Here is a 109,993-nt window from a genome sequence, read left to right on the forward strand (position 1 = left end):
GTATTCTGGAGACACACGGAGATCTTCTTTCCCTTTCATCAAAGCACAATCCTCCATCGTGTGGATGTATTATAGTTTTCTCAACTAGTCCCATTCTGATAACATTTGGGTTGCTCTCAATCTTTTGCTGTTACGAATAATGGTATGGTAAATAGCCTTGTGCTGGCTCTTCATATTTCTGCCGGTTTCCTTCTGGTATACATTCTTTGAAGTGAGAGTGGATAACTCCCTCTTTTTGGTACAGGATTTCTTCTCCTTTGGTGCCCACTGTTCTTGGGGTCACACCCCTCCGAAGCATGAAGAGCTAGACCAGACAGAGTGGTAGGCAGCAAAGCAAATTTATTGAGTGATAGGATACAACGCTCCCTGAAGAGGGAAGGGACCCAAAGGGGTTGCCACTGGAGTTTCTACCTCTAGGGGTTTTTATGGGCTTGTTGGCAGGCTGTTTTAATCTGATGAACCTTCCCTGTGTCTCTCATCCAATCAGGTTTTTGTCATCAATCTATCTCGTGGGAAAGGGTGGAGGGCTCCTTCCAGGGTGGGTGTAAAATCCTTTCAAGCGTGGTTTCCTCTTGGTGGTTGTGGGGAGGTGGGGGCAGGGGCTGGTCCCTGCCTGCTTTTCTTCCAACTATCCTTCATCATTTTTATTGAGATGATTCATGTGGTTTTCTGTTCATTACAACCAACTACCTATCCCTGAAGGCTCATCCCAAATCACACCCCTTCTGGGAAAACTCTTATTATCTCAGGCAGAAGGAATAGATTTCTATTCCCCTAATATTTTTTCAGAGGAAAAAAAAAAAAAAAACATAGGGAAAAAAATCAGAGGAAAAAACACACAAAAAAGCCCTCGTAGTCTCTCTTTTCTATGTTGTTCATATGGCACTTTTCACAGGCCGCTTTATATGTACAGTTAGTTACCTAGGTATGCTCATCTCCTCAAATGGATAATAAGCTGCCGCAGAATAAGGAGCACATTCCTTATGATCTTTATCATCTCTGGCTCCAAACAGTGTACCTTGAACTAGCAACAATGATCAAATGCATAAATGTTGACCCAGCATACAATAGTGCCTTATATGAACATGTCCATTTAGAGGTAGGCCTCACATAACACACCAGAGTAAATCTCAGATGAACTAAAGAGTTGAATGTAGGAACTATAGGAAAATATAAGAAAAAAAAAAAAAAAAGAAGTGGTATTTGCCATTTGTTTGGAGGCTAGAAAAAGGACTGTCTGAACTTTGCATGATTTCAACTGGACTGACCCAATAAAAATGAGCCCGGACCTCATTTTGGATCTTTTTTTTTTTTTTTTTTTCTGCTGCCCATATTTTCTGCTCCTGGTACTAATCCTGACTAGTGCCACTGCTAGGCTGACCCTTTAAGGGACAACTGGATGCTCTTGCCTAAATCTAAGGCTCCAGGATCAATCCTATTGCTATTGTTATGTAGAAGAGTTGACAACTACATTATTGTGTTCAGTGAGGACATCAGCTTCTGCGCGAAGGTGGTGACCTTTGTTAGTTTGTTGACTAAGTGTAGCAGGAGTTGTTCTTTTCTGCTTGTCCTCTAACAGGCCACACCCACTCTTGGGGGGCACTTTGTGCAACATTATGATGTAGGTCTGAATGCATCTGAGATGGGGAAGTAAAAAGGCATCTCTTTATTCTGCCTTTTGGGAAAATTCATTGCCATCCATGCAGCCTGCAATCCCATCTTGGACAGCAGCATGCACTTCCAGGCTATCGTATTATATACATACCCTCTCCCTGCCAGGATGATTCTGGTAAACACCATGATCTGTCCTGCTGCCAGTGCACAGCAAAATTTGAGCTGTCTATAAATGATACCGCATCATAATTTGGGTCCAAGAGTCAGAGGATACTTATGCAGAACTGCCCATAGCTGCGTGTGACCTTGCCTAAATACCTGGCCACACCACACGATCAAACGACCTGGGCTGGAAAAATAGGCAAAGGTGAAAGCTCAAAACAATTTGGGAGAATGGTGTTTGTAGAAAAGAAGAAATAAGTCCTGCAATAACGCTGGTAGACAAACATGCCAGCAGACAGAGCAGCTCTATTTGAACTCTGAGCCACCATGTCATGTTCAGGTGCCCTATTTGAAGGAAACCGTCCCCGCTGATAACAGAGGAACAGCCTGTACCATGCCCTACTGCTCAGCCCTTCCCTGCTCTGACCAAGAGCCTACCCTCATTTCTCTGGACTAAAGCGCGGATGTGAGATGAAGGGCTATCTGGTTTCCAAGAACTTTGGGGAGATAGAATCTGTTTACAGATCAACACAATGCTGGACTCTTGTGCATCAGGGAGCTTCGCAGATTGGGCCTAGTCCAGCATATCTGGTTTCCAATGTGTCTCAAGGCTAGAAGCTCACAGTCCTGCCAGGCAACAGCATCAATGGCCCTTTAAATGCAACTGTTTCCCCTACACATGGGGAAATGCAACTGTTTCCCCTACACATCCCACTACAAAGGCCGCTACAAAGGCGGTAGAAAGGCAAGTGCCTGCTGTCGCTTAGATTTAGCATTTGCCAAGGATCACCTTCTCATGTGCTGTTGAGAAGGTGCTCTTGCTCTGCTTCCCTGGTTTCTATACTTACTCTTTTGGTATCTGTTTTTAGTCTTATGTCAGGACTGGTTCAAATTTTCCTTCTCTCAATTATAGGCCTAGGACTCTTGCCAGTAAATCCCCTTATAAATCTTCACACTTGGTTGATTTAGGTGTACTACTGCCATGGGTAAGAGACTCTCCCTACTAACTCCTTCCCCATTAAACCCCTACAGGATGGATTAATCCACTAGCTTTTCCCAGTGAGAAGTTCAGATGCTGGAGCTTCATCTTAGCAAACTGCTGACTGCAGGAAGAGGGGTTGTTCTTAAGGATTTCTGCATCTATCTCTCAAATACCTGGAATACTGTCCAAGTAAATGGCCTACTAGAAGTCTTTTGAGCAAGAGTTGGAGGAATTGCCTCCCTCTCTAAGGAATGGATTGTTTCAAAATGTTGGGCTGAGACTTCAAAACTGGCAAACATGCTCTTAGAGCAAGAGGATTGAGTCATTGGGTATCATAAAGGCAATAACCCTTGCCCCCAGATTCCACTCTGGATGGTAGCTGATATCGGTACACCTATAAAGAAAACATGGGAGAACTCATTTGGTTGTGGATTGTTGGGGGTTGTGAATGCAGATTCTGAAGTCAGAACACCTGAGTTCAAATCTAGCTCTACTACTTCCTGGCCATGGAACTCAGGAAATTATCTTACCTCTCTATCTCAGTTTCCTCGTTCATAAAATGGAGATGATAATACTAACAGCAGCAACCTCAAAGAACTATTGTGAGTTTTAAATGAATTATTATGTTCTTAAAAGTGGTCAATAATTGTTAGCTACTCTTATTATTGGGCCAATTCAGAAAGACCTGGATATTTACAGAATTAATATTCTAGAGTACGTATAACTGTATTTACATAAGGATGATGATAAATAAGTAACCTTCTAGGCATGCTTGGACAAACTGAATAGTTGATGATGTCTTTCAGTCTGTAATATTTCAGGAATATCTCACAGTCTCAAGAATGGAATTGTCTACAACTTCCGAGATAGAAGAATATGTAAATATCTCAATGACAGCTTCATTTACTTTAGCCTAATATAAATCTCTATCCATAGTCTACTATCTCTATAGTATCTCTAAGTCAATACTCAGAATAATATATTTATTTTATTTTATTTTATTTAGAATAATATATTTTAGAGCCCAGATTAGATTACTGGGACTTGTATAATCAACCTGGAGATTTGGATGATTCTTAATAAGTTTTCTCCTTTCCCTAAATGGTAGGTTATCTAGATCATGGATGCTCAGAAGTAGTTCAAATCTCACTTTTCCACCTATACTGTGCTGCTGATGTACTACTTACAGAGGAAATAGTAAATGTTATTTAGCAATTTTATCTCCCTTTTACTACCGCCAAAAGGGTGAGAGATAAGGTATTGTTTCCTTCAGGGCTAAGATAGAAGCCTCTTAAGAGTTTAAGAGAATGTTCACCTCTGCCCTGATCATGAACCTCTTCACCCAATACAATACAGGCCTCCAACAGTGTGATAGGCGGCCACCCTCTGGCCAGAGGACCCTCTGGAAGGAAGTGATGCCTGCCATTATGGTCCCTTTTGAGGTATCCCGTAACAGTAAGACCTGATCAATGCTGAGTAAAAAAATTCTAAGGTCCAAATCCTTGGTCCCTCTTCTTTTTGCCCCCACGATTTCAGTCTAGAATCTCGTCTACAACTAGCCTTTGGAGTTCCTGAGATTCCTTCTTAAAATGGCACGTGCCATGACAGTGAAGAAGAGGCCCCTTGATAGACCTGAGGAGGTACACGTGGGAGAAGGATGCTGGTGAAGAACAGGTGAGAGAAGACACATAGGAAATGACTAGCCAAGTGGGTGTGTGTGAGGAGAAAATGGATGCGTTGGACAGTAAAGGTTTCTTCAACAAATCTGAGCATGTCTTCAACCAATGCAAATATTTCTCTAAGTGCCTTGTAGTTTCTAAACTACTTTTGGGCATGTGCTCAGTTACACATACACACACATATGCATATACATCTTGATTTAAGATTTTAGGACTGCCGAATACCTTTAAGCCGTTGAGTAATAGTTTTTCACTCTAAATACTTACAGTGCTTTGTAATATTTTCCACTTTGTCAGGAGTTTTGGCAGGAGCTACCATGCAAGTGGGAGCAAGTTATGGAAAGGGCCACACCTGCTGAGAAAAGAAGCAACTCCTTCAGCCAGAAACAAAGCAAGCTTATCATAAAAGACAACACCTGAAAAAATCTAGTTGCATTAACTGTGATGCACACTGCAGACACCTACCAGCCTAACTTCTCATATCTCCATGTGAGGGCCGCTTTTAGAGCAACTTTTTAAAAACATGCTCTGACACTTCTGAGTCATCAGAAAAGACAGTATTGGAGTTAACCTGAAAGAGAAGGATCCGTGCAACATTTAGGACAGGATGGAAATATTCTTGTCCTCATACTTTTAAGTGAGAACCCGAGACTTTCTCTCCTCAGCAATTCTGAAGGGCTGTTGGCACTCAGGAAGTGGAAGATGACCTAGTTTTGAGGATGACATATATAATGTGACATGTTGCTCTTGGGAAGAGAAATATATAATTTAAAAAACCCAACCATTCAACATTATTAGGAATTTCCACTTTAATGCCTTGAGACCTAACAGACACACTTATCTGAAGTTCTCTGTTAGAAGGCTTCACTTGACCTAAATCCATCATTTATTCAACATTTATGGAACATCTACCAAAGAGTAGCCACTGTTCTAGGCACCAGGGATCCTGCAGTGGACCCTATTTTCACATAGTTCATATTCTACTGGGGAGAGATAGGCAACAAAGAAAAAAGTAGACGATGTGTCAAAGGAAAAATGAAACAAGCTAAAAGCGTGGGGAATAAGGATTCTGTTTTATGAGGGTCATAATCATGGGGATAGTGAACTTAGTTGGTGATATATGAGCTGATGCCTGAATGGAGAGTTAGTAATGTGACAATGTGGAGGAAGAATGGATCCTAGATAGAAGGTATAGCAAGTACAAAGTTCCTACAGTAGAAACATGTTTGGCATGTTTTTTTTATTTTAAGATTTCATTTATTTTTGAGAGTGAGAATAAGCATGAGCCGAGGGGAGGGGCAGAGGGAGAAGCAAACTCCTCACTGACCAAAGAGTCCAATGTGGGACTTGATCCCAAAACCCTGGGATTATAACCTGAGCTACAGGCCGATGCTTGACCGACTGAAGCACGCAGGCGCCCTGGCATGTTAAAAAAAAAAAAAAACAAAAAAAAAACCACAACCATTAAAAAGGCCAGTGTGGCTGCAGTGGGTGATGGTGGGGAAGAGTGATCAGTAGTCAATGAGATACTTGCACAAGTTGCCAAGTATCCAGTCTTAGAGCCAAGAAAAGGACTTGGTATTTTAAGTATGTTGAGAAGCGAGTGGAGGTTCCTAGCAAGGGAGTGACCTGATGCGACTAAGCAAGGGATCATCCGATTGCTGCATGCATCACAGATTATAAGCAGCAAAGTGGTACAGCCCATTAAGAGAGTACTATAGTTATCGAGACAAGAAAAATGGGAACTTGAATGGCAGCAGTACCAGTCGAGGTGCAAGGAAGTATTCAGATATATTTTAATTATACAGCCAGTATGACTTGCTTAAGAATTAGAGATTAAGTTCAAGCATCACATTTGTGGTATAGCTAGTATCTACCACTGGACCTTCTTGATTTTCCATTCATTGCCCCATGTCACACTGACCTCTTCTTGTTTCTGTGAAATATTAGTGTTTAACTTCATAATGTCATATGAACTATTCCTTTCAAGGAATAAATTTGAGGTGTTCTCATTAGAGAATCTGGGTAGTTGGAATCTATTGCTCAAGCTGTTAAATGCAAGTGCAAAGTGCTATATGTGCAGCAGTCATGATACTGAATTCTCCGGCAGCTAGTTCAGATGTGTCAGGGACAACGATGATATTCAGACGTGCATTATATAGATAATACACAGATAATACAGATATAGATATAGATAATACACAATTATTGTGTAACCAAACAAGACATCTTTTGACCAAGTATACATATCTAGGAAAATATAAGTAGCAAACTTTGAAAATACTCAATGGTTCTTTTGCTATAAATAAGTATCTAGTCCTTGATCTGTCAGAGTTTACATTCCTCTCAACTTTCAACTAACCAGATATTGAATGTCCACTTATGTCAGACACTAGACATGAAAAAACCAAAAATAAATGGTCCCTTTTCATCAAGTATACAAAAACCAAGAAAAAAAAGAAAAAAGAAAAACAGTTTTAAATAGAAACACCTGTTGAAAGCTATTGATCAGGTAATGCTAGAGTAAACAGAAGTGCTAAATCCTGTGGAATTGTCAGGAAAAGTTTTCCTGGATATGTGAGGGTGGGTTTTAAGAAAAGGAATCAGATTTGACAGGTGGAATATTCTAGGCAAGGAAAATACAGCACGGAGAGGCTGAAAGGTAGAAGTAAGCCACGGGATATGCGTGCACACCCAGGTGAAACAGGACTGGGTCATTATTAGCTAAGGGTGGAGGAGGCAATCAGAGGAAAGCTGCAAACGCAAGCCAAATAGTTCACAGCTGGCATCTGAAAAATAATGAATGCGATTTAAAAAAGCATTTAAATGTTTTTTTTTGGGGGGGTTGTCTTGCAGTTAGTAGTACACATCATAAACGGGTGCGGCTGAAGGCAGATTCTTACATTCCTACGTCTCTCAGCCTTCATCAGCACATGTCAACCTATTTATTAAGGTCTTTTAATACACTTTTTAAAAAGTCAAGACACACCACGAAAAAGCTTTTCTCAAGAAAACGATCCAGAGAGCAGATTACGCATCCGTTAACAAAGGCGAGAGGAGTGGTTTCCTACGCCCCCGCCTCCAAGCCAGTGTGCAGCAAACTAAGTCGGAAAAACTGTTTTAATCGATGAGACGCGTCTAAGGCGCTTAGCACGGGGCGACCCGGGGGCTCAGTCGGGTGAGCCGCCCACTCTTGGCCTGGGCTCAGGTTTTGACCTCGGGCTTCGGGCTCCACGCTGGGTGTCCAGCCTACCTTTCCAAAAAAAAAAAAAAAATGCATTGCATAGTGTGGTCCATAGTAAGCACCCAACAACTTCTGGTTATTATTTTGACCTTAGACCTCCCAACCATTTGGGATTCCGTTTTATCATTTGCAGAGGAAGAAACAGGTCACCCAGGGTCCCTGTGGCTCCTGCCAGCCCTGACAATCTATTTTTTTTTTAAAGATTTTATTTATTTATTCATGAGAAACACAGAGAGAGACGGAGAGACAGAGACCCAGGGAGAGGGTGAAGCAGGCTCCCTGCGAGGAGCGCGATGCAGGACCCGATCCCGGGACCCTGGGGTCACGCCCTGGGGCCCAAGGCAGGTGCTCAACCGCTGAGCCCCCCAGGCGTCCAAACTACTATTTCAAGCAGGCATCGAGTCATATTTGTTGGACAAAAGAGGCAAAATAAGGGGTCCGGCTAGGCGCCCGCCGGAGAACCAGCCCGGAGAGAGGACAGGACCGGGCGCGGGCTCCACCCGCCAGGGTTCGGGGGTGGAGGACACATCACACGCCCCTCCCCCAGAGCAATCCGCGGAGCGGAGGGAGAGCCGGAGCTCGCGATCGCAGCCGCAGCCGCAGCCGCAGCCGCCGCGCAGCCAGGACGTCACCCCCTCCCGCCGCCGCGAGCCCGTCTCCCCGCAGCGGCCCCGCCTGCGGCCCGAATCGCTCCTCCCCGCCAGCGGGGCAGCGCCCCTCCTCCGCGGCGCTCAGGGCACGCCCCTTCCGGTTGAAGCCACGCCCGCCCTCGTGGCTCCGCCCACGCCCGTGACCACGCCCCCCGCGCTCGGCGCTCGGTCCCGTGAGCGCCCGCCGGCGGCCGCGTCCAGCCCCGACGCTCTGAGGTCACGGACGGGGCCGGGCCGCGGGGGGCGGAGGGACGGAGGGAAGATGGCGGCCGCGGCCGGATATTGGCGCCGCCTCCCCCAGCGCTGGAGCCGGCGCAGATGAGGCGGCTCGGCTGGGGCCAGCGGCGCTTGGGAACCGGAGCCGGGGGGACCCTGGCGGCGGGGCCTGGCCCTGCTGCATGCCGGCGCCTCGGCTAGAGTGAGCGGCGACGCCCCCCCCCCCCGCTCCCTCCGTGTCGCTGTGAGTCCGGGCGGGCGGCCGGCGGCGGCCGGGATGGAGGACGTTAACTCCAACGTGAACGCGGACCAGGAGGTGCGGAAGCTGCAGGAGCTGGTGAAGAAGCTGGAGAAGCAGAACGAGCAGCTGAGGAGCCGCTCGGGCGCCGTGCAGGGCGTCGGCTCCCTGGGGCCCGGCAGTCCCGGCCGCGCCGCCGCGTCCACCCCGTGCTCCGGCGCGGCGTCCCCCCGCGCCTTCCCCTCGGGCCTGCACGCCAAGCCCGGCGGCGGGGTCGGCTCGGGCCCCAGGCGGACGAGCAGCGACGAGCTGCGGGACGCCGCCTCCCTGCTGGCGGCGGGCGAGGGCGGCTTGCTGGACGAGGTGGAGCCGCTGCGGCCCGACGAGCTGGAGCGGCTGTCGGGCTGGGAGGAGGAGGAGGAGAGCTGGTGAGCGCGGGCCGCCGGGCCGGGCCGGGCCGGGCTGGGCTGGGCGGGGACGGGCCCCTGCCTCCCGGGTGCCTGGCTCGGTGCAGCGGGATCGGCCCTCCGACCCGGGCCGGGGTGGGGACGGCCCCCTGCCTCCTGGGCGCCTCGCGCGGTGCAGCCGGATCGGCCCTCCGGCCGGGGCTGGACGGGCACGGGCCCCTGCCCCTGGGCACTCCCTCGGTGCAGCGGGACCGGCCCTCCGACCTGGGCCGGGGCTGGGCGGGAGGGGGGGGGTTGCCGGGGGGGGAGCTCCTTCGAGGCGCCCCGTGCCCCCTGGGTGCCCCGCTCGGTGCAGCGGGATCGACCCTCCGACCCGGGCCGGGCTGGGCGGGGACGGACCCCCTGCCTCCTGAGTACCCGGCTTGGTGCAGCGGGATCGGCTCTCCGACCCGACCCGGGCCGGGCTGGGCGGGGACGAGTCCCCTGCCTCCTGAGTACCTGGCTTGGTGCAGCCGGATCGGCCCTCCGACCCAGACCGGAGCCGGGGCGGGCTGGGAGGGAGCGCCTTCCGAGGGCCCCCTGCCTCCTGGGCGCCTCGCTCGGTGCAGCCGGATCGACTCTCCGACCCGGACCGGCCCGGGGGTGGGGGGGGGATGGCGGGGGAGCGCCTTCCGAGGGCCCCCTGCCTCCTGGGCGCCCCGCTCGGTGCAGCGGGACCGGCCCTCCGACCCGAACCGGGGCGTGGGGGGGTGGTTGGGGGGTGGTTCTTGCTTTAGGGCTGCGGGAAGGTCCGCGGGGTTGGGGCTGCGAGGCGTGCAGGAGCAGCCACCCGGGCGCTGGGCCTGCGCGTGTCGGGCCGTGTCCGGGGTCTGCGGTCCGGCGCCGCCCGCGGAGTCGGCGGTGGGAGAGCGCTTTGTAAGGAAGGGGGATCTCGCTTTGTGTGAGATGACTGGCGTGCGTTCGGAGGGTGGCCTGAGCATCCTGGGTGTCGGTGGGGGGGTGCTACCGGGCGTGGGGAGCCGACCAGAGTGGCCCATTGCGGTGGTCGGAGGTTTGGACCAAGTGGGAGGTGGTGCGTCGGGGGCCGCGGCGGGGGACCGTGTGATCAGCGCTCCCCTTGGGGGTGGCGGGGTGAAGCTCGCTTTGTGCGAAGAGGGCAGAGGATGGCACCGCTTTGTGTGGGAAGTCGGGGGTGGAACAAGAGCCTGGCTCTTCTTTTTTAAACAAGAATTGGGTCTGTCTGGTTTTGTTTTGTTTTGTTTTTCTGGAGCTGCGGAGTGACAGTGATCCATCCTATCCATGCTTAATTTCCATGTCATCCTAGGGGCCCGGAGAAAAGGGAGCCCTGTTTAAAAAGAGAAACCAAAGCCTACCGTGGTGAGCTACTTCTTGGTGGAATTGTGACCTGTACCGCAAAACCACCTACATAAAGAGAAAGGTCACAGGAGGGCATGCTCCCTCCTTTTGTCGCAACCCCAGAAAGGTGTATATGAGAAATTGTCTTAATTTGTCCTCTTCTAAAGTCCGGATTTGTAGCTAAAACGCGTCAGCTTGTTTGTTGAAATCGGAACTTTTAACCCAGCGGCGTGGGGATTCTTCATGGGCTCTGATATCGCAGAGGTGCGACTTTACCGTTACCGAGATAGTCAAGACCTTTGCCTGGATCCAGGCCCCGGCTCTGCCACACGAGCTGCATGACCTTGGGCAGGTTACTCTGAGCTTCACTTTCTTCCTCGGTTTGATGGAGAAAATAATAGTTCTTACCCGCCTGGAGTCATGAAGATTACACGAGACAATCTGCCTGTGCTTTTAGCACCGGCTCTGGCACATAGTAAACTCTCCAAAACTAACTGCAGTTACTCTTAAGCCTAGTTATTTAAATCATGAAATATTCAGTAAGCTCTTACAGGCTCTTGTGGGAAAGTCTAAAGATTCGTAACATGTTGATCCCTGTTCATCAAGACAGTTACAGTCTCCAGAGCCAAGTTTTATGCAGTTAAATGGCTAGGACATATACAATGAATTGCCCTCCCCCCCCCAAAAAAAGAAAAACAAAACAAGAAGAACAAAAGTACTGATAATGCTTAGAAATTGGGAAGAAAATAATGGTTCAGAGTAGCTGAGGCAAACTTGGGAGGAGAGGTGGATTAGAAGCCTGGGGATGGGGAAAGAGTGGGAAGGGCCTTTATGCTGTGACAACTGCTGGAGCAGAGTCAGATATGTGTAACTCCCAATTAGGAAGGTTTGAATTACAGAGATACACGAATATATGATATCAAGCTGTTATTTTATTTCCAAGTAATATGAAGTATTATTAGAGCTGTCTATGGTAGTGACAGTTTTTCATATTAGTGTGAGATCACGTCCTCCCAAAGGAATCTTGGGTGTGTGTACACTTTAAAAGAATCCAGAATCACTTAAATATCATCACATGCCTCTTCCAAGTGATGATAATGATGCTCTTAATAATGAGGATTAGCTGCACTCATGAGCCCATTTTAGATTATGTATTATTAGAACACATTGACTCCACTTGGGGAAGCTGAATACGTATTTTTGCTGCTTTGGTTTCTGAGCATAGAGTTCAGGTAAAGCAAGTCTTTTTTTTTTCTTTTTTCTTTCTTTTTTTTTTTTTTTTTTAAGATTTTATTTATTCATGAGACACAGGCAGAGAGAGAAGGCGGCTCCATGCAAGGAGCCCAATGTGGGACTCTGATCCTGGGACTCCAGGATCACGCCCTGGGCGGAAGGGAGGCTCTCAACTACTGAGCCACCCAGGCATCCCAGGGTAAAGCAAGTCTTAAATACTATGCAGGAGTTTACTTTTGACGAGCTGCTTCCTGTTTACTCTTTTGATCCTGGCTCTGTATCTTGATCCTGTCCTTTTTCTAAAAAGATTTGTGTGAATTGAAAATTTTATAAATCATTTAAAGTGCTTTAAAGTATGTTTTTGGAGTACAACTGGGAAGAGGTGGGTGTTAGTGGCAAGGGAGAGGAAGATTTCAAAGAATCAAGAATTTTTTCTTAGCACACAAAAAATCTACTTTCTGTAATTTACACCTATTGTACCTTCTTTTTCATTTAGAGTAATGTTTTCCCCCAAGTATATACTATAAAATAATGGTTCTGGGATCCCTGGGTGGCGCAGCGGTTTAGCGCCTGCCCTTGGCCCAGGGCGCGATCCTGGAGACCCGGGATCGAATCCCACGTCAGGCTCCCGGTGCATGGGGCCTGCTTCTCCCTCTGCCTATGTCTCTGCCTCTCTCTCTCTCTCTGTGACTATCATAAATAAATAAAAAAAAAATTTAAAAAAATAAAATAAAATAAAATAATGGTTCTGAAGATGTTAATAGACACTGTGTGAAAAATAATGGTGGGTCGAGGTTAAATATATGTGAGAAAAACAAGATCTAACAAAAACAGGTTTCTTTAATACTGGATTTGTTTGATATGCAAATTGTATGTTGAATATAGTAAATTACTAAGTGGTTAACGTTTTTGAGCTTCCAAGGAACTAGTACCTATAGAACGCACTTGGAAACACTACTAAGCACTGCAGCCTTTTTGTGAGTTTATTTATTTATTTTGGATCCTCCATGATAAATGCATTTTACATCATAGCATATTAGACATGTATATGTATAATTGAAACAAATGTTTCACAAAGCTAGTTACTTTTGGTATGTGTGGTAAGCTCTAATATTTTCTGTTTCTTTAGGGGGGAAATGCTAGTTACCATTCAGCTGATTTTGTGACCCATTAATGGGTTGTATCTGAGTTTTGGAAATCACTATTCTAGAATAATTTAGAAAAGTCTAGAGAAAGCAACATCATTGTACATCACAGTGTATTGGGCTCTCCCAGGTAGCTTGTAAACATTTTTGCATTTGATTTTCATCCATTTGTGAGTCAAGTATCATTTTCTAGGTAAGGAAACAAGATCTTTCAAGCATCAAATAACACACAGTAAATGATGAAGTCTGGATTTGAATCTAGGACTTTTTGACATCGAAGCCTATGCTGTTCCCCCTGTATTTTGCTTTTTCCAAGTTTAATCCCTTTTCCACGTGAATGGCCCCTCAAAGTATTTGAAGATTACTATCATGATCTTGCTGACCTCTTCTGCCCAACCATACACACTGAGCATTCTCATCTCTTCTGCAGAGTAAAACAGTCCCAATTTATTTCATCTTTCCTAAGATAATATAATTTTCTAATCTTTCAATCAGGATCATTTTTTTCCCTTAATTCTAAGAGTTGTTCATTGTCATTAAACATGGTACTCAGAACTGTACTCAGCGGGTTTTTTGTTTTGTTTTTTTTTTTAAGATTTTACTTTTTTTAAATCTCTGTACACACTATGGAGCTTGAATTTACAACTCTGAGATCTAGAGTTGTATGCTGTACTGCCTGAGCCAGCCAGGTACCCTTGTACTTAGCGTTTTAGAAGTTACTTGACCAGATAGCATATTGGTGGATACACCTTGCATGAGATAAATGTTGTTATTTTTGAAACCAAATATTTCATTAACAGTTTTGGTTTCTGTTTCTTAAGTTTAATATGATCCAGTAGTATCTGTTACACTCAGTATCTTTTATACATAAGTTGTTAAACTAAGTCTCCCTAAGCCTGTTTTTGTGTAATGAATTCTATTCTTTAGGCTTCTCTCTCTCTCTCTCTCTCTCTCTCTCTCTCTCTCTCTTTACATATAGTTATGAAATAGGCTTTTATATTTAAATTAGGTTTTTATATTTCATTTGTTAGTCTTGAGTTAGACATTTTTTGTCATTTTCGTATTTCGTATAATGCATCTTCATTTAAGTTGTTGTTAAAAATGTTAAAATGACCAGAGTGAAGGGCTCTGAAATGTGGATTCAGCTAGAATCCCTCCAGATTAACATCAGTCTATTAATCAGTACACATTGTGGTTGTTCAGTAACTGTTCCACTTGTTATTATCAAGCCCATATGCCATTTTGTATGGATATTATGAAAGATTTTGCCAAATCATTTGCTGTAACTAAGCTATACTGTGCCTACAGGGTCTTACCTGCAATGAAGTAAACCTATCAAAATAGAAATTGCATTTTATTTGGTTTGACTTGTTCATAGTGAATCCTCCGGCTTTTTCCTTTTCTAACTTTACAAATATTTTGCTTAGGGGATCCGTGGGTGGCTCAGCAGTTTAGCACCTGCCTTTGGTCCAGGGTGCGATCCTGGAGTCCCAGGATCGAGTCCCACGTTGGGCTCCCAGCATAGAGCCTGCTTCTCCCTCCTCCTGCGTCTCTGCCTCTCTCTATGTCTCTCATCAATCAATCAATCTTTAAAAAGAAAAAAAACACATATTTTGCTTAATTCAGTTTTGAATTTTGCAAGAAATAAGTTTGGTCTGGAAATTCTAGACCCACTTATTTTTCTCTTTGGAAATTATATTTCCTTTTACCTACACTTTGACTTTGACATGTTATTTTATTATTTTTAAAATTTTTATTTAAATTTTAGTTAACGGACAGTGCACTATTGGTTTCAGGAGTAGAATTCAGTGATTCATCACTTACATAAAACACGACTGTTCATCACAAACGCTGTCCTTAATACCTATTACCCATTTAGCCCATCCCCTACCTGCCTCCTTCCATCAGCCTTCAGTTCTCTATTGTAAGAGCTTCCTGTGGTTTGTTTCCCTCTCTTTTCCCCCCTCCCATATATCCATCTGTCTTATGTCTTAAATTTCACATATAAGTGAAATCATATAGTATTTGTCTTCCTCTGACTTATTTCACGTAGTACAATTACACTCTAGCTCCATCCACATCATTGCAAATGACAAGATTTCATTCTTTTTGATGACTGAGTAATATTCCATTGTGTGTGTGTATGTCGCATCTTCTTTACCCATCACTCGATGGATGGGCTCTGTCTATAGTTTAGCTGTTTTTGATAATGCTGCTCTAAACATCAGGGTGCATGTACCCCTTTGAATCTGTTTTTTTTTTTTTTTAAATTTTTATTTGTTTATGATAGTCACAGAGAGAGAGAGAGAGAGAGAGGCAGAGACACAGGCAGAGGGAGAAGCAGGCTCTATGCACCGGGAGCCTGATGTGGGTTCGATCCCGGGTCTCCAGGATCCCGCCCTGGGCCAAAGGCAGGCGCCAAACCACTGTGCCACCCAGGGATCCCTTAATCTGTATTTCTGTATCCTTTGGGTAAATACCTAGTAGTGCAATTGTTGGATCACATGGTAGCTCTAATTTTAACTTTTTGAGGAACCTCCATACTGTTCTTCAGAGTGGCTGACCAGTTTGCATTCCCACCAACAGTGTAAGGGTTCCCCTTTCTCTGCATCCTCTCCAACACCTATCGTTTCCTGTGTTGTTAACTCTAGCCATTCTGACAGGTGTGAGGTGGGATCTCGTTTTGTTTTGATTTGTATTTCCCTGATAATGAGTCATGTTGAGTATCTTTTCATGTATGTTAGCCTCCTGGATGTCTTCTTTGGAAAAATATCTGTTCGACCTGACATGTTATTTTAGATTGACATATTTTGAATCAACAATAATTCAGTGATAACATTTCAATTCTTTTACATTATCTGGAGGGGTAGGGCTAAACCTGTTTCAAGCTATATTCTAGGTTATATTCTGACTTACTGTCTATCACCTTGCCTCATTTGAAATTGTTTCCTTTGGAGAATGTTTATTTGGGCTCTCCATTTGAACAAAGTATTGACAGAAATACAGAAGCTAATGAGTATTTCTGCCCATTCTTTGTCATTTAGTATCTTTGCATATTTTGCTCCCATATTATGGGCTATCCCTTTTTTGATACTAATGACCTCAGTATACTTTTTTCTTCATAAATACTTATTTTCTCCATAAATTATTCTCCATAAAAATTCACATTCAATAAAACTTGCCCTTAAGTGTGCGATTTAGTGGGGGTTTTTTTAAGTATATTCAGAGTTGTGCCGCTGTCACCACTATCTATATCCAGAACATTTTCATTAGTACCCTTCCCACTCCTCTGCTTAAAAAAAAAAAAAAAAACCACCAAACTCATTATCAGTCACTTCCCATTTCCCGCTCACTCCAGCTCCACTTATATACTTTTTGTGTGTGTGGAACTGCCTATTCTGATCATTTCATATAAATGAAGTTATGTAATATGTGACATTTTGTGTCTGGCTTCTTTCATTTAGCATAGTGTTTTCCAGGTTCATGTTGTAGCATGTATAAGAACATTTTTTTTTTTCATTCCTTTTTCTGCCTGAATAATATTACCACATTTTTTTTTCTCCATCCCTCAGTTGATGAGAATTTGGGCTCTTTCCACCTTTTGGTTTCTATGAAAAATGCTGCTATGACTATTTACAGGTTTTTATATGTGTATACCAAGGAGTGGAATTACTAGGTCAAATGGTAACTCTGTGTTTAGCTTTTTGAGAAACTGCCAAACTGTTTTCTTTTCCATGGCTGTACCATTTTACATTCCCATCAGCAATAGACAAGGGTTCCAATTTTACCACATTTTCTCCAACACTTGTTATTGTCTGTCTTTTTTGTTATATAGCCACTCTACTTGTATCTCATTGTGATTCTAATTTGCATTTCCCTAATGACTAATGGTGTTGAGCGTGTTTTTAGCTATTTATTGGCCATTTGTCTATCTTTGGAGAAATGTCTATTTAAACCATTTACCCATTTTTAATTGTTACTTGTCTTTATAGCAAGTTGTAAGGGTTCTTTATATATGCTGGATACTAATCCTTTATGAAATACGTGATTTACAGATATTTTCTTTCATTCTCTGTTTTTTCATGGTGGAGTCCTTTGAAACAGTTTTTAATATTATGAAGTCTTACTCTTTTGTTACTTGTGTTTTTTATTTCATGTCTAAGAAACCTGTACCTAATCCAAGATCACAAGATTTATTCCTATCTTTTCTTCTAAAAGGTTTATAATCTTTTTTTTTTTTAATTTTTTTTTTTTTTTATTTATTCATGATAGTCACAGAGAGAGAGAGAGAGAGAGGCAGAGACATAGGCAGAGGGAGAAGCAGGCTCCATGCACCGGGAGCCCGATGTGGGATTCGATCCCGGGTCTCCAGGATCGCGCCCTGGGCCAAAGGCAGGCGCCAAACCGCTGCGCCACCCAGGGATCCCTAAAAGGTTTATAATCTTATATTTAGGTCTTTGATCCATTTTTTAAAATCGTGGTAAAATATACATAATATCAAGTTTCAAGGTTCATTCATGTTATAAAATGTCTCAGAATTTCCTTCCTTTTGATGGTGGGGGGGTGTCTCTAAAGCTTTATCTAGTCTTATAATCCTCAGTGGGCAAGAGAAAGCAATACTTAAATCTTTCTATCCCAAACCTAAGATTGTGTGATGCATATGATTTTCATATTTAAATATAGAATTTATATGTATTTTCTATTTTTTGTGTCAAAAACCCCCCACAAAAGTCAGGCATCAAACAGTTTCCAAGTATATAGTTCATTATCATCAACCATATTCTCACTGTGCAAGAGATTCCCTGAACCCTTCCATCCTGCATGACTGAAACTCTGCACCCACAGAATAGCAACTCATAGCCTCCCCTTTCCCCAGGTCCTGGCAACCACCATTTTAGTTTTTTCTATGAGATTAGATGCCTCATAAGTGGAATCATATAGTATTTATCTTTTTATTGCTAGCCTATTACACTTAGCATATGTCCTTGGGGTTCATTCATGTGTAGCATGTGATGTGGTTCTTTTTTTTATGACTGAATAATATTCTATATATACGCCACGTTTTATTTATCCATTCATCTGTCAGTGGACGTTTGGGTTGTCTCCACCTCTTGGCTATTGTGAATAATGCTGCTGTGAGCATGAGTGTGCAAATATCTGCTCAAATCCTTGCTTTCACTTCTTTTGAGTATATACCCAGAAGTGAATTGCTAGATCAAATGGTAATTCTGTAGGGTTTTTTTGCTTTTTATTTTTGTTTGTTTTTAAGACTTTATTTATTTATTCATGAGAGAGAGAGAGAGGGAGAGACACAGGCAGAGGGAGAAGCAGGCTCCATGCAGGGAGCGTGATGTGGGACTCGATTCCGGGTCTCCAGGATTAGGCCCTGGGCTGAAGGTGGCACTGAGGTAAACTGCTGAGCCACCCAGGCTGCCCCATTTCTGTGTTTAATATTTTGAGGAGCCACCATACTGTTTTCCATAGCAGCTGCACCATGTGGACAAAAGGGGAGTGTATACGTGAAATACTTTTCTAAATGAGTTTTACATTGTTTATTCATCTACTCTGCTGCACTTTTGAGAGAGTTTAATATTGTATATATATATTCTTAAAGACTGCATTACCTAATCAGTATTTGTTAGTTGACATTAGTTGTTAGTATCTAGAAGTTTGTCATTTTATTTTTTCCTTTTTTTCTTCTAGAGATTATTGTTGAAATAAGTCTTACCCTGTATCTGTAGTAGAGAGAACAGATTGAAAATACAGATGTTAGGAAAAATTGATAATGAATTGTCAGGCTCTTAGCAGGGCCCCTAGGAAGTTTTGCAGAACATGAAATCATAAAAAATGAAATTAAAAATAGACTTTGAGAACAGGTGTTCATACCTCTTGTTTTAAGCAGTTGAATATTCAAACTGGTGAGGTGGTTATTTCTTCTTAAAAATGTTTGAGGGACCCCTGGGAGGCTCAGTGAGTTAAGTGTCCAACTTTTGATTTCAGCTCAGGTCATGATCTCAGGGTTGTGAGATCGAGCCCCATGTGGGGTTCCACGCTGGATGGAGAGCCGGCTTTAGAGTCTTTCTCTCCCTCCGCCATTCCACTGCCCCCTACCCTGCAAAAGTTTGAGATTGGAAATCAAATAAGTTCTTCATATCTTGTTAAATCCATTTTACTTTAAATCCGTTTTCTCTTAAGTTTATGAAGACATGTTAAATTCAATCTGACTTCTTATCAATCAGTTTTATTGATAGACTTCTCTTAGAGGTAGATAGCATGTGGTTTTTACTTTTTTTTTTTCACTCATAGACCTTCACATCTAAGAATGAACTTTATTACATGACATCTTTGTTTTATGTATGCTTTTCATGGGAGACCATTGGTTGAATTTGCCTGTAATTTTATTTGCTAAGCCTAGATTAATAAAGCAGTTTGATTTGTACAATTATCACTACTTATCTGAATGGTTTGGCAGTTATTTGTTGATTAATATCTTGAAGTTTGTTTTCTAGATTTTTCTGTACGAAGGAGATGTTGACTTTAACATGGCTCGTGTGTGTGTGTGTGTGTGTGTGTGTGTTGTAAATGAATTAATTATACATCTAGATGAGCATTTTATTCCCTTCTTAGCAGTGGTTTTCCAGTTATAGTAATGTGACTTAAATTTTTTTTTATTAATTGAACAAATACTTGGAACCCTTATGTGTGAACAGCGTAACATCGGGGACACTGAGAAACATGATAATGCAGGTTCTTGCTTTCTTAAAAAATGGAATTTGGCCAAGAAGGACCACATAATTTTTTTTTTTTTAGGACCACATAATTGATTGGTAAAATATACTACCAACACTACTGTTTAATTATGTTCTATATACAAAGTATTGTATAAGGCATTATTTGCATGGCAAATCATTTAATCACAATTTTAAGTTATTATCTACATTTTTTATTGTGGTAACATATACAAAGAAATTGCCATTTTAACCATTTTAAGTGTACATACAGTACAGTGGCATATATGCTGATTGTTATACAGTCATCACCACCATCCATCCTCTAGAAGTTTTTATCTTTCCATGTTGAAACGCTGTATAAACGCTTCATTCCCCTTGCCCCCGGCCCTTGGGAACTATCATTCTCCTTTCTTTGTCTGTGAATTTGACTACTCTAGGAACCTTATATAAGTAAAATCATAAAGTAGTTGCCCTTTTCTGTCTGCCTTGTTTCATTTAGTATTGTGTCTTCAGAGTTCATCTATATTATAGCATCTGTCATGTTATCCTCAATTCGCAGGTAATGAAGTTAAACTCAAAGTCACATAGCTAATACAGTGAATAGAGATTCATGCTAAGCATGAAAATCCTGTCTCATGAAAAACATTTGATCTTGGTTTATTTAACCTATGGGTATTTAGCTTTCAGAAGAGAATGTTTTTTAAATATTTGAAGGAGAATAATTATTAGACTTATTCTGTATAACTCTGGAGATCATTATTAGATCTAATCATTATTAGATTAGATTAGGTATAAATTAGAGACGGGTAGATTTTTAATTGATATAAGGTAGGATTTTCTAATAGAGTTTCTAGATGGTGTGGACTGTCTTTAAAAAGTGTAAGTAACCTTCAGGGGCACTTGGCTGGCTCAGTTAGTAGAGCATATGACTCTTGATCCTGGGGTCATGAGTTCAAGGCCCACATTGGGAATAGATTACATTAAAAAAGTAAAATCTTAAAAAAAAAATGTAATACTTAGTGAAAACTGTTGAATAGTCCTATGACAAAGGATGTTACAAAGAGGTAAAAATTAGTTGAATTAGGTTACCTCTGAGTGGTCTTTTAACTCTCTTTCTGTGATTAGAATATTGCAGTCTATTAAAATATTGCAGAGTATAAAATCCCTTCAAGACAAAGTGCTAAACTTAAATGTGGAAGAGATCTTGAGCAATGGGAGCATCGTAGATTTAAAAAAAAAAAAAAAAGATTTATTCATTTTAGGGTGAGCAAGCTTGGGAAAGGGCAGAAGGAAAGAGAGAGAAACTTTAGCAAACTCAAGCTAAACTCAAACCTAATGCAGGGCTTAACCTCACCACCCCGAGATCACCTGAGCTGAAACCAGGAGTTGGACACCCAACCAACTGTGCCACCCAGGTGCCTCTAGAATTTTATATATGTGTGTGTGTGTGTGTGGGGGGGGGGGGGGGGGGGGGCACATTTCTTTGGATATCTTCTGTAATGGAAGATTCTTTTCTTCGTGAGGGTGGGTATGAGTTTTGAAAACTAAAGTAATTATGCACATGAATAAAAATGATTAGCAGGATATTTAAAGTCTTGAGCAGTCCCAATTCCAATTCTCCTTTTTCTTATTTTTACTTTTGTCAGCACACTTCATAGACATTTATGCCTGGTGGCATGCATGTTCATTCTGCAACAGAGCAACTTTTTGTTGTGTGTGAAATTCTAAATATCCTACTTGGTTTACTTCCTTTGCAATATTACCTATCATTGTTTATACACCATTTTTAAATATATATTAACAGGACAGCCCTGTACTTTGGTCTCTTGAGTCTAGATTGTGAGCAGTTTAAGCAGAGAAACCATTTCATATTCATCTTCATGTGTCTGAACAGGCTCTCAGTATCTTGTGTGTAGTAAGACTTCAGTTACATTAAATCATGTTGAATCAATCTGGTTGTCAGTGATGTTAGGCTGAAATGAGGTGAAGCTGGAAAATTATGAGACCAAATTTCTTGCCTAATTTGATGACCCTTAGGCTAGTTGAGATGAGTTTCCCACACATTCTGAATATTGGCAATACTGAATCTATACTTTCTCATGAAGACTTAAGAAAATACTATATAGATACAGTGCCTTACATTAAAAATCAGCTTTAAGGGACACCTGGGTGGCTCACTGGTTGAGCGTCTGCCTTCAGCTCAAGGCATAATCCCGGGTCCCAGATCGAGTCCTGCATCTGGCTCCCTGCAGAGAGCCTGCTTCTCCCTCTGCCTTTGTCTCGGCCTCTTTCTCTATCTCGCATGCATAAATAAAATCTTTTTTAAAAAAATCAGCTTTAAAATTAAAATACAGTGTCTCTTTGGTAGAATAACAGATGCACTTTGTTTTAAACTTTTGTACTTTTTGTCATTTCTAAATTCCCTATTATGAACACAGATTGCCTTTTTTTTTTTTAAGATTTTATTTTTTCATGAGAGACACCGAAAGAGAGAGGCAGGGAGATAGGCAGAAGGGATAAGCAGGCTCCCTACAGGGAGCCTGATGTGGGACTTGATCCCAGGACTCTGGGGATCATGACCTGAGCTGAAGGCAGACAGTCAACCATTGAGCCACCCAGGTGCCCCACAGATTGCTTTTATAATTTAAAAAATCCTATTTATGGGGCTCCTGGGTGGCACAGTTGCTTAAGAATCCAACTCTTGGTTTCAGCTTGGGTCTTGAGATTGAGCCCTGTGTTGGGCTCTGCACTCAGCAAGGAGTCGGCTTGAGAGATTCTTTCTCCCTCTCCCTTTGCCCCTCCCACTTGTGTGTGCATGTGCTCTCTCTTTCTCAAATATTTTTTAAAAAAATCCTATTTATAAGATTTAAGTTAGTTTCATTACTTTGTGGTCAAATAGGTAATATAACATGATACATAAAAAAGCTATTGATATTTTCCTTATTACTTAGTGTAGTAAGATTATGTCACAGATGAAAAAATTTGGTTCCAATAAGTTTAGACATGTGGGGTTTTTTTGTTGTTTTTTGGGGGGAGGTTTAGATTTTTATTTGACAGAGTACAAGCACGGGGAGCAGCAGGGAGAGGGAGAAGCTGGCTCCCCACTGAGCAGAGAGCCCAACATGGGGCTCCATCCCAGGACCCTGAGATCATGACCTGAGTGAAGGTACATTTAACTGAGCCTCCCAAGAGCCCCTAGATATGTGTTTTTGGAAGAACTAGAGCCCAAGTCAGCTGATATATATGATTTTATCTATTATTCTTGTTTTTAACTTTGCATTTTAAAAATGAAATTACCCAAGTGTAAATTTTCTTTTTAATTTTTTTGAAGATTTTATTTATTTTTGAGACCTGAGTGAGAGAACATGGGCGGGGTGGATAGGGTGTGCAGAAGGAGGAGGAGAAGCCGGCTTCTCACTGAGCAGGAACGCTGATGGGGGCTCTGTCCTGGGACCCTGAGAGACTTAAGGTAATATAAATTCTTATTTTGCCTGTTGCATTTGCTCAGAATCACATCCTCTGGCATCTTTCATTTGAGAACCCAAATTATGGAGGAAATGGACACCTTTAGGAACAACTTAGCTTATTTAAGAGGAAGGCTTTTAAAAACTAGGTCTTTAAACTGGGTGTGTCTCAAAATGCAAAACCTACAGTTTGCTTTGACTTTGAAAAGGTTCAAAGGCTGGAATAAAAATGGAATTTCTTAAAATTGATAAAGGTCTATAGGGAGAAAAAGGAAAAGGGGCTGTATCTTCACGAAATGTGAAAAAAATAATAAAAAGAAGATAATGAAGTTTGTGGAAGTATTTGGAAAGGTAAGGTGAAGAGGGAGATATTGTTTAGTTAAAAATTAGAGGTTTAGAATTCTTGAGGATGAATCAAATTATTTCCCACTGCTACAGTTTTAGAGGGGAACTCCTCCCACACACAGCCCTCCATTCAAGCGCTTTTGCTCATTTTTCTGTGAGAGAGTAAAAAAGTATCAACTATGTGTGGCTGTTAAGAGTTTTGTTTGAAAGATGTGAATAAGAAGCAGGGGTGGGCCAGGCTAAGTTTGTAAGTGATCTCTACATCTGATAACATTAAGGAATGGAATTTAATAGATACTATCAAGTTAGGAGGTTTTAGAAGTATGTATTTAATGCCTAATTAGTATTGTATTTTATAAGTATAATGTAATTAGATTATATGTCTTTATTAACATTAGATACAGAAAGAATAATTTAGTAATTTAGGATGTGAATATCTTTTGAGTGGGCTTGCTAATTTCCTTTCCAGGAGGGAGATAATTGACTTGTGTTGACTTGTCATAGTAAAATTCTTGTTTGCCATTAGTTATTCTTAGCTAGGGCTGTTCTGGAGAGGATTAAAAAATAAAATTTAAAAAACTGATGAATCCTAGAAACCTGAGTCCGGAGGCTTGGAACTTGACAAGCTGGCACTGTAAGATCTCAGTGGTAGTATGGCAAATGAATGAGACAGGCTAACAAATAGCACTATGTATTATCTAGTTTTGTGCTGTTTCATCTTTAAATTCCTCTCTAGCACTATGCCTGGCCAATGGTAGCTGCTATGTTAATATTTGTTTAAACGACCAAGTGGAACTTGATAGTAAGCCTTCAAAGTACTTGCAGTTTAATTTGGAAACAGAATGAACACGAAATTTGGTTTTCTCCAAAACCAACAATAAGAGTTCATAGAAGAAGGGCTTATATGGCCTTGAACATGACAACTGGAACAAAGGGTTTAGGTACAGGTGGAAGGGTATTTCTTGCTGTTCTGTCAGAATCAAAAAGGATAAGGTCTGTGTTTGAGTAGGGTAAAGAGAAAGCCTGTGAAGATACTTTAGTGAAGTATGTTGGGAAACAAGTGAGAAACAAAGTTGAATCATCGGGTTGGGGACCATATTTGTAGGCAGCCTGTGAAATCTAGGAAGAGATTTTTTTGAGTGTTGTAATATTCTTACCAAAATGGTGTTTTGGAAAGATTAGTATGGCAATAGTATTAAGATGGGACTAGAAGACACAGCTATGCTTAAAGGTTAGAAAACTGAGCCTCTGAGTTTTATCAACTTCTTGCACCCAGAGGCACATGCGGCAACTCGAAATCAAGCCAAAGTATTGAGTGATATTCTTTCCATTTCATCCCAAGTATTCATAATTGATTACATAAAAATCATATCAAACTACTAAATGATCAAAGATCAGATTAGTTTTGTTCCTCTTATAAGACATTTACATTGTTTAATAATAGCATTTTGGTCTTACTAGCTTTCTTATATGAGGATATTGACATTTTGGGCCAGATAATTCTTTGTTATGGAGGCTGTCCTGTGTATTGTAGGATGTTGTAGCAGACAAAAATGCCTCCAGATATTACCAGATGTCCCCTGGAGGCAAAATCCCCACGAGTATTGCCTTACAGCATACTTATGATACAGCCTCAACTTAACCAGAAATATTTAGTGCTATATTGCAGGAATAAGTATTGCATTTTAGTAATTTAGTAATACTTCACATTTCTAAGTCATAAAATGGTAATGTTCTGAAAATTAAGAAAAACTAAAGTAATTTATTGTACAAACCTGGACACTATTTGAAAGTCAAAGAAGTGCTGGGATGCCAAAACAGGCTTAAATTAGGATTCCCCTGGGCAAACTGGATGTGACCAGTCATCCTAGGAGTCACACATACTTTGGGTACTTACTATGAGTAGGGTAGTATGTTAAGGTGGTAAGAAGTAGGCATGAGAATTATGGTGTTTGGACAGCCTCATGAAAAAAGATAAGCCTTGAATTGGTCTTGAAGTGAGGCTTGAATTAGACTAGGAAAATGGAAAGGAAGTTCTGTCCCCCGCCCCCATAGTAAAAAGAACTAGGAACAAAGACCTCTATGGTTTAACTGTCCAGGATACATAAAATGAACATTTATTTGGGCGGTTTGGCAGGATAAGTTTTTTACTGGTGTACATGGGAGAGAAGATCAAAGGATGTAGTTTTGGATGAGATAACAGGATCTTAAAAATTAAGCTGTAGGCTGTATCCGATAGGAAAGTTTTTGAGCTGTGAAACAATGTTCTACTGATCTGTACTTTAGCTAAATGGTAGTGGGTAGAGGATAGATTGGAGGAGTAAAAGTCTAGTAGGTATGGGGAAACCACTTGAGATTATCATAATTGCTTATGTTGGGTGAGATGAGAGTCTCGACTTGAGTGAAGTCAGCGGAAATGAAAAGGGATGGATTTTAGGGGCATAAATGAATTGATAGGATGTGTTGATTGAGCACATTGAGTATGTGGAGAGAGAAAACAGTCAAGATTAACATAAAATTTTTCATTCATTGAAAAAAATAGTGGTGCTATTTTATGTTTGTTTGGAGGTACTTGATTTTGGGGGGGGGTGTTTGTAGGAAACCCTTGGAGTTCTGTGATACTTAGAAAGATTAGGATTAGAACTATTTGAAAATCACATATGTCCAAAGAATAGTTGATTATGGTGAAACAAAGACTTCTTCAATTTAAGTTTCTGATAAATTATAAAATAGTGGGAACAAATTTATTGTAATATCTTGTGAGTCAGCAGTTGATAGAATAACAAAAATCCTGTGATATAGAAAATGTGTGAAGAAATAAAAAAGCTCAATTTTTACACTTTGTAATGTGTATTTTCAGACCCTTACGTCATCACTTCTAGTTTTGGTAATTAAACTTTAATAAGTGATACGGAGAAAAACTGATGGGGAAAGGAAGAGAGTTAAGGGACTGGAGAATAGGCTAAATTTATCCGCTTGAAGACCCTGGGATAATTTGATTACTGTCATTTGGGGAGATCCTGGTTAGTTTTTTGTTATGAGTATTTTGAAAAGAAATAGAATGGATATGAATTAAAATAGAAAAAAATCAGTTCCCATCTTGCAACTAGAGTTACTAAGTGGAACAATCAAGAATAACTATGGACTTTTTGTATAATTTTTCAAAAGTACAGTGCCCTATTATGGATTCTTTATAGTTATTTCTATCATTCTGCAGTATTGAGTTCCTTTTCTTTGTGTGGGGCAGGTTTCTTTGGGGTTGAGAATAGAGCATAAGAAATTGGAAGAAAAAAAAGAAAGAAATGATGGGGAAGTACTATTCCTGCCTTTGAGATGCTTTGAGTCCCATATGAAAGACAGTTATATAATTATATATAAATTGTATATACGTACACAACTATAAATTCTAACAATTGAGGACTAGATTCAGTTTTCTTTCTAGGACAATGCCAGTTCTAAAAATACTGTCCCTCTGGCGCCTCAAAAGTATTTTATGTGTTTTAACCATTTCAGTATATGGTATATGTCCAGGAATCCTCACATAGCCACTCCTATCTTTCTTCTTATGTAACTCAAAAAGAGAAGAGAATGTCTGAGCTGGTCTTAATATTAACTTTAATTCTATAAACCGAGTACAGTGTATCATTCTCACTTCTCCTCTGGCATGTGACATAAAAATATTGCCAGATCTTTCTTTAACACTTCAGTTACCTGATATTTTAGGCTAACCTATTGTTGGGGATAAACACATATATTTAAATACAAATATTTAAACATATATATATAATATATATAACATACTGATAAATATGAATAAAAATGAAAAATGAACATATATAACGTATATAGTATTTAGATTCCTCCTATTTTGTTCATATTTTCACAAAGCGGATAAAATATTTTAAATTTATAATTCAAGAAACTCATTTTTAAAGATTTTATTTATTCATGAGAGAGATAGGCAGAGACACAGGCAGAGGGAGAAGCAGACTTCCTGCCGGGAGCCTGATGCGGGACTCGATCCCAGGATTGAGGCAGGCGCTCAACTGCTGAGCCACCCAGGTGACCCAAGAAACTAATTTTAGAACCAGTAGGAATACTGCAAATAGAAAATTCTCTGATAGAAGGGTGTTTAATCTTTATTGTATTAATAAACCTTTATTACCAGCATATTGTGGATTCTAAGTTTATGCTCTCATATCTTAGATATTTGTGCAGGAACTTTCTTCACAATAAGAGAAATGTATTAATTTGTAAAACGTAACCTTAGTTGACAAACTGTTAAAAGTCATTATAGTATGCATTATGATCTGGAATTTGAAGGACATGTCATTTGCTAAAAGTTATGACTTGTTAGCCTTAAGTACCATGGCTCCTATAGATAAAGTCTTGTTTAAGGCATTTCACCAATAAAGTTAGTTATTAACAAGCAAGGTACTCTAAAAGAATCAGTGTGAATTAACATACACTCTCCATATACATGTAACTTATATATGTAAATATATACACATGTAATTATGTTCTCTTTTGGCTGAAAAGTTCTGCTACCAGTAGTAATTGTTATCTAGGTATGTGGTTGTGGCTGAAATTCTATGTTTAGTCAGTATACTAAGGACTGTCTTGCTTTTGCAGCTATTGTCAAAATTTGCAGTCTAGTATAGTTTGAGACTCTCAGCCTTTCTGATATCTTTTCTCAAACAAAACAATACACCAAAAGAACCTTTAGTTTTTGATTGTTGCACTCTAGGTTGGTCTCACTATAACTATTGTTTCTAAGCAGTACGTGGCTATGCCTCAACAGAAGATTGTGTTTTTGAAGAAGTAATTTCCAACCTCACTTTTGTGAATTCCAGTGAATATCAAAACTGTTTTGAATTTCTTAAAATTAAAAAACTCTTGCCATGCTGGAATGAGAATCAAGAGAGTGGTACTTCCAATGAAAATGGAAGTAAGAGTGTCACTGTCTAAAACTTTAGAATTCACCATTTTAAAGCTTTTTTTCAGTCTTTTTGGCTTGCGTGCTCTGCTCTGTTTTTTGATTCACTGTGTTGTATTTTGCTGTCATACTTTCTGTTTATATGTGTATCCTCCCTACCCTGTAGCTAGTGTCACTTCAGTGATTGTAAACTGTTGTAAAAATTTATTAGTGAATTTGCTTTGCTAATAATTGCCGTTATTAGTAGTAATACCAATGATAATTTTCTAAAAACCAGAAGAGTATTTTATATTTCTTTATATAAATGTAGTATATATGTCTTTAAGTCAGCTAATGGGCCAAGTATAATAGTTAATAGCATGATCAATCTAAAATTTCAAAAAACTGCTATATATATGAACTGAAGATATTTTTCTTCAATTGAGAATGGAGTTGTAATTTTTTTTTAATTGTAATAGTGGGATCGATTACAACTTTATATTTTATGGTTGGTAGGGCTTAGGAAAAGAGAACAGAGAACAGCAGGAGCCATTAGAATGATACTACATTGGAGCCTTTTTTTTTTTTTTTTTTCAAGGCAAATTCTACCCCCCAATGCAGGGCTCGAATTCACAACCCTGAGATCAAGAGTCACTTGCTCTGCTGACTGAGCCAGCCAGGAGCCTCATTAGACAGTAAAATATAATAGTTAAGAACACAGGTCCTGGAGTAATCCTGTTTGTCGCTTAATAACTTTGTCACTGTGGACAGGTCATTTATCTCATTGTGCCTCAGTGACCAGATTTATATGTAAAATGGGGATTACAGTAGCGCCTATTCAGGGGTTTATTGTGAAGATTAAAGAGTTAGTATATTTAAAATATTGAAACCGTGCCTAGCATGTAATAAACATTTGATAAAATATGAATAATAACACTTCCTATTGCCACATTGACTAGGAAAGCTTGGTAAATCATTATAAAGTGATGTATTCTAAGAATTTTAGAATTAAATTATATTTAGTTTGGGGTAAAACCAAAGATACTTCTGTTACTGAAAGCTTTTTAAAAAATCATAAAATTATAAAAATAGAAACAAAATTATAATCTCAAAATAGTCACTTTGATGTTTCCTTTACCTTTCTTCATGTGTATTTTTAAATATTGTAATCATGTTTTATTCAGTCTTCATTCAGATGGCAGATACTTAATCATCTCTAAATGTCAATCACTGTACCAGAGATTATGCATTGAATTTTGTGAAGACAGAGCCTCTTTTTTTTTTTTTTTTTTTTGCCTCATATATGCTTTAATAAACAGAGAAGGATGATTTTGAGGTGTTAAAATCTGATTATTTTCCTTGGCCTGTAAAAATTTTACACACTAATCTAAAATTCATTCCAATAACAATTTTAATGTAACTTTTATTTTTACCTTTAAGTTAAATCTTTGCTGCTGTTAGCTTCACTAACTTATTTTCAGCCGACTACAATATGAAAAGTGATTACTATGGTTACCATAAATTCAGCAAAGTAACTCCAGTTTCCCTTCCTGTCCATTATTTATTTATTTTTCCATCATTTAATTATATGTCTACTGTTTATCAGAAAATCAGGAGAGACACATTCCAAACTCTAAATAATTTGGGAGGATAGAACTGGTAGGGAGAGGGAGGTTATTACCACTCCTTACATTTGTACATTCCTATATTACTGAAAGGCATTGTTACTTTTTAAAAAGTAATAAACTTATATTCTTAGCTGTTTTTATCACCAATCATATTATATAGGTATGTGTGACATATGGGCCAAAATATGATTTATTACTGTCAGTTTCATAGTACTCTTATATACATTTTTACTAGTTCTCTCAGTCTTTATATATATAAATTATATTTAATGGTGTTCAATTCTTCTGTAATGGTCCTTCTAAGAGAAAAAGTATCTTGAGGGCTGGTTTATTTCTAACAGATTTTTAAAACAACTTTATTGAGATAATTTACATACTATAAAATTTGCCTGTTTAAAGTGTACTGTGGGGTGACTGGGTGGCTCAAAGGGTTAAGGATCTGCCTTCAGCTCAGGTTATCATGCCAGGGTCCTTGGATGAGTCTTGCCTTGGGCTCCCTTTCCCTCTGCCTGCCACTCCGCCTGCTTGTGTTTGTACACTCTTGCTCGAGCTCTCTGTCAAAAAAAAAAAAAAAAAAAAAAAAAAACTTAAAAAAAATAGAAATAAACTGTACTATGGTTTTTAGTATTCATTGATTTTTAGTATATTTACAGATTAGTACAATTATCACCATACTCTTGTTTCAGAATATTTTCAACATCTCCCAAAGAAACCATGTACCCATTAATAGTCACTTCCTATTTCTCTTCTCCCTGCCCCTCTCCCATCCCTAGGCAAACACTAATCTATTTCTTTGCCTCATAGATTGGCCTATTCTAGACATTCCATATAAATGATATCATATAGTATGTACGTGGTCTTTTGTGGCTGGCTTCTTTTACTTAGTTATATACTATGTTTTTGAGGTTCACCCATATTTTAGCATTTTTATTCCCTAATTTTTAAATGTCTCTTTTCAGCTTATAAATACCAACTTAAAAACTTCAAAAGGACAGAAGTGAACAAAGTTGTAAAATAGGTAATTTTGTAATTAGAATGAATATTAGAGGAATTTCCTTTTTGATAGGGCATGTTTAAATGACTGCAAAGATGCTCTTCTGAGAGATGTTGAAGAAAGATTTCCCTGATGAAGTGACATTTAAGCTGAGATGCAGTGAAAAGTAGGAATGGGCGGGCTGAGGTTGGGCAGAGAAGGATGAGATAAGCAAAAAGTAGAATTGAGCTTATTTCAGGCAAAAGAACGACATGCACATGTGACCTAGAAGCAAAAGTATTGGGCTTTCCAGGAATAGAAATTAGTACCATATGGCTGTTATTAAGATTTGGGTGGTGGAGGAGGATGAGAAATGTAGCTTAAAAAAAAAAAAAAAAAAGTACCACAACAGATCACTGCTCATGCCTCAGGGGCTGTGGGGGCCATTTTTTGCGGAGGACTCAATCATAAGAGCAAAAGGAATGTGGCACAGAATTTTAGTGCAGAAATATTAAGATACTCAGATTCATATTTTTGAAAAACAGGTTTTCTTGTATAGAAGAGATCAAAAAGAAGTAAGATCAGAGATTTTCAGGGGTTTTTTGTTTTGTTTTAAGGATTTCTCTTTTTCAAAATTGTTTTGGCCATACTTTGCCCTTTACATTTTCATATAACTTTTAGAATTAGCTTGCCATATCTATAAAAATGCCTGCTGAGATTTTTTTTTAAGGATTATGTTCAGTTGTGTAGATCAGTTTGAAAAAACTGACATCTTGACAGTATTGAGTCTTCAGGTCTCCATTTGTTTAAGTCTTCTTTATTTTATCTCAGCAATGTTTGCTTTCAATGCACAACTCTTGTACTTCATTTATTATAACATATTTGAATTGTTCATTGATAAGGTATAGAAATACAATTGATTTTTTTGCCTATTCATCTTATATCAGCCTTACTAAGCACATTTATCCTAGTTGGATGTTGTGGGTTTCCGTAGATTCCTATAGAGGTGTTACTAAATACAGGACCATATCACCTACAAAATAAAGACTATTTGACTTCTTTCTTTTCAGTATATCTTTAATTTCTTTTTCTTGACTTATATTTGCTACACACTCCAGGATGGCTTTGTTTAGAAATGATGAGTTTGCATCCTTGACTTTGTTCCAGTCCTAGAGTAACTCAGCCTATTCACCATTAGATCTATTTTTCTGAGTTGTGTAGAATTGGTATTATTTTTTTCCTTAATATTGATAACATTAATAAAGTGAATCTGGGCATGGGTTTTTTCTTTGCAAGATTTGTAATTACTAGTTCCAATTTCTTTTTGTAAACCTCTTCGGATTCTCGGTTTCTTTGTGAGTCCCATTTGGTAACATATCTTTCTATAGAAATTTGTATATCCGAGTTACCTGTTAGCATAAAATTGTTCATAGTATTCCTTTATTATCCTGATCATAGCAGTGTTCATTCTTTATTTCTAATTTTGGTTATTAGTGTTTTCTAACTTTTCTTTGGTAAATGTAAAGATTTACCATTTTTAGATCTTCACAATGCAACACCTTTGGGGTATTTTCCCCCCCTCTATTTTTCTATTTCACTGATTTTTGCTAATATTTGTATTTTCTTTCCTTCTGACTGCCTTGAGTTTAATTTGTTCTTCTTTTTTTACGTTTTTTATGTCGATTTGAGATCTTTTTCCTAATGTTTAAAATTATAAATTTTCCTCTCCTGTCTTCATTACATAATATTCGTATATTTTTGTTTTTATTCGGTTCAAGATATTTCCTAATTTCCCTTGTGTTATAATCTTTGACTTGTGGTTATTTATAAGTGTGTTGTTTAATTTCCAAATATTTGGGATTTACTAAATTTCTTTGTTGATTACTAATTTAATTGCATTGTAGCCAGAAAACAAACTTTGAAGAATTTCAAGTATTTTAAATTCAGAAACTTATTCATGATTGAATTGGTCTGACCTGAAAAATGTTCCATGTGCACTTAAAAAAGAACTTGTATTCTATTATTGATGGGTGGAGTGCCCCCTAATTGTCAGTAAAGTAAAAGTGATTGATAATGTTCAAGATTTCTGTATCCTTACTGATTTCTCCACGTAGCTCTTTTTTCAGTTAGCAAAGGGGAGCTATTGAAAACTCCAAATAAAATTTCTCAATTGTCTCTTCTTTTATTCTACTACTTTTATTAAGTATCTTTATATTTGATTGTTATACCTTCCTGCTGGGGTTTTTTTTTTTTTTTTATGTTTCTCTTTGTTACTAGTAATATTTCTTAAACTCCAGCTCTCTTATGGTTACTATTCGCATGGTATATATTCTCTTTTAGTTCAACCTACTTGTGACTTTGAATCTAAGATATTTCTTCTGTAGATAACATAGTTGGGTCTTTTTTTTTTAATCCAGTCTGACCATCTTTGTCTTTTGAGTGGATTATTTATGTCTGTTCACATTTAATGTAATTAATCATGTCTGCCATTTTGCTTTTTGTTTTCAATTTGATTCAAGTATATTCTGTTTTCCTGCTTTAACATTTTTTTGGCATAATGAGTGATTTCTAGTTGCATCCTGGACATTGTGTTATGTTGTGAGACTCATAAACATGTTTCTTCTTTTTTAGACGACAGTGTTGTTTAGATGTAGTGAGTGGGATAGATGTTGAGCTCCCTGCCAGGCCATGTTGGCATCATGTCAGTAAAAGTGGAGCCCTGGCTCACACTCCCTTCTTCCAGATAGATGGGGTGTAAAGTAAGCTCTATACTGGGCTCTACTGACATGTAGAGGACTGGGAAAGGGAAATGAGGTGCTCATTTCCCCTTGCCTCCTACATTGTTGATGCTGGTTAGGGCTGGAGGCCTTATGACTTAATTTTAGCAGAATTAGGGTAATGAAGTTATAGGTTTTGAATTTTCTTGGCAAGTAAAAGCTTGACTAATCTCAACATGTTGTAAATTGCATTAGCCATCGATACCCTAGCAGCGTCCATCAGAACTAAGTCTCTCTTAATTAAACCAAATATTATTCAAAAACTTCAAAAGTGCCAGAATGAGAAAAATGCTTTTAGCAGGCAAAAGTTATTTTGAAGTCTATGTGTTTGCAATAAACAGAAATAATATGTATAGTTACTCAAATGTTTTTTATTTGGGATTTTCTTTAAAATTCAGGGACTAAAACACCTTGGTCTTGATAAAAGAGAATCCAGTTACAAGTTACAACCCAGTTTATGTGTTCTTTGGTAGGCTTAGAAGTACGTCAGTCAAAGATTCCTTGACTGAAGAATAATTTTGTGCCAATACCATTTGGGCCACAACCCTCCGTTTTTAGATTTCAGACACTGAAATAAGAGGAGAGAGTGATAAGAGATAGTTGGCATACTCAGGATTAATTGAATCAGTCTCCCTCTTTTCGTCACTCTAGGAATGTACAGGTTGCTACATTAACTTTTATCTGTTAGTGGAAGGAAGGAGCAGTCTCTATTGCCAGTTAGGGAAGTGAATATAGGAACAGTGGGTGAAAAGGTAGTTTGTGCATGTAGTATTAGCAAGACTTGGTGACAGATTATTGAAGGTAGGAAATAAAACAGAGGAATCCAAAATTGCTCTTAAGTTTTTAGCCTTTATAACTGAAAGAATTATGATGCCATTGACAAAAATAGGAAAGCTACCCTTCATGGGGTATAGGAGAGATGATGATACTTCATCATCTGTGATTTATTTTGAATTATTGTTTTATTCACTTAGTTTATAGTAGATTCTGTCTTTTTAAATATTCTAAAAGCACCTTAAAATTTTCTATCATTTCTAGAGAAATGATTATTCACTCTATTAGTCTTAATTATCTTAATCAGAGCTAAATAGTTGATGTGAGTGACACACCTAAGGGGAGATGAGAAAAGGGATAGAAAATGTATATAGTGTCACTAGAAAGTTCATCAAGTCTGGTACAGATATATTTAAATATTTACATCAGAAGATGCTTCATTTTATTGCCCTAACTTGATTAATGTAAAATGTGAAATTGCTAACTCCTGATCTTATTGAGATATTTAACTATGTGGGTAAATCAAAGTATACTTTTGTTTACTTCATTAATTCCACTTAAATATCTTAATTTGAAAACCACTCTGGTTAAAATTCAAGTAACTTCACATTTTTCATATGGCATCATATTTGAAATAAATCACTATCAATTGACATAATCTAGACCAATCTGAGGAAAAAACTATGAAGTAGAAAATTTAAGTGTTTACCTCCCGTGTCTTCTCACTTTTTTTTTTTTAATACCTTCCACAGGAGCTTATAAAATACTGTCCTATTCTTTCCCAAGACTGAAGTGAATTTTATAGATGGAGTCATACTGTTACCAAGGATTTAAAGTATTATTTTTCTCTGATATATCATGGTTTAAAAAGAGGGCTACAGAGTGGGTACTGCTTAACTAAAAGGAATGAATTACTAGTGGTAGGTTTTTGTGTGGTTTGAGGCAGGAAGAGAACTGGGAAGTGGAAAACTATCTCTTCATTCTGTCTCCTAGATAATATTTAATAATATGGTTGTATTAGGGAGTTGGTCCAATACTACTGAAAACAGAAAAAACTATTGTAAAGACAGATGTTTGTCCATAGTTTTTGTAAGGAAGGTAACAGAAAAATAAGATATTTTAGGATTGGACAGTCGGTTTCATTTGGGTTTATTTAATATTTGAAATTTGGGTTAATTTTGCTTGTTTTAGTATCATTTTCTTTTTATGTATAAAGTAAAATATGGATGATTTTAAAGATACTCCTTGGCACCTACAGTGCTGCCCCTCCCAATTTAAATCTGTCCGAAAGGATCTCTATCTTATAACCTTGTGCTTAATAATGAATGTTACTCTTTTTTTGTTTTTGTTTTCTTCTAGGCTGTATTCATCACCAAAGAAAAAACTAACACCATTGCAGAAATCAGTCAGTCCATTAGTTTGGTGCAGGCAAGTTTTGGATTACCCAAGTCCTGATGTTGAATGTGCTAAAAAGTCTCTTATCCACAAACTTGATCAAACTATGTCAGGTATGTCTGTAATTTTACTTGTAAATTCATCTCTTTTCTTTAATCAAAAACAGGTAAATGGGGATCCCTGGGTGGAGCAGCGGTTTAGCGCCTGTCTTTGGCCCAGGGCGCGATCCTGGAGACCAGGGATTGAATCCCACATCAGGCTCCTGGTGCATGGAGCCTGCTCCTCCCTCTGCCTGTGTCTCTGCCTCTCTCTCTCTCTCTGTGTGACTATCATAAATTAAAAAAAAAACAAACAAAAAAAAACCAGGTAAATGATGAGCAGGTATGTTTTTAGGAAGGCACTTCTTTGGTTGGTAGTGTTTTTTGAGTCTCATTGTGCGAGCATGTCATGTACATAACCCTGTGCTGTTACTTAATAGCTTTTTCCTCCCAATCTTTTCATTTTTATTTTTCTTCATCCTAAAGAATAATATCCATGGGGGCACCTGGGTGGCTCAGTGAGTTATGGCCTACCTTCAGCTCAGGTCATGGTCCCGGGGTCCTGGGATTGAGCCCAGAGACAGGCTCCTTACTCAGCTGAAAGTCTGCTGCTCCCTCTGACCCTCTCCCCTGCTTTTGCATGCATGCTCTCTCACTCTCTCTCTCTCAAATGAATAAATAAAAAATCTTAAGAAAGTAATATCCATGAAATAATGGGTTTTATGCAGTAGGTTTTCTTCTCCCAATACAAGCTAAAACAAATAACTATGAAAATACAGGCTTGGTATCATCTAAAATCATCTCACCACCTTTGGGAAATTCTGATGTGATTGGAAGGTACAGGCCGAAAACCTAAGAGACCTCATTCTCGTTCTAGCACTTTGTTACTGAGTGACTCTTAGCATTATTTAACTTGTGTGAACTCAATTTTCTCATAAGAATGATGAACCTTGTAAGGTTATTTTAAGGAGTAGACAATAATGTTTATAAAAGAGCCTAATAAGTTTCTCTGGCTCATAGTAGGTATTTAGTAAATGTATTCATTTTCCTTCCCTGTTCAAATGTTACTGTTTTTTGTTTTTAACTTGGCATTTTAGTTCAGATTGCTTTTATGCTCTTTTGTTTAATAGCATTCACAAAGCTGACAAAATGTGTCTGTCACTATGGTATTTAATATAGCATGCCAGTGTGGGTAGAAATGTAGGAAAAGTATTATTGACTCCTTCTTGGAATTTCTCTCAATCTCTTCAGAATGTTACTATTTTTTTTGGAATACTTATATAGTGAGGAATTGATGTTACTAATCTTAAATAGGTTTTCTGTTTGTTTTGTTGGTTTTGTTTTGTCTTGTGTCTGCTTGTGTTTACTTGACAGCCATGTACTTAAAAATTGCTTATTTTGTTTATTAAAACACATGTTCTCTGTGTCATTATTTAGACCTTTAGAACACAGTGTGTTCTCTATGTGTCATTATTTAGACCTTTATTAAAAATATCTTTAGGAATAATTTTCCAGTACTCTATCTCATCTTAGAAATAATTTAAGTATATTTTACAGTTAGGAATTTTCATCATTCAGTACTATATATTCATAACCTACTATATGCTAGTTATTGTTCCCTCTGAGGATATTGCAATGAATAAAATAGACCAGAGCTTATATTCTAATGGGGTGGCAGACAATAGATAAATAAACATACAAAAAAAAAACATATTTCAGGGGGCACGTGAATGGCTCAGTGGTTAAGCATCTGCCTTTGGCTCAGGTTGTAATCCTGGGGTCCTAGGATCAAGTCCTGCATCAGGCTTCCTTCAGGCAGCTTGCTTCTCCCTCTGCCTATGTCTCTGCCTCTGTGTGTGTCTCTCATGAATAAATAAAATATTTTTTAAAAACCGTATTTCAGGAAAATATGAGTGATTGAAGGGGAAAGGTGAAAGAGGAAATAAGGTATTCGAGGTAGAGAAGACAGCATGTTTAAAGGCTCTGTGGGAGCATGGGAATGGCCCACACATGAACACCTGGAACAGGCCAGAGTGTTGGCTGGAGAAAACTAAGGAAGGGAGAGATGTGAGATATGACCAGAAAGATAGTAGGAGCCAGACTTTGCAAGGCCTTATAGGTTATGTTAAAGGTTTTGGACTTTATTCTAAAAGCAATGGAAAGATATTGGAGGGTTTTATTCAGGGGTGTGGTGTATATGGTCAGGAAGACATGACCAGGTTTGCATTTTGGTTAAGGTCCTGCTTAGCTACAGCTATGGAGGGTAAATTGGAGAAAGCCAAAAGTGAATGAACCTAGGGTGCTTTTGTGGGAAGTTGGTAATGACAGCCAGGCAGCATGTGTTGATGGTAGTGAAGATGAAAAGATGTGATAGGAAAAATGAATGAATGAGATTTGAGGAAATGAGGGAGAAGTATCAACAATGATCTAGTTTTTCTAGTTTTTCAGGAAGTATCAACAATGATCTAGTTTTCATTGCTTTGCCAATGGTCAGAAATACTGAATAAGCTAGGGATTTTAGAATAGAATAGAAGAAAGAAATACTATTTTAAGTATTGATTTTTCTTGTATATAATTACACTCAATATCTTCTACTTTTTATTGTTTCTGTAATTTTGCATGTTGCATGAATGTTATTAATTATTTTCAGGTAAGAAATTCAGGAAGAGAATTCAGTGTTAGTGGGAAAATCATGAGTTCAAATTTGGAAATTTTGGCCCTGAGGTATATTTGCCATACCCATAGGGGAGACATTAAATGGGCAGCACACATGGGACCGAAGCCAGGTAAACTTAGGACTGGAGATATAAATAATAGGCTGTTTTTGGAATAGAGATAATTGATGTCAGGGTTATGAATGAGATTTCTTAGGAGAAGGAATATGACACAGGATCAGAAGATAAAAGGGCTGAGGACCTCAAATGCTACTGATTAAACGAATAACCAAGGAGAACAGAATAAGCTTAAAAGGAGATTAAAGAGTAAAGGGAAAGAAATTAGCACCCCAATTTGTGCTCAGGTTGGTATTGCGGAGATTATGCTACATATTAAATGTGTTTAAGTGTGACATATTGTCTCATGGTGAATATAGACAAAACCATAGTGTCCGACTTACTACACCATCCAACTCAACAGAAAATGTTTCCTCCTCTAAAGCACTGCTTTGCCTAGTAGGCAAACCAGAAACTTTAGTCATCATCTTTTTTTTTCCTTTAGCAATCCTTTTAGTTTTTAATACCCATTTTTTTTAAATATTGTCACCTCTGTTGCCTAGTTCAGTCTCATCTATTTAACATAAAAATGTCCATCAGTTTTCTTCCTAAACTGATTGCATCATATTTCTCTTGCTCAAAATTCACCGATGGTGAATAAAGTTCATTTTCCTGAGCATTGTTTCCAGGACTTCCATGAACCTAGCCCAGCCGTGTTTTCCTATTTCCTATGTGCTTGACCTTTCTGTGTTACTCAGTCTTATTCCCTGAACACACTGTGTATTGTCAAGGCACTGCTTTTGTTCCTGTTATAAACACGGGTGAAAGTCCACACTTGCCTCATTTTCAGTGGTCTGTCAGATTGCTGCTCATCCTCTCAAGATTGCTCCAGCACCTCATTCCAAAAGGCCTTACCTAGTTTCTCTGTTATTATGAATTACTTCTATTTCAAAAGTTCCACAGCCCTTTGCACCTTTATGATTGTACTCATTTCACTTTGTCCCAAAATCATTTTTTTTTTTTTCCTGCCTGCACTAGTTGGTTGTAAGCCTTCTGAAAAATAGTGCCATGTCACATTTGTGTAACTGTTCTACATTTTGCTTTGCCAATGGTCAGAAATATTGAATAAGCTAGGGATTTTAGAATAGAAGAAAGAAATACTATTTTAAGTATTGATTTTTCTTGTATATAATTACACTCAATATCTTCTACTTTTTATTGTTTCTGTAATTTTGCATGTATAGCATACTTTTTTTTTTTTTTCCTTTTTTGGCAGAAGTATTCTCCTTGAGTCAAACTAGGGTAAAGGGGAAACTTTTTATTTTTGTTTTTTTTATTTTTATTTATTTTTAATTTTTATTTATTTATGATAGTCACACAGAGAGAGAGAGAGAGGCAGAGACACAGGCAGAGGGAGAAGCAGGCTCCATGCACCGGGAGCCTGACGTGGGATTCGATCCCGGGTCTCCAGGATCGTGCCCTGGGCCAAAGGCAGGCGCTAAACCGCTGCGCCACCCAGGGATCCCACTTTTTATTTTTAAAAAGAGAATTCTCACATGTTTGACGTTAACCTGGACTAAGTAGTCAGTATTGCTTAAGTTTTTCAAAAAATCCAAATTTTGGAAAGACTGTTTTAAATCTTATTATTTCATAGAGGGCTTTCCCCCCTTTTTCTTTGCAATACATGTTTGTTACTGAAAAATGAGAAAACACAAATATACTTTTTTCATTCATTTTATTTTTTAAGGCTATTCGGGGTTGATACAGTTGGAAGAAACTTTCTAACAAGACAGGAGTAAATTAATTTAATGGTTCATAATTTGTTGAGATGATATCCTTGTGATACTATTTTTGTTTTTTGTGGTGGCTGCTGTTTTGTGTAGTACAATAGAAGATATTGTTGGAATTCTTAATATGATGTATTTTCTCCCACTACAATAAGGTTTCTGTATTTAAATTGAGATAATGACTTAATGAATTTCCCATTAAGAAAAGTTTTTAAGTAAAATATTAACTTTTCTCAGTTATTAAATTTGATTTCTCCCCTTCTCATTAACACAGCTCTCAAGAGGCAGAATTTATATAATAATCCTTTCAACTCCATGAGTTACACGAGTCCTTACAGTCCGAATGCAAGTAGCCCATACAGCAGTGGTTTCAATTCTCCATCCTCAACCCCAGTCCGACCTCCAATAGTCAAACAGCTAATACTTCCTGGAAATTCAGGTAAGGAGAAAATGATATGGAATAATTAAAAGAATTTACTGCCCTGCCGCAAAAAATAACTTAATCATCAGTTGTTTAAGTTCTTTTATTTATGAAACTTTTAAGTGGTTAGAGAAAAATATCAGTGAGGAGCATTAGGTACTATTCTAGGCACCAGGGATACAGATAAACTAGATTATGTCCATAAAGTTTTATTTGGCATGTACTTAAGAGTTTTTAGATATTGCTTGATTAGATTAACAAGTTTGATTCTTTAAACAAGTAGATGTTTACTGAATAGTTTGGGTTGTAAAAACTAAAAATAAGAGCTCTTATTTTAACTTACTGAATAGTTTGGGTTGTAAAAACTAAAAAGAAGAGCTCTTATTTTACTTACTTTGTTAAACAATTTAAGCTTTATTTAATAAGGTTTGATATCAGACTGAAATAATAATGTAAGGCTGTATGTGAATGTGCTGAAAGAGCAAGCCCTAAATTATAGGGGAAGGATAGACTGCTGTAATTGCGGGAAAGAATGTTTGCTGTGGTTCTGTGACCTGAAAGGTTATTCTCTAGCTTACTGTTCTTCCGAAATCACTCACTAGTAACTAACTGCTGCTTTCATTGGGGCTAATTATTACAACTTCTTTAAAAATTAAGGTTATTGTTAGCCACTTCAGATTTTTGACCTGTGTTTTCTCTAGTCTAATGACTTTTTTGAGCCTGCTGTTTGCTTTATATATAAGTTGTTACTCGCTATTATTTCACTTCTGACTGTATACTAAAAATATTTGTTGAACTTAAAGAATTTTATTTGGACACTATTTGAGCCTGGCTTTGTAGTACTTTTCTTTTCATATGTACTATGTTCTTTTTGATAATATAAACATTAACGATTTTGTTCTTCTTATGTTCCTTTCATGTTGGAGCTGACTTTTTCAAGTTTTTATTTAAATTCTTGTTAGTTAACATATTTAAAAAATTGATTTCAAGTGTAGAATTTAGGGGTTCATTAATTACAACACTCAGTGAAAGCTGAGTTTTATGATAAAAAAATTCTGGGAAACAAGCATTTCAAATAAATCTGTATTAGAAATATTAGTGATAGGGCACCTGAGTGGCTCAGTCAGTTAAGCATCTGCCTTCGGCTCAGGTCATCATCCCAGGGTCCTAGGATTGAGCCTGAGTCAGGGCTCCCTGCTTGGTGAAGAGCCTGCTTCTCCCTCTCCCTTTGCCTGCCAGTCCCCCTGCTTGTGCTTTCTCTCTCTTTCTCTCTCTCATATAAACAAAATCTAGAAAGAAAGAAAGAGAGATATTAGTGACAGTGCTGGAATTTTATTCTTCATCAGAAATTGATCTGATGAAAGCACTTCATTACAAATAAGTTAGACTCATAGATATGTATATCCTTTATTCCTCTGACCTGTCTTCTATCCCCTTTTGTTTTGAGTGATTAAATGCTTTTTTTTATCTTGTTATTTTTCCATCTTTGTGCTTCACTACAGAACTTTAGAGGATTCTTTGGATCCTCATTACTAGTTTGACAAAAGAATTTTGTAAACATGGCATAATGTAGGAAAAATAAACCTAGTATTCTTTTTTTTTGTTTTGTTCCTAAATCTCTAAAGAATCTTGATTTTCCTCAAATTACAGTTTTCTTGCTTAGGAAAAGTAGATGCTTTTATTCAGGGGAAAAAAGATGATAGTGTTGGCTAATGACAATGAATTTGAGAGGAAAAAACACATCATAAATTCATCTGTTTATGAGCATTTTTATTGGCTTTCTTATAAAAGTTCGAATCCTCTAACATGTTATTGAACACCACCTACTTGCAAGGCACTATGATAAAAATGTAATTGTTTCATAAGAAGACAGATAGTTCATAGTTAAAATGAAAATGTTTTGTTTTTATACCATGACAAATGCAGGAGTCCCTGCAGCCCTCTTTGCTCTTTTTTTTTTTTTTAAGATTTTTTTACTTTTTTTTACTTTTTTAAGTAATCTCTTCACCCAACATGGGGCTCGAATTGTACAACCCTGAGATCAGGAGTCACACATTCCACCACTGAGCCAGCCAGGTGCCCCATCCCTCTTCAATCTTAATAAGGTTAATTTTTTATTTCAATATTTTATTTCAATTGTTTATATAATTTGGGAATTATATAAACAAACGGCAAAATATGGTGAACTGAATCAAAGATTTAGTATCAAGTTAATTAGAACAGATACTTATTCAGTTTTTGTTTCACCAAAGTTCGAATCTTTTTTTTTTTTTAAGGTAATTTGAAAAGTTCATCAGACAGAAATCCTCCACTCAGCCCACAATCCTCTATAGACAGTGAGTTAAGTGCTTCAGAATTAGATGAAGATTCTATTGGATCCAATTATAAGCTAAATGATGTAACCGATGTACAGATTCTAGCTCGGATGCAGGAAGAAAGTAAGTATTTTAATTGTTAAAGTTGAGGTCCAGTTGAGGTGTAATTTTGTTGGGGTTATTAAATAGGTCTTACGGTGTTGTGGAATAGTAATAGAAATGTGGAAATTTCAGAGGCTTATTCAACATACAGACTTGCTTGTTCATTAACTTATTTTCAAACTTCATTTTATAGAGAAGAGTTTGTTGGGTGAGGAGCAAAGAAAGGCAGGTAATACTCAGCTTCAATGACTGATAACCATACCCTGCATGTCACTTGCGCAGGAACTCTCTAGAGTAGTTATTACTCTATTACTCTGTGTTTTCTTAGTATAAACCAGTGTTTCTCAACCTTTTTCCATTATTGGCCCCCCAAAGAGCCTTTTCAGACATTTTTTCCCCTTTTTTTGCCTCCCACCCCCCACCATAAAATTTTAATACCACAGATAATACTCTGTATCTTTTTCTGTACATGAGGACCATAAATTATTATGATAGCTAAGATTATTTTCATACCCAGGAAACAATTTTTCCCCTTTGTGGGCAAATGTCACCACTCTTAGAATATATGGTATAGACTACAAAAAAAAAAAAAAAAAGACCTTTCTGAGAAAGCTGGAATTATGATATTAAATGAGGTAAAGCATATGATATTGCTTTGCAGAGTTGTCCTTGCAACTTTTTAGGTCACAGATGCCTTTGAGAATCCAATAAAAATTATATCCCTGTCATCCCCAAAATGTACATATGCACAGAATTTTTCATACTATTTTAAGGGTTATGGATGCCCTGGCTCTCATTGTCAGTTGGTGGTGATAGTATTATTCTTGCCTATACATTTCTTTTTTATACGAATGACCATTTATTCTTATTTATATAGTTGCACTTTTCACATTTGTATATAAAATATTTGAAAAAAATATTTCAGCATACAAAACGTGAGTACATAAAGATGAGGAATGAAAAGAGTAAGTGAAAATAGGCTAAGAAAATCGCAGTGTCATCCTTAGGAGATCATAAAAGGATTCTCAACCTGAAGAAACAAAAAAACTTGAACATGTAAAGTACTTTCACAAACTCTACTAAAAATGGTACATATTTTTAAAAGACTTTTAGAGAGGATGGGCGTGTCTTATATATTTAATAAAGTATTATGGTTTGCCTGTACATTTGAAATACCAGAAGCTTAACTGTGAAGTAAGCAGTCTCTCTGAAGTGACCCCTTTAACCTTGACAATGAAAAGATTCTTGAAGCACTCATTTCAGAGTGTTGACCATTGGCTGAGAGTGATGGAGCATAGCTATAATTTAGTTGAAATACTTTGTTTTAGGCCCTTTTATATAGATATATAGTAAGTTTTAAGTTACTAAGCTATAACATTAAGAATCTGCAGAATGTTATTCTGCAGATTCATTTTCCATTTTTACACAGCTTCTTTTAGAAAAATAGAAAGATTTGGTGCTTCCTTTATTTACCTTGAGCCCTAATAACTAATAATATGGTACCCTTTTCTTTAATTTTGTATAACTTCTCATTGAGACTGTGGCATTGTCAGTAGTGAGGAGCTAGTTTTTATCAGGGATGTGAAAGAACAAAGAATGCTTCCTCACTATGACTTTGAGTTAATTCATTTCTTCTTTGAACTCTGACTTTTTAGACCCCAGTATTTTGTTTGTTTGTTTTTTATTTATTTATTTATTTATTTATTTATTTATTTATTTATTTATTTATTTTTTGACCCCAGTATTTTGCTAGAAACTCAACCAGCTATTTGCTGTCACTTTCATACTATGTTTTGGTAATAAGTAAAAGACATTTTAGCCTTATTAATCTTTCTTTTAAGCCATCCACATGCACAAATATTTCTTTTTCCAGCTAATAAAAAACAAGATGCTAAAAATATGTCTGATACTCCTTGAAAATGCTAGGTTTTTTTAAATGAATGATTTTTGTTTTAAAATACTGTTTCCTCAGAGTTGGGGGTTTTTGTTTTGTTTTTAACAGAAATGTAGAACTACAGATTTTGGCTGTTGCTTGGTTAAGCCCTCTTTTTTTTAATATGAGAAACATACAATCCTATGGTGATTGTTGCTTCCTTAGGATCTCCCTAGTACTGGAGGGCCTGCTTTGGGATCTGTGTTTTTCTTAGCTAAAACAGTGCTTTTCTTCGGTCTGCTGTCTTTTGTTAGGTGAGTTTATTACTACCATGTTTGTTGTAATGAAACACTAACTTGTCAGTTACTAGTGAAACTTGTAACTTGACTGAAGGGCCAGAAAGGCCCCAGGAATCTGCAGTTTTATAGATACCCTGGTGTGATTCTCAGCCACTACTGTGGGTACCATATTGATAGCACTATCTGAATATGAGTACCCATCATAATAGTTTGAATACTACTCAAATAGTAGAGATATTTTAAACTAGATTGTCCATGGTTAGCAGGACTTGCTCAAAATATTAGCTAAATTCTCTATTTTTCTTGAATAGTAATTTTTTTCTTCACTGAATATATATCAACATTTGTTTCTGTTTTAGAAGTTTTTATACTATTTGAAGGGCCTAAATTTCCCTGGGTGTTTCTGGAGGTGTCAAGATTCATAGGGGACTGCTCTGAAAATTTGTACTTGATGGCTTAGAATTTAAGCTTCGTTTTACAGAAGTCTCTTGAGTCATGAAGCAATTGAAATTCATTTATGCCCAAGTATTGAATTCCTGAGGATGGGATAGAAGTTTCCTTCATCGATAATATCAATTCCAAGAATTCAGTATCCAGGGAGTTTATTTATCCACTGGTGTATTCTTTTCTTTGGTTGGATAGTATTTATTTTCACTCAACATTTCTTAAATGTTGATCTCAAATTTCAATTATTGTCTTTAGGAGTAGAAATATTTTTAAATTTATGATTCTACCTCTAATATAGATTTCAAAATCAAGAAGAAAATGTTGGATTGGGCAAAGGCTTATAGAATTTCATTCATTTAAAAAATAATCTATAAGTGTTTTAGGCATCATTATGTGGGAGAATGTGTAAGATGATTCAAGTGGAAAGGGATTTTCCTTTACACTTTATACTGTTTGGATTTCTCAGGGATACTCTTTTGCTTTTAAACTTCAAAAATATTTAAATGTTTAAAAATATACCTAAAGAAATGAAATAACATATTCATTGTTGTCAGGTCTTCGACAAGAGTATGCAGCCACTACATCTCGGCGCAGTTCTGGTTCATCTTGCAATTCTACAAGACGGGGTACTTTTAGTGATCAGGAACTTGATGCGCAAAGTTTAGATGATGAAGATGACAATATGCATCATGCGGTATACCCTGCTGTTAACAGGTTTTCACCATCACCACGCAATTCACCTCGACCATCACCTAAGCAGTCACCCAGAAATTCACCTCGTTCACGATCTCCTGCTCGAGGAATAGAATATAGTAGAGTGTCCCCACAGCCTATGATTAGCCGCTTACAACAACCTCGCCTTTCACTTCAAGGTCATCCCACAGATTTACAGACAAGCAATGTTAAAAATGAAGGTAATTAGAATGTTTTTGGAAAAACCATTGTCCTTCATATTTCATATGAAAGTAACACAATTTTTATCAAAGTTTTATATTTCAGAAAAGTAAATCAAGAGTTTAATCAGTTTACCATTTTATTACTACTAGTGAATGAATACACAAACAAAGAAGTGAATTTAGTTTTACTTGATTATGTTAGCGTTGCTTTGTCCTACTCGTGAAGTGGTCTGTATATAGATTTTGATTTAATTTATGGTTCTTTTTAAAGGTTCTTCTCATTTATAGAACCTAGGTTGAGTTGTTTATTTTATAAGACATGTACTTCCTGTTAACTGTTCTAAAGTATGCAGAATGCTTAAATAATTTGATTTGTGAATCCCAATTAGTATTTTAACTGTTTTCATCTAAAAGAATAGCTTTCCTAAAAAAATAAATAAATAAAAAAAAAAAATAAAAGAATAGCTTGATTTTTTTTCATTAAATTCTATTCTAGAAAAACTAAGACGCAGTCTTCCAAACCTGTCCCGAACATCTAGTACACAAGTTGACTCAGTGAAAAGTAGCAGAAGTGACTCAAATTTTCAAGTGCCAAATGGAGGAATACCTCGCATGCAACCTCAGGCTTCAGCCAGTAAGTATCTTTTATGTATCAGTTATTTAAAGGAAAATGAAAATTATAGATAGTAATTTTGTGTTGAATAGCTGTATTAAACCGTATCTGTAGTGAAATGTAACGATTATTTTCTATAATCATAGCTATATTCAAATTTAAAATTTGTTTCTATAAGATACCTACTTGTATGAAACTAGTTTCACCAGAATTTTAAAATAAGCAAAGTCTACCTGTTTTAAAAAAATAATTTTATACATAACATGTGTGTATATGTATATTCCTTAAAAACCTACATGTTAAAAATGATAAAATTTTTGTGGGAAATAGTCTTGGAACAAACAGCTTAAAACCCAGTCAGCTTTATTACTAGAACATTAATAAAAAGCAATAATGATCCTGCAAAAAATACTAGCATAATCAAAACATGTTAAATTTCAATGAACAAAATACTCCAGCAAATACAGAAATTCATTTTTAAAAATGTTGAAGGTTACCTGATGGAAAAGAAGGGTTGATTTGAGTCTATTGAATGAAGGAGACATATGCACCATAAACAAAAATCAGAGAGAATCATGCAGAAATAACTTCTAAGACAAAGTAGCCAGACTGAGCCAAGATGTGATATGGGAATAGATGGATACTGTATACTTTAGTGTACAGGTAATTAAAAAAGAATTGAACACTTTCCAAAGAATGTTACTTGTTAACTCCAGTAGATATGAGCACATAATCAAAGCAGGTTTAAACAAACTATCACAGTTATTTCTCTAATTTTAGAAATGCTCAATATGCACCCCTGGTATCCCAGAACTCATATCAGTGTTGTGGTCTGATTGACACAGCTCCTTTGTCACCATTTGAAATGGTGGCTGTGATGTGTTCCTTCATTTCCTCAAAGCTATAAAGAAGTGGCACAAATACGAGGTTATTGATTGTTCATTTATATAACTTTTTTATGGAGTAATACAACTTTGAAAACATTTATTTTTTTAATTCCCTTACACTCTTCCTTGGCTTTATTGTGTTTAGCTGACTTTGTGTATTTTGTGTTAAACTGCTGTTACTTGGTGACTCAAAAATAAACAGGCCAGGAAAAAGTACATTTGAACACAAATGATTTAAATTTTTCCTTATTTTCTATTGTATATGATGATATTTATATTACAGAAACTCACATTGTGCTGTACCATACATAGTCCTGTTTAATCCTCAGAACAATTCTATGAAGTAGGTACGATTATTAAAACATTTTGCAAATTAGGAAATAGAAGTTTTGAATGATTAACTTATCTATGATCATACAACTTACAGGTGGCAAGTTAGGATTCACACCCCTGTTGATTGTGCTCAAGAATCCAAGTCTACCAAGAGAGATTTGTCACATCCATGATTTAGAACTAAGATTTAAAACTATCTAGAAATTAAAATGAACCCTAAAATTTAAGGCACTGTGGAAAATTGTTACCTAGAGATTTTGTGTCCTTCATTTATTCAGATGGATGTGTGCAACATGTTTTTGAACCAAATCAAATTAAATTTTAAACTACTCTAGTATTCCAGGTCTTGCAAACTACTTTAAGTAGGATTGCCATTATGATACTCATATGGTATATTTCATAAATGCTTAAATGGTATAGAAAATAGGGAATCACAAAAACTTTAAAAATAAAATTACAATTTTAACTCTTAAGTTATGTTGAAATGGCGAATGATAACTTCTGTGCCTCTAAGTCTGCAAATTAAGTTAATTTGGCCCTTGAGGATTTTGTGTTTCTGTTTTTTTTTTTTCCTCCCTTGGTATATTTGCCTGAAACAAAAAGCAATCCACGATGTTAATACAACAGGAAAGAAAATTTTGTCTCATTAAGGAGAGTGAGCAATAAAAATCATGCATATTATAAGCTATACTTTTATAGCCTATGCCCAGAAAATCCAAAACATCATTTGTATTTGTACTTTTATGCTTAGTTTGAATTGTTCTGAATTTTTCAAAACTTTACATGATTATATCTTCAGACAGCTTACCTGCTCTTTGTTAAAGGTAGCTAAATCCATATTCTCTTTACTTTATTCAGTAAATTGTCAGCACCAACTTTTTTTACTCAGGTTTGTTGCCTTATGCTGCCATGTCTGTTCTTTATTTGAACTATTCTAGCACCTCAAAGCTATTTGGAAATTAAAAAAAAAATCTTCAGAAAAATAGAAGAAAATAGAAAAGGTTGAGAACCTAGATTAAAAATGTTAGTAGAAAAATATATTGACTGTATCTTAAACTTTGTGATAACTACTATCCTTCTCTAATGGTAGTATTACCATTATATTTACTTGCTGATTCCCTAGAATTTTTTTCTGTAGAGAAACTATTTTATCTTTTTCCCCAGAAATTGATAATTAAGGAAAATATATAGGGAAAAATAATGAGATTCTAATCACTAATTTACTTTAAATAGAAAATATGTATGCAGTTACATAGTGTTGTATTTCAGTATTTGAACAGTGTTTAAGTAAAAGGGAAAGTAAGGTACCATATTTTTTTTTCAGTTACATATATTTATTTTATATTTATAGCTATAATGAGGCTGATTTACAATTAAAATGCCGCAAACACTTAGTTTAAAATCACACTAGTCACAAAAATATTTTTGGAAAATAGTAAACCTAGAACATTATCAAGTTTAAAACTTAGTAAAGTTATTTTATAAAAATATTTTAAAGCCTTTTGTTTAAAATTAACATATTTTACTTTGTAATGTATTATCTGTTTTACTTAAAATTTTACATTTATCTTTGATCCATAGAAATGTGTTTATGTAAGTGTTCTTTTAATTACTATGAGTGTGTGTGTATTATATATTGTTTTCATAATAGCCTTTTTACTTTAATATAGAATTATTTCTAAATATTATAATAGCAAGTCTTATATATTTTATCCATGAATTGGTATTTTTTATTTTTTTGTATAAACTGGTTAGTATAATAGATGTTGCATTTTTGTTTTTCTTTAAGTTTTTATTTTTTCCAGCCCTTAAGTGGTAAAGCTTTGGTTCTTACTTGCTGGTCTGCATGAACCTAACTTTGCAAGGTTGCTGTTATTTCCACCTATGGGACCACTTCTTTTGCCTTGTACTATGCCAATCACTGTTTTTATATGCTTATTTGCTATGGCTGCATTATTGTGGATGCTGACATTCAAGTATAAATATTATGAGAGTTCTAATATATTTTCATTTTTATAACTACTACCAATTTCTTTTATATTTGAAATGTGAGTAACTTAAAAAGTTTAAGAAAACCAGAGCATTGCAGAGGTCATGGATGTATGTCATTTTCTCAGTTTCTCCATTTAAAGGAAGGAATGCTTGTCAGGGACAGTTTTTCAAAAGACTAAGTAATGCCTTGCTTTCTAAGACTACTAGAGTAGAGGTTCAGTGGGAACTTTAGTTTTTAGAAAGATACAGGAATTACTGGTTCAGAAATACAGGGAAAAAACCCAAGACAACTGCTGATTTAAAAAAATTAGTACTCAAACTCTAATTAGTATTTTTAATTGTTTACTTTCACATATATTATCTCATTTGAACCTCACAACAATCCAGTTCTTATAGAGAAGCAGAGATCCATATGTATTATATGTGCAATGGCATATAACTAGAAAAGTGCAAAACCAAACCAAATTACTCCCTCCTTCCCACCCCTCTTTGAGTCCCCTGATTCCCTCCCAATAATTATTTGGATTACATCATGCTGACCTAACTACAAATGAGTAGGCATCTTGGAAAATATTCCTGGATGACTCTATTGGAGCATTATTGAACTATAAATACTTTGATTTGTGAACTACCACAAAAGAGTAATGCAGTGTAATATTTATCCACATACTTAAATTTAGTCAAATGGAAGAATATTTTTTGCTTAGGATACAGAGTATTCCTCCAGAAAAAAGATATATGGTCAGTTTTCTACTCTGGACTACTCTGGACTCCCTCACTGAAGAGGGAGTAGCCAAGGCATGACCAGACTGCCCTGGGGCCCATGAGGAAGGAATTCTCATGCAGATTTCACTTGGAACCAAACATTAAAAGATTACACTTGAATTTTACAGAATTATGAGATATAAATTCAAAAGAAATAAATCATGATAAGTCTGTGTAATATGCTAATCCAAGAATGAATGTAATATTTGTAAAATTTCTTTTTAAGAACAAGCAGTCTATGGTGGGTCAATTAATTATAAAGAGATTTTATAAATGTAGTTTTTCTGGTACTTCTGTAAATTCTGAGTGAATACATCTGGGATGGGTACCCAGAATATATATTTTTTAGAAGTGTCTCACTTAATTCTGGAGTATATTCAAGTTTTAGAACCACTAGATTAGATCTCTACTATGGAGGATCTTGAATGCTTAGTTTCACATCTCTGGATTTTATCCAGTGATCACTCACTCGTGTCCTTAAGTATTCAGCAGATATTATTGGTATATACTATGTTCTAGGCAATGGGATTATAAATATAAATGAGACAGCACATGCCCTTCAATAGCAGGGAATGATTGGTAGGAACTTCTGTGGGAACAGAAGAGAAACATTAAACTCAGCAGTGTAAAGAGGTTTTCAGGAAAGAAGATATCCCTCTGCTGGCTCAGGAGGAGCTCATGAGACCACATGAAGAAAAGACAGGTTTACCTAACAGTGGAATTGGTAATGAAGTCTTAAGAGTAGCACCCCGATTGTAGTGGTTTTGTATGACTAGAGTATAGCGTGCAGCAGAATGGTTAGTGGGTACAGTGATGAAGGATGAGAGAGATACATAGGGCACAGATTGGGAGTTTTCTTAATATATTAAGGAATTTGAATTTTATCCTATAAGTGTAGAGAGCCATGGTAGACTTAGTCAAGGTTACTTCTTAGGAAATCCATTCTGGTAACAATATGAAGAATGGATTAAAGTTGAAGACTAGAAACCATTTAAAAGTCTATTGTATAGTCATGGAAGAAATGAATATCTGAACAAAGGCACTGGTGCAAGAGGTGATGAGATATGGATGAATTTTTTTTTAATGAAGTAAAAGATATGTGACTTGGTAACACTGAGAAGATGGGAAGTGGAGAGGAGGAGAGGACTGAAGGGTGACTCTGAGAATTTATAGGCAATACAAGTTTCAGAACAAAATGTCATTGTAGGGTTAGAGGGAACAGGGGACATTTTACCTGGCAGTGATTAATGTTCTTTTATAGTGGCTTATGCTTGCTTAATATTTGGTATCTGGAGATTATTTTTAACATCTCCCCAGATGACAAAATTATATTCAATAGTAATGAAATAGAATGAATTCTAATAATAATGGCTGGAGAAATGAAAAATATTCTTTTGTAGAACTTTTTTTGTAACTGTCAGTAAAAAATAATAACATTACAGTACAAAAAAGATAGGTTAGTATTTTTAAATCATTTTTATTTTAAAAAGGAAAATGTTTTTTACATATTAGTCTGTCACAGTAATGAATAGTACAGCTTTAGTTTCTAGCAATTTGTCAATAATTCTTCAGAATTGATTTTGCATTTTGAAGCTCAAGACAAGGTATAGCCAGATTTATCAATTTCTCTTCAGTCATATTGACTGTAGAGTAGTCTTCAGTTTTTAAATTGGGGAAGTTTTTTTCCCCCACAAAGCAACTGCTGTTCAAATAGGGAAATAATCAACATAATAAGTTTGGCAGAAATTCATAAAATTCCATTTTACAATAAATTTCAGAAATTGCCATCTTGTCCATGTCTCAGTTCCTTTGGGGATCAAATCTATTTTTAAATGTCTTCACGGTTGAAAAAGTTTAATCACGTATGACAGAATTGAAGTGACTCACATTCTGTTTCATTGACTTTATAATCACCGTAACATCACTGTTTATTTTTAAGCTGTGTTAATATAGGAATATATTAACAGGGTATTATACCACAGGACTATATTATTGTCGCACATACTGTGCTAAGTGAGCTAGATTTCACGTCTCTATGGACTTACTCTGGAAAGAAACACGTAGCTGAACCCACCCATGTTAGGGGAGACCATATAATTGGGAATTCTCTTTATTATTTTTCATGTGAAATACAATTTACATTAAAAGATAAGTATTAACATTTGTTCATTTAAATCTTACATGTATGCAAAAAAAAAATCTTACATGTATGCTATGAAAAGGCAACGGTATCTGCAGCAGTTGTTTATAACTTAGGCCAACGAACTATTTTCTTCAGGGAGGATATTTTATCACCAACATTGATTATTAATCCTGGAACATTGATGATGACTTTTTAAAAAGACCAAGCTGGTTTTTTATTCTGAATTCCTTACAGACTGATCACTCACTCACTGTCTGCACTGCAGTGGGGAGTGGGACAGCACTTCTACTACTCCTCCCTTGATGTATATGAAAAGTGGAAGGATTGGATGTAGGGAAACCCAAAAGGACACTGTTCTAATCCAAAAATATGGTGATGCAGATCTGAATTAGGTATTTAGGAGACAATAGGGATGTAAAGGAAGAGATCAACAACTGCAGGGATGACAAAATGGAATTAAAGTAAGAAAACTTTGAGCTAAAATGACTTGGGAAATGGTGGTATATGTTTAACAAAAATACAGAGGCTTTTGGAATTGGTTTGTGGAGGAAGACATTGGCCTAAATAATGGTAGCATGAGAGAATAATATTTTTATTGTACCATCTTTACTTTTCATGATAGGGTCTTGCTAATTTGGAATTATGTAAATATTAGAGAAACCAGGGAAACCATGAGTATTTTTAAACAGCTAACACACTGAATTCTTATTAGTGTACTTTGGAGACTTTCAGTTTACTACACTTTATCATTTAAAAAATGATTTTTGTTTTTAGAAGACTGATCAGATTAAGATAATTCAGATAAAAATTTAGTTTTTTTATTTGGGTAATACACAACTATGTGGTATCGTATGAAAATCACTCATTTCATTTTATCAGGTTTATCAGATATGTTGTATCAGACAAATTTAGAGTATATTGCCTGATTCTTTTTGCAGTCTCATTCTTCAGAGTACCATTGCATAGTTTTCACTTGTTATAGATGCTATTATTGTGACCCATGAAACTTGAGGGAGAAAGTCCATTAGCATAGCTATTAATATAAGTAGGACCTTTCCAAAACAGATTATAGGTGATATTTGATGTTAAGCCCTCACTAAAAAAAATGGTTAATAGGTACTGTGGATTGCCAGCGTACATACAGATGGTTACTTTTAACCCTCATTTATTCTATTCCAATCATACTCCACTTCCTGTTCTTCAGATAAACTAGGCACACTCTTACCTCAAGTCCTCCACCATTGCTTTTCCTTTTGTCTGTAGTGCTTTCCCCAGATATCTGTATGGTGTACTTCCTTTCTTCCTTCAGATCTTTGCACAAATATCATCTCAGGAAAGTCTCCTAATAACCCTATTTATAATTGCAACTTAAATCTCCCATTTCCTCTCTCCCTTCCCTACTTGGTTTTTTCCATAGCTGCTATGACTTTCTGACTATTTGACTTTATTTCCCCTTTCCTTTCAGAATGTTCCATGAAAGTAGGAATTTTGTCAATCTGGTTGGCTACAGAATGAATCCTTTGTACCTAAAACAGTACCTGAAATAAAGTAGATAATTAACTATTTGAAAGAATGAAAATAAAGTAGCAGTAAATGAATGACACTATGAATGGTTGAAAGCATGTATGAATATGCAAATAGAGAATATTCAGTGATGATAGGATCCTGTATTTCTGTGGGATAGATATGAGGTAATTATAAAACTGATTTTTTTTCAGGTTTGGAGAAGTTTTTAGTAGTCTTCTGGCAATATTTAAGCTGAATTGCTGTATTATTTAGCTAAGGAATGTGTGGAGTACTATAAAATTTGAAATCAAATAGCATTTATTACTCTTTAAAAATATTTGCTATCAGACAGTGAGAAAACAATAGTTTTTTAAAAGCATTGATAGAGTTAAGCAGTAGAGCAAAAGAGAAATTCTCCTTAATTCTCTTTGATGATATTATCAAGTATTCCTTTGTCAACTCAATGATTGTTTAAATACTGGCTGGGTTATGGTTGTGGGATCTCTCTCTCTCTCTCTCTCTCTCTCTCTCTCTCTCATAAATCCTAGAGGTATACGGAGTCCAACTTTCAAATCAGTAAAGTGACGTTTTAGAACCTCTTAAATAGGTAACTGTACTGGTAGGTGTGGGAGTTTCAGTTCAATGGATCTAGTGAGCTTTAACTCTGGATGGCTCTGAGCTACAACTTACAGCTCAGTTTTGAGAGTTTCATTGCAGTTAATAGGAGTTTTAAAGAAAGCTTAGAATTCCTCACTGATCACTTTAAGAAGCAGAAGCTCTGACTCCTCCAACACATACTATGCACCACCCCCCGAACACACGCACCCTGTCAGGCCAGATATGTTACATCTGCACAGCCCAGATATGTTACTACCCAAGGTCTCAAGTACCAATTGGTTTTATTCTATAACAAGATGATGAGTATATTAAAGCCACTGGATTTCAATTTCCTTGAGAACCTGCCTAGTTCTGAGTTTTCTTCTCCTTTTTGAGTATGGAGATTACGGTTTTATGTTAGGGCAGTTCATCTAACAATAACTGCTTTGCCAAAGTCTGCTTTTTTGCATTGAACAAGTACTACTTTTATTTTATTCTATATTGTGTGCTTGTGTTCATCACTTTTACTTAATTAGCTTTATATTCTTTGCATCCTGTAGCATGTTTGCTGGTGGTTTGTTTTCTCTTTGATATTTTGATTGGTTTACATTTGTAGATTTTCTCATCTTTAAAAAACTATTTCTGAAAGTATGCACTTTGCACTAAGATTTCCATCCCTTTTCCTTTCCAACTTAATGCACTAAGCATCACTTTCAGATTCCTCTGCTTCTGGGATTCTAACATATTTTCACCGTACGTACGGTTTCTGTTCCTTGATAAATTTTCAAGTATGTATTAAAATATTCAGGTTTACAGAAGCTATAGCCTTTATCTTGTCCTTCCAGGCAAATATTACAGTTCCTTATTTTTCAACAGCTTCGCAAAGGCTGAAAAATTTGCCTCGTACTTCCCTCAAAGCCAAACAGTTGCTTCAAACTTCATCTACAAAAAGAGGTAACTACAGCCTCTTCCTAAGTTTTAAATTTCTGGAAGTAATCTAACAATTAAATCTTATGCCTTTTGGCATACTGAGTCATTGATGTCTGTAGGGCATGTTTTAGTCTTTTTCTTTTTTTTTAATAAAGTGGATTCATTCTCTGTTACTTGGATAAACCCAGAAGAAACTAATTTTCTGCAGAGGTATGTATTGGGTTGATCTTCTGAAAGGAATAAATGATAATGTAACATTTTCTATTAGAGAATTTATCATTTTTCTTAACCTAAAACTGAAGGTCATTGTTTTAATGTAGATGAAATAACAAGTGCTTTAAAATGAACCAAATGCCAGACATTTTATATGTGAATTCTTTTCTTCTGACTTTTGAGTTTTAGATTTACTTATCAGTAGGATGAAAGGGGAATGCTTTCTCATTAGAAGTTGATAAACATTAAATCACAAGTTGTTGTGGTTAACTGATAATGTTTGGACTATGTAATAAGGGAGTGGTAGCTTTTTTAAGAACTGAGACTTGACATATATGAAGGTTGGACACCAAAGCCATCATATTATTTTGAAGAGATTGGATGTATGGGCAGCTAGAAAGAAGTAGATTGGGGAAAAGACCTTAGAATTGTTTGGATAGGACCAGCAGTAATAAGAATGATGAACAGAAGCCTCAGAGGAAATGGGATATAACCAGTACAATGAGGAAAAATATTTTCCCTATCCAGGATATGTAGATTTCTTGACAGTTTCAGAACTCAATAAATAACAAAGATCTATGAGGGGGATAAAGTATTAAAGGACAATTATGTGGAAAGAGAAGGTTTGAGATTTGTTTTGTTTTGTTTTTTTTTTAAATATTTTTTTTCAATTTTTATTTATTTATGATAGTCACAGAGAGAGAGAGAGAGAGAGGGGCAGAGACACAGGCCGAGGGAGAAGCAGGCTCCATGCACCGGGAGCCCGATGTGGGATTCGATCCCGGGTCTCCAGGATCGCGCCCTGGGCCAAAGGCAGGCGCCAAACCGCTGCGCCACCCAGGGATCCCAAGGTTTGAGATTTGATTGTTGAAGAAAAAGATTTGGTTAATATGGGTCCAAAGGTCCTGAAGTACACATTTTAGGAAGTTTGTTAATGTATAAATGTTTTAGCAATGATTTGGTGGATTAAATATGATTTAAGGAAACAGTTTTAGATAATGGAATCCGAAGGAAAGAGAATAGTCAAATGGAAATGTTGGATGTGTGAATATTTGCGTTTTGAATACTGGAAGTTGATCATAGCCCTCCAATACAAATGTCTTTTGGTGCCACTGTCAGAAATAAGACTGGATGGTGTATGTTCTTTTGATAGAAAAGAAGATGACTTATTTGGAATCACTATAGAAAAAGGTCCTTATAGAAATTATTTGAGGACCATAGGCTTCCTTTTTTTTTTTTTTTTTTTTTTTTAACGTCCAGATATTTTTGAGTACTTGGTGAGAGGTAGGTGAAAACAGGAGCATCAAAGGATTGTGGTGTCTAAAACAGGACAAGAGATTACTGTACCATAATAAAACAGGGTTTAAAAAAAATGGGATTTTAAATTCATATAAATCTTATTTGTTGTATCCTCTATAAGCTGCTTCATAATTTTGGGGGAGGATCGGGTAGGTTTAAATAATTTTAATTTTGTTTAAGATTTTATTTATTCATGAGAGAGAGAGAGAGAGAGAGAGAGAGAGAGAGAGAGACAGGCAGAGGGAAAAGCAGGCTCCATGCAGGGAGCCTGACGTAGGACTTGATCCCAGGTCTCTAGGATCACGCCCAGGGCTGAAGTCGGCGCTAAACCGTGAGCCACCCAGCATGCCCTAATTTTAAATTTTTACTTAAGGATTTTTTTTTGCTATTTATTAGGTTAAGAAGATCTTAACTTCTGGCTGGTTGGTTTTGGGTTTTGGTTTCTTTGTTTTGTTTGCCTGTGTGGAGGTTACATATTTTTGTTAATCTGAGCCACCAAACTCCCACCCTCCATGATAAAATAGCAGAAAAACCCAATCTTATAATTCCTGGTACCTCTGGCTGCCTCACTGACTTATGGTAAAGGGAAAGAAGTTTGTATGTTTCTGTGTTAGGTTTTGTTGTTTTGTTTCTTTTTAATCTGTTAACTTGATCCAGACTCATATTTTTTTGGTTGTTGGTGTGATTTGGAGATGATCATTTTACACTACTAGAAGTTCTGAACCAATTGAAAAATGGACACAGATATACCACAGGATTTAAAATATTAGGTTAGGGGTACTTGGCAGGTTCAGTCGGTAGAACACATAATTTTTTTTTAAAAGTATTTTATTTATTTACTTGACGGAGAGAGAGAGAACGAGCAGGAATGTGGGAAAGGGAGAAGCAGGCTCCCCACTAAGCAGGAAGCCTGATGTGGGGCTCAATTCTAGGACCCTGGTATCATGACCTGAGCCTACGGCAGACGCTTAACCAACTGAGCCACCAAGGTTCCCGGAGCATGTAATTCTTGATGTTGAGGTTTTGAGTCCTAGCCCTATGTTGGGCGTACAGCCTACTTTAAAAAAATAAAAATATTAGGTTAATTACTGGTAAAATTGAATCAGAGAATAATACATCTTGGATCCAAGGCCAAATGGATTTTCTAATTTCCCCTCATAACTAGACTGAAAAAGAGGAGTCTTCACTGAACTGTGGAATTCTCTATTCTTGTTCGGGATGGGAGGCAGATGAGATTCAGACACCATGCGGTAATAGGTACCTTTGTCACTTTAAATTTGGACAAGAGAAACGTGGAACTAGATAGCAAATTGCCGCAAAATCCATTGTCCCATCCTGGGGATGAACCTATAATGTCTTCTAGAAAGTTGATGTACTTATTTTAAGGACTGATAGGATCGTGGAAAGAGGAAGAAGGTGGTTCCCTTGACAATTGGAGATATGGTCACTGTTTTAGAGAGAGAGCCAGCACATTCGAGACTGGGTGGGGAGGAGGAGAGAGGGAGGGAGAGAATCTTACATAGGCTCCATGTTTAGCATGGTGGCTGATGTAGGGCTTGATCTTTTGACCCTGAGATTGTGACCTGAGCCAAAATTAAGAGTCACATGCTTAACCAACTGAGCTACTCAGGGACCCTGGTCACTTTGATTTTAATTGCACTTAGTAGTAGCTGGAGTTTGAAGATGAGAAGGGAAGAAAGAACTGTGTTGCCTGGGACACACAAAGGGACACACCATAAACATTTGTTGAATGAACATAGTCATGCCACTAACTCAAGCAAGGCTGGACACATTCCCCTTTGCATTTTCTTCTTACAAGGTTTATTGTTTCTTCAGCCCATCCCTCTCTTTGAAGAAAAAAAAAAAATCCATTGTGTATTGTTAAGGCTTCATAGGCATGATTGCTTAAACTGCTGTGACAAAGAGAGATTCATTCCTGTTTGTTGGGAACTCATTGAAGTGGAGGTAAACAAAGTAGAGACCTCACCAAGTCAGAGGGAAAAACTGAAGACTACTTAGAAAAAAATGAATGCATAGATCAGGACAAATTAAAATGTAGAAGCATATGTTAGAAGGAAAGAGGCAACTAAAGATAAGTTAGCTAGGGATGGTAGTTAAATATTCACTGTATTTTGAATATTCAAAGTGAGATAAACATTTATAAAAGGCCATATTTTTTTTTTAATTTATTTATTTATGATAGTCACAGAGAGAGAGAGAGGCAGAGACATAGGCAGAGGGAGAAGCAGGCTCCATGCACCGGGAGCCCGATGTGGGATTCGATCCCGGGTCTCCAGGATCGCGCCCTGGGCCAAAGGCAGGCGCTAAACCGCTGCGCCACCCAGGGATCCCATATAAAAGGCCATATTGATAGGAGGTTAAAGTGCTATATGATATCAGACTCTCGGAAAATGGAGAACCTAGAGAATTTTGCCATTACCTTGGATCCTAAATTTAAAATTTCTTGTATTCCCTTTTCATTAACAAATATTTATTGAATCTATATCATAAACAAGATACACTCATTATTATATCCTTCTCCTTTTTTCCTGCCTCTATGTCTAGCCCCTCTTTACTTTTTCTTCTATTATAGCTGTGGTCAAAGCCAGCCTCTTGTCTGGTGTTTTTAGATACAGTTAAAATGATCGGAGTTGGTCCCCTTCTCGTGATTTTGTTATGTAAAATTGAGAGCATATGAAAGGAGAGGGTACAGGGCTCTCTCCAAACCTACAAATTCTTATCAGCCATTTCTGGTTTTATTGGAACGATAATTGAATAGATTTTACTTATATTTAGAGTTGGTAAGTCTTTGTGATTTTCCAAGATCTTTTGTTCTTTAGTTACAGCTTGACTACATGTATCAGTTTCTTTTGCTGAGAAAGTCCTAGATCAAAAGTTTCTCCTCTCAAAAAAAAAAGGTTTCTCCTCTGAAATTTGTGCCTTTTTAAAGAATAGTTGGAGCTATAATGCCTTCAAAGATCACCTAATTTCAGTTAACCTCATTATATTCTTATTCCTTTCTAATCCCCAAGATTATAGTAAGGCAAAAAATGCTGTTACCATTAGAGGAAACAATTTTTTTAATAGTAAAACTATAGCTTAGTGCACTTTGTTTACTTTCTAGTTTTCCCTCAGTTATACATTGACCTTGTTAAAATATTTCTCTCCGTATTCTGAGATTGTAGAACTTTTTGACTTGTCCTTTCATATACTCTAGTGCATTTTTCTAAGAATTTAGAATTAATAAATTTAGGATTTCTAACATGAATCTGTTTATTTAAACTTTGTTATTTAAAAATATAACACAAATTCAGAAAACCACATAGTGCATAGAGAGTTTAATGAATTCTTGTAAGACAACCCCCTTGTGACCATCATTTATATCAGGACACTGTAACTTGCTACTTCAGAAACTACCTGTCTGCTTCCAAACACAATCCTCACTTGACCCACTCCCCCAGAGTATCCATTCATTTGAATTTTTATAGCAATCACTTCCTTCTTATGATTTTATCATCCAGGTAATGGAACTGTAGATCTGCTTCTTTAATATATGTGTTTTTACATTTCTCTTGATTTATAGTTTTCTGCCAACTCTTACCCTTGTTAAGTTTGAAGAAACCACCAGATCATTTGCCCTATAGCTGTGGATGTAGATACACAGGCTGGATCTTGCTGATATCTTTTCTATGATGTCATTTAGTAGATTTCTCTGTATTTCCCATAAATTGGTAACTGGACCTAGATGCTTAATTGGATTCAGTTTTGCTGTTTGGGGCAAGACTATCTCAAAGGTGTGGTGCTGCTTTAGCTATACAGATGCACAAGGCAGGATTACCTTTTTTTTGTGATATTAACAGTCATTGATGCTTAAGGCTTATATCCGTATTTTATTAGGTATTGCAGAATTAGTTTATTTCAATTCCAATACTTTTCTTTGGTCAGAATACTTATATAAAGAGAAACTTATTCTTTGCTCACCCAGCAGTATACTTTCATTAGGATATTCCAAATAAATGCTTATTCTTTCTCACAGTTCACTAATTACAAAATAAACTGGCAATCTACCATCCTCCAAAGGTGACCCATATTTTTCTTAAATATATGTCATTATGATTTTATAGATTTAAACTTTTTATTTTATTTTTTTAAAGTATTTTTTTAAATTTTTATTTATTTATGAGAGAGAGAGAGAGAGAGAGGCAGAGACATAGGCAGAGGGAGAAGCAGGCTCCATGCACCGGGAGCCCAACGTGGGATTCGATCCCGGGTCTCCAGGATTGCGCCCTGGGCCAAAGGCAGGCGCTAAATTGCTGCGCCACCCAGGGATCCCCTAAACTTTCTTTTTATATATGTTTTGGTTCATTCTCCATATTTTTCCAACTTTGGTGGAAGCTGCTTCAGGTTGGCCTCAAGTCTTTTTGACACAACCCTAGTAGTCTTTGATACTAACTGGTATGACAAGATTGGCACATCTTGTACATTTCCAGCTACAGACCTAGATTTAGTTATTTCTCCAAAAAGTCCAAATTTCCTTTGGTAGGAAATGGTATTTTTAGAACCAAAATCTGTGTTCTAGCTCTACTTATTGCTACTGGGTTGGTCATTGTTTCTAGGTTTTTTAGTTATTAGTTACTAGAGTTAGTAAACGTATGTGTAGATTCATGTCTGTGTATTCTTTTAAGATTGAATGCCTTAATGAGTTCGTGGTGATACTACCTATTCAAATTCAAGGTTTAATGGTAATGACTTAATCTCTTAACTTACACCTGTATCTTTTTTATCTTGCTCTGAGAGCCCTATCTCTCAACAGATAGAATATCATCTAACAATTTGTTTTGGGACACCTGGGGTGGCTCAGCAGTTGAGTGTCTCCCTTTGGCTCAGGGTGTGATCCTGGAATCCCAGGATGGAGTCCCACATCGGGCTCCCTGCATGGAGCCTGCTTCTCCCTCTGTCTATGTCTCTGCCTCTCTCTCTGTCTCTCGTAAATATATAAATAATTTTTTAAAAATTGTTTTATCCCATATTACACACAAAATCTGGGGAAAACATTAGCATAACACCATAAAATGTGATTACTGAAAATAGTCTATAAAACTTTTTGCCCGGGCATCTAGATGGCTCAGTTGGTTAAACGTCTGCCTTCAGCCCTGACATCTCAGGGTGTCAGACTCCTTGAGAGGGGAGTCTGCTGCTCTCTCTCTCCCTCTCCCATTTGTGCGCTCTCCATCGTGCTCTCTGTCTCTGTCTCATAAATAAAATCTTAAAAAAAAAAAAAAACTTTTGCATTTGATTGCCTTTTTTTAGTAGATACACTGCATATCCATTATCAAAGAGTTATTTGTACTCTTTTATTTAGTCTTAGTTCTACATTTAAATATATATTTGATGCTTACCTTCAGTCTGTACATTACTGTTTCACCATTTTTCTTGTTTGAAGCTCATTCTCTATAGATTTCATATAAAGGAGTTATAGGAGCAATATCCATTCACTCCAATTTTTGTGTATTGGTGACAGTTTGACCTTTTTATTTTTGAAATTCATTAGCTGGATATGAAATCTTTGGTTGACATTTTCTTGAGTGTCTTAAATACATTTCTCCATTTTTTTCAGGAATAAAAAGTTGTTTCTCTTACATTCATGTGGTTTTTGATCTGGATGTCCAAGGATGTTTTCTTTTTCTTTAAAGTTTAATAATTTATTTTTTTAAGATTTATTTTAAAGACTTTATTTATTTGAGAGAAAGAGCACAAGCAGGGGGAGAAAGGCAGAGGGAGAAGGAGAAGCAAACTCCCTGCTAATCAGGGATCCCAATCTGAGATTCAGTCTAAGGACCCTAGGATCATGACCTGAGCCAAAGGCAGATGCTTAACCTAGGAGCCCCTTGGATTTTAGAGAGAGAGCGAGGAAGGAGGAGGAGGGTAGAGAATCCTGAAGCAGACTTCCTGCTGTGTGCAGAGCCCAATGCGGGGCACAATTCCAGGACCCCAAGATCATGGTCCAAGCCAAAATCAAGAGTCAGCCGCTTAACTAACTGGGCCATTTAGGTGCCTCTAAAGGTCAATAACTTACAAGAATATATCTTTTAAAAAAATTTTTTTTTATTTATTCATGAGAGACACAGAGAGAGAGAGAAAGGCAGAGACACAGGCAGAGGGAGAAGCAGGCTCCATGCAGAGAGTCCATTGTGGGACTCAATCCCTGGACTCCAGGACCACGCCTTAGGCTGAAGGCAGGCACCAAACCACTGAGCCACCCAGGGATCCCCCGAGAATATATCTTAATGTTGGTCATTCTGAGTTGATTTCCGCAGATATGTAGTGTGTTCTTTCAGTGTGGAGTTGCACATAATTTAAAATGTCAGATGAATTCTTTTGAATCATGGTTTTTAGTATTCTGTTCTCTTTCACTTTCTTTTTTGTGGGGGCTCCTATTGCACGTTTGTTGGATATTCCTTACCTGTCTTCTGTATCAATTACCTTCCCTTGAATCCTTTTTTGTATTTCTTCATTTCTTTTTGTTCTGTAAAAGTTTCATTTTCTATTTCTTTTTTTCATTTTCTATTTCTCTTAAAGCATTATCTATTATGTGTGGTAACTCTGGTGTTCTTTCTTAGACTTCATTTTAGAATGATTTAGGTCCAGTTCTTTTCTGTGTTCCATCACCTCATTTTTGAGGTGCTTCCCATTCTAATTTATGATGTTCTTTCATATCTTTTATCATCTTCTTGAATGTTTTTAGGATTTGAAATATTATAAGTTTCATCTTTTGTATGTGTGTGCATAGTGGACATGATTTCTGGCAAGGTTTTACCATTATTAGAAATGTTATTCTGCTCCTTTCTTTTTTTAATAGTAACTTCATGTGGGATTTGGCCTCATTCCTTCTCTATTACTCATTTTTCTTTGGAATTGGTTTTTCTAAACATTTTGTAAGGGAACTTGATTTAAGATCTTCTAATTTTGTGTCTGTAGAGATCCTTCTTCTGTTGTTTTGGGAAGCTTAAAAAATATGACTGCTTATTTTCTGAGATTTCTTACCTTTGCTTTTCTTCCCTACTTATAAAATCATCCTTTTAAAGTGTACAAGTCAGTGTTCCTTAGTATATTTACAGAGCTGAGCAATTATTTTGACGTTAGAGGTTTTCATCACTCCCGTAACCCATTTCCCACTCCTTCCACCCCCTGGCAACTACTAATCTTTCTGTCTCTGGTTTTATGCTTCTGGCATTTCATGTAAATGGAATCCTATAATATTGATCTTTGTGACTGGCTTGGCATAGTGTTTCCAAAAGTTCATCCTATTACAGCACATGTTAGTACTTTGTTCCTTTTTGTTGAGATACAGTATTCAGTGTATGGATATACCAAATTTCGTTTATCCATTTCTCAGTCATGAACATTTGCATTGTTAACACTTTTTGCCTATTTTGAAAATGCTGTTAATGCTGCACGATTTGCTGGTAGCTTATTTATTTATATCTACCAATTTTTTTTTATGTAAGGAAGAAAAACTATAGTGAAGACCATTCCCAGGGGGTGTCTTCTGCCTCATATGTTTAATCTCATGATAACTGTGTGCTTACGAAAATAACAGCGAGTCATGTATAGTAAAGCAAGAAGAAATCAAAGGCTTCCTTGTCTTTTTAATTTTTTTGTGTGATTACTTGTCAGTCTTCACAAATTTAATAGGCCTTGGTAACATGTATTATGAAACCTGCCTAGGGTAGTAGCCTCACAAACGTTCTAAGTCTAGTTGAAAATAAACTGGTGAAAATAACATTTTAATTTCTACTCCCAAAGGTGTTTCACTTTCCCAGTAAAGAATACCAGTCTGGGAATCAGGAGATGTAGGTTCAGGTTCTGATTTTCTTGTTTGCTCAGTTGGTCTCTGTAATTGTGGCAGTTTTTTTTTCTCTGCACAGTGAAAAGGTTGGCGTAGATAGTCACTAATAACTCTTGTAGCAAGGTCCTTTGACTCTAATGAGAGAATCATATTTATACCATTCCTGCCATCTTTAATAACAAGGAATTATTTTTAAGTCTTTATTATGTCAGTAACCTATTACTATCCTTGATGTGTGTAGACCTCGCTAAGTAACTGGGATCATGTAACTTACTGTAGTAAAGGAGAGTAGACAAGTATTTTTGTTCTTAATCTTTTTAATAGGGGATCCCTGGGTGGCTCAGCAGTTTAGCGTCTGCCACTGGCACAGGGCATAATCCTGGAGTCCCGGGATCAAGTCCCACATCAGTCTCCCTACATGGAGCCTGCTTCTCCCTCTGCCTGTGTCTCTGCCTCTCTCTCTGTCTCTCATGAATAAATAAAATCTTTAAAAAAATAATCTTTGCTAAATAATTGAAAGGCATATCTATTTTAATAAATGTTTTCCCTCATTGGCCACAGTGGCCAGTATTTGGCAATGTGTATATTTTTATTGTATACTATATATTTGATATTTACACGTTTTAAACAATTATACAGTTAATGGAATTTATAGTTTGGACATATCACTGTGAAGACCACCATTTGGAGTATCTATTTTTTTCCATACTGCTATGTACATTTGAGATATATTATTTATAAAACATTCTCTGAATATTTATCAGCCTAAAAACAGTATATAGTTTACTCAGTTTTTCTCATTCTAAAGTGCCTATTGTATTTTCTAAATTTCAGTTAGAAAACTTACCATTTTTATTAAATGCTTGTTAAAAGACAAAAATGAATGTTTTAAAAATAGGAATCCTCATATCACCCATCATTTCATTTCAGAGGTGACTTAGACACCAAGGTTAGCATTCTTAGTCATGTCAGTTTTATAATTAGAGTTCTGATTCTTGCTCAGAGTAGATAACACAGCTTCATTTTATGCCTCGATTTAAGTGTAATTCTCAGTATCCAGAATGAGTAAAGAAAAATTATGACCAAGGTGCCTGCGTGGCTCAGTGGTTGAGCGTCTGCCTTTGGCTCGGGTCGTTAGTCCGGGGTCCTGGGATTGAGTCCCACATTGGGCTCCCCACAAGGAGCCTGCTTCTCCCTCCCTGTGTCTCTGCCTCTCTCTGTCTCTCGTGAATAAATAAAATCTTTAAAACAAGGAAAAGAAAAATTATAACCTACTGTCATAATTAATTTGGTCAGTAAAGCCTAATTAATCCCTATGGTTTAGTTAATTTATAAAGACGGCCTAGGAGATAACTGTCTTGAGTAGCATTGTTGAATATCTCTCCAGAGAACTCAGCTGCAACAGGCTGAAAGACTCCAGTATTCCTTAAATAAGGAAGGCACAGGTGGTAGTATGCCTTATAGTTTGCATAATATTATACATGTACCAACTATTTATACGTTACTCATTTGATTTTCATAGCTAACCTGTGATATTTATTAGATTTACATCTATAGATTTCTCTTTTAGGGGAGCAATACAAATGGTGTTGAATTTTTTGATTTCTGTACATTCATTACTACTATAAAGAAATACAGTCAATTGTTATGTGTTAATCTTCTATCTTGTGAATTCGCTGAACTCAGTATTTCTAGAAGTTGGGTTTTGTGTATGTGTATGTGGCTTCCTTGGGATTTTTGATGTAACAATCAAGAAGACAGTTTCTTTCTAATCTAGATGCCTTTTATTTTTATTTTCTTTCTTGCACTGACTAGAACTTCCAGCACTATAAATAAGTGGTAAGAGCATGTATTTTTGCTTTGTTCCTTTCTTAGAGGGGAAGCATTCTTTCACCATTAGGTATAAGGTTATATTTTTGTAAATGTTATTTATCAAGCTCAGGTTCCCCCATTCCTGTTTTTCTCAAAATTTTTATTGTGAATATGTGTTGAATTTTGATGCTTTTTTGCATCCGTAGGTGTGATCATGTGACTTTCCTTCAGCCTGTTGCTGTGGTGGATGACATTGATTTTCAAATTTTGAACCAATTTTGCATCCTAGAGTAATCTCCATTTGATCATGGTATATGATTTATATATGCATATATATCACTGAGTTCTATTTGCTAATAATTTGTTAAGGAGTTTTATGTCTACATTCATGAGAGAGATTGGTCTATTTGATACCTTTTTTTTTTTTTAAGATTTTATTTATTTATTCATGAGAGATACACACAGAGAGAGAGAGGTAGAAACAGGCAGAGGGAGAAGCAGGCTCCATGCAGGGAGTCTGACATGGGACTCGATCCCGGGTCTCCAGGATCACACCCAGGGCGGAAGGCGGCACTAAACCACTGAGCCACCAGGGCTGCCCTTGATACTTTGATACTGTTCTAATTTTGATACTGTTCTAATTTTGTTTTTTTCCGGCTACTTGTGTCTTTCTCTGACCCCACTCAGGCATTTGGTAGATGAGGCTTGGGGGCATTTCATTACTGATATGTGGGAATAGAAGCCCAGGTTTTCTACTCAGTCTCTGTTGGCATCCAAGGGAAAGGGGGGCCAGGTGGTGGAGGTGGGGGTTCTGGCTCCCCACTTGGTCTCCACTCACACTGTGGTGGAGGTGGTCTTGATACCACTAAGTGAGCGATCATCAAAGTCATGACTCTCTACTGGACCTTCTCTGGCACCAACCCATGACGAGAGAAAAGAACATCTGATTACTGTCTTCTCTGATACCTTCTCTGATACCTCTGATACCTAGAGAAGATATTAGGGCACCTTGTTAAACATCACAAGAATAGAAGTCTGGACATCCCATCAGCCAGCACTTACTCATGTGGGTGAGAGTAGGACTATAGTTTTTCTGTGGTGTTTGGCTAGAATAGAATAATTACCTGAAAATTTTCTTTCCTAGTTCTTTGGCTAGAGAGAGCAGACTTTTTTTTTTTTTTTTTCTCTGTCATACCTGATGGCTTTTTCAGGTTTCCAGTTTCTTCAGCTTTAATTTGGAATATATGTAACAAGAAGAAAAACCTAGCAACTCATTACCATGTCATCCCTTAGGTTGTAACGTCCCTAGGCAGTCTTCCTTTCTCCTCTCCACATCAGAATTTTATGTCTGTTTTGTATATCATGCCCAGGGTTTTAAATTATACTTAAGTGGGTGAAATAGGGAAAAATACATCTGTCCCATTTTCCCAAGTGGAAGACTGAGAGTCACATTTTTTAAAAATTTCAGGAGACAGTCATTTCCCTGGTAGTACTATTAATAGTTTAAAGGGTGGTCAGAAGTCTTTCCAGAGGAAAAGATGCCTTTCATAAAGCCTATTTTCAATATAATATTTGGGTAAGACATTCAAGACATTATAGATATATTCCAATATTTGTAAGGCTATCAAGTAGAAATGAAACACTCTTAGCCTCATTAGTGTAAATGCCTGATTTCACCATGTGCTTTACATAACTCACCATAAGAAGGAAGCCTAGGGGATCCCTGGGTGGCTCAGCGGTTTAGCGCCTGCCTTTGGCCCAGGGCACGATCCTGGAGTACTGGGATCGAGTCCCACATCAGGCTCTCGGCATGGAGCCTGCTTCTCCTTCCTCCTGTGTCTTTGTCTCTCTCTCTCTCTCTCTCTCTGTCTTGCATAGATAGATAGATAGATAGATAGATAGATAGATAGATAGATAGATAGATAGATAGAAGGAAGCCTAGGATTCTTCGGTCATCCCTCATCTAACAGATTGTCATTTACAGTGTCTTAGTGGATCTCTTAATCTGACCTCATTGCCATTTTCCCCCAACTCCCTAGACTTTTCCAGAATACTCTTTGAAGCTTATGATCCTCTGAACTTTACTGTTCTTGCTCCTGTGTGAAACCTGTGTTCCTACCAAAACAAAAGGAAAGACTACCAAATATGGAAAAAGCTAGGACTGAAGATGGCCTTTTTTTGGAGTTAGTACTAGAAGGAGGAGGTCCAGACCCCACCCTCATGAAGAGGCTAGATTAGTGCCATGGACCCTTGATTAACCAGGAAGCCTCCAGGAAGCCGCTGAAACAACTTGGGTAGAGACTAGTCTGGCAAGGGAGACAAAGGCTGGGTGTAGTGAATGGAGTTGTGAAGATATATTTGTAGTCATCTATAGAAAAGGGAATACAGATTATGTAAGGTAAAAAAAAAATCTGTGAAGATCATGGAATTTGCAATTCAGTAGTACTCAGGGCCTGTGGATATCTTCAGTTTTCTACCAGAGGAGACTAACAATTGTTGAGGACCAGGATATGATTGAGTTGAGAGCCATTATTCTCTGCCTTGGCTCTACTATAGAGTCACTTATGGAGGTTTTGTTTTGTTTTGTTTTGTTTTAACATCAACTGTATTCAATTGGAATTTTAAACACAGAGTTTGAATTTCAGCAAAAATTCACACTCATGATGCACCTGGGTAGCACAGTTGGTTGGGTGACCAACTCTTGCTTTTGGCTCGGGTTGTGATCTCAGAGTCTTGAGATCCAACCTCCCATCAGGCTCTGCACTCAACTTGGTGTCTGCTTGGAGTTTTTCTCTTCCTCTGCCTCTCACTGCTGTGTTCACTCTCTCTCTGTCTCTCTAACATAAATAAATCTTTAAACACACACACACGTTCATGTAATCACCAGTATAGTAAAGTCATAGAACATATCCATCATCCCCAAAAGTACTCCTTCCTAGTCTGTCTTTCAACCTCAAGCAAATATGTGACCTGCTTTCTGTTACCATAGAGTTGCCTTTTCTGGAATTTTATATAAATGGAGTCTTTCAATATGTGCTCTTTCATGTCTGGCATTTAATTCACTGAGCATAATTTTTAGAGTCATCCTTATTATATCATCAGTTTACTTTTATTGCTGAGTAATACTTACTTTATTGTCTGGATACACCACAGTTTGTTTACTCACTCACCTTCTGATGAAAGTTTGAACTGTGATCAGTTGAGTGGAGTGTTCTGTAAATGTCCAGCCAATCTGATGGTGGTGTGTGTCTCTGTCCTTTCTGATTTTCTATCTATTTTATCAGTTACGGAGAAGGAATAGTGTTGAAATATCTAATTGTAGACTTGTTTCCCCTCGGCTTTCAGTTATGTCAGTTTGTTTCATGTGTTTTGTACATCTGTTTTTGGATCCACACAGTTGGAATTCTTACATTCTTTTCTGAATTGGCTGCTTTAACATATGAACTCTTATCTCGTAATAATTTTTTCTGATTTTATAGACATTTCAGCTATTTCATGATTGGTTTTGTATGTTGTATCTTTTTCTGTCCTTTTATTTTAAACCTGTGTTTTTCTGACTAAAATGTGTTTTTATTTATTTTTTATTTAAATTCAATTAACATATATTATTAGTTTCAGAGGTAGAGTTCAGTGATTCTTCAGTCTCATATAACACCCAGTGCTCATTATATCACATAACTTCCTTAATGTCCACCACCCAGTTACCCTATCCTCCCACCCCCCTCCCCTCCAGCAACCCTCAGTTTGTTTCCTGTGATTAAGATTCTCTTTGGATTGTCTCCCTCTCTGATTTTGTCATTTTATTTTCCCCTCCCTTCCTTTATGATCCTCTGTTTTGTTTCTTAAATTCCACACGTAAGATCTTATATGATAATTGTCTTTCTCTGTTGACTTATTTCACTTAGCATAATACCCTCTAGTTCCATCCACATCATTGCAAATGGCAAGAATTCTGTTTTTGATGGCTAAGTAGTATTTCATTCTATATATATGGCATATCTTCTTTTTTTTTTAATACCATATCTTCTTTATCCATTCATCTGTTGATGGACATCTGGGCTCTTTCCATACTTTGGCTATTGTGGATACTGCTTCCATAAACATTAGGGTGCAGGTGCCCCTTTGGATCACTACATTTGTATCTTTGAGGTAAATACCTACTAGTGCAGTTGCTGGGTCATAGGGTAGCTCTATTTTCAACTTTTTGAGGAACCTCCGTGCTGTTTTCCAGAGTGGCTATACCAGCTTGCATTCCCACCAACAGTGTAAGGGGGCTCCCCATTCTCTGCATCCTTGGCCAACATCTGGCATTTCCTGACTTGTTAATTTTAGCTATTCTGTGTGATGTGAGGTGGTATCTCATTGTGGTTTTTGATTTGTATTTCCCTGATGCCAAGTGATGTTAAGCATTTTTTTCATGTGTCTGTTGGCCATGTGTATGTCATCTTTAGAGAAATGTCTGTTCATGTCTTCTCCCCATTTCTTGATTGGATTATTCTTTGGGTGTTGAGTTTGATAAGGTCTTTATAGATTTTTGGGCCCTATCCCTTTATCTGATAAGACATTTGCAAATATCTTCTCCCATTCTCTTGGTTGTCTTTTGGTTTTGTCAACTATTTCCTTTGCTGTGCAAAAGCTTTTATCTTTATGAAGTCCCAGTAGTTCATTTTTACTTTTGTTTCTCTTACCTTACTTCTTAGACAAGAAGTTGCTCTGGCCAACATCACACAGGTTGCTACCTGTCTTCCCCTGTAGGATTTTGATGGATATCTGTCTCATATTTAGGTTTTTCATCCATTTTGAGTCTATTTTTGTGTATAGTGTAAGAAAATGGACTAGTTTCATTCTTCTGTGGCTGTCCAATTTTCCCAACACCATTTGTTGAAGAGACTATTTTCTATTGGATACTCTTTCCTGCTAAGATCCATTTCTGGGTTCTCTATTCTGTTCCATTAATCTGTATGTCTGTTTTCATGCCAGTACCATACTGTCTTGATGATTACGGCTTTGTAATGCAACTTGAAATCCGGGATTGTGATGCCACCAGCTTTGGTTTTCTTTTTCAACATTCCTTTGGCTACTTGGTGTCTTTTCTGGTTCCATACAAATTTTAGGATTTTTTGTTCAGGTCTATGAAAAAAGTCCATGGTATTTTGATAGGAATTGCCCTGAATGTATAGATTGCTCTTGGTAGCATAGACATTTTATCAATATTTTTTCTTCCAATCCATGAGCGTGGAATGTTTATCCATTTCTTTGTGTTTTATGGTTTTTGGTGATATTGTAAATTGGATCGATTCCTTGGTTTGTCTTTCTTCAGTCTTCTTGTTAGTGTATAGAAACACAACTGATTTCTGTGCATTGACTTTTCTATCCTGCCACTTTGTTGAATTCCTGTATGAGTTTTAGCAATTTTAGGATGGAGTCTTTTGGGTTTTCCACACCGAGTATCATGTCATCTGCAAAGAGTGAGAGTTAGTCGTCATCTTTGCCAATTTGGATGCCTTCTTATTTCTTCTTCTTGTCTGATTACTGAGGCTAGGACTTCCAGTACTATGATGAACAATGGTGGTAAGAGTGATATGCCTATCATGTTCCTGGCCTTAGGGGAAAAGCTCTCAATATTTTCCCTATTGAGAATGATGTTTGCTGTGGGCTTTGTCAATATGGCTTTTGTGATATTGAGGTGTATATTTCCTGTTCCTACACTTTGAGGAATTTTAACTCAGAAAAAATGCTGTACTTTGTCAAATGCTTTTTCTGCATCTGTTGAGAGGATCATATGGTTCTTGTCCTTTCTTTTATTAATGCAGTGTATCCCATTGATTGATTGATGGATGGATGTTAAACCATCCTTGCAGCCCAGGAATAAATCCCACTTGGTCTTGGTGCATTAATCCTTTTAATGTACTGTAGGATCATATTGGCTAGCATTTATCTATCTATTTATTTATGATTTTATTTGCTTACCTGAGAGAGCGCACAAGCAGGGGGTGGGGCAGAGGGAGAAGCAGGCTCTCCACTGAGCAGGGAGCATGACTCAGGGCTCAGTCCCAAGACCCTGAGATCATGACCCCAGCCAAAGGCACCACTTAACCTACTTGAGCCACCCAGGAACCCCTGTATTAGCTAGTATGTTGGTGAGAATTTTTGCATCCAAGTTCATCAGGGACACTGGTCTGAAATTCTCCTTTTTGGTGGGGTCTTTGTCTGGTTTGGGGATCAAGGTAATGCTGGCCTCATGGAAAGTGTTTGGAAATGTTCCTTCCATTTCTGTTTTTTGAAACAGCTTCAGAAGAATAGGTATGAATTCTTTAAATGTATGGTGGAAATCCCCTGGAAGGCTATTGGGCCTTGAACTCTTTGGTTGGGAGATATTTGATTACTGCTTCAATTTCCTTGCTGGTTATGGGTCTGTTCAGGTTTTCTATTTCTTCCTGTTTCAGTTTTGGTAGTTTATACGTCTCCAGGAATGTATCCGTTTCTTCCAGTTGCCTAATTTGTTGGCTTATAGTTTCTTATAATATGTTCTTATAATTGTTTGTATTTCTTTGGTGTTGGTTGTGCTCCTCTTTCATTCATGATCTTATTTATTTGGGTCCTTTCTCTTCTTTTAGATAAGCCTAGCCAGGGGCTTCTCCATCTTATTAATTCTTTCAAAGAACCAGCTCCTTATTTCGTTCATCTATTCTGCTGTTCTTTTGGTTTCTATTTCATTGATTTCTGCTCTAATCTTTATTAATTCTCTTTTCCTGCTGGGTGTAGGCTTTCATTGCTGTTCTTTCTCTAGCTCCTTTAGGTGTTGCGGTTAGGTTGTGTATTTGAGATCTTGTTTTTTGAGAAAGGTTTATATTGCTATATACTTCCCTCTTAGGACTGCCTTTGCTGCATTCCAAAGTTTTGAACAGTTGTATTTTCATTTTCATTTGTTTCCGTGAATGTTTTAAATTCTTCTTTAATTTCCTCATCAATCTATTCATTCTTCAGTGGGATGCTCTTTAACCTCCATGTATCTGAGTTCTTCCCAAATTTCCTTTTGTGATTGAGTTCAAGTTTCAAAGCACGGTGGTCTGAAAATATGCTGGGAATGATCTCAGTCTTTTGGTACCGGTTGAGACCTGATTTGTGAACCAGTATGTGATCAGTTCTGGAAAATGTTCCATGTGCACTCAAGAAGAATGTGTATGCTGTTGATTTCGGGTGGAATAGCTCTGAATATATATGTGAAACCCATTTGGTCCAGTCTGTCATTCAGAGCTCTTGTTTCCTTATTATCTTCTGCTTAGATTATCTGTCCATTGCAGTGAGTAGGGTGTTAAAGTCCCCCTCTCTATTATTATCAATAAGTTTCTTTAATTTTGTTATTAATTGGCTTATATAATTGGTTTATATAATTTATCCCATGTTAGGAGTATAAATATTTATAATTGTTAGATCTTCTTGTTGGATAGACCCTTTTTATGATATAGTGTCTTTTTTCATGTTTTATTAGTGTTTGGTTTACAGTCTGATCCAAGGATTGCCACCCCAGCTTTCTTTTGATGTCCATTGGTGATAAAATGGTTTTCCACCTCCTTCTTTGAATCTGGAAGTGTCCTTGTGTCTAAAATGAGTCTCTTGCAGACAACATATTGATGGGTCTTGCTTTTTTATCCAATCTGATACCCTGTGTCTTTTGATGGGGCATTTGGCCCATTTACATTCAAAGCAACTATTGAAAGATATTAATTTAATGCCATTGTATTACCTGTAAAGTCACTGTTTCTGTATATTGTCTCTGTTCCTTTCTGGCCTATATTACTTTTGAGCTCTCTCTTTGCTTAAAGGATCCCCTTTCTTGCAGGTCTGGCTTAGTGATCCTAAATTTTTTTAGTTTCTGTTTGTCCTGGAAGCTTTTTATCTCTTCTTCTAATTTGAATGACAGCCTTACTGGATAAAGTATTCTTGGCTGCATATTTTTCTCATTTAGTATCCTGAATATATGCCAGTCCTTTCTGGCCTGCCAGGTCTTTGTGGATAGGTCTGCTGCCAGTCTAATGTTTCTATGCTTTTACATTACAGACCTCTTGTTCCAAGCTGCTCTCAGCATTTTCTTTGTCTCTGAGATTTACAAGCTACACTAGTATATGTTGAGGTATTGACCTATTTTTATTGACTTTGCGGGGGATTCTCTGTGCCTCCTAGACTCAAATGCCTGTTTCTTTCCCCAGATTAGGGAAGTTTTCACCTATAATTTGCTCCAGTATGCCTTCTGCTCCTCTCTCTCTCTCTCTCTCTTTCCTTTTCTTCTGGGATCCCAATTATTCTAATATTGTTTGGTTTTATGTTACCACTTATCTCTCGAATCCTCCCCTTGTGATCTTATAGTTGTTTATCTCTTTTTCTCAGTTTGTTTATTCTCCATCATTTTGTCTTCTATATCAATAATTCTCTTTTGCCTCATTTATCCTAGCAGTTAGAGCCTCCATTTTAGATTGCATATCATTAGTAGCCTTTTTAAATTTCAACTTGATTAGATTTTAGTTATTTCTCCAGAAAGGGATTCTCTAGTATTTTCTATGCTTTTTTGTCAAGCGCACATAGTATCTTTTAATCATTATTCTGAACTCTAGTTCTGTTACCTTACATACATCCATACTGATTAGGTTTCTGGCAGTTAATATGCCTCTAGATATCTATCTCTCTCTCTCTCTCTCTCTCTCTCTCTCTCTCTCTCTCCCCCCTCCCTCCCTCCCTCCCTCTCTCTAAGATTTTATTTATTCATGAGAGAGAGAGGCAGAGACACAGGCAGAGGGAGCAGTAGGCTCCCTGCAGGGAGCCGGATGTAGAACTCGATTCTGGATCCTGGGATCACACCCTGAACCAAAGGCAGACACCCAACTGCTGAGCCACCCAGGTATCCCTCTAGTTCTCTTTTTTGAGGTGAGTTTTTCCATCCTGTCATTCTTGCAGAAAGTGGTCACTTTTCTATTTGTAGAATTGCAGCAATTCTTAGATCACCAGTTGAGTTTACAGGTGTTCAGAATGATTTGATAGCTATCTGACTAAATTCCTGGGACCTGATGAAGCTGAGGTCTCCTCCTCCTCCACCATCTTGGAAAGTCCTCTCTAAAATCTTTCTTTTAGATGGCATGTTGCTCTGGCTTTTCTGTGGGTACCAACAATCATTACCTTTTCATTTTAGTGATTACTATTCAGAGTTAATGCAGTTATCAATATGGTTGGCTTAAAATCTACCTACCATCTTTCAGTTTGTTTTCTCTCTGTCCTTTCAGATCTTTGTTCCTTTATTCCCTCCTCTTTTATTATTCTGGAATAGCTGAGTACCTTTTAACATTACATTTTATTTTTATTGTTGGCTTATTTTTCATATATCACTTTTTTTTTTTTTTGCAAATTTAGCTTATTAGTTTATTCTCAATAGGCCACTTCATTATCATATAAGAACCACATAACAGTATACTTCCATTCCTTGTGCCACTTGTCATCTATTTTAATTCTACATAGGTATTAAATCCCAGAGTATTTTCTTTTAATTTTATTTATTTATTCATGAGAGACACAGAGAGAGGCAGAGACCTAGGCAGAGGAAGAAGTAGGCTCCCTGTGGAGCACGGAGCCCAATGTGGGACTCAATCCCGGGAGACCAGGATCACGACCTGAGCTGAAGGCAGATGCTTAACCATATTATCACCCAGGTGCCACCAGAGTATGTTTTTGTTTTTATTTTAAACTTATCTTTCAGTGAAACTTTAAAATGATTTAAAACTGTTATTTTTTAATGATCTTTATATTTCCTAATATATTTACCATTCCTGGCACTATTGGTTTATACAGATAGCATTTGGTATCATTTTCCTTGTGCTGAAGAACTTCCTTTAACATTTCTTTTAGTGAAAGACTGCTGGCAATCCCTTTTCTCAGCTTTTGTTTGTCTTTAAAAGTCTATATTTTGACTTTAGGGTTTGGGTTTTTTTTTTTTTTTATAAGATTTTATTTATTTATTTGACAGAACACAAGTCGGCAGAACAACAGGCAGAGGGAGAGGGAGAAGCAGGCTCCCCGCTGAACAGAGAGCCTGATGGGGGCTCAATCCCAGGACTCTGGGATCATGAGCTGAGCCGAAGGCAGATACTTAACTGACTGAGCCACCCAGGTGCCCCTCGACTTTAGTTTTGAAAAGAAATTTTGAATATATGCTCTCCAGTGTTTATAACAGCATTATCTACAATAGCCAAATTATGGAAACAGCCCCAGTGTCCATTGACTGATGAATGGATAAAGAAGATGTATGTATATTTACAGTAGAATATTAGCCATAAAAAGGAATGAAATCTTCCCATATGCAACATCGTAGATGGAGCTAGAGAGTATTATGCTAAGCGAAATAAGTCCGAGAAAGACAAATACCATATTATTTCACTCATATGTAGAATTTAAGAAACAAACCAAATGAACATAGGGGCAAAAAAAGAGAGACAAACCAAGAAATAGACTCTTAATTATAGAGAATAAACCAATGATACCAGAGGGGAGGTAGGTGGAGGAATGGGTTGAATGAAGATTAAGGAGTGCACTTGTGATGACCACAGGGTGATGTATGGAAGTGTTGAACCACTATATTATACACCTGAAACTAATACAGTGTGTTAACAGAAATTGGAAATAAAAACTTAAGATAATTTTTCTGGATGTAGAACTTTATTTTTTGAATGTAGAACTTTAAAACAGGCTTTTAAGCACTTTAACAATGTTACTCTGTTGTCTTTTGGTTTACCCCATTTCTTTTGAGAAGTCCATGATACTTTATCTTGGTTCCTCTGTTTAAAAAGAAAAGGTCCTTTAAGATTTTAAAATTTATTATTCATCTTAGGAACTTGGCAACAGTGTTCCTTAATACGGTGTTCTCTGTGTTAACTTGTGCTTGGGGTTTTTTGAACTATTTAAATATGTAAGATTATAGTTTTTACCAAATTTGGAAGATTTTCAACCACTCTTCAAATATTTTCTGTCCCTCTCATACCCCTACTCCATCTGGGACCCTGATTGCATATATTAGACTGTATGATCTCAACCTAGGTTACTAAAGGTTTTTTTTTTGGTTTTTTTTAGTTTTTTTATTTTCTGTATGCTTTTATTTAAGTAATTATGTTGTATCTTCAGGTGCTTCTTCTGTAGCATCTAAATTGCTATTAATTTCCATCAAGTAAACTTAGCATTTTGGATATATTTTTCATCTTTAAAAGTTTTGCCCAATTCTTCTAAAAATCTTTATTTCTCTTTACACTTTTCTTTATATCCTTAGAAATATATATATTACTCTTGGTTTGGGCTACTATGTATATTATATATAGTTATTTTCAAAGTCTTTACCTGCTAATTCAGTCAGCCTTATGACTTGTCTGTGTTGACTAATTTTTATCCTGGTTTTGGTTATCATATTTCTTTTTCTTTTAAGATTTTATTTATTTATTCATGAGATACACAGAGACAGGCAGAGACACAGGCACAGGGAGAAGAAGCAGGCTCCCTGCAGGGAGCCCAGTGTGGGACTCAATCCCAGGACCCTGGGATCATGACCTGAGTCAAAGGCAGATACTCAACCGCTGAGCCATCCAGGTGCCCCTTTCTATTTCTTTATGTGTCTATTGTTCTTTTATTGGATAGTAGACATTGTTGTGAAGTTGTATTTTCTGTGCTGGATATTGTTATTTTCTTTTAAATAATTTTGGGCTTTGGAGCACCCGGGTGGCTCAGTTGGTTAAGCATCCAACTCTTGATTTCAGCTCAGGTCATGATCTCAGGGCTGATTGAGCTTTGCATTAGGCTCCACACTGAGGCGTAGAGACTGCTTAAGATTCTCTCCCTCCCTCTGACTCACACACATGCATGTGTACCCTTTCTGAATAAATAAATAGTGTTGAGCCTTATTGTGGCAAGCATTTATTTGTGGGTCAGTTTGGTCCATGATAGCAGGGATCAACAAACATTTTCTTAAAGGGCCGGGTAGTTAATATTTTAGGACTGTGGGTCATATGGTCTGTGTTAAAACTACTCCCCTCTTCTCTTGTAGCTGGAAAACTGCCATAGACAATATATGAATACCATGTTCTGACAAAACTTTATTTACAAAAACAGTTAACTTGCCTATGAGTGATGGTTTGGTAACCTCTGCTTTAGAGGCTTATTTTAAGTTTTATTAGAATAGATTTTGAGTAGCTTTATTCTAGGACTCAGTTATTCCTTTTGGAGTGTCTCCTGATTGCCCTGGATATTCAGCAAGGATTCTTTAACTGGTTGAAACTCAAATGCTTTTTAGTGAGCTTTGTTTATAATGTCTCAGTCTTCCTCTGGTCAGTCTCATGGAGCTTCACTTGGTATATATATATAGCACAATATTTAGCCAAAGATTCAAGCAGACACTTCAGCTGAGTTATAAAGGTCATCTGGAGCAGCTCCCTCTTCTAAGATACTCTGCTCCTCAAATTCCAACTGTTGTCTTCTCAGCTCAGCAAGATAACTATGATCTGCTCAGGATCTTCCTTCTTGTTCTGTATTCCAAAAAGCATCTCCTTCCCTCCCAAAAAGCCAGTGTGCTCACAGGGCTTACCACATTTACGTTCCTTTTCTAGGGAATTAGAGTTCTGTAACTGCCTGTTGTCCAGTATTCGAAAACTTTTGTATATTTTGTCCAGTTGCATAGGTGTTTACAGCAGGAAGGTAACTCCTTCCCAGTTTTGCCATCATGGCTTAAAGTTCCTGTGATGGCTTTAATATAAATAGCTGAGTTGCATTCTAGACTAGACTTTGTGGAGGTGGTGCCTGGGTTTCTGTATTCTTTTTTAAAAAGCTCCTTGGGATTCTGATGCATAATCAATTATAAGAATCATGGCTCTAGAGTTTTGGATCCAAGCAGAGATCATTTGAGCCCATCAAGTACTGAGGCTTAATATATCTTAAGCACAGAAAAGCTGACATTTGGGACTTAAACAGGAGGCAAGAAAGGTCATTGGGGAAAGAAAGGGGGCTATGTATAAAAAATCTTATCAAAAGGAAGGTGAGAGGAATTTTGCCTATTGGGGAGTTTTGAAGCTGAAATTTATCCTCTCTTCTTTCAGAGAGCAGAAGAAAATAGTGACCAGATTCATCCATTCTTTCCTTTCCTACTAGCTACTGGGTCAGACCTTACTGTTACCCACACCATTTAGACAGATTAGTAGAAGTGAGGAAGATAGAATTGTGTAGAATAATCTATTTCTATAGTCTTAGAACCAAGGCTTTCCCTTCAGTCATATCCTCCTCAAACTAATGGAGGAGGGTGAGAGAGAATAGAGTGACCTGAGTCTCAGTCTCATCAGTCCTCCCTTTCATCTTCCCCCTCTCCATTTTCTTCACTTCTCAAATTATTCAATAAGCAAGTCAAAGTACATTTTTTAATTTACATTTTGTGTGTGTGTAGCCATCCAAAAACACTTGAAAAAAGTAAAATTGATGCCCTTTTAGAGTTGACTAGCTAAACCGAATAAACAGGGAATGATGAATTTGTCCCCTAGGAGATCTGAACTTATAACAAACATTAAGGGACAATTGCAAGAATAAAATTTATTTGAAGTCCTATTTTTGACTTAAAAATTGATGCAAATTTTATATTTTATCCTTTCATATATCAGTATTTAATTTAAAAGTTAAAATTTTAACTTACACAATTGCCATTCCAGAAGAATGTACCATCTTTATTCTGTACATATCTTGATATGCCCTTAGATTTATAACTTCTCTGCTTGGTGAAGTACAACAATAGAAGCTGTTTTGTTTTGTTTTTAATGTTTTATTTACAAGTCTTAAGTTACTGTAAGTGATACAGGATTTTGAGAGGTATAGTGACCAGATACTTGATACTGTTTACGTGTATTTTTTTTTTTTTTTGAAGAGATTATGTTTCAAATTCTAATTAACCATGTGGTAGTCAACCATTTTTTCATTTCTACAGTATGGGCCAGGTTAGTTGCTACAGCGAAGTACAATCCTACAATGCCTTTTCTAGTGTTGTGGGTTCCTAGACACATTTTGTGAAAGATAGTTGCAGTCCTCTGAATAAAGATTTGGTTATTTAATACTTACCAGTTATCTTGTTTTGTTAGCCCAGAAATACTCTTTATTCCTTGCATTTCTGTAGAGTGAGTTTTCATGAATACAGATGTACTGGTAGCCTAGTCATCAAGTGTAATACAAAGCATTGGTTTCACCTACACTTGGTTCATACTAAAAACATTGATTTTTCTTTGCCATTCTGCAGTACCTTCTCCAGGCAAATTCCGCTCCCCTGCAGCACCATCTCCTTTGGCTCTCCGGCAACCAGTAAAAGCATTTAGTAACCATGGCTCTGGTTCTTCTGGTAGCCAAGAAACAACACAGCTCACACAGACCACCTCCTCACCTGGGCCTCCCCTGGTTCAGAACACAGTCCCAGCAAACCCTCCCAACAATATCAACAGCACTACTCTGACCAGACCTGCAGGGACAACCGCGATGAGAAGTGGCTTGCCCAGACCCAGTGCCCCTTCTGCTGGGGGTATACCAGTGCCTCGCAGCAAACTTGCACAGCCTGTTCGCAGGTAAGTGGCACATGTTCTCTTTCAACAGTCTTGAGCATAGGAAAGTGAGTAGGTTGGAATTATGTTCATCACTGCATGTGGTAGCAAACCCAGAGAGTCCTAATGGGTTCCCATTAGAGTCTTAGTAGAACTGGAATAAAACATTACTTTGTTGTTTTAAAGAAATCTTCACTTAAGACACTAGGGTATCATACCACTTTGTTCAACTAAAATTCGCCTGGGTACCTAATGTCATCAGGCATCTGCAAGAATCCCTAGAAAAAATTGTTAAAACGACTCAATTTGGTTGTGATATTTGTTCATTTTGAAAATGTTATTCAATAAAGATAAGCTTATTAGAACTTAGAGTGAGATTTAAGATAAAACTTCTAGTTATCAAATCTGAGTATTATCTAAGAGGGTGGTTTTCAGACTTTGATATAACACAGAATCTTCTGTAGAATTTATATAAATGTAGAGGCCTAAATTTCACCCCCCAGGAAACAGATCTAGCTAATATGAAGGCCAAAATCTGTGGATAATTTTTTTGTTGTTTGTTGAATCTTCAGGTGATTCTGAGGCCAGCCAGGTTGGGAACCATGCGTCTGTGTAATCGTAGTATCTGCCTTTCAGGATGTGAACCACCATCAGTAAACTTAGTATCTGTCTTTCAGGATGTGAACCACCATCAGTAAAATAATCAAACTTTAAATATTTATTTGTATGGGAAAAAATGGCTTTCTTCTTGTAAACATTTAAACTGAGTTACCCAAATCTTTCATTGTAAGATAAATATATTACAGTTCTGAATTCAGTAGTAATATACAACAGCCTTTTGCTGTGACCTCTGCTGAATAACTGATACGTATCTTATTGAATTTTTACATTAACATTAAACATTACAATAACATAAACATTAAATCCTTATTATCTCTCTTTTTCAGAGAAGAATATTGAAATTTAATGAGGTTAAGTAAATTGTCTGAGACTAGACAACTAATAAGGCTTCAGTTCTAAGTATGTCTGACTTAAAAGTCCACATAAGCCCTATGCCATTTTACCTTTCTAGTGATGGTGACACTGTCTACTCTTATGTTCATAATTCTGCCCCCCTCAAATTAAGTAATTAAAAGGTCGGTGATAAAAAATATAAAAGGTTGGTGATCTGTGCTGTTGGAAGAGACGAGACAGTCTTTTCCTTTCTTTTTTTTTTTTTCTTAAGACTTTTTATTTATTCATGAGGAACACAGAGAGGAGAGAGAGAGAGGCAGAGACACGGGCAGAGGGAGAAGCAGGCTCCATGCAGGGAGCCTGACGTGGGATTCAATCCCGGGTCTCCAGGATCAGGCCCTGGGCTGAAGGTGGCGCTAAATCGCTGAGCCACCTGGGCTGCCCTCATTTCCTTTCTTTTACTATAGTAGCTGTGTTAACAAAAAAGCTGTTAGTGAAGTCACCTGATGCCCAGTAAAACTTGAAGGTTGTGGAAATGCCAAGTGTGGGGAAAATTGTGCTAATAGGCTGTTTAGAGTTTTGACCTTAGTAGTCCCCTGGAACAGCCTTCATTGGATCGGGATGCCACTGCAAAGTAATTAATATATGTGGGAAATTATATGGTAACACTTCATAAAACCTTGCAAATCACTGTATAAAATTGCTTTTTTCAGATCCTTGCCAGCTCCTAAAACCTATGGTAGCATGAAAGATGACAGTTGGAAAGATGGCTGTTACTGACCAGCAAAGATGAGAATGCAGAGATCCACAGCTTCTTGGATACCCCTTCACCAGGCTAAAAGACAACTTTTATATGCAGACTGTTCAGATAAGACTCTTGGGATTTATAAATCCCAGCCCTCTCTGTCTTAATTAGCACAAACTGACAGAGATGATCAAGCAGCACTTTAATGACATTTAACATCAGATGTGTTTGGTAATCATACAATCACTCTTCATGGAATCACATTTAGTTTTGTTTAATAGAAACTAAGTTGATTTTTTTAATATTTGACAGAGGCCAATATCTGGGCAAAAAACTAACGGATGCCAAAGAGAAATGCCCATTTGTAAATGAGAGAATACCTTTGTGCACAAGAAAATGGTGAATTCAAGCTATCCAAAACTTCACATTCAACCTAATTTACTGTATAAATAGTATCAATAAATATTTGTGTTAATGAGAACTAATATTCTGACTAATTATCTAAAACGTTTCACTAGTGTTTCACTAGTACTCCAAGAAACTAGATTGAGATGGAGGGGAGCATGGGGGTGGGAAGAAATCTAGGCTAGAGATTTCAAACATAATACCTAAATTTGTGAGCATTCTACAAATTATTTTTGCAGATTCAACCGAAAAATTGTCATTTTGTTTAATCTTGAGTTTTGGATGTAGCTCATATATCACCACCACCAGATAATGTTACACCGTGCATCCACCATGTTGCATTGACACATCGGACTTCTGTGTGTTTGTGTTGATTGCCAAAAGGGCTTACTATCAGTTGTACAATCTTTCTAAACTTTATAGCTCCTGGCTCAGGAAAGATAGCCTTTGCTGTTGAAGCCAACTTCTTCACATGCTATTATATCTGTTACAGAACTAAGAGATCGTGTTTTATTAGCAGGTTTCCATGATAGGAAAGAGCAAGTAGTAAGTGTCTTTCTTCTTGATATGAACAACACTGCCTCAGTGCTTACAACCTGGAACAAAACCATGCCATGAGAGAGAGGGGGGAAATCTATGCACTTAACTTATAAAATCTCTGGTAATGACAGTTGTATTGTTACTGTTAATTGACGCAACGGTCTGTTAGGTGGTAGGAAGCTATAGCCTGCTGAATCCTACTTACGTTGATCCGCTCTAACCTAGGTAACTGTAGAAAACCTCCTTTGGAAATACTGTCCCTTTTGACTTTGGATTCTGCCTTACATTAATTTTTACATTTTTGGTAACAAGTGAAACCCACTACATTTGACTCTAACCTGTTAAATGCTTGCTCTCCAGTGGCCCTTAAGTATATCCTGGAAATCACTTATTTCGGTTTTATTAGACAATTACCAGACTAAAACTTTCTTCAGCAGGCTTCTCATTTTTCATGGTGAGGTCTGTTTTAAAATATTTTATTTGAATGGCTCTGAAATATTGGCAATCAGGTTACCCTAAAGGATTGTAGAGATTTGAACATAAGTTCATTTCCTTTTAGTCAAAGACATTCTGTAAGTTGGCAAAAGAAACTGAGAGACTTAATATTCAGGATAGCATTGATAGGTTGAGAGAATGACACAATCTTTGAAGCCACGACCCACATTCTGCTATGACACCGTGGTATTTTTTATCAGCTTGATCAGTAGGGAGTCATTCAGTTAGCACACGCAGCTGGAGATTTAAACTGCCAGTGCTAGTGTATTTTGATGTATAATGCAAGGAAGAAATTTTATCCTTGAATTTGAGGGTGATGGGTGTGGGTCAGGGAAGGGGTGGCACCAGAATTCCACATGATGATGAACATGTTGCTTTTCAGAGGAAGATAAAGAAAGCATCTGCTTCAGGTGGGGGGTATCTCATGTAAAAATCTAAAAGAACTAGCCACTGTCTCTTTTGAAAACCATATATACACAAAACAAAAATAGGTCTCCGTTTCAGTGCAACATTGCAAAAGAAAAATATGCTGCAATCTAATAATTACAAGGAATTTTTAACTCTATTTGAAACACCCATTATATTAAGTTAGATTTTCTGTTTCAGACGGAGTATTCAGGTTATTTAACTTTGTTTTTAAATGGCTGCATCAGAAAAAAAAGTATTTTTTTTTTAATTAAAATACTTCATCACTTGTTAAAAACATACTTGGATCTGAGTTGGGTAAAGCATTATTTTACCTGCTGTTGTACTACCACAGACTATTGGCTTTTAGGTTCCTAAAGAGAAAAATTGCCTTTTTACTAGAAAGCCTTTGTGTATTGCCAATTTTTCTGTTTGGGAAAATCTAAGGATTCACTGTGGTTAGTCTTACAGAAGAAATGTGGATTTGATAAACTAGTGCCTATGATTTTAACTTATGTTTGATATATAGTAGTAAGGGTTTTATGAATGTTGATTATTTTTCTGTGCCAACAGCCCAGAATTGTCACTTATATGTAAGCAGAAAGCTTTGAGCTCTGCTTCCAAAGTTATTTAATTTTCTCAGTGTTTGAATGTTATTTTTTTGTAAGTGTGTTAATAAAAGTGTAAAAAATTGGAAAAAATATAAATATTCTTAACTCAAGCATTTGCTGGATCATTTTTCTACAGAACTTGTTTGTATAATATAAAACACTCTCTGAAGAGTTGACTTTTTTCAGTTTTCATTCCCTGGAAATCACATTTTGTAAAACTGGGGACCATTCATAATTGTCAGATACTTTTTAAAATTATCTCAATACATCACTTTTATAAAAGAGTTTTTTTGAAAGGAAATTAGATACATATGTGTCCCCAGACATTTGTATAACTCTAGGATGATCTAGACTATGTATGTTTAAATTTTTATTGAATGTACAGACATCCATTTTTGACATTACGCATGGTCCTTTTAGATCACATGAAGTTTGATTTGCAAACATTTCTATAGCTGAACTTGTATGTGTGGTTGCCTCCTTAATAAAACAGCCTGACCATAATGTTTATCATTAAATTTATATTTGTTTTTTCAAGTGTTTATGAATTTCTGGATATGGTAAGATTTCCCACCCCAAGTTGCCTACAATTGGTTTTAATAAATTACTCAGTTGAGTTTTTTAAACACACACACCCAAGTCATACTGCCCTTTCAAACTTGATCTTCAGGATGGATGTATTCTCCTTGTCCTAGTTATTTCATATTTGAATTATTTGGAGTATATAGTTTACTCAAAATTGGTATGGAAACTTGTCACCTGCTGTGAATTGATACCTACTTTTAAAAAGCATTAAAAAAAAAAAAGCATATGTAAAACAAGCAAAAAGCCATTATGTAAGAGTTTCCAAAAGGGAAAATTAATACATTGTCAAACCAAATATATTTAATTAATCATGTGCATTTTTCTCTTATGGATAAATGGGAAAAAATCCAGAATTATACTGTTTAATTGGTTCCGACATTCCTTTTGGAAGTTTTTACTGTCCTTACATTACAATTAGTTTCATTATTACAGCATAGAGAAATGATATCATGTTTGAATTTTCCCTCAAGCCAACCCAAAAACTTCTAAGAACTGTTTGTTTGGTTTTTTAAAAAGATTTTATGTATTTATTCATGAGACACAGAGAGGCAGAGACCTAGGCAGAGGGAGAAGCAGGGTCCCTGCGGGGAGCCCGATGCGGGCCTCATCCCAGAATCCCAGCATCACGCCCTGAGTCAAAGACAGAAGCTCAACTGCTGAGCCACCCAGGCGTCCCTAAGAACTGTTTAAAATTAAATGTCAGTGTTCTTGTAAGTCAACAAATGAGAAATTTTCTTAAATTCCTTACATACCCAGTACAACGGAAAAACCCACATGAGGGTTCTTGTGAGATATTTGCTATATCAAAGTTTAGCTTTGAGTTACAAAAGCAGAATAAATGATGGAGAAACTAACTTTGAGGTAGGTAGTGAACAGGATGTTCACATGAGCATGAGGCCACAGTTAGCAACCCCTAATGTATTTTTAATGATCCTAAATATAGGATCCTAAATATAAGTCTGAGTGGACTAAGTGGTCCTCTGGTTACTAGTCTGAAAATGGAACAGATTTCACTGTGGACTTTATTTAATACAACTCAGTTTAAAACTGTTAAGTGCATGCCAATTTTAAACCAATTCTTTATCCAAACTGGCTAAACTTAGCATTTTCTCTTTTTAAAGAACACAAAAATCTTTATTTGATTTTGAAAGTAATAGAGACTCATTGCTTCAAAAACTGAAAAAATAAATATAAATGATCCCACTTTTTTCACCTTAGGTCCTGCAATCCCACCATCCAGAAATAAATATTGAAGTGCTGACATGCTTATAAAATGCTAAATGGAAGAGTAAAAAATCTTCTGTTTAGGATGAGAAAATATTTCAACAGGAGTTTGCTTTTGAACAGAGGTGTACATTAACTGATATTGAGAGCTTGACCCACATTTCTCCATTCCTGATTGCAGATATTTCTTGCTGATACTAAAAAATCTGTCATATATATTGCTTGCATCTTTATAATGTTGGTTTTTCTTATGAAAAATTATGCTTACTGTAGAACACCAGAGAAATATAAAAGAAGAAAAAGCACTTAATTCCACAGGTAATCAGCCACTTAAATTTGAGGATATTGTCTTTTGTTTTTTCGTCTTACGAAATTTGGATCATGTTCGTGGTTGACACTGTAAATTTTTCTTAACTCTGAGGTCACTGCCATCATTTAGATGGATTCTGCTGGGGGAAGAGTTCCAGAAAGAATATACAAATACTAGTTCCAAAACTTCAACAAACCAGTATCCTAGTTCTTCACATAGTATCTTGTATTGACACTCGAACTCCCCACCCCCCACCCACCGCCAACAGTCTACCAAGCTGAATTGAGAGTATTTATTGAATACAATTCGTTTTAAAACAAAATAGCTTTTAAAAAATAATAGGCACAACCAAATAAAGAATTGAGATAATCTAGATTAGAGTTCTCAATCCAGCGTCACCTGATTGGCTGTTAAAACACAGATTTCTGCACCCCACCCCAAGCGTGCCTATTCAAAAATAGGATTCTAGTCCTGAGAACAAAACTTCTAGGAATAGGATTCCTCAACACAGGTACCCATTTCTGTACTAATTGACTGTGGTCAAGTGATCAGGGTTAATTAAAAGCCATGCAGCTCCTATGAGAACATGGATGGAATGAGGGAGGAAGACCATTTTCCATGAAAGTGGTGCGGTCCCCAGTAAGTGGGCTGAGTCTTGGGCAAACAAAACAATAGATGCACCACAAATCTCTGCACTTCATATATGACTCCTGGGTGGCTCAGCCGTTTAGCGCCCCCTTCAGCCCAGGGCCTGATCCTGGAGACCCGGGATCGAGTCCCGCATGGGGCTCACTGCATGGAGCCTGCTTCTCCCTCTGCCTGTGTCTCTGCCTCTCTCTGTGTCTCTCATGAATAAATAAATAAATCAAAATAACTGAAGTCCGTGGTTATATTTTCCTGGAGGAAACATCTGTAGTGACAGAAGGCTCTGACAGTATTTGAGCCCTTGGCTCAGTTGTCCTCAAAGCCCAGAATCCTTTATCATGTGACCCATGAGGTACCACAGTCCTTACCATACGATCCTCTTGGTACATAGGTCAGTCTAAGCTAAGATTCGGCCCATTCCCTTGAGAAGGAAGAGTGCATTTTTCAAATGTTTTTTGAAGTTGGTACACAAAATATGTACAGAAAAGTACAAAATGTTCAGCTCAGAATTACTACATATGTAATGCATGGGCAAGAAATCGACTGTTAGCACCCCAAAAGCTCTCCTAATGCCACCTACCAATCACCACTTCCTTCACCTTGGGGGAACTATCCTGACTTCTAACATTTAGTTTTGCCTATTTTGGGGCTTTATATAAATGGAACCATCTCCCGTATGGTTTTCTTCTGCCTAATTTTAATTAAAGGCAAAAAATAGGGCTTCTGTCAGACTCAAGCACTAAACAAAAGTGACTTGAGATTCACCCATGTTGCCGATGTCACTAGTTCATTCTCGTTGCCATATTATATGCCATTGTATAAATATGTCAGTTTGTCCATTCTAATGTTGAAGGACGGTTGGGTTGTTTCCAGTTTGGGTCTCTTAAAAATAATGCAGCTTTGGACTTAAGGCAGTCAAGATGGAGTAAGCCCTCAAATCCTCTCTCCCACTTACAACTAAAAATTTGGGGGAAAATGCAAAAGGCAACTACCTGAGGACGGTGAAAAATAGACAAAAGCAGATGGAATGGGAGGAGAGTCCAGCCTGGAGAAGAGATCCATACAAGGGTGAGTTTTCACACCTGCCCCCCGCTCTTTTCTCTCTTGGCCCCAAGCCAGAAAGGGCATCCAGGAGAGCTGTCATAAAGGGTCCTCAGAGGAAACTGAGGAAAAACCCATGAAAGAAAATTCCAAAAGACCAGAAAAAATGAGCTCCTGGAAGTAGAGCATATGGAGGGGTTTTCTTTTCTTTTCTCTCTTGACATGTCACTGGTGAGCTCCTGTAACAAGCAGTGCCAACAGCTAAAACTGATGGAAACTCTCTGGATAAAAGAAATGGATTTTCTGATTATTTTTATTTTTATTTTTTGGTCTTTTATGGTAGAGAGAAGAAGTGGGAAGAGAGCACTTGACTTGCAGTCTGAAGAATGTGAGGGTAATCCTCGTTTTTCTCTGTTTACTCTTTGTCCTGAGGGTGGGTTATGCTCTGGGAACTGCACAATGATGGTGGTAAAACTAACGTTCCAAGAGAACCCCTATATAAGGGCCAAAGGATGGGCAAAGGAGCCCTGTGTGGCAAGGGGGGATACCAGAGAGAAGAGCGCTAGAAAAGGGACTTTTGTAATTGGCACAAGCTCTAAACTTAGCCTTGAGCTGCGCATACCCAGACCCAAAGCACACAGCCAAAGTCTTGGAGAACTGAACTACAGGTTAAAGCGCTGAGTATGACGCACCCTAGCTGCTGAGCAGTGCATGTGTGAGGTCGATCCCATGTAGCCTAACAAAGCCTTTGTAAACTGAGCTCACATTGGAACCACAGCTGCAGAGGATGAAACAGAACTTGCTGTCTGATCCTGTCGTGGTTGGTTATTCAGCAAAAATCAACATCGCCCAGAATAGTTTAACAGGACCTAGAGTCTAACATTAAAAGTGTCCTGCTTATAATCTAAAGTTACTCAACATATAAAGAACCAGGAAGTCATGATCAGTTCTCAAGGAGGACAAGTGTCAATACCAAGATGACCCAGATATTAGAATCATCAGAGAGACTTTAAGGCAGCTGTTATAACATGAGATAAAGGAAAACATGAGATGAACTTTAGAAGTTCTCAAGGGTGAGGGCGGGGGCACCTGGGTGGTTCAGTCGTTGAAGCATCCAACTCTTGATTCGGCTCAGGTCTTTTATTTATTTTTTAATTTTTTTATAATTTATTCATGAGAGACACACGCACACAGAGGCAGGGACACAGGCAGAGGGAGAAGCAGGCTCCATGCAGGGAGCCAGACGTGGGACTCGATCCCAGGGCTCCAGGATCATGCCCTGAGCCCAAGGCAGATGCTCAACCCCTGAGCCACCCAGGCATCCCGGCTCAGGTCTTTTAAAGAACCAAATGGAAAGTTTAGAACTGAAAAGATACCTGAAATTTTAATAATTTACTAAATGGATTCAATAGCCGACTGAAGATGACAAGAGTCAGTGATGTTGAAGAAAAATCAGTAGAATTTGTCCAATTGAGAACAGAATAACAACCCCAAAAGATGAGCAGAGCCTCAGGAACTTGAAAACCAATATCAAAAGGTCTAATATTTGTGTCATTGAGAGTAGTAAACTGACTCTCAAAAAAAAAAAAAAAAAGTCCTGATTTGTGATGTTTTCCTATGTCCAGATGTAAATATTCCCACCATAGCCATTTTCAGGCTATCAATATGATGTCACTGAATGTGGAGTTGGGAAGAGATATGCAGAATCAACCAGCTGAATTCATACCAATGTTAATCCCAGAAAAAAGAGGAGAAAGAAATAGCACAGAAAAATTATTTGAAAAAATAATGATTAAAATTCCCAAATTTGATAGGCATAAATGTACAGATTCAAGAATCTCAATGAGGGCAGCCCGGGTGGCTCAGTGGTTTAGCGCCACCTTCAATCCAGGGCCTGATCCTGGAGACCCAGGATCGAGTCCCATGTCGGGCTCCCTGCACAGAGCCTGCTTCTCCCTCTGCCTGTGTCTCTGCCTCTCTGTGTCTCTCATGAATAAATAAATAAAATCTTTAAAAAAAAAAAAAAAAAAAAGAATCTCAATGACCCGAACTGATCTGTATTGATAACCAGATAAACTCAAAACCACACCCAGACACATCATAATTAAATTAACTCAGGGGTTCCTGGCTGGCTCAGTCGGTGAAGCGTGTGACTTGATCTTGCAGTTTGTAAGTTTAAGCCTCATGTTGGGTTTAGAAATTACTTAAAATCTTAAAAAAAAAAATAAACTGGAGGGCACCTGGATGGGTCAGTAGGTTAAGCATCTGCCTTTGGCTCAGGTCATGATCCCAGGGTCCTAGGATCGAGCTCCACATTGGGCTCCCACATTGGGCTCCCCACTCAGCGGGAAGCCTGCTTCTCCCTCTCCCTGCCGCTCGCCCTGCTTGTGCTTGCTCACTCTGTTAAATAAATAAAATCTCAAAAACATAAAAATAAACTGCTTACCTCGAGAAAACGGGATAAACTCAAACACATATCCAGTCAGAATCTAATCAAACTGCTGAAAACCAACAATTAAATATTAAAAGCACCAAGATAAAAACACATTATATATAGTGGAGCAACAATTCAGTTGATCAGACTTCTGATCAGAAACTCTGGAGGCAAGAAGAAAGTGAACAGCATTTTTAAAGTGCTGGAAAATAAGAATTATCAACTCAATTTTCTATCTACTGAAAATTTTCTTCAAGAATTAAGGCAAAATACAGGGATCCCTGGGTGGCGCAGTGGTTTGGCGCCTGCCTTGGGCCCAGGGCGCGATCCTGGAGACCCGGGATCGAGTCCCGCGTCGGGCTCCCGGTGCATGGAGCCTGCTTCTCCCTCTGCCTGTGTCTCTGCCTCTCTCTCTCTCTCTCTCTGTGACTATCATAAATAAATAAAAATTAAAAAAAAAAAAAAGAATTAAGGCAAAATACAGACATTTTCAGATAAAGGAAAACTAAAAATTTGCTGTCTATAGACTTGTTTAAAGGAAATGATGCTAGAGTGAAATTTACAACTGTAAGAATGAAGGGAAAACAATGTTTAATATATGGGTAAATAGAAAAGGCAATTTTTCTAAGTTCTTTGAAATATTGTGACTGTTGGGGCACCTAGAAGGCTGTTGGTTGAGCATTGGACTCTTGGTTTCAGCTCAGGTCATGATCTTGTGATTGTGGGATTGAGCCCACGTCAGTCTCCATGCTCGGCAGGGAGTCTGCTTGGGATTCTTTCCTGCCCTCTCCCTCTGGCCTTCCCCCATTCACATTCTCTCTCTCTCTCTCTTTCTCTCTCTCTCTCTCTCTCTGAATAAATAAATGAAATCTTTAAAAATAATAATGAAATACTATGACTTGAAAGCAAAAATGATAACTTTGTCAAAAGAAGTTCTCAGTGTGTTTAGGAATAATACATATGATTATAAGAATAAAGGGATATATATATAGTTGTGAGGCATCTATACTTTACTTGCAGTGGTAAAATATTAGCTCTAAACAGACTGAAGGGTTAGATACATAGTAATTCCTAGTGTGTGTATACTGAAACTGCAATTTAAAGAAAGAATAGATAAATTATGAATATATTCAAATAATCCAAAAGAGGCAGGAAAGGTGGAATAGAAGAATAAAAACAGAGGACAGAAAATATATTAAAATGGTAGATCTAAATCCAACTATACCACGAATTTCATGAAACGTAAAAAAAATGGCCTAAACACACCAAATTAAAAGAGAAGTTTGCATTTTTAAAAAAATGATATCCAACTATATGCTGTTATAACTCTCTCTCTATATATATATATATAAATATTTATATTTAAGTATAAGTATGAAGATATAAGTTAAAAGAATGAGAAAAGATATACAATGTAAACAGCAATCAAAAGAAAACTAGTGGTTGGAGTGCCTGGGTGGCTGAGTCAGTTAAGCATCAGACTCTTGGTTTTGGCTCAAGTCATGGTGTCAAGCCGTGTTCGGCTCCTCATCAGTGGGGAGTCTTCTTTTCCCTTTCCCTCCCCCTCTGCTCCTCCCCACCGTCTCTCTCAAAGAAATAATCTAAAAAAAAAACAAACAAACTAGTGACAATATTATCAAAGACTTATGAACAAGGAACATTACTAGGAATAGAAAGGGAAATTACACAATGATAAAAGGTCAATTCACCAAGATGTAGCCGACCTAAAAAATGTATGCACTTAATAACAGATCTTCAAATTCATGAGGCAAAAACTGGTAGAGCTAAAAGGAGAAAGACAAATCCACAAGTGTAATGGATAGAAAAAGTAGACAAAATTAGGATATGGAAGAATTGAACAGCAGTATAAGCCAACTTGACTGAATTGACATTTAAAGAAAACTCAGAGACAGTATAAAACACATTCTTTTTAAGTACACATGGAATATTCACCAAAACATTATATGCCGAGTCAAAAAAACAAAAGGAACACAGTTAACAAATTTTATTTGCTGAATGAAAGTTGAAGCAGATTACAGCAAGATAGCTATCTGGAAAACATAACATATTTGGAAATTTTAAAACCTTTATTGGAAATTAGAAAATATTTTCAGTTGTATGAAGGTTAAAAACATTGACATTTGGGGGGAACAGCTAAAGCAGTAGAAGATTTATAGAATTAAATCAGTGCTTATATTAGAAAAAAAATGTGGTTGGTAGAAGAAAAGCCCCCCCAAAGATGTCCACATCCTAATCCCTGTTATCTGTGAATATGTTTAGTCACACCGCAAAGGAAATTTAAAGTTGCAGAAGGAATTCAGTTTGCTAATCAACTGACTTTGAGATAGATTATCCAGGTGTGAATGATGAAAAAGCAAGGGTCCTTATTCCTGGAGCAGGGAGGCCAAAGAGGGGGAAGCAGAGAGAGGCAGCATGAGAAGGACTCGGCCTACCCTTGCTGGAGGAAAGTGGCCATGAACCACGGGAGGCAGGCCATCTCCAGGAGCTCAGAAAGGCCAGGAAGTGGCTTTTTCCTCAGGCTCCAGAAGGAATAAAACACCGCCAATGTCTTGTCTTGAGCCTGGTGAGAAAACTTCAGACTTCCGGCCTACAGAACGGTGAAATATTTGCATTCGTGTTGTTTTAAGCCACTGCATTTGTGGCCATTTGTTACCGCAGCAGTAGGAAACTAATAAACGAAAGTGTTCAAATCAATGATCTAACCTTCTGCCTTAAGAAACTAGAAAGAGGGACACCTGGGTGGCTCATGGTTGAGCCTCTGCCATCGGCTCAGGACGTGATCCCGGAGTCTTGGGATCAAGTCCCGCGTTGGGCTCTTTGCGGGGAGCCTGCTTCTCCCTCTGCCTGTGTCTCTGCCTTGCGCTCTCTCTGTGTCTCTCATGAATAGATAAAATATTAAAAAAAAAAAAGAAAAAGAAAAAGGAAAGCAGGATGCAAGAATAAAGAGCAGAAATCAGTACAAATGAAAACAATAACAACTGCAAAATCAGTGAGGTTAAAGTAATGCTACTATGAACTTTCCGGTACACGAGCCTACATTTCTCCTGGGTGTACACGTAAAAGTGGAATTGCCAGGGAAAATGAAGTGCTCATGTTTGACACTTGCAGACATTTTCTTAACTGTTTTCCAAAGTGGTCGTACCAGTTTGCATTCATACTGCAGGGTGTGAATGTCCCGATCGCTCCACCTCCTTGCCGATGTTTGGTATTGACAGTTCTTTCCATTTTAGTCATTCTGAGTATGTTGTAGTATCGTTGTGGGTTTAATTTTCATTTCTTGATAACTTGTGATGGTTGAGTACGTTTTCATATCTCATTGACAATTTGGATATTCTCTTGTTGAAATCTGTTCGAGTAACTTGCCTGGTTTTCTGAGTTGTCTCCTCCTCTTACTGATTTGTAGTTCTGTCTGTATACTGGATAAATAAGTATATATATTTTTTCATGATTCTTATTGTTTTAATGAGTTTTAATCCATTTCACCAGGAGTTTCTCAGTTTTATCCTTGCAGCTATTAGTTTGATGTGTCCCAGGGTCCAATCCTTGGCCTACTTCTCTGTCTACACTCGCTCAGTAGTCATGGCTACTGACATCTATAATATGTCTGGAATTCAGACCCATCTCCTGAACTCCAGATTTGCATATGCAACTGCTGACTGAGCATTTCACTTGGATATCCATGGACATCTCAGCGTATACATGTGCAAAACCAAACTTCTGATCTTGCAAAATTCTTTCATCTTTCTGGGCTGGTGGCAACAGGCTGAAAACTTTGGGATCATTTTTGATGACTCTCCCTTACCCCCCCACCACTGCTCTTGTCCCACCTTTCTCTGTCTCTGTCTCTCTCTCTCTCACACACACACACACGGTATAAGCTTCATAAGAGCAGAGAGATCTTTGATTTATTTATCATTATGTCCTAAGTGCCTAGAACAGTACCTGACACATCGTAGGTGCTCAAATATTGGATGAAAGCATTGCTGGTGGGAGTCTTTAGAAAGCAATTTCCAACACTTCACAAAATTTAAAACATACCTTTAGATTCAATTATTCCACTTCTAAGAATTTATCTTACAGATATACCTGCACATTTGCTTGTGTAGATATGAATATAAGGATATTCATTATATTATTATTTAGTGGGGTTTTTTTTCAGTTCCCCAAATCTTTATTTTTTTCATTCAAGTATAATTAACATACAGTGTTATATTAGTTTCAAGTGCACAATATGATTCAACAATTCTCTACATTTCTCAGTGCCCATCATGATAAGTGTACCCTTAATCTTTTTTATCTATTTTACTCACTTCCCACCCACCTCTCTTCTGGCAATCACTAATTTGTTCTCTGTATTAAAGTCTCTCTTTTTTCTTTTTTGTTTCTTTTGTTTCTCATATTCCACATGAGTGAAATCATATGATATTGGTCTTTCTCTAGCTTATTTTACTTAACATTATCCCCTTCAGGTCCGTCCACATTGTTGCACATGGCAAGCTTTTATTCTTGTTTATGGCCAAATAATATTCTGTAGCTTATATATAAGCACGTCTTCTTTATCCATTCATCAGTTGATGGATTTTAGGATTATTCATTCCAGCTCTGTGAAGAATGTTGATGGTATTCTGATGGGGATTGCATTAAATGTTTAGATTGCTTTGGGTAGTATGGACATTGTAACAATTTTAATTCTTCCAATCCACAAACATAGAATATCTTTTTTTTTTTTTAACATAGAATATCTTTCCATTTGCTTTGTCATCTTCAATTTCTTTCATCAATGTTTTATAGCTTTTGGAGTACAGAGCTTTCTCCTCCTTGGTTAAGTTTATTTCTATGTACTTTATTATTTTTAGTGCATTTATAAATGGGATTGTTTTCTTAACTTCTATCAATGCTACTTCATTATTAGTGTATAAAAATGCAATGGATTTCTATATATTAATTTTGTATCCTGTGACTTTATTAAACTCATTCATCAGTTATAGTAGCTTTTTGGTGGAATCTTTTAGGATTTTCTATATTTAATACCATATCTTCTGCAAATAGTGAAAATTTTACTTCTTCCTTACCAATGTAGGTGCTTTTTTAAAAGATTCATTTAGGGATCCCTGGGTGGCGCAGTGGTTTGGCGCCTGCCTTTGGCCCAGGGCGCGATCCTGGAGACCCAGGATCGAATCCCACATCGGGCTCCCGGTGCATGGAGCCTGCTTCTCCCTCTGCCTGTGTCTCTGCCTCTCTCTTTCTCTCTCTGTGACTATCATAAATAAATAAATTAGGGATCCCTGGGTGGCGCAGCGGTTTAGCGCCTGCCTTTGGCCCGGGGCGCGATCCTGGAGACCCGGGATCGAATCCCACATCGGGCTCCCGGTGCATGGAGCCTGCTTCTCCCTCTGCCTATGTCTCTGCCTCTCTCTCTCTCTCTGTGTGACTATCATAAATAAAAAAAAATAAATAAATAAATAAATAAATAAATAAATAAATAAATTTAAAAAATTTAAAAAAAAAGATTCATTTATTTATTTCAGAGAGAGAGAGTGTGTATGAGAAGGGTGAGGGACAGAGGGAGAGACTCACCAAGCAGACTCCCCACTGAGTGCAGAGCCTGATGCTGGGCTCAATCCCAGGACCTTGAGATCATGACCTGAACTGAAATCAAGAGTTTGATGCTTTATCAACTGAGCCACCCAGGCACTCCTGTGGATGCCTTTTATTTCTTTTTCTTGTCTGATTGCTGTGGCTAGGACTTCTAGAACTATGTGAATAAAGTGGTGAGAGTGGACATCCTTGTGTTGTTTCTGATATTAGAGAAAAAGCTCTCAATTTTTTCACCATTGAGTAGGATGTTAGCTGTGGGTTTTCATATATGGCCTTTATTATGTTGAGCTATGCTTCCTCTAAACATTTTATTGAGAGTTTTTATCATGAATGGAAATTGTACTTTGTCAAATCTTTTTTTCTGTATCTATTGAGGTGATTATACAGCTTTTATCCTTTATCTTGTTGATGTGATGTACCACATTGACTTGTAAATATTGAACCACACTTGTAACCCCAGAATAAATTCCACTTAATTGTGGTGAATTACTTTTTTTCTTAAAGTATTGGACTCTGTTTGCTAATATCTTTTGGAGGATTTTTGCATCTGTATTCATCAGAAATATTGACCTATAGTTTTCTTTTTTGGTAGTGTGTTTATCTGGTTTTGGTTATCATGGTAGTGCTGGCCTCATAGATTGAATTTTGAGGTTTTCCTTCCTCTTGTATTTTTAGGAATAGTTTGAGGAAAATGGATATTAACTCTTTACATTTTTGGTAGAATTATCTGTGAAGCCATCTGGTCCTGGACTTTTGTCTGTTGCAAATTTTTACTACTGATTCAATTTTGCTGCCAGTTATCAGCCTGTTGAAATTTTTTCTATGTCTTCCTGGTTCATTTTTGGAAGGTTATGTTTCAAGGAACTTTTCCATTTCTTCTAGGTTCTCCAATTTGTCGACATATAATTTTTAATAAAATTCTCTTACAATCCTTTATATTTCTGTGGCATCAATTGCTATTTCTACCCCTTTTTAAAAATATATTTTATTTATTTATTCGCAAGAGACACACAGAAAGGCAGAGACACAGGCAGAGGGAGAAACAGGCTCCCCATAGGGAGCCTGATGCAGGACTCGATCCCTGGACCCCAGGATCACACCCTGAGCCAAAGGCAGATGCTCAACCACTGAGCCATCCAGGTGTCCCACCATTTGAGTCTTGATAGGGATTGCATTGAATCTGTAGATGGCTTTTAGTAGTAGTGATGTTTTAACAATAGTAATCCATGAGCATGGGATAACTTTCCATATTTGCATCTTCTTTGGTTTCTTTGATTTATAGTGTGCATAGCAGAGATGTTTCACCTCCTTAGTTAAACTTATTCCTAATTATTTTGTTATTTTTGATGCTGTTGTAAATGGGATTGTCTTTCTGCTATTTCATTATTAATGTATAGATATGCTACTGATTTTTATGTTAATTTTGTATCCTAAATATTTACTGAGTCCATTTATTATTTCTAACAGTTTTTTGGTGGAGTCTTTAGAGTTTCTCTATATAATGTCCTATCATTTGCAAATAGTGACAGTTTTACTTCTTCCTTTCCAATTTAGATTCCTTTATTTCTCTTGCCTAATTGCTGTTGGCTACAACTTCCAATACTATGCTAGATAAAAGTGGTGAGTGGGACTCCTTGTCTCATTTGTGAACTGAGAGAAAAAGCTTTTGGCTTTTCACCACTGAATATGATGCTTGTCATATATGGCCTTTATTGTTTTGAAGTATGTTCCCCCCGCATACCCACTTTGTTGAGAGTTTTTATTATAAATGGATGTTCATACTTTCTCTTCTAAATACAAGATGTTTCCACCACAATCTGAAGCACAACGCATTTTCATTGAGTTGTAGGTTTCTCTCCCACAAAACTTCAGAAAAAGATGTGTAAGTATCACTGAGGAGATAAAAATTACTAACATTTGAGAGAAAGAAAAAAATATGAAATTTCTAAATCTCAGAGTCAGGAAAGAATTATAAGAGAAATACTTATAAGGGAAACACTCATTCAACAAATTATTCCACATCTTCTATGCACCGAGGCCTGTACTATGTGCAATTTCCATACAGGAAGGAGCTCTTACAATTATTAAGTTCACAGCCTAAGTTATTTCAGTTTTTTCCAAACAGTTTCAGATGCTACTGTCTCACTAAGAAATTGATTGCAACTAAGCCTACCATGCCATCTAGCAGCAACTGCCAACTATGCTCACCCTAAACTGAGAGAAATAAGCCACTTTTCAGACATGTTTTCTATAAGGGGATCGCTTCTTAGGGTAACAACATCAAAATTCAAACCATATCCTCAAGCCTTTACAATACAGCATCTCTGAAAATTGACTGACACAGCATCCTTGTTCATAAAATGTTAACCGTCAATATCCTTTGAATAAGTTATCCCATTCTCAGTTGGATAAACTTCCTAATTAAATGCAAAAATAAATAGATTAATCAGAAATCAATACAGTGAGTGTGAAGTCTCAATAAAGTTAATAACAGCATTTTTGCTAACTTATTTTCAATGTTTAGAACATTCAAAAGCCTGGGATCCCTGGGTGGCGCAGCGGTTTGGCACCTGCCTTTGGCCCAGGGCGCGATCCTGGAGACCCGGGATCGAATCCCACGTCGGGCTCCCGGTGCATGGAGCCTGCTTCTCCCTCTGCCTGTGTCTCTGCGCCTCTCTCTCTCTGTGACTATCATAAATAAATAAAAAAAAATTAAAAAAAAAGAACATTCAAAAGCCTTATAAAGCAGCAATTATTATTATATTATAGGACTGGAAAACCACTTGGTAATAGAGTAAACAAGAGCAAATCATCAGAAGGGGTAGCGATACACAGAATGCCTGGTTTTTAACAGTTCATTTGTTGAAGCATTTTGCTCTTATATAACTCAGCTATATAGGCTTCCTTGTCCAAAAGAAAGCAAAGCAAAGTTCTTAAAGAGTGTAGAGAGGATGATACTAACAACAGCAACCATGTGTTAAGTGCTTACCATGTGCATGCTGGGCACATATGGGCATCATCTCATTTAATCTCAAATCGTATGAGGTAGATACTATTATTTTTCCCATTTCTATTACAAGAAAACTTTAGCTTCTATAAGTCAAGCTACTTTTCTATTTGTATGTTCCAAGCAGAGAATTGATGACATAAGATGGTGGTTGGCATGGGGGCAACGGGTAGATGCTAAGATAGAATTGAGGGGGGAAAAAAGACAAAAACCATTATGTTTAAGCCATTGATATTCCAACAGAGGGTTGATAAGGTAGTCATTGATGCATTTGTGAGGCCTAAATAAGTTGAGCCTTCACCACACCACTTAGTAGCTGTATGACCTTTAGGAGGCCACTTAACTTCATTAAATCTCAGAATCTTTTTCCACTCCTCCAAAAACGGGCTTGATCATCAGATTTTTACCATGAACTTGGCTGTGCAGATTAAAAGAGACAAAGCGTATAAAGAGCTTCACATAATGCCTGAGCTTCAGTAAACATTACTTTTTAAATTATTAATACTAAAAACAATATTTAGAAGAATATTAATTGGTCAGGACATAATACTGGCTTCAAGTAACAGAAAACTTGATTTTCGGGAACATGTATAAGTATGCACGAAATCCAGATTAGGTTATTCATGGTGTTGGTTCCATATTCAACAACAACTTCAGGGATTTGGATTCTTTCTAACTTTATGCCCCACCATCCTTAGAAGTGAATCTTATCTTCATTCTGGCTTCCCCATGGTTCCACATGACTGCTGCAGATCCAGCCATCACACTATTACTCAAGGGAGGAATATGGGTGGAAGGGGTAGTGCCAGGGATGTTCTTTCCCTTTCATCAAGAAAGCAACAGCTTTCCCAAAAGCCCAACAATTTCTGCTTATATCCCATTGGCCAAAACTGTGTCACAAAGCAACTCCCAGCTAAAGGAAGCTCAGAAAGTGAGCTGAGTCAATGCTGCTTCCTAAATAAATGAATTCCATTACTGGAAAAAGAGGAGGAGTGGATGCTGGATGAGAAACTAACAGGGTTTTGCCAGAAATACATGAATTTCATAAATAGTAGAAATTTTACTAAGTTCCAAAAGTCTTAAAAAAAAAAAAAGATTGTATTTACTAGAGAGATAGGGGGGTTGTATGCAAGGAGAGGGAGAAGCAGACTCCGTGCTGAGCAGGGAGCCCAGCCCAGGGCTCCAGCCCAGGACCCCGGGATCATGATCTGAGCGGGAGGCAGGCACGTAACCAACTGAGCCACCCGGGCACCCCAAACTTTAGTCATTTGTAATGAAAATCCTTTTCTGATGAGTTTGTAAACAGAAGATGCTGGTTGTGATGTGAATGTTGCTCAGTGATTTAAGCCCAGTGCTAGAGTCCACACTATGCTCTGTGTTTCTTCCCTGGCTACCAGCTGTCAGCCTTGCTGCCAGAGAGCCGGCTTGGAGGCCGTCCTGACCAGCGTGGTCCCTTTTCTCCTGCTCACCTGAATCGTGTCACCCACCGATGAGAGTTACACCTACGGGTAGCCAGTGAGCGGAGTTTATGCACTGCGTCTATTTTGCTTGACTGTCTTGGGTCAGCTCTTTCGCAGCCCCTTATGCTTTTGGATTTTTCACTATGTTCGAATGTTTGAATATCCCCTTAGGTGGCGGGGGTGGGGGGTGCAGAAGGGAGCGGGGCAGAGCGCTGCAGAGCATGGGCCTCATCAGGACCGAGATGCTGCGGCATCTGCACCCGGGGCCCAGAGGACCACAGGGACTGTTTCCCGCAGGCAGTTTGCAAGCAAAGTTCCAGAGAAACAAGAGCTGCTTCAGCAGGATCATGGAATTCCGGGGCACCTAAGGGGTGAGTGGCTGAGGCCCTCCTGTGCCAGGATGCTTACTGTTGGGCATGTGCGCGGGCCAGCTCCTGGGCCTTCATTTCCCAAGAAGCAGGCCTGACCTCAGTTCATCTCCGCAGCAGCTGGTTCCGTTTCATCCAGCTCCCCCTGGACCGCTCATCGATGAATTCAGTATTTACAGACTTAGACGACGCCCAATAAAGCAGTCTTTAGGATGGAGGGGAAAAAAGACTCGTGAAGTAGAGAGACAGCCGTTGAGGATGATATGATGCCCACACTTTGAACGACTCAGCTTCTAGCTTCACCTGATGGCCACACGCCAACCTCGCAGGCTTTGGACATTGACACCTGTCGTGGCCGAGGCCCTCTCTGTCTTCATGGACGTTTCATGAAAAAAAAAAAAAAGACGTTTTATGGTTGAGGTTGTTTGCCATACTTATCCTCCTTTTCTTTTGATGATATTTATTTATTTATGTATTTATGTATGTATTATGTATTTATTTATTTATTTATTTATTTATTTATTTATTTATCTATTTTAAAGATTTTATTTATTTCAGACAGACCCACAGAGAGAGAGCATGAGCAGAGGAGAAGGGCTTCTGCGGGCTCCGCGCTGAGCAGGGAGGCCGAGGCCGGAGGGGGACCCGAGCCCCAGGCAGCCGCTCACCCGCGGGGCCACCCGGGGGGCCTCTCTTCTGGTGATCTTTAAAGCCTTTCCACAATTCCAACTTTTTTAGGAAGGGGAGTTCTTCCCCATGGGCCCTGCCTTGGGAAGTCAAGATGCTATCTTCTACTCTGAACACTAGGGGGAAATCTTGCTTTCTCGTGGAGAGTCTTAAACCCTCCCTCCCCTCAGCTGGCTCTCCACGCCTTTATTTTCAGTAGAAGTGCATCAGTGTGGGATACATCAGTGTGGGATGCATCAGTGTGGGGTTTTCATATCTATCAAAACCAAACGAGGAGACATGAGGACTAAAGGTAATGCGGTATCTTAGAAGGGATCCTGTGACCCTAAAAGGACCCTGGGCAAAAACCTAAGGGAATCTGAATAAAGGATGGGTATTAGTTAATGTGTCAATATTGGTTTGTCGGTTGGGACCAAAGTAGCTACTGACACAAGATGTTAACAGTAGGGGAAACTGGGCACAGGGTACGTGGGAACTCTGTACTCATTGTCTTTGCACGCTTTCTAGAAGTCTACACTGTCATAATAAAAATAAAAAGGTATATTCTCCCTTGAAAACAATAGTTCCTCAGGATGTCAAAGGGATTCCTCAAAGGTCTTCAAATAACTGGGGGTATTTGGTACTGAAAGTCTTATTTTCATTCTATTTGTGTTCTTTTGAACATGGACTTTTCCCACTTCTCTCTTTTAAAAAAAAAAGTATTTTCTTTGTCCCAAGTATTTTAATATTTTATGCTTTTAAAAAAAATGGGCTAGGGGGCAGCCCTGGTGGCTCAGCGGTTTAGTGCCGCCTTCAGCCCAGGTCGTGATCCTGGAGATCCGGGATGGAGACCCAGGATCGAGTCCCACGTTGGGCTCCCTGCATGGAGCCTGCTTCTCCCTCTGCCTGTGTCTCTGCCTCTCTCTCTCTCTCTCTCTCTCTCTGTGTGTGTGTGTGTCTTGTGAATAAATAAATAAAATTATTTAAAAATGGGCTAGGGCCTCAAAAATGTGTTGTTCTGGGCCCAGAGTGGAAACTTCCACCATGGAGATTCATGTTCTTCAATTAAGAATTGCAACTGAGGGCAGCTCCGGTGGTGCAGCGGTTTGGCGCCACCTGCAGCTTGGGGTGTGATCCTGGAGACCCAGGATCGAGTCCCACATCAGGCTCCCTGCATGGAGCCTGCTTCTCCCTCTGTCTGTGTCTCTGCCTCTCTTTCTCTGTGTCTATGAATAAATAAATAAAATCTTTAAAAAAAAAAAAAAAAAGAATTGCAACTGAGTATTGCAATTGAGTATGTGCAATTGAGTATTGCACAACTTATGCACTTAGGAGTGTACGTTATGCACTTAGGAGCATACTTTGTAGGGCTAGAGGCCCTGTGAAGGCAGGCCCGTGGGTGTCTTCTTCGTGGTCATCTGTGGTGCCTAGTGTAGGAGAGGACCTGGAACCCCAAAACTGCCTGACTGCACAGATGAGAGGGTGAGTGGGCAAGTGGGTGCGTGCAGGAGGACATGGTGCTTTGGGGGGAGATAGTGAGCTGAGTCTTGCACATGGGCATCTGGAGGCATGAGCTGGGGGTGGGAGCCTGGATCCAAGGACAACCTCGGGGCTGTCCGCGAGGCCCAGGGAGTGAGGCGCCCTACTTGGTAAGGGCACCCTCTCGGGTCATGAAGTGGGCTCCTGGAAAAGCATAGGGAGAAAGACAAGAAAACGGAGTGATTCCTTTGAATAAGAAAAAAACTGTGTTTCCTAAATCCTCCAAACACAAGTAAAACTCGAGGAAGATACTTCCCTTTCCCGCAGCTTTGCAGGGGGGCCCCCACGGGAATTCTGCGTGGTCCTGGGGCGCCCTGGTCACTGGGCCAGCCTCGGAGTTCACCCCGTTCTGTACCGAATAAGCCGGGTGGTGGAGACACACGGGGGCGGGAAATGGAAATGGGGGAGAGGGAAAGCTGGGGCCAGTAAGAGTTACAGAAGAGGAATGTAGGCGGATGGTCCTGACCCATCGAGCCCTCAGTCTCCCCTCGGCTACCCAGACCCTTGTCCCCGGGCCCCTGCTCCTGAAAACGTCATGCTCTGCCCCCGCCCCCCAGGCCCAAGTGCCCCCTGCACTCCACCCCTCCCTTAGCAAGTATTTGTACGGCACACGCCCCCCCCCCTTCCCCTTGCCAGGGTCCCCTTCCTAGTCTAAGGCTCATGTCACCTGCGTGGTTAGCCTTCCTTGAGGTGAAAGCCATATCCTTAATTCTGGCTGAAGCTAACTTCTCCAAGCCCTGGGTCCCTAAGCCCCCTCGAACTGCCAGTTTCACCAGCCGAACCACCTGCATTGACCCTCCAGCTGAGGTCCTGTCTCTGCTTCTCCCCCTTCGAATTTTTTGGCAGGCCCCACAACCGGGAGCCCAGCTGTCAGGGCCCCCCGCCCTGTGCGGTACCCTCCTGCCAGAGCGTGCCTGCCGATGAGCTCACAATCGAATTTGTTTTTTTGTTTTTTTTTTTAATGATCAGGGTTTGGGCACCTGCAAGCTAAATTGAGAAGACGCATTGCCCATGGGATGAGAGGACAGTGAAGCCCACAGCCAGCACGCAGGCCCGCGGCTCCACCAGCGGACGGCCTGGCTCGAGTGGTCAAGTGGAGTGGAAAGCTGGAGCGCACACTGCAGCATTTCATGCAGACAGAAATCCGGTTTCCATTAATGATGGCCTAGATAATACGGATCCACCTGTCCTCTAAGATGAAAAACATTGGATAAAGTCACTTTCAAAACAACAAAGAACTGGAAATGCCATGCTGCATTTGGGGGAAAAGCCTAAACCTAGAAGTCAGGGGAAGGTATCTGGGCACCAAAACCACTTTGTGCTAAAGATGTTCGGTGATGGCCAACACTTAGTCTTGAGTTCTCCAGCCCCCTGGCTAAAGGAGACAGTCAAGGCCAAGGACCACCCAAGAAGAGACTGAGTGGGTAGCATTTCCTAGAGCATAGGGACCCCAAAAGGCCGCTGTGAGATTGTGATTTACAATAGGAAGTATATAGGTGGTCTCCCTCCCTGTGTCTAGCACAGTTTTAAAAACCCTTGGAGGGATCCCTGGGTGGCTCAGGGGTTTGGTGCCTGCCTTTGGCCCGGGGTGTGCTCCTGGAGATCCGGGATGGAGGCCCACATCAGGCTCCCTGCATGGAGCCTGCTTCTCCCTCTGCTTGTGTCTCTGCCTCTCCCTCTCTCTCTCTGTCTCTCATGAATAAATAAATAAAGAATCTTAAAAAAAATAAGATCCTTTAAAAAAAAAAAAAAAAAAACCCTTGGAATTTCCAAGGTGGTGGTGAGAGCATAAAGGTATTGTTTGTGATATCGGATGGCACCTAGCCTGGGGCTGGTTGCCAGGAGACCCAAATAGGAATAGAGAGCTGGAACTTTCGGTGCCATCCCCTGTTATCTGGGGAGGGGAGAGGAGCTGGAGGTTGAAGCAATCACTGATGGCCAGTGACTTCATCAACCATGTCTATGAAAGCCTCCAAAGGGGGGGAAAAAAAAGGTACAAAAAGATGTGATTTGGAGAGTTTCTGGGTTGGTGAACTTAAGATTTGGGGAAAGCGGGAAGCTCAGACGGCATGGGAGCTTCGCACCTTTCCCCAGGCCTTGCCCTGTGCATCTTTTCATTTGGCCGTTGATTCAGATCCTTCTTAGTAGGCCTGTAATCTAGTGGATAAGCGGGTTTCCGGAGTTCGGTGAGCTGCTCTAGCAAATGAATCACCCCGAGGAGGAGGGAGTCCTGGGAATCTCTATGTTTAGCCAGCCAGTCAGAAGCACAGGGAAGGCCCTGGGCTTGGGAATGGCATGTGATGAGGGACCGGTTTTGTGGGACCAAGTGCCTAACCTGTGGACCTGATGCCATCTCTGGCTAGACAGTGTCACACCTGAGGTTAACGGTGCAACACCCAGCTTGCGCAGGTGGATTGCTTGGTGCAAGGGGGTGGAGGGACCCCCCACAATGTAACTGGAAGCAGATTAGCTACACAATAAAAGAAATGGTAAGCCAGTACTAACCATCCCCACCCCACCCCGCCTGTAGTAACACAACAGGAGAAAACAAGCAAACAAAACCAGAAAGTTAAGGGGAGAAAAGTCTCCAAGAAGTCATGGCCATAGATTTGTCCTTAAAACTATTTGCACCCTAGAGAGGCATAGCCTGGGTGAGCCAGGGCACCTCCGGAGGAGATGGTTGATGACTATTTTGTCCTTGCACTTGGCAGAAACAAATGTAAAACCTCTGTGAAATCGGGCTCCTGTTTCCTAGGCACCAAGGAACCCACCAAACTTCTCCTAAGGGCAATAATCAGTAGGCAAAAATACCCAAGAAGGCGAGGCAGCAAGTCTGAAAACCAGCAGAAAAAAAAAAAAAAAAAAAGAAAGAAAGAAAAAGCTAAAACAGACACATCTACATTTCAGATATTAGAATGGCCCAGCACAAAACATATAGATGACAAGCTTGAAAATATCTGTAGAAAACCATGAAAAGTGACACAGCAGGTTTAGGAAAGAACAAAATAGAAATTCTAGAAATGAATAAATACTACAACAACCAACATGAAAACTCAGAAGACGCGTCTGCTAACAGAAGAAGCCGTGAGCTGAAGGATGGAATGACTCAGAACGTGTAACGGGAGAGGATGGGGAATACAGGGGAGAGGCAGGAGCCTGGGAAGACTCTGGGGCCTGGAACCCCACAAGGAGAGGAGAGAGAGGATGGAGCAGACACAGTGTCTGCGGAGAGAATGGCGGAGCGTTTTTCAGAAGAAAGTATGAAAGACACCAATCCACAGATGCCAGAGGAATACCTTTGCATTCACGTTGCTTAGGCTCTTCACTCCTAAGACATCGTAGTGAGACTTGGGGAAAATAAAGATAAAGGCAGTGAGAGGGAGAGGGGAAGAGAGCATCTTCAAAGCAAGAGCAGCTACATGCACAGCTGAGCTCTCGGCAGAAATAATGGAAACTAGGAGACAATGCCGGGATGTCTCTTTAAAAAAAATTAAATTAAATTAATTAGCATATAGTATATTATTAGTTTCATAGATAGAGGTCAGTGATTCATCAGTTGTATTCAACACCCAGTGCTCATCACATCACATGTCCTCCTTCATGCCCATCACCCCCCTCCCCTCCAGTGACCCTCAGTTTGTTTCCTAGACTTAAGAGTCTCTGGTGGTTTGTCTCTGTCTCTCATTTCATCTTGTTTAATTTTTCCCTCCCTTTCCCTCTGATCCTCTGTTTTGTTTCTTAAATTCCACGTATGAGTGAGATCATATGATCATCATGGTGCAGGTTGTGATCTACATTCCAAGTTTGTCACGAGTTTCAATCAGGCCAGTGAGCACTCATGTTTATATGATTGAAAAATGAAGAAGACCTTTGAGTAACAATGTTTTTTTTTTTTTTTTAATTTTATTTATTTATGATAGTCACAGAGAGAGAGAGAGAGAGAGGCAGAGACACAGGCAGAGGGAGAAGCGGGCTCCATGCACCGGGAGCCCGATGTGGGATTCGATCCTGGGTCTCCAGGATCGCGCCCTAGGCCAAAGGCAGGCGCCAAACCGCTGCGCCACCTAGGGATCCCTGAGTAACAATGTTTTAAGTGTGGGAATAAAGATTGTATTTCAGGAGGCAGAGAAGTCATTATGAGCAAAATAAATTATGATTAAAAAGAAAGAAAACCGGGATCCCTGGGTGGCTCAGCAGTTTAGCGCCTGCCTTCGGCCCAGGGTGTGATCCTGGAGTCCCGGGATCGATTCCCACGTTGGGCTCCCTGCATGGAGCCTGCTTCTCCCTCTGCCTGTGTCTCTGCCTCTCTCTCTCCCTGTGTGTGTCTATCATAAATAAATAAATAAATAAATAAATAAATAAATAAATAAATAAAATCTTAAAAAAATATATTACCCTGGCTTTGGTTTTCTGTTATCATGTCTCTATGGCATGTCCAAACTCAGGACAATTGCTTATGAATGGCCTAACTAAAAATATATGGTTACTGTTAGGGGCGTAAGATGCCATCTCGCATGTGGGATTTCCTCCAAGGGAAGCTCCCCTCCCTTTCAAGTGACATTTCTGGTCTTCTCTTTCCTGCTCTAAATACTA

The 109,993-nt window shown here is 38.1% G+C and overlaps 1 protein-coding gene across 2 annotated transcripts; it reads left to right on the forward strand.

The window, feature by feature from the left end:
• Positions 1 to 8,580: 8,580 nt before the first annotated feature.
• SLAIN2 (SLAIN motif family member 2) lies at positions 8,581 to 87,020 on the forward strand. Of its 2 annotated transcripts, XM_077847946.1 has the most exons (9): positions 8,581 to 9,213; positions 35,893 to 36,041; positions 40,739 to 40,903; positions 43,162 to 43,323; positions 46,476 to 46,835; positions 47,314 to 47,451; positions 56,530 to 56,607; positions 82,053 to 82,371; positions 84,015 to 87,020. In XM_077847946.1, exons 1-9 carry the CDS (start codon positions 8,825 to 8,827, stop codon positions 84,079 to 84,081), a joined length of 1,827 nt encoding a protein of 608 aa, XP_077704072.1. In that variant the 5' UTR covers positions 8,581 to 8,824; the 3' UTR covers positions 84,082 to 87,020. The 2 variants fall into 2 exon arrangements, with proteins under 2 accessions (XP_077704072.1, XP_077704073.1); XM_077847947.1 differs by lacking the exon at positions 56,530 to 56,607 and having other exon boundaries at positions 8,585 to 9,213.
• Positions 87,021 to 109,993: the final 22,973 nt, after the last annotated feature.

The sequence above is a fragment of the Canis aureus genome, chromosome 14, assembly GCF_053574225.1.
Source record: "Canis aureus isolate CA01 chromosome 14, VMU_Caureus_v.1.0, whole genome shotgun sequence".
In the NCBI taxonomy this organism is placed as follows: domain Eukaryota; kingdom Metazoa; phylum Chordata; class Mammalia; order Carnivora; family Canidae; genus Canis; species Canis aureus.

Bases quoted from the DNA above. Each gene is read 5' to 3' on its own strand.
- SLAIN2 (XM_077847946.1), top strand. From the start codon at position 8,825: ATGGAGGACGTTAACTCCAACGTGAACGCGGACCAGGAGGTGCGGAAG. The intron at 9,214-35,892 runs GTGAGCGCGGGC...GTTTTCTTCTAG, and splicing joins GAGGAGGAGGAGGAGAGCTG to GCTGTATTCATCACCAAAGA. The intron at 56,608-82,052 runs GTAACTACAGCC...GCCATTCTGCAG, and splicing joins AACTTCATCTACAAAAAGAG to TACCTTCTCCAGGCAAATTC.